Source organism: Rutidosis leptorrhynchoides, chromosome 7 (genome assembly GCF_046630445.1).
Source record: "Rutidosis leptorrhynchoides isolate AG116_Rl617_1_P2 chromosome 7, CSIRO_AGI_Rlap_v1, whole genome shotgun sequence".
NCBI classification, from domain to species: Eukaryota; Viridiplantae; Streptophyta; class Magnoliopsida; order Asterales; family Asteraceae; genus Rutidosis; species Rutidosis leptorrhynchoides.
The window spans coordinates 378,915,116-379,059,294 of record NC_092339.1 but is presented as its reverse complement, the minus strand read 5'-3'; the positions used below and the strand labels follow the sequence as shown (position 1 = coordinate 379,059,294).

At 34.7% G+C, this 144,179-nt stretch overlaps 3 protein-coding genes and 1 long non-coding RNA gene across 6 annotated transcripts; 2 read left to right on the top strand and 2 right to left on the bottom strand.

Moving 5' to 3' along the window:
• Positions 1-10,992: 10,992 nt before the first annotated feature.
• Positions 10,993-13,317, bottom strand: LOC139858680 (uncharacterized). Of its 2 annotated transcripts, none has more exons than XR_011763028.1 (4): positions 13,105-13,317; positions 12,338-12,621; positions 11,521-11,588; positions 10,993-11,389 (listed from the first exon to the last, which is right to left on the bottom strand). It is a non-coding gene; the product is annotated as an uncharacterized lncRNA (long non-coding RNA). The 2 variants fall into 2 exon arrangements; XR_011763029.1 differs by having other exon boundaries at positions 13,139-13,317.
• Positions 13,318-44,515: 31,198 nt separating this feature from the next.
• LOC139858851 (putative pentatricopeptide repeat-containing protein At1g64310) lies at positions 44,516-78,957 on the top strand. Its single transcript, XM_071847687.1, has 3 exons — positions 44,516-44,574; positions 45,179-46,540; positions 78,652-78,957. Exons 1-3 carry the CDS (start codon positions 44,516-44,518, stop codon positions 78,851-78,853), a joined length of 1,623 nt encoding a protein of 540 aa, XP_071703788.1. The 3' UTR covers positions 78,854-78,957.
• Positions 78,958-81,212: 2,255 nt separating this feature from the next.
• Positions 81,213-84,057, top strand: LOC139860555 (heat shock 70 kDa protein 18-like). Its single transcript, XM_071849305.1, has 3 exons — positions 81,213-81,426; positions 82,107-83,929; positions 84,043-84,057. The coding sequence occupies exons 1-3, from the start codon at positions 81,213-81,215 to the stop codon at positions 84,055-84,057; spliced, it is 2,052 nt and encodes a 683-aa protein (XP_071705406.1).
• A 917-nt stretch (positions 84,058-84,974) lies between these two features.
• On the bottom strand, positions 84,975-88,156 carry LOC139857967 (putative transferase At4g12130, mitochondrial). Of its 2 annotated transcripts, none has more exons than XR_011762761.1 (6): positions 87,478-88,156; positions 86,844-87,043; positions 86,411-86,509; positions 86,078-86,236; positions 85,374-86,002; positions 84,975-85,158 (listed from the first exon to the last, which is right to left on the bottom strand). XR_011762761.1 is itself a non-coding variant. In XM_071846815.1 (6 exons), the coding sequence occupies exons 1-5, from the start codon at positions 87,903-87,905 to the stop codon at positions 85,758-85,760; spliced, it is 1,131 nt and encodes a 376-aa protein (XP_071702916.1). In that variant the 5' UTR covers positions 87,906-88,156; the 3' UTR covers positions 84,975-85,158; positions 85,746-85,757. The 2 variants fall into 2 exon arrangements, 1 of the variants encoding a protein (XP_071702916.1); XM_071846815.1 differs by having other exon boundaries at positions 85,746-86,002.
• Between the last annotated feature and the right edge of the window lie 56,023 nt (positions 88,157-144,179).

Below are 144,179 nucleotides of genomic sequence, written 5' to 3'. Positions count from 1 at the left end.
CTTTTGCTTTGAACTAAACTAAACTGTTTTACCCAATGAAAGAAAAGAAGAGATGGATCTACACGATGAATCAATTCCATCATTAAAAGGAAGTAAAGTCTTCCGAAAAAGACACGCGCTTCTTGATTTAGGTCATGAAGTTGTCGTTCAGACCAGCTGTAGGTTGACGAAAAATCTAGAAAAGTCATCACTAAAATCAGCAGGAAATCCACGGACCTCAGCATTAAACAGGGTCGCCAAGTGGTCAGATTTATCCTAACCATGAGAAGGATTTATCTCGTACAATGGGGAGGCACCGTGCAAATTAGCTGGATAAGACTAATGAATCAGATCCCCAGAAAGGATAATCTCCTTAAAGATTAAAAATCAGCTTTTAAGACTGATATTACTCAATCCTAGAGATTGACCTTAAAGATTGAGAATTCAAACTCATGGAATTCAATGATATCTAAACTCGAGCTTGAACGAGAAAATATTTTGATCAAAATTATAAACCGATTTGTTTTCTGAAAACCCTATTTTCAATGCGTTCATTACCATTGAACGTAAAATCCTAGGAATTCACCTGGAATTCATTAGGTCACCTGAATTAAATCGGGTGTCAACCGTAAGAACGGTGGTTGCATAGCATGGTCAAAGACAGGACCTTGTGCCAGACCGAAAAATTATAAGGGTGAGCTTTTACTATTGCTCCTACCAAGGATAGTAATTGCGTCCGACACATTATAGACCATAATCAAAAGCATGTCACGGGACATTGCCTTAACAGTTGCTTGTTCAACGCTTTCCTTTACAACCGGACGGTAGTTTGCCGAAAGGTAATATACGGGACAAGTAAACTGGACGTGTTGCTTTCCAAATACAAGGTTAGCAAGTGGGTGACACAAAACCGCAAGTTTTGAGCTAAAATTTTCAAATCTGAAACCCACCAAACCCACAAAAAAAAAAAAAAAAAATATTTTGCAAACACCGGTAAAGGGTTATTCCGGAAAACTTATCTAGGGTAAAAACTAGATTTAATTTTCAAAAGATCAAATGTTTTCATAAAGATCCAATTTCCTTAATGGATCTAAATTTTTATAGTCATGTGGGACTGTAAACCATATCGTTACTACCATTGTTTATACCGCCGTATAGAAATCACTGATGTACAAAGTGTGAAGAATAAAAAAGTGATTCTAGTATTTCAAGACGATATTGCTTGAGGACAAGCAACGCTCAAGTGTGGGAATATTTGATAATGCTAAAAACGAACATATATTTCATAGCATTATTCCTCAAGAAAGACAAGCTTTTAGTTGCAATTGTTCTATTTACAAGTGATATTCGTTTAAATAATAAAAGGTGAAGACAAAAGACAGATTCGACGATTTGAAGACGCAAACGACCAAAAAGCTCAAAAGAACAAAAGACAATCAAAAAGGTTCCAATTATTGATAAGAAACGTCTCGAAATCACAAGAGTACAAGATTCAAAACGCAAAGTACAAGATATTAAATTGTACGCGAGGACGTTCGAAAATCCGGAACCGGGACCAGAGTCAATTCTTAACGCTCGACGCAACGGACTAAAAATTACAAGTTAACTATATATATAAATATAATATAATATATAATTAATTATATTAATTATATATATATTATATATATATATTTAAAACTGTCGGCAGCCAGAAACTCCAAGGGAGTAAATTGAAAATACCTCTCCGCGACTCGCGGAGTTTGAAGGGCTTTTTGCCGCGAGTCGCGGAGCCCCAAAATTCATTTCTGGCTATAAAGCCAACCGAATTCTGATCGAATTTATCATCATTTTTTTCTTCTCTTCATACGAAGTAATATATTTATATTTATAATTTATATTTTAATTTTAATTATAATTCTAATAATAAGGGTATGTTAGCGAATGTTGTAAGGGTGTAAGTCGAAATTCTGTCCGTGTAACGCTACGCTATTTTTAATCATTGTAAGTTATGTTCAACCTTTTTATATTAATGTCTCGTAGCTAAGTTATTATTATGCTTATTTAAAACGAAGTAATCATGATGTTGGGCTAATTACTAAAATTGGGTAATTGGGCTTTGTACCATAATTGGGGTTTGGACAAAAGAACGACACTTGTGGAAACTAGGCTATGGGCTATTAATGGGCTTTATATTTGTTTAACTAAATGAAAGTTTGTTAATGTTAATATAAAGATTTACAATTGGGCGTCCCTATAAATTACCATATACACTCGATCGGACACGATGGGCGGGGTATTTATATGTACGAATAATCGTTCATTTAACCGGACACGGGAATGGATTAATAGCCACTAGAATAATTAAAACAGGGGTGAAATTACATTCAAGGGTAATTGGTGTAATTGTTAACAAAGTAGTAAAACCTTGGTTTACACGCAGTCGATAACCTGGTGTATTCATTAAACAAAGTATTAAAACCTTGTTACAATTCGAATCCCCAATTAGTTGGAATATTTATCTTCGGGTATAATAATAATTTGACAAGGACACTTGCAATTTATATTTATGACTGATGGACTGTTATGGACAAAAACCAGACGGACATATTGAATAATCCAGGACAAAGGACAATTAACCCATGGGCATAAAACTAAAATCAACACGTCAAACATCATGATTACGGAAGTTTAAATAAGCATAATTCTTTTATTTCATATTTAATTTCCTTTATTCTATATTTAATTGCACTTCTAATTATCGCACTTTTATTTATTGTTATTTTATTTAATTGCACTTTTAATTATCGTACTTTTAATTATCGCAAGTTTATTTTATCGCATTTTTTATTATTCGCAATTTTATTATCGTTATTTACTTTACGCTTTAATTTAAGTCTTGTATTTTATATTTTACATTAGGTTTTAACTGCGACTAAAGTTTTAAAATCGACAAACCGGTCATTAAACGGTAAAAACCCCCCTTTTATAATAATAATATCACTTATATATATATTTGTATTTTTATAAAAAGTAAACTAATATAGCGTTGAGCTTTGCTTAAAGATCTCCCTGTGGAACGAACCGGACTTACTAAAAACTACACTACTGTACGATTAGGTACACTGCCTATAAGTGTTGTAGCAAGGTTTAAGTATATCCATTCTATAAATAAATAAATATCTTGTGTAAAATTGTATCGTATTTAATAGTATTTTCTGCGTAAAATATAAGCTATTTTATATACACCTCGCGAAACATCAGAAATCAAGGAAAGGTTTACAGCGGTTGAGGGTAGTCACCTACTTATCACTGAATATGTACTGAGAAATGGTTGTTCAGAAACTCAACAGACGATTGAGGTCTCGACTACTACGGTTTATACTCGGTAGCAAAAGGATAATTTTATGAGTCCCCAAGGTGAGCATACTTTGTCTAGGATGCATACTTGTTTCTATTTACCTTTGTTACTTGAACCGAAATCCAACAACGTACATATCGGATACCCAAAGGGAGGTGTTTTATCTTGAAGGGTTGAGAAGTGCAGTCTTGTATCACAGACATAGAATGATGTATATATTGCAATGTCATCGGGTTCTAGATTTCAATATCAGAAGATTGGTTTTCCGTGAAGTTACTACTAACGTTAAAGACTGTAGTGCATCATCATCATGTATAGTTGTATTTACTTATTTATTTTGTTTGTTTTATTTATGGAGAAAAGGCAACATCAGAAAATCCAAAAAAAAAAATATATTATGGTTTGTTTGTGGTTGTTCATTTATGTTGTAAATAATTTGATGCACCACCAAGCTGCATGAGAATCATGGATCAAGAATTGAACATAGCTTCAAAGATTCCTCGGTTATCTAAGTCTGAGACAACATATATTCCAATCGGAGACTTTTTGAACGATTTAGTTATCTACATCCGAGGGGGAGAATTTATCAGATCATCAGATATAGAGAACTTAAATCATTCAGTTCACATCTCAATTAGTGAACTTTAAATCGTTTATCTGTGATATGGGATTGTGCATGTTGACCTGGATAGAGGGAATATCTTCTGGAAGGTATCCTAGCGTTCCATCACTCAAATATATTTATCACTTCCATCCATCAAACATCATACATCATACAATTTCTGTTTAAGTATGGGGTTTATAGCGGCCGGTATGCGCCTTAACAAAGTATGCAATAAATTTGAGATTCACAAAGTTATCTGAAACGAAAAGTGTAAGTTTAAGGTAGAAGCTCATGGCTGACAGGGTTGCTAGAAACATCGTGAGATGGTTCTGTTTAATCAGATTGAAAGTACATTGATGTGATAAGAGGACAGCGTCAACATGTTGTGCTCAATTGTTCTACCTGAAACATCGTGCGATCTCAAGTGAGGACTGACTTCGTGATTAAAATCTAACATTGTAAAATGTTAAAGTAATTAATCAACGTGATCATCGAAGTCTAGTGTGAAAGTTGGTAAATGTTTATTGATATGTTTGAAAGTTGTTCTGTATATGCTTTATCAAGTACTTTATGAATGAAGCGTGAAATTACATGTCAAATTTAGTTCAGTTCTGATCCCCAAATCATAAGATTAAATCAGTGTGATATGTTAACTCACAAAAACATGTGTTATGCTTTTCGTACTGGGCTTCATGATAAGTTGTATTATTTATTCTTACGCTGATAACCTCATTTATCTGCTAATCATGATATGCTGGATCTTGTACAGTAGTTTGCTTTATGAATTTGCATATGCTTTCCTATCTGAAAAGTCCATATTTGATTACTTGAATTAGATTAGCTGTATGTGCATCTTTGTTTAGTGTATTATGTCAAGCAACTCAGTTCTCGGAAAAGTTTATTGTGAAAGGAATTCTTTATTTTTAGTTAATTTTTAAAACCAAGCTGTTTGGAACATAAAGGTACAAAGCGTGTTAAATATATACTGTGGAGATCAGTCCCAGGGGGAGTGGAATAGGAAAGGGTTTGTGAAATTGAAATCGAAATTTCCTAAGTTGTAAACCCTAAAGACAGACGATCGATTGAGGCTACACACTCGACCGAGTAAGTGTACACACACGACCGTGTGTGTCAATCATTCGACCGATCAAGTTTTAAATAATGTGTTGTGTTCATAACACACTCGACCGAGTATATATACTCGAACGGCCAAGTGAGAGACATACTCGACCGAGTGTGTATGTGAGTATAAATAGGCTGAGGTCTCGAATGGCTCAGAACACTTTGGTGTTTTTGAGCGGATTTTACCTAGATTTTTCGAAGCTAAGGAAGGAGTTTTTGATCGTGCTTTTTACCTACATCTTTTTCTTGTGATCACAGCGCCACTAACTAGGTATTCTAACTCGTTTTAATTTGTTCGTAATCTTTGATTTTATATTCGAAGTGCTAAACTCAAATCGAACGATGTTAAGACTTAATCTGTTATAATTGATGCTATGAACTTGTTAGTCGGACTGTTTAGATGTTATTGTGACCAGATCTTGAAGCAAAATCAACGGGTTTGATTGATTTGAAAAATTGGAGGTCTCAGATCTGATGAACACGATCGACCGAGTGTGCAACGCACTCGACCGAGTGAGTTCACACATTCGACCGTTCCAAAACACACACGATCGTGTGTGTATTCACACTCGACCGAGTGTATAGAAACCCTAATTTTTAAGATTTTGCTATTTTTGATTGTTTTGTTATGATATCATGTTTAAACTGAATATGTTGCATAGTTTTGCTTTTAGAATGTCAGGTCCAAGTAGTAGGTTAAGTGGAACATGGAAGTATGACCTGGAACGTAGGAAAGCATTGGCCGAACATAGGCCTATCCTTGTAGAGACCAAAGTTGTTGCATCCCAGTTCACGAAGGATCAGTGGAAAGGTTTAGATTGCTTGACGTTTCTTCAGATTGGGAATCATTACTGTCCTAAGCTAATCCAAGAGTTCTATTCTAGTGTGACCATAGAGAAGAAGTATGTTCAGGCTAATTTCTTTGGTGTTGACTATAAGTGGACCATAGATGACTTTGCAGATAACCTTCTATTGAATTACTGGGGAGCCAAGATTTACTGTTCTAGTAAAGATCTTAGGAAGATTTCTAGCAAGTTTGATGCCGGTGGGGTAGCTTCTCACATCACTAAGCCAGGATATGTAATTGGTTCTAACAGTATTGAGGTCAGAGAGAGCGATGTTAGGGATGACTTGATGCTTAACATGAGAATTATCAAAAGAAATGTGGTGTTTAGAGATCCTCATGATGATATACTATCTGGTACTGAGGCTGTTCTATTGTACTGCCTTATGGAACGTGTCAAGGTGAATCTTGGGCAGATAGTCGTTAATGTCATGAAAGATGCTTTGGATGATGAGGAAAAACCATTTCCTTATGCAGTTCTTTTAAATCATTTGTTTGATGAGATTGATCTGGATGAGGACACGAATTATGAATGGAATCAGGTTCTAGAGGAAGTTATTGAAGGATAGTTCTCATGCTTATGATTTCATGTGCTTATGTTTATTTATGGTTGTTTTGTAATTTGATCAGGCTAGCTTGTTAGCCCTTATACTATGGTGTGTAATAAACAATAACTTGTGGATGACGTAACTGTGTGATTTATTTAATGTGTTTGTTATGTTTGTTAATTCATTGATTCATATAATTCATTAGATACCCCATGATACATGGAGGTAAATGCTTATTCGTTATGTTGTTTTGAGTGTTTTTCAGCTATTCACTATGTCTCAAGAACAACAGCAGATGTCTGATGAAGAACGTGAACCACGAATCCCATTATCTTCTGAGTTACCTGGTCTGATTGGTCGAGAAGATACAAACGTACTTGCGTGTGTTGATGAAAAGGGTTCAGAGGCCCAAAAAGGAGGTTTTGGTCCGATCATTGCTTTCTTGAAACGTTCCAGGATCTTTAAAGCTATTACTGCTGAATGCACTCCGTATTATTCTCATCAGAGAAAATTCTGGGAGGTTGCCCAAGTTGTTACTGAAGATAACAAGAAGGTGATATTGAGTTCTGTCAACAACACGATTGTTCGTATTTCTACACAGACTATCAGGGAAGATTTAGGGTTTCCGGACGATGATAAAATGCCAACTGATTTGCCGATTCTGAAAGTTAGAAGGTGTTTAAAGAGATGTGGTTATACTGGTGACATAACCAAAGCTGTTAAACGTACGAAACTTCCAAGGCAGTATCGATACTTTACATACGTTCTTCTTAGATGTTTGAGCCCGATGCAAGGAGGTTTTGATGAGATGACTGCGAAATACAGCTCTATGTTTGTTGCGTTGGTTTTGAACGCTGAGTTTAACTTTTCACAGGTGATATTTGATGCAATGGTTCTAAACGTGAAGAGGAAAGTTCATCTGGTGTTCCCGAGGTTTCTTCAGATTATGTTAGAGAAGCAGGTTCAAGGGTTGGTAAAGATACCTGAGGATGAACTAAAGCAGAATCATTTAAATGATCAATCTTTCAACAGGTTTTTGCAGAGTCGAGTGGAAGTACCGGAGAAAGGGCTGATTGGTCATCTGATTAATGAGAACTACGTGTGTCCAGAAGGCTTGAGTTGCCGACATGAAAACAGTAATTCAGGGGATGAGACTGATATTACTATTGCAGGTGAAGAAGAGGTGAATCAGCCTCCACCAAAATCAACTGGTCCTCGACTGGTTGATGAAGATGATGTAACAACGCTTGATGATAGTCAAATGGATTTAGTGAAGCGAAAGTTAGCTGAAGCTCCCAAGGTGTCAACAAGAGGGAGACAGAAACGTTTGAAGATTTTGGTTAAAGATGGAAGTTCGTCTTCCACAACTAAGTCTCAGCCGAAGGTTGCTCAGACTGGTCCAGCTACTGGTGGATCTACTTAAGCTGCACCCACTCAACTACAACAAACTACATCTTCTCAGCAAGTTCAAATTTCTCAACGTTCTGAGACTACTGCAGGTGATATGACAGGAATTGTTAACCGAAAATTGATTCAGGTGTCTGCGGATGTTGCTAAGTTTCAAAAGGCAGTTGATGAAGATAAGAAAAAGACAACATCTGAAATGTCTGCATTTAGGTTGAAGATTGGTGAGCTGGAGAAAAATATGGAAAGTCAGGCTGGAGAAATTTTATCTCTTCAGACACAAAACCGAGATCTGACGGATAGATTGAACGAATGGGAGAAGAGGATTGTAGTTGAAGAAGAGGATGATGAACCAGATCCATTTGGTACTTTTGGTGAGGAAGAAGAGGACAGAGCTGTTGAAGTTGCTAAAGGGTACACGGAGGATAACCCACTGTATGTAACTCCTCTTCAAGTTTTAACAGTTTCTGAATTTTTAGCTATGCAGGATCGTCTTAATCATACAACTGTTTACACTGATTTAGAAGAAGGGGAGATCCCTCCGGATCTGACCGAAACTGAGCTGGAATTGATGGAGCGTCTAGAGCGAGAAGCTAAGGAATCTGCTGACGATACATCAAAAGCTGCAACTGAGGCTTCGACATCAGGAGCTCAGAATTTTGAAGATGAAATGAGTGATACTGATGTTTTTGATGAAAGTGATAACAGTTTTGATGAGATTGTTAATGAGGATGAGCCAACTGAGCCTTATCCTCGTTATGAAGGCGTTGGTGATGATCTTCCAACTTTTGCTGATTATTTTGAGATGAATGATGAGCTTTTGAACAGAAAATTTAAAGAAAAGGAACAGAAGGAACAAGAAAGTGTGTTACCAGAAGGTTTCTTGCTGGTGAAGATCAACAAAGAAAAGATTGAAGTGTTGGAAGAAGAATGGAAGATTCAGATGCGGATTAGGAAGTATGTGATGAAATCTGAAGTAGAGCCGCAGTTTTTGAAGTTTATCGAGCACTGTGAGAGTTTACGTGCTAAGGGAAAGATCATAGCCTGGGCCTATATTAAAGAATTCGATATGTATGCGATCAAGAAAGAATATGGAGTGGATTATATCACATCTCCATTTGAATTTAAAACGTTACCTTATTTTGAGTTTATGCAGGTGGCCAGGCTTAAGATGTTATATCAGGATTACAGTGGAATTCCTGATGTTTTGGTTCGTAAGATAAGGAAATCGTATCAGTCACCTAATTTCATAGGTTTTCGTCCTCAGTTTTCGAAGATTTCTTATCGAACGAACAAGAAAACAGGGGTTAGAAGGAAGATAGTAAAATATCGACCTGTGAAGTATATGCGGAAGGTTCCTTTGAGAAAGATGCCGCAGCACTTCAGTCCTCGTTTTCGTTGGTGGTATTATGATGAACGCTCAGAGGAAGCAGTTATTGTGTTAGACAAGGATGGTGGAAATGAAAATGATTGTATAAGGGTTCTAGATCCAGTTTGGTTGCGAAACTGCTGTGAGGAAGATATGTTTACCCTTTACTACAATCGGATGTTGTATCGCCCAGAAAATCGTGTGCAGGCTGAACAGTACTGCAGGGTTGTGAAACTTTGCTATTTGAAGAACTGGGTGACAGATCCGTTTACTGATTGATAATCGAATTTTTATTTCTGTTCTACGGCTAGGTCTTAGGGGGAGTTTGTTGGTGCATGAATCCCCAGCCGTAGTTTATTCTTACGTTTAGTACATTCGGTTATGTAATAATGTTATTTACTAGTGACTATTGATTACTATGGTGATTGTGCGTTCTTAGTTTATTAAATAATCAATATGTTAAACTGCACACAGTCGACCGAGTGTGTGTACACACTCGACCGACTGTGTAAGTCAGTCGACCGACTGACAGACACACTCGACCGAGTGTGTCTGACTTGCAGTATATATACGGGTTTAGACTTATTTGATGAGGTTACTCGTCCCATTTGTTCCAAATCGTTGTTTCTCGTCTCCAGAAAACCCTAACACCGAATACCACCGAAATACATCGTCTAGGTGTCGATCTAATCTAGGTTTTGCACTAGGTTCGACCAATTCGATCCCGAAACGACCCGTATCTCGATTTACCTCTATTCTATTGTGTTCCGCCTTTAGTTTAGAGTTCAAGCGACCTAAGATCCATAGATTTATCGTCTACAGTCAGTAGGGGCAATCAACATATGTGATGCACTGATACGTGGAATACAAATTCTTTTCATAAAATGCATTGAGCCTGTGCGTTGCTGTTGCACGGTAAAAAATCTAGTACTTGATAGTTTCTTGAACAGTTTAACAAATAATGTTAGCTAAACAACCAATTATGGGCTTAAATATGTCAAGATCAGTATCTAATAAAAATGGCCGAAAATTAATTAGAAGAAAATGACCGATCTTAATAATATTAAACCCTTAGACACAAATTATTATTAATCTTATATACTAAACCTCCCCCAAATTTGGTCGTTTCAATTTTACTCCTCCAACTTTCGCACAAATTACACAACAACCCCTCAACTTTACACTTTTTCAGGGGTAAAAAACATAAATTTATAATTTAATTAAAATAAAAAAACCTTACTCCACCCGAATTTATAACGAGTCCTATCTTCTCGCTCGGTGCGAGTTAAATTTTTCCGAGGCCACCGTTCAACTCGAAAAAATCTCACGAACCCAACGGGACTAACTATATGCAAAACGGACATCGTTAAAAAACACTAAATAACGGGCCCTATATTCACGCTCGGTGCGAGTTAAATTTTTCCGAGACCACCGTTCAACTCGAAAAATTTTTACGAACACAACGCGACTAACTATACGCGAAACGGACATCGTTAAAAAAAATAAATATTTCGGGTTATATTACATACATATATATACATATACAACACGACTAACTATACGCGAAACGGACATCGTATATCCAAATTGGACCGCGCGTCGAATACAACCGCAGCAACGCGCGGTAGGATTTTTTCTAGTTAAAGTTCAAAACTTGTAACTTGCTGTTGAAAGACTATATCCCAATAACTGTTGAGATTAATGGATTGGCCATTGGAATATCTTGTATCTCACCCTACATCAGTCACAGTGTGCTATTAGTGCCTTATTAGATTAAAGTAAAAAATCGATGCCTACACTAAAAAGAAATAAAGAACCTGAGTCAAATCTTTGGTGGATTCGCTCCAGGGAAAAACCTTAGTCTTTTAACATTTAGTGGTTGTAGCATTTTGTCCATTTTAAATGGTGTAATCAATTAAATGCAATTTATTATTAGTTATTAATTTTAAATGAGAATAACCCACACACATACAACTTAGAGGTGGCAGATTCATTAAAGTTTTACTAAATACAAACACCTGAAAGCATGCAAATGAAATGTTATATACATGGTTAAATAGATTTGGTTACCTGAAAAAGAAACAGAGAATGCATACCTCATTAGTCCTTCACAACTTGTAAATGCCACTTGACACAGTATCTGACCAAAATGACATATTTGGTTTAAAGGCGTCTCGATCTAAAAATTCACAACAGACGATGATGAAGCTAATATAAAGCTAAGATTTTCAAACGGTTTATGGGTGCACTTTGATTATATCATACCTAAATTTTCACATCATACCTAAATAACATAGCCAAAACTTTTACCTGCAATGGTAGAAGGAAAAACCCGTAAACTTTGCAGACTTCATAGTCCAATCTTGAGATGGAAACAGCTAATGCAATTAACAGACATAATCAAACGTTACAATTTTCTTAGGGCAGAAAAGAACATAACAGCTCAAAAGATCCAATAATGCCGTTCAAAAGAGAATTCGTTTATATATCGCATCATCAAAGATTCAAGGCCATATGGCATGCCAAGTACAAATATCACTTGTTGTAAAAAGTTACCATTAAATAATTTGATATTTTTACAAATAACACTAAGTCTTGTATCCTATAATTCTGTTTGGTACGACTAATACGAATGTAAGTATCTGAAACTCTACAACTTATATTAGCAAAACCCCGTCTGCAACCTAACACACAATTAAGTTAAACAAATTAAAGCTATCAATATGCATCAATGTTAGTAGACACTAAGAAAACTGACATCATCATATCATATTCAATTGCAAGTTCGAATGTTTTTCATGAACATCTTTCAAAGGCAATTGAAGTTGTTATAGTGAATACAAATCGAAAGACCGCGTTATGCAATTTTAGGGGCCAAAAAGTAAAACAAACAGAATCCAAACCCGACCCAAGGAATATAATTATAAAGAATAGTGGTATGTAGTATAAAATAGAATTATGGCGATATCCACTATCGTTGTTTAAACAAATGTGAACTTACATTAGCATGCCACCAACAGACAAATACATAACTCAAAAAGTTGATGCAAACTGAAGTGCATAAATTACTTGAAAAATAGTAGATGTGGCATGTGATAACAAAACAAAAAGGAAATTGTAGCATTACCTTTTTGCGTTCTGTGCAAATGCCAATCATCCTTTCAGTTTCTTTAACTTTCCAGCTAACAAATGATACAGAACAAAGTTAACATCCATATAAAAGGGCATCTAGATGGGTTGTTTGGATATTAATCAACTTAAATCGAATGGGTTTGTCACATCAACTGAACATAAATGTCCCCTTCCGCATTCAGTCTTTGGCGGGCACTTCACCGTGACAGAGTTCTTTATCCATGTTACTTCCGCACTCATTTGTCCAAGAACCTTGGTAAATTTCTCTATCACCCTCTACTGAAAGAAAAAACAAAACGTATATACGTGTTAGAAGTACTCAAAGTAGGTTAGAGACGATAGATTTAAGCTTTGATGAGGGGTGGAAACAAAGACATAAAAACAAATATATATCATGTATAAAAAAACATATGTAATTGCTTATATCCTAGCACAAATAAGAACAAATATTCAATTGATGCAATATCCTATTGCAATATAATTTATATCAAATTCAATGAGACATAACCACAAACCCCTTGTGTGCAAAACAAACTTTGTAATTTTTGAAAGTACAGACATAATCACCTTAAGCATCACTTCACTTTAGATATATAAACTAATTCTTTGAAACACATGGAAAAATCATGAACTCGCATGAAAGAAAATCATGTAAGTGAAGTCTTACGATGATAATATAATAAGCTGTTGCAATGCAAATATATATAACTGATCAATATAATAACCCATGAAAAACAAAATCTGGGTTTAATGATAACTTACAATGATACCCTTACATAATTTATTTACAGCTTACACGATAACACTGAATCAAAAGCTTAGCGGATTGATGATGATTTGATCTATATCATAAACTGATTAATCTTCATGTTGATCATTCTAACGGATCAAAATTTGGGATGAAACCTTTTGAGTTGAATTTGATTATGGTCGACGATTTGAGAGAGTAAGTTAGGGTTTTTTTTAGGGAGAAGTATAGGGTTTTTTTTCATGTGTTTGAACGTGAATGAATGGCCCCTATTTTTTTATTTCCTCCCGTCCTTTTTTGATCCTAAGGGCATTATAGTCTGATTAGTGTTAATTTTGTATATTATGATGTCATAATCATAATATGGAGATTTCAATAGTTTAAGGGGTTATTTAAGAATAGAAGGCTAGGACTAGTAGTTTGAATTTAAAATGATGTATTTTTAAGTTTGTTATTATAATATAAAAAGATTATTATTATTATTATTATTATTATTATTATTATTATTATTATTATTATTATTATTATTATTATTATTATTATTATTATTATTATTATTATATTATTATTATTATTATTATAAATAAAGAAAAGATATATAAAAATTATTATCTATATATCTAATAGACAAAACACTGTAGCACTATTCACCAATAGTAACTAGAGGTATTTTCGTCATTTCACCTTTTTTTTTGTCTCCAACGATAAAAGAATCAACTTTCGTAAAAGAACCAACCCTTCAATGTTACCAAAAGATGTCGAAAATTTTTTTTTTTACAAAAAAATCAACTAACTTTTTTTTTTCCTTCTTTATTTCCTCAACGATAAAAGAGGCAACTTTCATAAAAGGAACAACCCTTCAATGCTACCAAAAGATGTCGAAAAACATTCTTTTTTACAAAATAGATCAACTAATTTTTTTTTTTTTAAAAAAACAAAAACAAACGCTAAAAGAAGCAACTTTCACAAAAAGAAGAACTCTTCAATGTTAGATGTCGAAAAAAATTCTTTTTTACAAAATAGATCAAGGCTTTTTTTAAACTCGCATTCAAAACGGAGCTACTGGCGCGAATCGAGGGCTCCACAACTAGTTAAAGGTTAAAACTATAAATATAGTTTTTTGCATCAAATTAAGCCCCAACAATCAATTTAGCCCAAATACTTGCTTAGCCCTAGCCCAATAGCTGATTAGAACAGGTGTGTTAATATCCGACAATTAGACGGAGTCATTAGTTTCAGCAACCAACCACAATCTTATCTTATTTCATTGTTTCATTTATTCACCAACCCTAACCCTAAATCGTTCGATCAAGACTACTTTTCAGTATGGAACTCGACAGGTACGTTCCTTTAATTCAATCATTTTATATCGAAAAGAGTTTTTCTGTTGAATCTATTCGGTCCTTCTTGATATACCAGAAAGATTTTTTTTTTTATTTGATTGATATACCAAAAATTTCTTTGAATAAATAGTAGAATCCCAGTTAATCGTTTGTTTGAAAGAGGTTAAAATTCAATATTATTATTATTATTATTATTATTATTATTATGTTTGTATGAACAAATTGATTGATTGATTAATTGATTGATTGATTGATTGTGGCAGACATTTTATTTTGTGTGATAGAGCAGAGTATCCAGGAAAAACATCTTCTGATACAGAAGGTATTATACCCCCTTTAATAGAAATACAACTTCTTGTACATAGAGTGTTGTGCAATTTTAAATAAATATTGCTACTGGATTTGGATATTAAAAAATAAAAATAAAAAAAAATCCATTATTACTTGATCTCTATTATTATTAACAACTTGACTTTGACTTGATTGTAGTAGAAGATTATATTGTGGATCCTCATGCGTGGTCAGATGTTGAAACCGACCCCGATTGGGATGGCGATAGGGTTTGCAATACCGATAGCGATTGGGATGACTCTAAGCTGCATCTCTATTCTTCAGACGGGGTATTCATTGAATCCGCCGAACCCTTGACGACAGAGTCTAGAGTGCTCCTAAGGCGCAATTTTGGCGTCAAAGAAGTCGAAAGCGATAGCGAAACCCTTGAGATTGTTAAGCGGTTTTGTGAGGGACGTGCCAAGATCATGTACAATGATCTTTTCTATGTTTCTCAAGTAGCCACCCAAAATTTTATGAATGAGTTTTATTACAAATTTCTTCAAGACCATCCCTCCTATGATATTCAACTTAAACTTATTACTGTACGCCTCCTATTCTCTTCTATTCTATTCTATTTTTTTTTTTTTTTGTTATTAGAATTTTGGTTTGATTTATTTATTTATTTTTTTTATTAATTTTCTTTATCATAACTTTCTGTTTTCATTTCAGGCTGCTTTCGAATTGGAGATAATGAGTCTCATCCACCTGATGATGGAACAAGTTGTTAACATTTTCACCGAATGGACGGAGGATGAGGTTTACAGCTTCTTTATCGTCAACTTGAAAGAGTTTCGTGAGGATAAATTTGATTCTATGAAACATCATCTTTTGAAATATCGCGATTTTTTCGTGAACCATCGTAAAGGTAAATTAAATGTTACGACACGGGTGGTTTCAGACCACCATGATATTAGAGGTACTTATTTTTCTCTCTCTCCTTCTTCGGTCAATAAACTATTATTTCCATTTGTTAAATATTTTCCTGCTGCTGCTGCTGCTGCCCGCCCCCGCCCCCGCCGCCGCCGCCAACAATGATTGGGATTTTAATTTATTAAAACAGAAATTTCATTCCCTTGAAACCTATGAACAAAGGTGAGTTTACTCTATAGTCTTACACCTTTTTTTTTTATATAAATATTATGGTTACTGTTTTAATTACATACATTATTACATGTAAACCATGCCTGCATGCCTAATTGTGTTTACTTTTTTGAATTCAATATAATGTATTGTAGACGACAATGGCTAACAGCGCATTTCCTTTTAAGACGCTTGTGAGTATTCTTTTTTCTATTGGTTTTATTATTATTATTGTTATTATTATTATTATTATTATTATTATTATTATTATTATTATTATTATTATTATATTATTATTATTATTATTATTATTGTTATTATTATTAATTATAATTATTATTATTTTTTAAACTGTAGCGATTCCGATGATGAAGTCATAAAAAACTTGCATATCAATTGTTCGGACGGGGTGCAGATTAACGCCGAGCCCTTTAAAAGTGAGTCTAGAGTGGTCCAAACGCGTCACGAGGACCGCAATTTTGGCATCATACACGTCCCCGAAAGCAATAGCAAAACCCTTGAGATGGTTAAGATGTTTTGTGAGGGACGTGCCAAGATCCTGGGTGATTATGCTGCTGTAAAAATTGATGAGTTGAATGAGTTTAATTCCAAATTTTTCCAAGACTATCAGTCCTATGCTATTCAACTTATTACTGTACGCCTCCTATTCTATTATTTTTTTAGTAGTTAGAATTTTGGTTTGATTTATTTATTTTATTTAAGGTTCAGAATCCATCTGTCATGGTACACACAAGTGTCTCTGTTTATCTCAGACAGACAGACCTGAACACAACAACACTTTACCCATTTTTAATTTTCTAATGTATCCTCCTTGTTTTTTTTTTCTTCTTATAATTAATTTGCTTCACCATAACTTTGTGTTTTCATTTCAGGCTGCTTTCGAATTGGAGATAATAAGTCTCATCCACCTGATGATGGAAGAAGTTGTTAACATTTTCACCAAATGGACGGAGGATGAGGTTTACAGCTTCTTTATCGTCAACTTGAGAAAGTTTCCTGAGAAATTTAAAGTTATGAAAGGTGATCTCTTTGATCGTGATGAGGTTTTCGGTACTGATAAAAATTTCATCAACTCCGATTATATTGTTTCCGAAGGAGTGATAGATTTGAGAGGTACGTTCATAAATTATTAATCCCAGTTGTTAAATATATTTTCCTACTAGTAGTATCGTCGTCGTCGTCAAAAAAAACAAATAACAAATTCGATCAATTGTTTGATTGATTGTAGTCAACAATTATTTTTGGGATCCTGATGTATTAAAACTGAAATTCCATTCCCTTGAAACCTATAAACAACGGTGAGTTTACTATACTATAACACCTTTTTTTTTTTTATTAATGGTTACTGTTATATTTACATTATTATTATTACTACATATAAACCCTGCCTTGCCTGCCTAATTGTGTTAACTCTTTCGAATTCAATGTAACGTGTTGTAGACGACAATGGCTATCAGCGCATTTCCTTTTAAGACGCCCGTGAGTATTCTTTTTTTCTATCGGTTTTTATTATTATTATGTTTCCAGTTTTATCTTATTTTACTTTTTCTTATATATTCCCGATCTTTCTTACTTTTTATTTTCTTTATCCACGACGATGGCGGTGATTTCATTGTAGTCATATTGCCGCCTACTATTATCGCTCTGTTTTCAAGTATTCTGCTGCTGCTGATGAGGAGGTGGACGGAGAACGTTGATTTTTATTTTGCGTCCCCGAATGTAATGTAATCCTCTTTCACTTGTGAACAAGTAAAAACCTTGGTATTTTACTTTGGTGTGTTTGTTGAATCCTTAAATTATGTACGGGAGGGTTTGGTTGTATTTGATTTGATTAATATAATGTTTTAAATAAATTAAAATGCTTTAAAATGCTTGGAGTAACTTTTTCTATCTTTTTCTTTCTTGTAAAAAGATGTCTATGATTAGTTAAATCCATTTCCAGATTAGGGAGAAAAAAAAAAAAAAAAGCCTATCACTGTTACATTAGTGGGACCATAATGGGCTGTTTATTGGACATAAGGTCAGAAGGATGGTTATTACACGTTGTTAAGGTTGAACATCAAAAAGTTAACATGAGATTAGAAGGATGATTTTGGTATGGAAAATAATGCCATAATAATGGTATATGGGTGTTATGCACTTCTTTCTTAGTTTGACGTTTATAGGTCTAACTGTGCATAAAAGTATGAACGCTTGCTATGCTTATCATTGTAATTTTCATGAGAATAAACAGATTTAAGGTTCGAGTTAACTAATCGAATTGACATTCGCTCACCTGTCTAAATACATGTGTTGGGTGTAAAGTATTCTTTGACGATAAACAATTAGTCAAAATGCTTGACTTTATAATTGTGAAAATAGTGGGTGTTATATATATACATACTAACATAATCAATAAATAAAAACGCCACTAGCTAATTAGTTCGGATCACGGCTTACAAAGTGGAATACCAATTCATTCGCTGTAACACACAGTTAGTTCAACCTTGAAGTCTTACAAACTCCCATTTCTCTGTAAAGCCTTTGAAAACTCTCAAGCTTAAATGGCTTCGTGACTATATCCGTTAATTGTTCTCGAAAAACACATAATTCCAGTCCAAAATCTCCATCTTTTGTAAGATTACTCAATTAAATGGTTGTGTGAACACTACAAGAAAACTGCGTTCTTAGGACCCTTCGTCTGGGACCCTGCGAAAAAGCGTCCTAAGCAACTAAAAATTGGGACGGGGTAATTCTTGGGGTCCCATAAGATATATGCAAAAGTAGTTGTGTCCTAAGCTAATAAAGTGGAGTCCTAAGAATATGACACATAATTTTTGGGTCATATTATTGATACGCTTATAAATCTTTGTCCTAAAAAGTTGTTTAATATGACACACAATTTGTTGGGGTCCTATTTTTTTTATAGGACACTTAGAAGGTGAGTCGCATGGTGTCATAAAATCTATATGATAGGACACATAATTTTTTGGTCCTATTATCATAGGTGTTCATAGGATACTTGATATGTTCATATGACACTTTATTTGTGAAGTCTTATTATAATGCAACGTGTTGGGTCACTTTTATAATAATGTCACAAAAATAGGACGCTTGGGTATTTGAGGTCCTAATTATCATATGACTATATAGGACTCTTAAATTTGTGGTTGCATAAAAATGTACTTAATAGGACACTATCTTGTTGGTGTCTCATAATGATCAACCAACAAGATAATAAGGTCACAAAAATAGGACGTTTGGGTATTTGAGGTCCTAACTACCATATGACTATTAGGACCATTAGATTTGTAGTTGCATAAAAATGTACTTAATATGACACTATCTTGTTGGTGTCTCATAATAGTCAACCAACAAGATAATAAGGTCACAAAAATAGGACGCTTGGGTATTTGAGGTCCTAACTATCATATGGCTATTAGGACCCTTAAATTTGTAGTTGCATAAAAATGTACTTAATAGGATACTATCTTGTTAGTGTCTCATAATGATCAACCAACAAGATAATAAGGTCACAAAAATAGGACGCTTGGGTATTTAAGGTCCTAACTATCATATGACTATATATAGGACATATTAGGACCCTTACTAAAGTCGTATTATTTCACTTTTGTTACACAAATGATTAAAGTATTATATAAGTTAACTTCCATTAAATATTCAAAAGCATTGATAGCGTAGTGGCTTGTGTGTTATTTTTTCAACTGATTGACCTGGGTTCAAATCCATTTTATGTCCTTTTGTTTCAAAATTTAAAAATGTATAATAGATCGGACTTTCATTGGGCCAGATTTAATGGATTCATTTTTTATTACGGGACTTTCAGCTGGGAATTGTAGTTGGGCCAGATTTAATGGATTCATTTTTTATTATCGGAATTTCAGGTTGGAATTGTAGTTGGGTCATATTAAATGGATTCATTTTTTAAAACCGTAAACTATTATATTAACTTCATGAGATACAAAACAATCTAGGTAACAATTAACATCATTAGATAAACAAAGCCAGTTATGTTTACAATCCATTGAGCTAACGTTACATCGATGTAATATCTCTTCAAGATGGTCGAACCTTTCATAAGATGATTCACCTCTGCCTACACATTTTCCACTCGCATTTTTCAACTTCTTTACATCTCTTATCGATTTCTCAACAACATTTCTATCCAATACACCATTAACAATTCCTTGAATAAACATGGTTGTCGATCAACAGTTAAAACATAGCCCAAAAACATGATTATTATTATTATTTTTTAAACTGTAGCGATTCCGATGGCGATTGTAAAGTCATAAAAAACTTGCATCTCAAATGTTCGGACGGGTTACAGATTAACGCCGAGCCTTTTAAAAGTGAGTCTAGAGTGGTCCAAATGTGTTACTGGAAATTATGTTTTGGCATCATAGAAGTCGGCGATAGCAATAGCAAAACCCTTGAGATGGTTAAGATGTTTTGTGAGGGACGTGGCAAGATCCTGGGTGTAAAGACCGGTCCTAATCCTCCCGGACGAAGTCATCAACAGTTGATCCCATCGCGATGATCGACTCCAAGTAATGTCCTTAACATGAGCTAATGCACAGCGGAAGACTTAATTCGTACCTGAGAACAACATGCTTTAAAAAGTCAACATAAAGTTGGTGAGATATATAGGTTTGATGCTAGAAGAGTTATAACTATGGACCACAAGATTTCATATATAAACAGTTTAATAAAAATATTCTAAGTGGTTGAGCACTTGGTAACCATACTTAACAATTAATCACGTCGCACATTCCCTTTAATATGAAATCTTACTACACTGTACCAAGTGTAGTCACGAAACGAAGTACTGTGCAACCGTTGAATACTGGTCGTCCAGTCCGGTTGGGGTTGTCAAGCCCGATAGATCTATCAACAGGATTCGCGTTTACAATACCGCTGTAAATATTAGTTACCAAGCTACAGGGAAGTATGCCAGTGGTACAACTCAACGTAGAATATATTTTTCAGTTACTTGTGTCCATAATGTAAAACATAAAATACATGTATTCTCATCCCGAAATATTTAGAGTTTAAAAGTGGGACTATATACTCACCTAATGTATTTTGTAGTAAAAATACATATAACATCATGGAACAAATGTAAGGTCGGCCTCGGATTCACGAACCTATATCATTCGTATATATATTAACACACGTACTTGTAATCGAATAATTATATATATATTATTAGTTGTGATATTTTTATATATTTCTAATCTAGCTATTTCATTATATATTCATTTTATATATGAAAATATTTATATATTCAAAATATGAGCATTAAATATGTTTTTATGTAATTAATCTTTTATTTACAAAGTACCAGTTATAATAATACTAAAATAAGTGTAATGATAATAAAAATATCTTTAATAGTATTAATAAAAATAATGATAGTATTAGTAATAGTTTTAACAAAATGATGGATTAAAAGTAATGATATTTTTAATAATAGTTATGTTAATCTTTAATAATGTAATACCGGTTATGATATTTATGTTAATAATAATATTAGTGGTTTTTGATAAAATAAATAACTTAATAATAATAATGGTTGTGAAAATAATTATTTTAGATATTAGTACTTAATACATTAATTATAATAATCTTATTAATAACACAATTAATAATAATAATAATAATAATAATAATAATACTAATAATAATAATCCTAAATATTAATTCTTTATTAGAAATGATGATTTTTAATAACAATTCATTTATTATAATAATAATAGTAATATTAATAAGATTAATAATAATAATAATACAAAACTAATAATAATAATAATAATAATGTAAAGGAGACTACCTCACATAAAAAGGATTCCAAAAAGAAAGGTTCTCCTATGGGACTCGAACCCTTGATCACTTTGAAACCCGACATAACCCTCAAACCATCCCTTCTGTCCCGTTTTTCTGAAATTATGTGAATCAATTATATATTTAACCTCTATCTATCTGTTTTCAATTTCTTCTTCCTCCTCACCTGAATTCAATTCGATCTCAGGGTTCAAGCACAACTTAATTTATCATTGAATGGTTTTTAAGGTTCGTTATACAAATCAGAAACACCAATTTATTGGTTAAATCAATTAACACATAAGGAAAAATAAAATAAAAATAAAGACGCTGTACAGAGAAAAAAAATAAAAACACCTTCGTTGAACTAGAAAATCAATTTCGAACTTTTAGATTGTTTTAGCTCTAGCATTCAACATGAAAAATGTTCATAAGCTTTATCAAAAACTTTCTGTATCACGAATTCCAACAGAAACGGTAAACCATAAACAAATTTCGTGATGAACAAAGTCTTTGTTTTTTTTTTTGAAATAAACTTTGATTCTCAAATTCGGAATCGATATAACGAATTAGAATTTGTTATTTTGCAAAAAGTTTGGTTTAACTAATCCTAACATCTCTGCATTCTTAAATTTTGGATATTGATTCGGTTTTGGGGTTTTTGATTTATATATTCGAAACAGAGGTAAACGGTTTTATTTTATTTGTTTTCTGTTTTTCCCTCAGCAACTATCCCTTAACAGATCCATTATATCGAACCTGTGAGTAACCAGTACAACAACTAAAAGTGAAGAAATTGGATTGTTGCAATTATTGATCGATAGATTCCAAACGTGAGCAGGAGAAAAGAAGAAAAATGGAATCAGATAGTAAATTGGGTGATACAGACTGCATACTAAAACCATTTATCTGTATTATACCGTAACCACATAAACATATACATAAACATATAACTGTAAACCTAATTTTTTTTTTTTTTAATATATACGCAGATACAGTAATCGTATATATATACAAGGATATGATTAGATTTCAGTATTTATATATATCTTTGTATTTCTCTTATAATTATATATATATTTTTATAGATTATCATTAATCTTTTAATGAATAGGATAATAATAATACCCTTAATATTTTAACTAATAATATTACAATAAATATTATTACTAATCATACAAATGATATTATTAATACTAATTTGTGTTATTTTCTAGAATCTATAATAATAATGATAATAATTTATAATACTAATAATAAATAATAATAATCATGATAAGAAGAAAAAAAATGATATTGATCATGTTATTAATAAAAATAATAATTTTTAATGATAATACATAACAGTTAATACTAGTGTTAACAATTTACATGTTTCCTTGTTCATATTTATATAGTATATACTATAATAATATTAGTAATACAATTAATAATACTAATTTTAATATTAATAATAATAATGAGAGTAATAATAATAATATTGATATATCACTATATTTCAACTTGGAATTATAATTAATGTATTAATATTACATATGTCATTTGTAATATAGGTATATATATATATATATATATATATATATATATATATATATATATATATATATATATATATATATATACATATTTATTTTCAAATGGTTGTTCGTGGATCGTCGGGGATGGTCAAAGGGTATTTGATTACATAAATATAGTTTTTCAAAACTTTCGAGACTCAACTTTACAGGTTTTTGCTTATCGTGTCGGAAACATATAGAGGTTAGGGTTTAAATTTGCTCGGAAATTTCCAGGTCGTTACAGTACCCACCTGTTAAAGAAATTTCGTCCCCGAAATTTGGTAGAGGTCGTCACAAACAACAATGGAAATGTTTTCATGACGAATATGAGGCAATATAAAAATTTTATCATTATTGGGTAATATTGATAAAACGATTCGATCATATGATGCGTACGAGTGAAGATATCATCAAAGGAGTGAGATAAGTAAATATATAAGCGTTTAATTGACAACGTGGTTAGGATTGATTTTCGGGATTTAAGGAAATTTTTAAAGAAAATCTTACGTATAAGATTTGGTTCTTCGACGATTTAGAAAAACAGGATCTCCTTTGATTTAATACGGTAATCTGTTTCGATTTCTTTGTCGGATATTTTACTATAAAACTACTCCCTTCGTTTCTTCTTCCCGTCCTCGAGTCAAGCGAACAATGATCCGGAATTTATAGGTATGAAATTTAAAATGGACATAGCTAATGTTCTAAGAAAGAAATGGTAATGGAATGATTTTGATTTGTTAAATTACCAGAATACCCTGGAAGAATAGAACTATCAAGATGATATATTCCTAATATGTTTGGAGATTGAATAGAGTGTAAGAGCCGTGTAATATGGCACATGATGATGGTACTGTGAATCATCACATTCCATTAGAAACTTAACATGGCTTAATGTAATATAATGAAGTTGATCAAGTTTCATTATATTATACTAATTCATGTATCAGTTCCCAACACTACTTCAAAACATTCATATTTTAATTTCGAAGGTTTCGGAATTTAGAAACTAACACAGTTTCTTTTATTTTATAACGCAGATATTACGAAGAGATACATAATCGCAGTTAGGAATAGTTGCGAAAATATCTCCAAAAATATGGAGAATATGTATAACGAAAGGTATGAAGATATCTTATAATATCTAAGATAAGATGATGGTGATGAATATCATCTTGAAAAGTTTAGAATAAGGAGTAGAGTTCTTACTAACGGTTTCAACAGGCACGGAATCGTTTGGATTCTTTGAAGTCAGGTTTAGTTTTCATGATTTGTTCACTACCTCCTTCATACTTTGCTCAATCCGTTTTCCAGTTCTAAACCTTCTCTTTTTCTCAGCTTTACCACCTTACTATTCTTTGTCATCAAACTTTTGACTGTTAAAGTCGTTTATGATTTTTGCTGCTTCATCAGCATTCCAAGAACTACTTCACAGTTCAGGGTATTTTTCAGAAACTTCATATTCGAAGTATGAAATTCTTAGGGATAAATGTTTTAGGTATGACTGAAGAAGTTCTGCGAGATTTTCAAAATACTGATTGCGGATTCTACCAAAGAGATAACGAGCTGCTGATGATGTTGTAGAATATAAAAGGTTCTCCGGTAACGATAGCGAAAGGACAAGGTATAAATATCGAGGTTATAGTAATAGTAGTCTTTCTGGGAAGTCGAAGTGAAGATGTGACAAAATTTGCTGCTTGAAATGGAATCGTATGATTGTTTTTGCTAATGAATGATAAGGAATTCGACGCAGATAGGTTTTAACTATAACTTCGGTTTCGAAAGTTTTTCAGGTGCATAACTGTATGCATAAATCTTTCTTCCATAGACGAGATGCGACTGATTCAAATAAGGTTTAGTATAAAATCAAGTGGCAAACTTGAAGAATTATTTAGTTTCATATGTTATAATCAATATTTTAATTCATTTTAATTGTCCAAAGTTAGCAGTCTAATTGTCCAATGGTTCAATGATCCAATATATTCATATATAATTTAATATATAATATTCGAATTAAATAATACGTATCGTGACCCGTGTACCGGTCTCAGTGTCGATCACAACTCAAAGTATATATATATTTTGGAATCAACTCCGACCCTGTATAGCCAACTCCCACCTTCACATATGGAGTGTCTACGGTTGTTCCGAAATATATATATAGATGGGTCGATATGATAAGTCGAAACCTTGCATACGTGTCCCGTTATTTATAGTGCGTAAAAGTAAATAACAGAAATTAAATGACGATAAATTAAATGCGTAAAGTAAATAACAGAAATTAAATGACGATAAATAAAATTGCGATAATTAAATTGCGATAAATAAAATGTAATCAGTTAGCTAGGAACAGTTAGCTGGAACAGTTAGCGTGGATTCTTAACAAAATTTCAATTAGTTAATTCGTTTGTTTCTAACAAATTTTATTTTGTCCAATGTTTTCTTCATTATGCCACTTGTTGGATTCTGATAGGTAAAAATCCAAATATGAAATTGAACGAAAATGGATTCTGTGGTGAACGGATACGTATATCTATGGATACAAGTAGGATAGTGACTGACTGTTGAATCAGAGTCGAAGAATGTACCGTGTAGCTGATTAATGTGAAATCTAAATATTCCTCGGGTATTACCTACCCGTTAAAATATTTTCACCATTAACAGTTTGTACAAAAGAATTTTAATTACAATCTTTATGAAAATATATATTTGCATATATATTTTCTTCTGATGTAATCATGGATTTAATGAGTCAATAAGATATTAAACTCATTTGATTTACCATTAATACTAGATTACATAATCTCTAAAACTTTAGAAATTACATAATCGCCATGTCGAGCGAAGATAATCGATGTAGAACGATTCGTAGAACGATGATTATACTCGAGGTGCAGAATGAGATGGTGAGGCATGGATTGTTGAAACTTGGGTTATTGGTGGTACTGGTACCGTTGGTGCTGAAGCTGGTGATGTTACTGGTGTTGGTGATACTGCTGGTGCTTGCAAATTGTGTACCGTGCTCTCTAAAGTTAACACTCGAGCTCGGAGTTCTTTAACTTCTTCTACTAACCCTAGTTGGTTATCAGTGTGAGGTAAAGGTCGGATATCTTCTCTAGTTCCGTTAATGGTAGCCTCAAGACGAAAAATTCTTGCAAAAAGGGTATAAACGGTGTTGCGAACAGGTTCGCCGGTGAGCGGGTCGAGCACTCCGACGTTAGGTGGTAAGTTCGGCTCGTGATATGGAGTACCTTCTTCATTTCTCCATAGGGTAAGTATTTCGCGAACCCATCCCCACTTTCTAAAGAAATCACGATAGTTGATCGGTTGGTGCGCTCCCGTCACGCTATCTTCGGAGTCAGAAGAACTTGGTCGATTCGTAGAGGCCATCGTACGCGATCACAGAAAAGATTTTTGGTATGAAAAGCTTAGTGACAGCAAATAATAGTTGGATGGTATTCTCAATACATAATATGCATAGATATATATGGTACCAGGATCCCTTAAATTACGGAGAAATTTACGGAAGATATTAAGCAAAGTCTATCGTAATAGATACGCTAAGATATAAATTTGTCTATACACTATCTATGCAATAAAGGCAGTAAGGCATGTCTAGACTTAAGAATGGTAAGCAGGCAATTCCCTAAGGATGATAAGTAGATGATTTCCGACTAGAAATGATAAGCAAAACTTTTGACATGTAGACACGGTCAAAGTCCAGACTCATTAATGTATCCTAACAACTACTAGTCAGACACACTAATGCAAGACCTGGTTCGCTAAGACCAAAGCTCTGATACCAACTGTAAAGACCGGTCCTAATCCTCCCGGACGAAGTCATCAACAGTTGATCCCATCGCGATGATCGACTCCAAGTAATGTCCTTAACATGAGCTAATGCACAGCGGAAGACTTAATTCGTACCTGAGAACAACATGCTTTAAAAAGTCAACATAAAGTTGGTGAGATATATAGGTTTGATGCTAGAAGAGTTATAACTATGGACCACAAGATTTCATATATAAACAGTTTAATAAAAATATTCTAAGTGGTTGAGCACTTGGTAACCATACTTAACAATTAATCACGTCGCACATTCCCTTTAATATGAAATCTTACTACACTGTACCAAGTGTAGTCACGAAACGAAGTACTGTGCAACCGTTGAATACTGGTCGTCCAGTCCGGTTGGGGTTGTCAAGCCCGATAGATCTATCAACAGGATTCGCGTTTACAATACCGCTGTAAATATTAGTTACCAAGCTACAGGGAAGTATGCCAGTGGTACAACTCAACGTAGAATATATTTTTCAGTTACTTGTGTCCATAATGTAAAACATAAAATACATGTATTCTCATCCCGAAATATTTAGAGTTTAAAAGTGGGACTATATACTCACCTAATGTATTTTGTAGTAAAAATACATATAACATCATGGAACAAATGTAAGGTCGGCCTCGGATTCACGAACCTATATCATTCGTATATATATTAACACACGTACTTGTAATCGAATAATTATATATATATTATTAGTTGTGATATTTTTATATATTTCTAATCTAGCTATTTCATTATATATTCATTTTATATATGAAAATATTTATATATTCAAAATATGAGCATTAAATATGTTTTTATGTAATTAATCTTTTATTTACAAAGTACCAGTTATAATAATACTAAAATAAGTGTAATGATAATAAAAATATCTTTAATAGTATTAATAAAAATAATGATAGTATTAGTAATAGTTTTAACAAAATGATGGATTAAAAGTAATGATATTTTTAATAATAGTTATGTTAATCTTTAATAATGTAATACCGGTTATGATATTTATGTTAATAATAATATTAGTGGTTTTTGATAAAATAAATAACTTAATAATAATAATGGTTGTGAAAATAATTATTTTAGATATTAGTACTTAATACATTAATTATAATAATCTTATTAATAACACAATTAATAATAATAATAATAATAATAATAATAATAATAATAATAATACTAATAATAATAATCCTAAATATTAATTCTTTATTAGAAATGATGATTTTTAATAACAATTCATTTATTATAATAATAATAGTAATATTAATAAGATTAATAATAATAATAATACAAAACTAATAATAATAATAATAATAATGTAAAGGAGACTACCTCACATAAAAAGGATTCCAAAAAGAAAGGTTCTCCTATGGGACTCGAACCCTTGATCACTTTGAAACCCGACATAACCCTCAAACCATCCCTTCTGTCCCGTTTTTCTGAAATTATGTGAATCAATTATATATTTAACCTCTATCTATCTGTTTTCAATTTCTTCTTCCTCCTCACCTGAATTCAATTCGATCTCAGGGTTCAAGCACAACTTAATTTATCATTGAATGGTTTTTAAGGTTCGTTATACAAATCAGAAACACCAATTTATTGGTTAAATCAATTAACACATAAGGAAAAATAAAATAAAAATAAAGACGCTGTACAGAGAAAAAAAATAAAAACACCTTCGTTGAACTAGAAAATCAATTTCGAACTTTTAGATTGTTTTAGCTCTAGCATTCAACATGAAAAATGTTCATAAGCTTTATCAAAAACTTTCTGTATCACGAATTCCAACAGAAACGGTAAACCATAAACAAATTTCGTGATGAACAAAGTCTTTGTTTTTTTTTTTGAAATAAACTTTGATTCTCAAATTCGGAATCGATATAACGAATTAGAATTTGTTATTTTGCAAAAAGTTTGGTTTAACTAATCCTAACATCTCTGCATTCTTAAATTTTGGATATTGATTCGGTTTTGGGGTTTTTGATTTATATATTCGAAACAGAGGTAAACGGTTTTATTTTATTTGTTTTCTGTTTTTCCCTCAGCAACTATCCCTTAACAGATCCATTATATCGAACCTGTGAGTAACCAGTACAACAACTAAAAGTGAAGAAATTGGATTGTTGCAATTATTGATCGATAGATTCCAAACGTGAGCAGGAGAAAAGAAGAAAAATGGAATCAGATAGTAAATTGGGTGATACAGACTGCATACTAAAACCATTTATCTGTATTATACCGTAACCACATAAACATATACATAAACATATAACTGTAAACCTAATTTTTTTTTTTTTAATATATACGCAGATACAGTAATCGTATATATATACAAGGATATGATTAGATTTCAGTATTTATATATATCTTTGTATTTCTCTTATAATTATATATATATTTTTATAGATTATCATTAATCTTTTAATGAATAGGATAATAATAATACCCTTAATATTTTAACTAATAATATTACAATAAATATTATTACTAATCATACAAATGATATTATTAATACTAATTTGTGTTATTTTCTAGAATCTATAATAATAATGATAATAATTTATAATACTAATAATAAATAATAATAATCATGATAAGAAGAAAAAAAATGATATTGATCATGTTATTAATAAAAATAATAATTTTTAATGATAATACATAACAGTTAATACTAGTGTTAACAATTTACATGTTTCCTTGTTCATATTTATATAGTATATACTATAATAATATTAGTAATACAATTAATAATACTAATTTTAATATTAATAATAATAATGAGAGTAATAATAATAATATTGATATATCACTATATTTCAACTTGGAATTATAATTAATGTATTAATATTACATATGTCATTTGTAATATAGGTATATATATATATATATATATATATATATATATATATACATATTTATTTTCAAATGGTTGTTCGTGGATCGTCGGGGATGGTCAAAGGGTATTTGATTACATAAATATAGTTTTTCAAAACTTTCGAGACTCAACTTTACAGGTTTTTGCTTATCGTGTCGGAAACATATAGAGGTTAGGGTTTAAATTTGCTCGGAAATTTCCAGGTCGTTACACTGGGTGATTATGCTGCTGTAAAAATTGATGAGTTGAATGAGTTTAATTCCAAATTTTTCCAAGACTATCGGTCCTATGCTATTTGTGATGCCCCGTACAAAACCATCATGTACGGACCATCAACAACAGGATCATTACAAGGTCAAACACTATATGCTGTTTTAAAATAAGTTTGCATTCATAAAATGAAGTGACGTCTTAACCAACGTCAAATGTTTAATAACCAAAAGTATGCTTCTACGAATAGCAAGCAAGAATAATAGTACGTGACCCCATGGTAGTTACAAATACATCGTTTTAAAGTAACATAGTTTGAATGCAAAATAAACGCGTCATGCGGTGACATCTCTAATAAGCGCAGCGGGTGTCTACAAAGCATGACTAGTACAGCGGAAGCAAGCAAACCTTAAGCACCTGAGAAAAACATGCTTAAAAACGTCAACACGAATGTTGGTGAGCTATAGTTTAAGTATAACAGTAATGTAAGGTAGGCCACGAGATTTCGTTTTTCAAAACAGTATGAAAAGTATATGTATAACCGTGGGCACTTGGTAACTAACTTAATGTAAGTATCACCCCCTAATAGTACACTTGGCGAGTGCGTATGTTTACGAAGTATTAAACACTCGTTAAATGCTAGCGCGACTAGCCCGAGTGGGGATGTCAAACCCTATGGATCCATATCTAAAATTCGCGTTCACCGGTTCAAAGACCAATGATTAAACGTTACCAAGCTAAGGGGAAAGTTTATGCCGTTGTATAACCCACACATATAATAAGTTTAAGTACTCGTGCCTAGAATGTAAAATGTAAAATGCGCAAGTATTCTCAGTCCCAAAATAGTTAAAGTAAAAAGGGATGCTATAACTCACAGTGAGAAAGTAGTAAAAGTCGATACGCGGTAAAGTAAGCAAAGTGGTTGGTCCGAAAAGTCCTCAACCTAAGTCAAAAGTTACTAAGTCAGTAAATCGTTCCCAAAGGTTTAAAAGTATGTAAATTAGGTCTTAAGTACCATCATCATTCATCATTAAACAAAAGTGTAAAGTAAGTTTTAAGTCAAGATTAGGGTTTAAAACAAAGGCTGACTTCGTTCAGTCGCCACGGCCTCTATACAAACTGAAATGAGGTGAGACCAGTGGCCATGGCTCCATATATGAGTCCCCTAGGTACTGACTAATTTCCAGAACCAAACTCGTCTTTTTTTTTACCGTGGTGATGGTTTAAGTGCGAGTAGGTCAGAAATTTCAGCACAACGTTAATAGGGTGTAATGACTTTCGGGAGGCCATAGATCCTAAACCGTAAATCGGATTAAGACGAGGTCTAAACATTAAATCATCTAATCGAACCGAACTAACTGAAAATCAACTTTCCAGTAGCCCAGGTGGTATGATCAGACCCGAAAAACAGTAGGTTAAGTGTTCCGGTGGGTTCTTGGTGCTTGATGCTCATCACGGTTCTCATCCTTGATGCTTATAGCTTCAAGTGTACAACTCGTTGATGTGTTTGCATAATCTTTACCAAGTTTTGACCATCATAACACTAGTGAAAGTCTAAGATATGTAGCACAACTCAATTAAGGGTTGTAAGTAGTTTGATGAACTAAAGTTACATCAAGATCTTAGATCTGACACATACATGAGTTATAAAAGTAATATTAAGCTATAAACTTGAAAGTAAACTTATATAAACAAGATCTTAAGTTGTAGAACATAGTTCTTAGTTAGATCTTGAAGATCCTAGACCCAAAAGTCTAGATCTGACATAAGTGTTCAAAGTTATAATTAAAAGTTTTACTTACACGTTCTTGAACTTACAAAGTATTTTCAAGAAATATGAGATCAAGATTAACTAGTAATACTTGACCAAATTAACAACATTACAACTTTAAATAAATGAAATGAAGAAATAAATTAAAGTTACAAGTATTATGTTCATGTTTGCTTCATACTTGAGAAGATTCAAATCAAAGTTTAGATCTTAAGAATTCAAGTCTACAAAACATGAACATAAAGAAGATCATCAAGTTTATGAACTTTAGATTTTGAAAATATTTAAATGTAGAACCATAAACTAACAAGTTTAGGTTCTTGTTCTTGGTTCTTCATCAAACAAAAGATTGAAGAAAGCAAGATTAATGGAGATGCAAACTAGGAAGTTTGATCTTTAACAACAACAAACAACAATCAAGTAACTAAACAAGAATAATGATGATGACTTAGATTTCGGTTTTTCAAAGAAGGAAAAGAAGAAAATAAAACATTTTACTTACAAGTTTTAGAGAGAAATTTGAGAGAAAATGAAATGGTGTAAGTATGTGTGTGTAAATGAAGTAGGAACTAGTCTATAAGTATCAAAATAAAAGAAAAAATGGATCTCTCCTCCCATCATGAAAGTGGAAGGTTTTGGGAGCTATAAAGGGAAGGTTAAATGCAACTTTAAGTATTGGAAGGATGGGGAAAGCTAGGAAGAGTAATGAGGTTAAATGTATGGAAAAGGATGCATGCATGCTTGAGACAACTTTGTCTCCAAATTAGCTTAATTAATCCAAGTTTAAACTTAATGTAATACTAGCATAAAACATGGGCTTACAAGTCCATTAAGAGTGTAGGGTGGGCTTCCAAGTCCATTTCCAATAATTAAAGCCCAAGTCCAAGTATGTGCAACAATTAAATAAATAAAGTCCAAGTAATTAACTACTAACCTTAGTTAATTAAAAATGATTAATAATAATTAATCATGAATGTAAATAATATTCAAAATATTATTCGTGAAAAGTACGCGTGTCACAAAGACGAGTCGGGCCATGGAAAGTTAAATACGGTAACAAGTAAATGTATAAAAATACATTTATTAACACGCAAGTATTAATAATAAATATTAATAATAATACGTTGGAAAATCCAGGGTTGTTACATTACCCACCTGTTAAAGAAAATTCCATCCCGAAATTTTAATTTGAGGTAGATGGAGGAGTTGGGAAAAGGTGAGGATACTTCTGCATCATTTGATCCTCTCGTTCCCAGGTAAACTCAGGTCCTCGTTTGGCATTCCATCGAACTCGGACGATCGGAATCTTGTTGCGTTTCAAAGTTTTGACCTCACGGTCCATAATCTCGACAGGTTCTTCCACAAAGTGGTATCACAAAGTGGTATGACAAGTTCCGGTTCAGCAAGACACTTCTTCAAATTCGATACGTGAAAAGTAGGATGAACTGAGATCAATTGAGCCGGAAGATCCAAACGGTAAGCAACGGGTCCAATACGCTCCAAGATTTCAAAAGGACCAATGTATCGTGGGTTTAACTTTCCACGTTTTCCAAAACAGATCACACCTTTCCAAGGTGCAACCTTCAACATTACACGATCACCCACGTTGAATTCAAAGTCTTTACGTTTCAGGTCGGCATAACTCTTTTGACGATCACGGGCTGTCTTGAGCCTCGCTTGAATTTGGACAATCTTCTCGGTTGTTTCGTGGACTACATCGGGTCCGGTGATTTGCTTTTCGCATACTTCGGCCCAACAAATAGGAGAACGGCATTTACGGCCATACAACGCTTCGAAAGGTGCGGCATTAATGCTCGAATGATAACTGTTGTTGTAAGAAAATTCGGCTAGTGGCAGATGCTTTTCCCAAGCTTTTCCGAAATCAATAACACAAGCACGCAACATGTCCTCCAAAGTCTGAATCGTGCGTTCGCTTTGTCCATTGGTCTGTGGGTGATACGCAGTACTCATGTCGAGGCGAGTTCCCAAGGCTTCGTGCAAAGAACGCCAAAATCTCGAAGCAAAACGGGCATCTCGGTCTGAAGTAATCGATAAGGGCACACCATGACGAGATACAACCTCTTTAATGTATAGTTGTGCGAGTTTTTCCATCGTATCCGTTTTTTTCATGGCTAAGAAGTGTGCAGATTTGGTAAGATGGTCAACAATAACCCAGATGGTAACATAACCTCCTACCATCTTTGGTAGCTTCGTAATGAAGTCCATTGTTATCCTTTCCCATTTCCATTGCGGGATTTTCGGTTGTTGAAGTAATCCAGAGGGCCTCTGATGTTCGTCCTTAACTTTCGAACAAGTCAAACACTTCCCAACATAAGTTGCAACGTCCTTCTTAAGATTAGGCCACCAATACTGTTCCTTGAGATCGTGATACATCTTACTAGCTCCGAGATGAATCGAATATCTTGACTTGTGGGCTTCGTCTAGAATGAGGCTTCGCAAATCCCCATAACTAGGCACCCAAATCCTTCCGGCGAAGTATCGGAGTCCAGTCTCCTTAACCTCGAATCGAGAGACGAGAATGTTCAAGTGTTCATGAGAAATATTCTCCTCCTTGAGAGCCTCATCTTGGGCTACTCGGATCTGGCTGTTGAGATTTGAATGAATGGTGATGTATACTGGTAGCCCTTTTACAAATGCGTCGATCTTCTCTTCTTCATCTTCGAATGCTCCCGGACATAATAAACACAACTCTGTGAATCGTCGTTCATATGTGGTAACGTCGAATCCTTGTGTTCGTAACTCTCTAAGTTCTGCCTTGAGTTTATTGACTTCGTTTCTAGGACGGTACTGCTCGTTCATCAATTGCTTGAATGCCGACCACGGTAGTGCGTAAGCAGCATTTTGTCCTACCTGTTCAAGATAGGTGTTCCACCACGTTAACGCAGTACCTGTGAAGGTATGCGTAGCGTACTTAACTTTGTCCTCTTCAGTACACTTACTTATGGCAAACACCGATTCGACTTTCTCGGTCCACCGTTTCAATCCAATTGGTCCTTCGGTTCCATCAAATTCCAAAGGTTTGCAGGCAGTGAATTCTTTGTAGGAGCATCCTACACGATTTCTTGTGCCGTTAGCTGCATTGCTAGATTCAGAGTTATTGTTGGTATGTAGTGCAGCCTGTACTGTGGCTATGTTTGCAGCAAGAAAGGTACGAAATTTCTCTTCGCTCATATTCATGGTGTGTCGAGTAGTCGGTGCCATTTCCTTCAAAATAGCCAACTAAATCGAGTTAATCATACAGAATATTAAGAGTAGTCATTAGTATTTCGTAGCATAATATGAACTCATTTATAAAAGCTTTTTCTTCATATTAGCGTTTTATAAGTTTAAATTCGAGTACTACCTACCCGTTAAGTTCATACTTAGCTGCTGCCGCCGCTGCCGCCGCCTCAGCCGCCGCTGCTGCTGCTGCTACAATTGTTTGATTGATTGTAGTCAACAATTATTTTTGGGATCCTGATGTATTAAAACTGAAATTCCATTCCCTTGAAACCTATAAACAACGGTGAGTTTACTATACTACAACACCTTTTTTTTTTTATTATTAATGGTTACTGTTATATTTACATTATTATTATTACTACATATAAACCCTGCCATGCCTGCCTAATTGTGTTAACTCTTCCGAATTCAATGTAACGTGTTGTAGACGACAATGGCTATCAGCGCATTTCCTTTTAAGACACCCGTGAGTATTCTTTTTTTCTATCGCTTTTTATTATTATTATGTTTCAAGTTTTATCTTATTTTACTTTTTCTTATATATTCCCGATCTTTCTTATTTTTTTTATTTTTTATTTTTTTTTTATGATTTCATTGTAGTCGTGTTGCCTCCTACTATTATTATTGCTCTGTTTTCAAGTATTCTGCTGCTGCTGATGAGGAGGTGGACGGAGAACATTGATTTTTATTTTGTGTCCCCGAATGTAATGTAATCCTCTTTCACTTGTGAACAAGTAAAAACCTTGGTATTTTACTTTGGTGTGTTTGTTGAATCCTTAAATTATGTACCGGAGGGTTTGGTTGTATTTGATTTGATTAATATAATGTTTTAAATAAATTAAAATGCTTGGAGTAGCTTTTTCTATCTTTTTCTTTCTTGTAAAAAGATGTCTATGATTAGTTAAATCCATTTCCAGATTAGGAAAGAAAAAAAAAAAAAAAAAAAAAAAAGCCTATCACTGTTACATTAGTGGGACCATAATGGGCTGTTTATTGGACATAAGGTCAGAAGGATGGTTATTACACGTTGTTAAGGTTGAACATCAAAAAGTTAACATGAGATTAGAAGGATGATTTTGGTATGGAAAATAATGCCATAATAATGGTATATGGGTGTTATGCACTTCTTTCTTAGTTTGACGTTTATAGGTCTAACTGTGCATAAAAGTATGAACGCTTGCTATGCTTATCATTGTAATTTTCATGAGAATAAACAGATTTAAGGTTCGAGTTAACTAATCGAATTGACATTCGCTCACCTGTCTAAATACATGTGTTGGGTGTAAAGTATTCTTTGACGATAAACAATTAGTCAAAATGCTTGACTTTATAATTGTGAAAATAGTGGGTGTTATATATATACATACTAACATAATCAATAAATAAAAACGCCACTAGCTAATTAGTTCGGATCACGGCTTACAAAGTGGAATACCAATTCATTCGCTGTAACACACAGTTAGTTCAACCTTGAAGTCTTACAAACTCCCATTTCTCTGTAAAGCCTTTGAAAACTCTCAAGCTTAAATGGCTTCGTGACTATATCCGTTAATTGTTCTCGAAAAACACATAATTCCAGTCCAAAATCTCCATCTTTTGTAAGATTACTCAATTAAATGGTTGTGTGAACACTACAAGAAAACTGCGTTCTTAGGACCATTCGTCTGGGACCCTGCGAAAAAGCGTCTAAGCAACTAAAAATTGGGACGGGGTAATTCTTGGGGTCCCATAAGATATATGCAAAAGTAGTTGTGTCCTAAGCTAATAAAGTGGGGTCCTAAGAATATGACACATAATTTTTGGGTCATATTATTGATACGCTTATAAATCTTTGTCCTAAAAAGCTGTTTAATATGACACACAATTTGTTGGGCTCCTATTTTTTTATAGGACACTTAGAAGGTGAGTCGCATGGTGTCATAAAATCTATATGATAGGACACATAATTTTTTGGTCCTATTATCATAGGTGTTCATAGGATACTTGATATGTTCATATGACACTTTATTTGTGAAGTCTTATTATAATGGAACGTGTTGGGTCACTTTTATAATAAGGTCACAAAAATAGGACGCTTGGGTATTTGAGGTCCTAATTATCATATGACTATATAGGACTCTTAAATTTGTGGTTGCATAAAAATGTACTTAATAGGACACTATCTTGTTGGTGTCTCATAATGATCAACCAACAAGATAATAAGGTCACAAAACTAGTACGCTTGGGTATTTGAGGTCCTAACTACCATATGACTATTAGGACCCTTAGATTTGTAGTTGCATAAAAATGTACTTAATATGACACTATCTTGTTGGTGTCTCATAATAGTCAACCAAGAAGATAATAAGGTCACAAAAATAGGACGCTTGAGTATTTGAGGTCCTAACTATCATATGGCTATTAGGACCCTTAAATTTGTAGTTGCATAAAAATGTACTTAATAGGATACTATCTTGTTGGTGTATCATAATGATCAACCAACAAGATAATAAGGTCACAAAAATAGGACGCTTGGGTATTTAAGATCCTAACTATCATATGACTATATATAGGACATATTAGGACCCTTACTAAAGTCGTATTATTTCACTTTTGTTACACAAATGATTAAAGTATTATATAAGTTAACTTCCATTAAATATTCAAAAGCATTGATAGCGTAGTGGCTTGTGTGTTATTTTTTCAACTGATTGACCCGAGTTCAAATCCATTTTATGTCCTTTTTGTTTCAAAAATTAAAAATGTATATCAGATCGGACTTTCATTGGGCCAGATTTAATGGATTCATTTTTTATGATGGGACTTTCAGCTGGGAATTTTAGTTGGGCCAGATTTAATGGATTCATTTTTTATTATCGGAATTTCAGCTGGGAATTGTAGTTGGGTCATATTAAATGGATTCACTTTTTAAAACCGTAAACTATTATATTAACTTCATGAGATACAGAACAATATAGGTAACAATTAACATCATTAGATCAACAAAGACAGTTATGTTTACAATCCATTGAGCTAACGTTACATCGATGTAATATCATCTTCAAGATGGTCGAACCTTGCATAAGATGATCCACCTCTGCCTACACATTTTCCACTCGCATTTTTCAACTTCTTTACATCTCTTATCGATTTCTCAACAACATTTCTATCCAATACACCCTTAACAATTCCTTGAATAAACATGGTTGTCGATCAATAGTTAAAACGTAGCCCAAAAACATTATTATTATTATTATTATTATTTAAACTGTAGCGATTCCGATGGTGATTGTAAAGTCATAAAAAACTTGCATCTCAAATGTTCGGACGGGGTACAGATTAACGCCGAGCCCTTTAAAAGTGAGTCTAGAGTGGTCCAAATGCGTTACTGGGAATTATGTTTTGGCATCATATAAGTCGGCGATAGCAATAGCAAAACCCTTGAGATGTTTAAGATGTTTTGTGAGGGACGTGGCAAGATCCTGGGTGATTATGCTGCTGTAAAAATTGATGAGTTGAATGAGTTTAATTCCAAATTTTTCCAAGACTAACGGTCCTATGCTATTCAACTTATTACTGTACGCCTCATATTCTATTATTTTTTTAGTAGTTAGAATTTTGATTTGATTTATTTTTTTAATTTAAGGTTCAGAATCCATCTGTGACGACCCGTCCAAATCCATTTGGACGAATACATCATTCATCGATTTCATAGTGAGGTTTTGACCTCTATATGATACGTTTTGTAAACATTGCATTCTTTTGAAAAGACACACCATAAATGAATATATATAAATCCAAGGTTTTCGACGTCTGATGATTTCTACGTATAGACAATCACTGTATATAATAGTTTACAATACTACATCCGTTGATAATGCAGTTAAAACAAGATACATGGTGATGATTTTGTGAATGCAAAGTTTTCTTGAATAAAGCATGTATGACTCCATGGACATAGCTTGTATAACGTATAAGCAAACAGCGGAAGACTTCTAGAAACCTGAGAATAAACATGCTTAAAAGTGTCAACACAAAGGTTGGTGAGTTCATAGTTTTAATATTGCGCATAATCTGTATATAAAGGTGAATCACAAGTTTTCAGTTGTTTCATCCAGAAACAGTTATCAAAATATTCTACGAAATTGAGCACCCTGGTAACTAAACTTAATGTATATAAAATTTATACCCTTTGTTTAATCATCTTAATAATACACGCAAACCAACGTGTACGCTTCTCAAATAGTATACGTCCGTTAAATGGCTAGTGCTCTAACTTGGACAGGGATATCAAGCCCTATGGATCCATATACTACTACTAGCGCCCACCAGTTCTTAAAACTGGCAGTTACTAGTTACCAAAGCTAAGGGATTTTGGGTTTAAACTCAGTGTAGAATTTAGTATGTACTTGTATCCATTGCGTTTAAAATAAATTGCATGTATTCTCAGCCCAAAAATATAGATTGCAAAAGCAATTAAAAAGGGAGCAAATGAAACTCACCTTAGCAGCACATAAGGTCATTCATCAAAAAGTGACCGTAACTTGGAATGCAAGATTAACCGTAGATCTCAACCTAGAGAACATATGTTGATCAATATATGTCTAATAAACTAGGTTGGGTCATAGTGTATCACAATCCTAATGCTCGAGATCGACATACAAAAGTTATCAGAAGTCAATTCAAAAAGTCAATCGAAACATTTTAACATTTCACACAGTTTTTCCAATTCTTGTAAAATTAAACTATAGTTTTTATAAGGCTTTAAAATATGATAAAACAATCAGTTTTGACAATTGTTCAACAAAACGAGACGTGCCTTATATAAGAATTCATTTACTCGGCTGGTAATATTTAAAAAATTCATTTTATCAATCTCGTAAACAAGTTGTTTAAATCTTAATTGCAGATTCAAAAGCAATTTCAATTAACGTCAATCATAATTCAGTTGGTCATATCTTTTAATTCGTTCATCGAAATTACGCGATTTCTAAATGAAAAGTTATTGATTTTTCGTCAGCTTTCCAAAAACATGCATATCATATACCTTTTATCATTAATATATGTATTTAATTCGTGATTCATCGTAAACTGTTTAACGAAAAGATTTAGCATACAAGCATGCATAAACATATATACTCGAGCACTAGTAAGGGATACACTATTAATATATAATAGATAAGATATAAATGCTTACGTATCAATATTGTGATTCAATATTGTAGGAAAGTACGTAGACGCAACGGAGATGATAAACACTAGGTTTGACTTGCGAATAATACCCATGAATATTACTCATAACCTCCATAGCTATAACCCATAGTTTCCTTAGCTCTGCCCCGCTCGTAAAACCCGTTTTTAAATTATTCGAACAGCACTCCGTCGTAGTATTTTATGTATAATACTAATTAATAATAATACTACTAATAATATTAAGATTAATAATAATAATCTTAATAATAATAATAATAATATTAAGATTAATAATAATAATCTTAATAATAATAATAATAATAATAATAATAATAATATTATTATTATTATAATATATATATATATATATATATATATATATATATATATATATATATATATATATATAGATACGAGAGATAGAGAGATAGAAGAAGAATTGAATCAGAAATCAGAAAACGTTCGAAATTTATAGCACTCTGCCTGTCCCCCATAGCCATGCGATCGCATGGCTTTGATGGGTTATTCCCATGCGATCGCATGGGACCAATTTCCAGCTCACATCTGTTTTGTACACTAGTTCGTCGACATATTATTATATTAATATAGTATATTTAATTTATATAATTAATTATATATTATATTAAATTCACGTGCATAGTTGACACTGTAGCATTTTGGGTACTGTAGCAATTCGAAAATACTGTGGCAAATTAGTGTTTTACTTGTTTATCTGAAACGTTTTAGTTCATTTATCTAAATATCAATCGAATCAATAAACGAATGTTACTATCGTTTACTAAATAACTTGAAATTATATATATATGTATATATCTTTATTTAATATACATAAATTAGTTTTTAAATACACATTGCAAGTTATTTATAATTAATTTTAATAATTAATATTTCAACTTATTATATATATATATATATATATATATATATATATATATATATATATATATATATATATATATATATATATATATATATATATATTTACAAATAGATGATCGTGAATCGTCGGTCTATAGTCAAAGGTTAACTGAATATATAACATTAGTTCAAAAATTTTGAGAATCAATATTACAGACTTTATTTATCGTGTCGGAAACATTAAATCATTTAAAGATAAAGTTTAAATTTTGTCAGAAATTTCCGGGTTGTCACACCATCTGTCATGATACACAAGTGTCTTTGTTTATCTCAGACAGACAGACCTGAACACAACAACAATTTACCCATTTTTAATTTTCTAATGTATCCTCCTTGTTTTTTTTCTTCTTATAATTAATTTGCTTCACCATAACTTTCTCTTTTCATTTCAGGCTGCTTTCGAATTGGAGATAATAAGTCTCATCCACCTGATGATGGAAGAAGTTGTTAACATTTTCACCAAAATGACGGAGGATGAGGTTTACAGCTTCTTTTTTGTCAACTTGAAAGAGTTTCGTAAGGATAAATTTCAAGCTATGAAAGTTGATCTCTGGAATTGTGATGAGTTTTTCGGTAAAAGTTTCATCAACTCCCATTATATTGTTTTCGAAGGAGTGATAGATGTGAGTGGTACGTGCTTAAATTTCTCTCTCCTTTTTCGTATAATAAATTATTAATCCCAGATGTTATTATTATTATTATTATTATTATTATTATTATTATTATTATTATTATTATTATTATTATTATTATTAAACAAATAACAAATTGAATTGTTTGATTGATTGTAGTCAACAATTATTGGGATTATGATTTATTAAAACTGAAATTCCATTCCCTTGAAACCTATAAACAACGGTGAGTTTACTATAATATAACACTTTTTTTTATGATTACTGTTATATTTACATTATTATTATTACTACATATAAACCCTGCCTTGCCCGCCTAATTCTGTTATCTCTTTCGAATTTAATGTAATGTGTTGTAGATGACAATGGCTATCAGTGTATTTCCTTTTAAGACGCCCGAGAGTATTATTTTTTCTATCGTTTTTTATTATTATTATGTTTCCAGTTTTGTCTTATTTTACTTTTTCTTATATATTCCCGATCTTTCTTACTTTTTTTTCTTTATCCACGACGATGGCGGCGATTTCATTGTAGTCATCTTGCCTCCTACTATTGCTCTGATTTCAACTAATCTGCTGCTGCTGATGAGGAGGTGGACGAAGAACGTTGATTTTCATTTGGCGTCCCCGAATGTAATGTAATCCTCTTTCACTTGTGAACAAGTAAAAACCTTGTTAGGGTAATTTCTCCTTCAAGTTAATACATTTTTTTTTCCGTTAAGTTTAAAATCTCTTATTGTATGGTTAAATTTCATGTTTAAGTCTTTTTAGGGTCAAGGTGAAAGGAGAAAAAGAAAAGACAAATTCATATTTTACCTTCACAATGAAATTATCCTCATATGTAAAGTATATGTCACAACTTAACCGTATTTAAAAAAATGTTTAGGGTTATCCAAATAAAAAATGTTTAGGGTGATCAACTATGTAACTTATACAAACATTGGTAACAAACCAAATAAAAAAATGCTTAGGGTTATCCACGCAATTTGGAACAGTTAAAGGGTCCAACGGGGTAATTTTGTCTTCTGTTTGTATTTGTTTATTATTAGTTTTAGTAATATTGAAACCTTTTATTTTATTGTTTAAAGATATGTTATCTGAATGAGGAGCCGTAAATGTTGTTGTTGGGTACTTGGGTATGCTTCTCCGTTTCAAGTGAATCTCTCTCCCTATATGTTTATCATATGTTGTTAGTTAGTGTTTTCTGTCAGCTAAGGTTAGATGATTTTTTACCTTGTAATTTGTTTTGAATCACAGCTCGTTGAGACAGTATCTCTTGTGTTCCTTTTCTTCGTTTACATCTTCGTATCTCTTATTTATAAGAAAAACCCGTTACAAACTTAATGCAGCCTAAAGAAGCTCAGCCCAAGTCAAGTGAATGGATAGTTTACACAAGAAAAATTGCATGGAGTAAATGATCAACGACTAAGATTGATTTAGTTTTTTTTAGTTTGTTATTGTGAAGAATAACACATTAACATATAGTGATTGGTTTGGTGAGAATAGCATTCATTGTTTTACTTTTGAGAATTGTATTTTTCTTATCTTAATATTGTAATCTCAGTACTATTTCCATTTCAACAAATAAAAATTCTTCCATTAAGTTCACTCTATTTTTTAACGACAACTCACAGACACAACACCTATTAATTTACTTAAAAGGCTTCTTGAATACCACTATGCTATAAGTCCTTTTGTGCAATACACATTCGCTATTACATTAATAGTTTCATTACATTATAACTTGCACCTTATCAATTTCGTTCCATTATCACTTTCCCTACTTTTCTCCATCAATGGTAAATCTAGAACCACCTGCAATCATAACCAGACTACAAGCACGCGTTGATGCACAAGACACTCGGGTGGAAATTCACGAACAAAACTCTTCGTAATGGATACAAGCGTTGAAGTCCAATACGAAAACAGAAAACTCTCCTTCAAAAGCAAACTTATTTCTACCTAACCCTATAACCCAAATAGCCGGCGGGCTTATAAGCACAAAATTTGAAAGCCCAATGACACAATAGAAATAGGTGTTCGACGGGTTCCACGTGGACCACAGTATTTTTACGTCAACACTTGTCAATGAAAATGACCCTCTAACCGGAATGCACCTTTAAATTGTTAGCCAACGAAATATCACCACTTTCGACGGAGTGGAGTGATTCCATATAAGATTAGCTTATTCCGGTTGTCCTCGACGTTAGAAGAAATAAACACTCTACTCCTTAAGTAACGTGTACTCTTTATCAACCGAATATAATCATTATACCTTGTCCACTCTATTCAGGTTCAAATTGACCGAATTAAGTAGCACTAGTGATATATTGATTTCACTATACACATACAATAACCCAATAAACCTCGTAATGCAAAACAATTCAGCTACAAAACCATTTTTACTGCTCAATAACCGATATAAAAACAGATATTGGTCTCGTATCTTTAACTCAACTATATAATTGTAGTTACAAGGGGTTCTAAGTTAACATGAATACATTTGAAACCCAAACTCTAGCCTCCATAATTTAAACCCCTTTCTAATCAATCATCCAATACTTCCAATTTTCGTTACATACTTTTGATGTTCATTCATTTCAAGTCACTTGTATTTGAGCTCTCAAAGTTAAATCAAACCCTAAGACCACAGATATTGGTGATTGTGACGTGGAGTGGGTGAAGTGCACTTTTTGGGGAAAAACTGTGACTGAGCCATGACATTTTGGGAGAAGTTGTAATGGGGGGCTTTTGTCATGATAAGACTGTGACGTGGCATTTTCTTTTTCTTTTTTTTAATTGTTTTTAAATTAGTTTTTATTTTGTTTAATACAAAATATAAAATAAATTAGACAAAAGTACATTAATTATTTAAAAAAAAAACATTACAATAAAAAAAAAAAAAAAAAAACATTACATTACAAAAAGATCCATATTTTTTAGTTTCTAAAACAAAAAGAATATATAAACTTTTATATATATGTGAGTGTGGAGTGAATTAGTGTGTGAAAAATGAAAATAAAGAGTGTATTTATAGAAGAAAAAAAGAGGAAAAAAAAAATCACTAACGGCTATGTTTCAACGGCTATGATATTTGGTCCAATCAAAACGTGCCACGTCGTCCGAAAATGCGTTTGTACCAGCGTCTTTGCGTGACAAACGCCCCTAGACAAACGCCCCATTCCGGGCGTTTGTGGGGCGTTTGTGGGCGGAATAGGGCGACAAACGCCTGCGTTATCTGTGGTCTAATCAAAACCAAATCCTTCCATGCTTTACTCATCAAGACATGCCTTCTTCATGACCCATTTTACCCTACTAAAATCATTAGGTTCTACGCAAACAGTAATGATCTTAACTCTGCCTACAACCTGTTCGATGAAAGTCCTAACAGAACTGTCTATACATGGAACTCCATTATTAGAGCTTATGCACAATCCCATTATTTTCTTGACGCAAGTACACTATTTAAACAAATGTTATCTTCAGTAAGAGACCCTGATAATTTCACATTTGCTTGCCTTTTACGTGCTTGTGCAGAAAGCTTTAATCTTTATAGTCTTAAGATTGTTCATGGACTATTAATTGTTTATAATTTAGGACCTGTTTCTGGTAGTGCAATTGTGTCAGCTTACTCTAAACTAGGTCTCATTGATGATGCCCGAATGGTCTTCGATAGATTAAAAGAACACGACTTGGTTTTATACAACACCATGATAGCAGGTTATGGATGTTGTGGGTACTGGGAGAAAGGGTTGCATTTGTTTATTATGATGAGGAGACTCGAGATTAATCCTGATGGGTATACAATGGTAGGATTATTATCCGGTTTCACTAATTCAAGTTTGCTTGATGTTGGTCAAAGTATTCACTGCTATTGTTTACATAAAGGGTTTGGTTCGAATGCACATGCAAGTAGTATGCTTGTTAGTATGTACTCAAGATGTAGTTATATGCATTCGGCTTATAAAGTATTTGATAATCTGTCACAGCCTGATTTAGTAACATGGTCTGCCTTCATCTCTGGTTTTTCACAATCTGGTGAGTACCATAAGGCGTTGGTTTATTTCAAGAAAATGAATTCGGAAGGTATTAAGACGGATTGTATACTCCTTGCTACTGTTCTTTCTGTTACTGCACAGCTTGTAACTTTAGCAAAAGGTGTTGAGATACATGGATTTGCCATACGTAATAACCTTGATTCGGAAATTGTGGTGTCTTCTGCTTTAATAGACATGTATTCAAAGTGTGGTTTTTTGGAAATGGGACTCAAGGTGTTCGATCAAATTCCTAAGAGAAATATTGTTGCATACAATTCAGTAATAACGAGTCTTGGTTTGTATGGACTTGCAACTGAGGCGTTTGAAGTGTTTAAGATGGTTCTTGAAAGAGGTTTAAAACCTGACGAATCTACATTTGCTGGTCTATTATGTGCTTGCTCACATGGCGGTTTTATCAAAGAGGGACGTGATATTTTCAGAAGAATGGAAGTTGATTTTGGGATTAAACCAAAAACCGAGCATTGTGTTAACTATGTGAAACTTCTTGGTATGGGTGGAGATTTGGATGAGGCTTATGATGTTATTGACTCTTTAGGAGAGCATGTGGATGATGGGATTTTGTAACATCCTGCCTTTTTCCGTTTACTTTTCCGTTTAATTATTTAAAGTCCGTTATATGATTATAACATCTTCCGTTAATACGCGTTCTAAAACATCTTGTTTAGGTAACTCACGCACCCGCAACCGAACTTGAGGGACTAATTTTGCCAGGGTGCCAAAGAGGTGACTAGCTTTGACTAGTCAACCCCACCTCCCCATTTTTTCCCTTTTTCATTTCATTTCCATTTTCATTTAATACTTTCCAAATTTCTCTCAATCTTCATTTCAAAGAATCATCATCTAATTCCAATCGAGCAAGCTTCAATCAAAACAAATTACATATTTGGAATCCTTGCAACTTCCTCTTCGATTCCATATCGTTTTCATTACATTTGGGTAACTTTCTAAAATCACTAGATTTTGTGTTCTTGATATTTTTAACTTATAAGTTGTTAATTAGTGTCTATGGCTCAAGTCTAACATGAATATATGATTTTGTATGTTCGATTTTGTTATTTGAAGTAACTAGCATGAACATAAACTTTGGTGTGTTTGATTTGGTGATTTGGTTGTTTGAATGATGTTAAATGTTATAAATGCATGTATTAAATGTGTTCCTAACATCACTAGCTTCAATTTGATGTGTAGGTTGTTTTAGAAAACTTCATAAACTTGATTAGTGATTTTGGTGAATTTGGGTTAGGGTTTGATGAACTTGAAATGCACTTTTGATGTATTGAAAGCCATGGATTGTTGTTGGTAAGTGGTTAGTTAGATTGTATGCTTGATTATCTACAAAACGGCGTATTAAATGCATGCATTAAGTTCCCGAATCCTATTTTTTGCATTTATGAACTTGAGCATTTATGATGAACATTAATGGATCATTTATTTTGGAAAGTCGATTGTTACAAATGATGTTTTTGGTTATTGAAATGTGCTTAGTTGTTTTCCTTGTCAAAAGAGCTTTCCAACGATATAAGATGCCAGTTCTAAATGTTTGCGGTTTGTGTTTTATGCATAAAAAGGTTTTGGTTTGAGACTTAGAAAACTGAAACTGGCCAGGTACCAGCTCGCATGTATTGCCGCGGCGCGGCCAGCCTATGTCGCGGCGCGACATTAGGCGTGTCCAGCTTCTGACCTCCTTGTCCAATATACGAAAAATGTGTGGCATGCTATGGACCTCCGATTCACATGTAACTTGTTCTAACATGCTTATATATGAATAAAAACCTCAGAAAAATAGTTCGGGACCCGACCCGAACGTGTTGACTTTTTCGTTGACTTTGACCGACCAAAGTTTGACTTTTTGTCAAACTTAACCAAATGATTATGCAATCTTTCTAACTTGTTTCTATACTTGTATCTTGCATGAAACTTGACAAATTGATTCACATGCTACATAATCGAGTCGTAACGAGCCATAGGACTAATTGAACATCTTTGACCTATCGTGTTTACCGTTATTGATACGACCTATTTGTTTAGGTCAAGACTAGCATTATCCTTTGCACACGTTACTTTGTGAAGTACTTTTCATACGTGCACTCAAGGTGAGATCATAGTCCCAGCTTTCAAACAACTTTTATGCTTTAAACTATGGGATGAGAAACATATACGTATCATACTTTTACACTTTGAACACAAGTACGAAAACGAACATTCCATGTACGGGTTTGAACGAAAATCCTCAATTCAATTATCATTAGTTACACTTGCAGGGTGTAAACGTGAACTTATATTATGTGATCACATGGGCTTGACGAGCCTCATTCGGACGGTTCGCTACTGTTAGCGGATGAAATATATTTTCGGGTCTAGTGTATGTTCTAACACTACCCAAATGGTGCAAAACAGTTAAGTTTGATAATTGGGTGCCCGCGAAACAAATAACAAACTTTGAAATGCAAATGATTTAGATAATCATATTATATTAAATCTTGTGGTTCAAATGCAACGTTTACTAAAACACCTATGATTTCACCAACGTTTTCGTTGACAGTTTACTATATGTTTTCTCATGTCCTTGAACGCTACTTGATACATGCTTCCGCACTCTTTTTGATACTTGCTTGGATGTCGAGTATACATGCATAGTTGGAGCGTCTTTTGACTACTTTAAATTGTGTCGCATAGGTTTCATTCGTACGTTAAACATTGTAATGTAACTAGTCTTTTGAACTACACTTGTAAACTTGAAACATCCTTTTACTTATGAAATGAATGCGACATATTTTGGTCAAACGTCATGTTAAAGACTTATGACCACGTAACGGGACCTAAGTAGTCGGCGCCGTCAAACATGATTTGGTCGGGTCGCTACAGATGGTATCAGAGCGTTGGTTGTAGGGATTTAGAGTTCATTGGTGTCGACCCCGAGTCATAGGGTACATTGGTGAGTCTAGACTACAACCGGTATATAGACTTGAAGTAGGAATTACTTGACTACTTGTGCATTATACTCGAACTCTTCTATCATATCTAATTCTTATTCAATCTTAATCTCACGTTACTTGATTTAATTGACGCGCCACCTTGACTATATGAAATAGTGTCGAATGCACATATGAATTAGTGTAATATAATTTCCGGGATTATATTACGGTGACTCATATGAACATTCCGACATTATGACATAAAGAATTTAAGGCGAGTCAAGGAAAAATTTCTCTCTATCCTCATTCCATATCATGATTAGTATTAGTAAGAATACTAATCAACGATATTCTTGTGTTTTGAAGTAACAATGGCTCCTCGCCGTGGACCACGCCGTGAGACACCCAAACAAGCTCTACAACGAATGGTAGCCACCGCCGTAGAGGCGGCCATGGCCGGTCACTCCACCAACAACAATAACAACAATAATGATAACAACAACAACAATCAAGGGGCTGGTAACTCAATCGAAGGGTGCTCCTACAAAGCCTTCATGGGGTGCAAACCTCACGCTTTTGATGGAACCGGGGGACCGGTTGTACTCACTCGATGGTTCGAACAAACGGAAGCCGTTTTTAGCATAAGCGGTTGTCGGGATCAAGATAAAGTCAAATACTCCACCCACACCTTTGCCGGTATCGCCCTCACGTGGTGGAACAAGTATGTACAATCGGTGGGTACCAATGAAGCTCACGCCCTCTCTTGGGCCGATTTAAGGAAAAGGTTGATCGTCAAATATTTCCCTCGTGAAGAAACCCGAAAGCTCGAACAAGAGCTAAGAACTTTAAAGGCGGTCGGAAACGATCTCAAGGCCTACAATCAACGATTCGCCGAGCTATCCTTGATGTGTCCCAACCTCGTGAACCCCGAATCTCAAAGGGTTGAACTCTATATGGATGGTCTTCCAAAGAGCATCAAACAATGAGTGATGTCATCCAAACCCGCTAACCTACAACAAGCCTTAAACATGGCCCGCCAATTGATCGAAACGGTTGACAAAATTGTAGTTCCGGCACCTAAGGCCGAGGATAAATCGGGCGGCAACAAAAGAAAATGGGAAGCCCCCCAATCAAGCAACAACTACAACAACAACTTCATCAAAAAGCCTTTCACCTCCGACGCCAAGAAAAGTTATGGCGGAAATAAACCCTTTTGCAACAAATGCCACAAACACCACTATGGTGAATGTTGCAATCTATTTTGTCACCGGTGCCAAAGGGGTGGTCATGTGGCCAACGATTGTAGAAGTGCCGCTCCGTCGCTCAAAAGGTGCCCAATGCACCAAAACCGGGTACTTGTTATGAATGTAGCCAAACGGGTCATTTTAGAAATGCATGTCCGAAGAAGAAAGCCAACCCCAACACACGCGGCCGAGCTTTCAACATCAACACCGAGGAAGCCCGAGATGACAATGAATTAGTCACGGGTACGTTTCTGCTCAACAACACTTATTTTACTTGTTTATTCGATTCGGGTGCCGATAAGAGTTTTGTATCCAAGACTTTGACTCATTCTTTTAGCACTCCACCACTTCCACTAGATACCACTTATATCATTGAAGTGGCCAACGGGAAACTATTGAGTGCCGACACATATTACCGGGGGTGTACGTTAAACATTTTGGGTAATGAGTTTTAAATTGACTTGATACCCATGGAACTAGGAAGCTTCGATGTAATAATCGGTATGAATTGGCTAGCCAAAACGAAATCTCACATCCTTTGTGATCTTAACGCAATCCGGATTCCTATCGAGTACGGAGAACCTTTGATCGTCTATGGCGATAAGAGTTGCACAGGACTCAACCTCGTTTCGTGCATTAAAGTTAGAAAACTACTCTGTAAGGGTTGTTTTGCGATCCTTGGTCATGTTAAGAAAGTCGAGTCCGATGAGAAGCACATCGATGATGTGCCAATTGTTAGTGACTATTCCGATATATTTCTCGACGAATTGCCGGGTCTTTCACCTCATAGACCGGTTGAATTCCAAATCGATCTTATTCCGGGAGCCGCACTCGTAGTATGTGCACCATATAGACTCGCTCCATCCGAAATGCAAGAATTGCAAAGTCAAATCCAAGAACTACTTGATCGTGGTTTTATCCAGCCTAGCCATTCACCTTGGGGCGCTCCGATTTTGTTTGTTAAAAAGAAAGACGGATCCCTACGAATGTGCATTGATTATCGTGAACTAAAAAAATTGATGGTTAAGAACCGATATCCTCTTCCTCGCATCGATGACCTCTTTGATCAACTACAAGGGTCTTGTGTATATTCGAAAATCGATCTTCGCTCGGGTTCTCATCAATTAAGGGTTAAGAGGGAAGATGTCTCCAAAACCGCTTTCCGAACTCGTTATGGTAGTTATGAATTCCTTGTCATGCCATTTGGTCTCACTAACGCACCGGCGGTGTTCATGGATCTTATGAACCGCGTGTGCAAACCGTATCTTGACAAATTCGTTATCGTGTTCATCGATGATATTTTGGTTTATTCTAAAAGCGAAGAAGAACACGACGAACACCTCCGACTTGTGCTTGAACTTTTAAGACAAGAACGACTCTATGCCAAATTCTCCAAGTGTGAATTTTGGTTGAAGGAAGTTCAATTTCTTGATCATGTTGTAAGTGACCAAGGTATTAAAGTCGATCCATCAAAAATCGAAGCCATCAGTAAATGGGAGACTCCTACTACTCCTACTCACATTCGTCAATTCTTGGGTCTCGCCGGATACTATCGTAGATTCATCAAAGATTTCTCTTTGGTCGCTCGTCCTCTAACCGCGTTAACTCATAAGGGAAGAAAATTCGTTTGGGCAACCGAACAAGAATCCGCATTTCAAATCTTGAAAACGAAGCTAACCACCGCTCCTATCTTGTCACTTCCTGAAGGCAACGATGATTTTGTTGTGTATTGCGACGCCTCGAAACATGGTTTTGGGTGTGTATTGATGCAACGAACGAAAGTCATTTCTTATGCTTCTCGACAACTCAAAATTCATGAACGAAACTACACGACACATGATCTCGAACTCGGAGCTGTTGTCTTTGCACTTAAAATGTGGAGATACTATCTTTATGGAACCAAGAGTACTATCTTTACCGATCACAAAAGTCTCCAACACATCTTCGATCAAAAGCAACTAAACATGAGACAACGAAGGTTTATTGAAACCTTAAACGATTACGATTGCGAGCTTCGTTACCATCCCGGAAAGGCAAATGTAGTAGCCGATGCCTTAAGTCGAAAAGAAAGAGCGGTGCCTCTTCGTGTCCGAGCCTTAAACATCACCATCCATACCAACCTTAATAGCCAAATTCGGGTAGCCCAAGATGAGGCTCTCAAGGATGAAAACGTTTCACACGAGCTCTTGAACATTCTCGTCTCTCGATTCGAAATTAGGGAGACCGGACTCCGATATTTCACCGGAAGGATTTGGGTGCCTAGATATGGGGACCTACGAAGCCTTATTTTAGATGAAGCCCATAAGTCACGATACTCGATTCACCCCGGTGCCAATAAGATGTACCACGACCTTAAAGAACAATATTGGTGGCCGAACATCAAAAGGAACGTACCTACTTATGTTGCCAAGTGTTTAACATGTTCCAAAGTCAAAGCCGAACACCAAAGACCATCCGGGTTACTTCAACAACCTGAAATCCTGCAATGGAAGTGGGAAAGAATAACAATGGATTTTATCACCAAACTACCAAAAACGACGGGCGGTTATGATACCATTTGGGTTATTGTTGACCGTCTCACCAAATCCGCACACTTTCTCGCCATGAAGGAGACCGACAAAATGGAGAAACTTGCACAACTTTACATCAAGGAGATCGTAGCCCGACACGGTGTACCTTTATCGATTATCTCTAACCGAGATGGCCGTTTTGTTTCTAGATTTTGGCGTACCTTGCAAGAAGCGTTGGGAACGCATTTAGACATGAGCACCGCATATCATCCTCAAACCGATGGACAAAGCGAACGCACAATTCAAACCTTGGAGGACATGTTACGAGCTTGCGTGGTTGATTTTGGAAAAGCTTGGGACAAGCACTTACCTCTCGCTGAGTTCTCTTACAACAATAGTTATCACGCGAGTATTAAAGCCGCACCTTTTGAAGCGCTATATGGCCGAAAATGTCGTTCACCTATTTGTTGGGCCGAAGTAGGCGACACACAAATCACCGGACCCGAACTCATTCACGAAACCACCGAGAAAATCGTTCAAATCCGAGATAGGCTTAGGACTGCCCGAAGTCGTCAAAAGTGCTACACCGACAAAAGACGCAACGACCTCGAATTTCAAGTCAGTGACCGAGTAATGTTAAAGGTCGCACCTTGGAAAGGTGTAATCCGTTTTGGGAAACGCGGGAAGCTAAATTCGCGGTATATTGGTCCTTTCGAAATCTTGGAGCGTATTGGAACCGTTGCTTATCATTTAGATCTTCCACCTCAATTGAGCTCCGTTCATCCTACCTTTCATGTATCTAACTTGAAAAAGTGTCTTGCCGAACCATTTATCGTCATCCCTCTCGAGGAACTTACTATTGATGACAAACTTCATTTTGTGGAGGAACCGGTTGAAATTGTGGACACCTCCGTCAAGACTTTGAAACAAAGCCGAATTCCGATTGTTAAAGTCCGTTGGAACGCCAAAAGGGGACCCGAGTTTACTTGGGAAAGACAAGACCAAATGCAAAAGAAATACCCTCAGTTGTTCCCGGTTCCGGAAACGCAAGATTCCGAGGAAGAAACAACGACTACTACGTCTACTTAAATTTTGGGACGAAATTTCTTTTAAGGAGTAGGTAATGTAACATCCCGCCTTTTTCCGTTTACTTTTTCGTTTAATTATTTAAAGTCCGTTATATGATTATAACATCTTCCGTTAATACGCGTTTTAAAACATCTTGTTTAGGTAACTCACGCACCCGCAACCGAACTTGAGGGACTAATTTTGCCAGGGTGCTAAAGAGGTGACTAGCTTTGACTAGTCAACCCCACCTCCCCATTTTTTTTTATTTTTCATTTCATTTCCATTTTCAATTAATACTTTTCAAATTTCTCTCAATCTTCATTTCAAAGAATCATCATCTAATTCCAATCGAGCAAGCTTCAATCAAAACAAATTACATATTTGGAATCCTTACAACTTCCTCTTCGATTCCATACCGATTTCATTACATTTGGGTAACTTTCTAAAATCACTAGATTTTGTGTTCTTGATGTTTTTAACTTATAAGTTGTTAATTAGTGTCTATGGCTCAAGTCTAACATGAATATATGATTTATATGTTCGATTTTGTTATTTGAAGTAACTAGCATGAACATAAACTTTGGTGTGTTTGATTTGGTGATTTGGTTGTTTGAATGATGTTAAATGTTATAAATGCATGTATTAAATGTGTTCCTAACATCACTAGCTTCAATTTGATGTGTAGGTTGTTTTAGAAAACTTCATAAACTTGATTAGCGATTTTGGTGAATTTGGGTTAGGGTTTGATGAACTTGAAATGCACTTTTGATGTATTGAATGCCATGGATTGTTGTTGGTAAGTGGTTAGTTAGATTGTATGCTTGATTATCTACAAAACGGCTGTAACAACCCGACTTCATAACCCAAAAACGCGTACAAAAAAAAAAAAAATTTAAGGCAGTGCATCTGGACGGCGTCCAGAATCCTGGACGGCGTCCAGCTCAGAAGGGTGGGACGGCGTCCAGAGTTTTGGGACTTCGTCCAGCTCAAACAACTGGGACGGCGTCCAAGCAATTGGGACGGCGTCCCAATGGCCTTCCAGCCACTGATCACGGGTCCAACTCACACGAGCGGAAAACCCACTTCCCGACACTTTCAAACGGAAACCTTTTTACCACAAGTCAATATAAGTGAAACTAAGAGATTTTCATCATCAAATCAAGTTTACATCAACGGGTCCACATCGCCCATTTTACGAGTTTCGTTCTAAAATAAAAGTTTCGACCAAATATAAGTTTAAGTTCCAAACGACACTAGAGCATGGTGTTTGGGGTTAAACTACCCAATCTCGGTCGAACTCCAAAAGCTAACACCCAAAAGCATCCCCTAACAAAACAAGCGGGAGATCACTAATCCAATTGAACGCTCTTACCCTTGTCAATGCCCGAGCCTATAAAAAAAAGTAAACAACGAGAGGGTAAGCAAGGCTTAGTGAATGCAATAATTATACGAATACATATATAATTATACCTACTTGCATACACTTACACAACCGCAAACATGCTAGCAAACGACATTAGCTTATTGTCGCAATAACAAGCTATAATTCACCAATACCCCCGAGCTAGCATAACAACCGCATATAAATATAACTCGAATAATATAATACGCTTACAACACAAATAACCATGGTTAACCAATAGTACAAGGGAACGGCGCTCGCGAAAACGCCATCGGTGTTCGTAACATCCGTTAGGGCACTTAACACCTCGCACCACTAACCCCTAGGGTGGCACCTTAACACCTCGGCACATCACCCCGAGTGGCATCTTAACACCTCGATGCATCACTCATTATTTTACGGAGTGGTGTCTTAACACCTCGACACTACACTCCTAGGTGGCATCTTAACACCTCGATGCTACACCCGAGTGGCATCTTAACACCTCGATGCTACACTCTTCACGTGAAACGTGGTGTCTTAACACCTCGACACTACACCTTTCACGCTACAACAAATAGATACATTATATACATACGCATATAACTATTCCACTCACCTCAAAGTCTTCGTGTAAGATAACCGAACTTGCAACGTCAATGTAACGTACCTATTACATTTTAGCACATAATCAATTCACAACTCAAGTCGGTCAAGCAACTCACTTAACAATCTAGAGTCTTTTGACCCTAAGTGCAATCCCGACCCATTTTGCACCTTTAACCCTAATAATGGGTTAACTTCACCAAAAACCCTAACTTTAGCCAATTAAGGTATTAACACACTTTTAACCACAAAGTTAACTCGTTTTCATACTTGCAAGACAACCTAGGTCATCAAAGACCCATTTGACCCATTTCTAGGTCAACACACCCATTTGGGTCACCCACAACCCAAATCACACCCACTAACATTAACTATAAGGGTATTAGTATTTACTTAGGTCTTTAAGACCCATTTACACCATTTACCCTTTCAAAACCCTAAGTTAGTCACCATTTGGGTCTTCATGACCCAAACTTACCCGAAAACCCCAAATTACTCACAAATGGGTTTTATGTGCAATACTAACCCAAACCCTAACCCTTAAACACATTAAACTAAGGTAATTAAGTTTAGGGCTTACCCCAACAATCAAAACGAAGCTAACGAGGAGATGAACAACTTTAATGCTCGAGCTAAAACCCGAAACAAGCTTCTTCTTCTCCGATTTGAGCTTTCTCACACTTAACCACCCCCTCTCTCTCTAGAATGAATGGATGATGTTTGGTGGTTGAGAAATGAAGTAATGAGCTCACTAAACTGATCCTAAGGCCTTTAATTCGTCCACCAAGTGAAATTACCAATTTACCCATCTAAAATATTTAAAAGCAAAAAGACATGCCTGCCAGCCATTCTGGACGGCGTCCCAAAATGTTGGACGGCGTCCAGGTCTTCGAACTGGGACGGCGTCCCAAATTGTTGGACGGCGTCCAGGTCTTCGATCTAGGATGGCGTCCCAAATTGTTGGACGGCGTCCAGACCCAAAAGAAAACAGGATCTTACAACTCTCCCCCACTTGAACCGGATTGCGACCTCGCAATCCACGCCGCATGACAAGCAGGAAGATAAACCAAGACAAACTCTTCGGGCTCCCAAGTAAACTCGGAACCTTTACTTCGCCGCCATTGAACCTTGAAAGTTCCCACCTCTTTATTCCTCAACATTTTCACCTTCTCGTCAAGGATAGCAATCGGTTCCTCGACATATTCTAACTTGTTGTTTAGCTCGATCTCGTCTAAAGGCATCCATGAGGAATCATCCGCAAGACACTTACGGAGGTGGGAAACATGAAATGTATTATGGATCCCCGCAAGTTCTTCGGGTAATTCCAAACGATAAGCAACTTCGCCAACACGAGCTAAAACTTTGAATGGCCCAATAAACCGAGGAGCTAACTTTCCCCGTTTTCGAAATCGAATAATACCCTTCCATGGCGAAACCTTAAGCATCACCATATCGCCTTCTTGAAATTCGATCGTTCGTCTACGTTTATCGGCATACGACTTTTGCCTATCTTGAGCCTTCTTCAAATGTTCACGAATCAAATCGATCTTGCTATTTGTCTCTAAAACCAAATCGGTACTCTCGATCTCTCTTTGACCCACTTCTCCCCAACAAACGGGAGTTCGACACCTACGCCCATAAAGCATTTCGTAAGGTGGCATCCCGATACTAGTATGATAACTATTATTGTACGAGAACTCCACCAAAGGCAAATGCTCATCCCAACTACCACCAAAGTCAATGATGCACGCCCGTAACATATCTTCCAAAGTTTGATTCGTACGTTCGGTTTGCCCGTCCGTTTGAGGATGATATGCCGTGCTCAACTTCAATTGCGTTCCCATATCTTCATGAAACTTTTCCCAAAACCGAGATGTAAAACGGGTATCTCGATCCGAAATAATAGATATAGGAACCCCATGTCGCGAGACCACTTCCTTGATAAACAACTTAGCCAAAGTCTCTGACGATATCGCTTCTTTAATGGGAAGAAACAAAGCGCTTTTTGTCAAACGGTCAACTATAACCCAAATCGAATCGAATTGGGTTCTCGCCGTTTTAGGTAACTTTGTAATGAAATCCATGGTAACGTGCTCCCATTTCCATTTCGGGATTTCTAACGGTTGCAACTTACCATACGGCTTTTGGTGTTCGGCTTTTACTTGTAAACACGTGACACATTGCTCAACATACTTCACAACATCACGTTTCATGCCCGGCCACCAATAATCTTTCTTCAAGTCAAGATACATTTTCGTCGCGCCCGGATGAATGGAGTATTTTGACTTATGTGCTTCATCAAGTAGCACTCGTCGGTAATCACCCATCTTAGGCACCCACACCCTTCCTTGAAAAGACAACAAACCACGCGGACCCATAGTAATAAACTCCGATTGGCCCACGATTCGCTCCGTATGCTTGTTGTGAACATAAGCCTCTATTTGAATCTCACCAAGCTTTTCAAGAAAATCGTTGGTAATAATCAAACGTAACGACCCCACTTTTATCGCCGGATGTTGACTCTTTCGACTCAACGCATCCGCGACCACATTTGCCTTACCCGGATGATAAAGTATTTCACAATCGTAGTCTTTCACCACATCCATCCACCTACGTTGGCGATAATTCAAATCTCGTTGATTAAAGAGATGTTTCAAACTCTTATGATCCGAATAAATCGTACACTTGACACCATACAAGTAATGGCGCCAAATTTTCAACGCATGCACAACTGCCGCCAACTCAAGATCATGAGTCGGATATCTCGTTTCATGTTCCTTTAATTGTCGAGAGGCATAAGCAATGACTTTACCTCTTTGCATTAGAACACACCCGAGATCATTTAAGGAAGCATCACAATAAACCACCATGTCTTCAACACCTTCCGGTAACACTAACACCGGAGCTTGACACAACTTCTCTTTTAACAATTGAAAAGCAATTTCTTGCTCGTTCTCCCAAACAAATCTCGCATTCTTCCTTGTCAATTTCGTCATTGAAGAAGCGATCTTAGAAAAATCTTGGATAAACCGACGATAATAACCGGCCAATCCGAGAAAACTTCGGATTTCCGTAGGCGTAGTCGGTCGTCCCCAACTCTTCACCGTTTCGATCTTCCCCGGATCTACTTGAATACCGTTTTCATTCACAATATGACCAAGGAATTGAACTTCCCTTAGCCAAAATTCACATTTGGAGAACTTTGCATACAACTTCTCCTTTCGTAGTGTCTTCAATACTTCCCGCAAATGACGTTCATGTTCGTTCATACTTTTCGAGTAGACTAGTATGTCGTCAATGAAGACTATTACCGACTTGTCCAACATAGGTTGGCACACCCGGTTCATAAGATCCATGAATGCCGCCGGTGCATTCGTAAGACCAAAGGGCATAACTACAAACTCATAATGCCCGTAACGCGTTCGAAAAGCCGTTTTCTCTATGTCTTCCTCACGGACCCGCATTTGGTGATAGCCGGACCGTAGGTCGATCTTAGAGAAATACGTTGCACCTTGAAGTTGATCAAATAAATCGTCAATCCTAGGTAATGGATAATGATTCTTGATCGTCACTTTATTCAACTCACGGTAATCAATGCACATACGCATACTACCATCTTTCTTCTTCACAAATTACACCGGAGCGCCCCATGGCGAAGCACTCGGTCGAATAAAACCCTTCTCGAGCAACTCTTGGGTTTGATTTAACAACTCTTGCATTTCCGTTGGTGCTAAACGATAAGGAGTTTTAGCAATGGGAGTAGCTCCCGGAACCAACTCAATACGAAACTCAACTTGTCTTTTCGCCGGAACACCCGGTAATTCGTCCGGAAAAACGTCTTCGAATTCACTAACAACCGGAATTTCACGAATAGGTGGTGGCTCATTGCGTGTATCAACAACATGAGCAAGGAAAGCCATGCCACCGGTAACAACAAAACGACGTGCCCGTGCAAAAGTGCATATCGGCACCGGTCTCCTTCGCTTATCACCATGAATTATTAACTCTCCCCCACTTAGGGTCTTCACACGAATAAACTTATCATGGCATGCAATATCGGCTCTATAACGATCGAGCCAATCCATACCAACGACAATATCAAAGTCGCCCAAGGTCATTGGAATAAGATCAATTTTAAAGGTTTCGGCACCAAAAACAACATCACAATTTTCACACACATCAACCACTAGCACCGTCTTGCCGTCCGCTATTTCGACTTCTATCGGACGACTTAACTTAGCTAACGGTCTATTAAGTTTAGGCACAAATTTAGGAGACACAAACGACAAATTTGCACCGCTATCGAAAAGAATCCTTGCTGGATTAGAATTAACCATGTAAGTACCTGAGATAACTTCGTGCGATTGTTTGGCTTCATCATTGGTCATCAAATAGTTGCGACCCCTAGCCGTACCTGCCGCCTTCTCTAACCGCTTCACATTATCATTTCGCAAATCGGGACACTCCAGCTTCTTATGCCCCTCCTTGCCGCAATTAAAACAAGTGATTTTGTTTCCGGAACGTGGTTTCGGACACTCACGAGCCATATGACCCGGTTGCCCACAATTGTAGCACGTATAAGAAAACCCGCCGGTAGTGCCCTTCTTTGCACTATTGACACTTTCGGCCCCCCTCTTGCTCTTGCTCTTCTTGCTTGAGGCGTTAGAGTAACTAAAACCTTCAAACTTTCTTTTGGAAAACATGAAATCACTCTTTCTTGGAACCTCCGGCTCAAAACCCCGAGCCAACTCAAACAATTCATCAAAAGTCTTAGCCATACCCCGACTAATCTTCCCCTTGTACTCATCATTCAAAGTACGGTAGAAATTCTTCATGAGCTTATGATCATCACCAACATATTCCGGGCAAAAACGAGTCTTTGCCAAGAATGTAGACTTAAGAGTAACTAAGTCCATTGAGCCTTGTTGCAAATGGTGCAACTCGTCCCGGATTCTATCGAGATCGGAAGAAGTTCGGTATTCCTTGAAAAACTCCTTCTTAAACTCTTCCCACGTCAAGCCCATACATTGTTCCTCACCATACAAGTTGATTTTATCATCCCACCATAACTTAGCCTCTTCTCGTAGCATGCTAGAGCCATACCTCGCCTTCTTCTCGGGAGGACATTCCAAGGTACGGAAAGCTCCCTCAATATCGGAGATCCAACATGTACTTTTTAAAGGATCCCGCACCCCATTAAACATCGGGGGTTGAGCATCCTTGAAGTTCTTGTAGTGGAAGTCCCGCCTTCCTTCACCTCCTTCACCGCGAGGGTAGATATTCCTAGCGTCAAGGGCCTCTTCGATAGTGGCCTTCATTCGTTCATTTATCAAATCGGTCACCTGCCCATCGACCGAATCTTGAAAGACCTTTCGAACGTCCGCAAGAAAATCCGATTTTAACTTTTTAAAGACGGCCTCAACCTTGGCCGAAAACTCGACGTCCTCGCTTGTACTTCCGTTATCATGATCGGGTCCATTTCTCGTCTTCATTCTATAAAACGAAGTAGGTTAAACCACAAAAACGAAAGGACAAATTACATATGTATAAACATATATGCCACACTACTCCATCTCGCTCAACAATCGTCGTACATTGCTTGTTTAACACGATTTGCGCCCGTAACTGAAATGTCCCGTTCTTATTGATTAAAAACGTTCCATATTAATTGATTTCGTTGCGAGGTTTTGACCTCTATATGAGACATTTTTCAAAGACTGCATTCATTTTTAAAACAAACCATAACCTTTATTTCATAGATAAAGGTTTTAAAAAGCTTTACGTAGATTATCAAATAATGATAATCTAAAATATCCTGTTTACACACGACCATTACATAATGGTTTACAATACAAATATGTTACAACAAAATAAGTTTCTTGATTGCAGTTTTTACACAATATCAAACAAGCATGGACTCCAAATCTCGTCCTTATTTAAGTATGTGACAGCGGAAGCTCTTAATAATCACCTGAGAATAAACATGCTTAAAACGTCAACAAAAATGTTGGTGAGTTATAGGTTTAACCTATATATATCAAATCATAATAATAGACCACAAGATTTCATATTTCAATACACATCCCATACATAGAGATAAAAATCATTCATATGGTGAACACCTGGTAACCGACATTAACAAGATGCATATATAAGAATATCCCCATCATTCCGGGACACCCTTCGGATATGATATAAATTTCGAAGTACTAAAGCATCCGGTACTTTGGATGGGGTTTGTTAGGCCCAATAGATCTATCTTTAGGATTCGCGTAAATTAGGGTGTCTGTTCCCTAATTCTTAGATTACCAGACTTAATAAAAAGGGGCATATTCGATTTCGATAATTCAACCATAGAATGTAGTTTCACGTACTTGTGTCTATTTTGTAAATCATTTATAAAACCTGCATGTATTCTCATCCCAAAAATATTAGATTTTAAAAGTGGGACTATAACTCACTTTCACAGATTTTTACTTCGTCGGGAAGTAAGACTTGGCCACTGGTTGATTCACGAACCTATAACAATATATACATATATATCAAAGTATGTTCAAAATATATTTACAACACTTTTAATATATTTTGATGTTTTAAGTTTATTAAATCAGCTGTCCTCGTTAGTAACCTACAACTAGTTGTCCACAGTTAGATGTACAGAAATAAATTGATAAATATTATCTTGAATCAATCCACGACCCAGTGTATACGTATCTCAGTATTGATCACAACTCAAACTATATATATTTTGGAATCAACCTCAACCCTGTATAGCTAACTCCAACATTCACATATAGAGTGTCTATGGTTGTTCCGAAATATATATAGATGTGTCGACATGATAGGTCGAAACATTGTATACGTGTCTATGGTATCTCAAGATTACATAATATACAATACAAGTTGATTAAGTTATGGTTGGAATAGATTTGTTACCAATTTTCACGTAGCTAAAATGAGAAAAATTATCCAATCTTGTTTTACCCATAACTTCTTCATTTTAAATCCGTTTTGAGTGAATCAAATTGCTATGGTTTCATATTGAACTCTATTTTATGAATCTAAACAGAAAAAGTATAGGTTTATAGTCGGAAAAATAAGTTACAAGTCGTTTTTGTAAAGGTAGTCATTTCAGTCGAAAGAACGACGTCTAGATGACCATTTTAGAAAACATACTTCCACTTTGAGTTTAACCATAATTTTTGGATATAGTTTCATGTTCATAATAAAAATCATTTTCTCAGAATAACAACTTTTAAATCAAAGTTTATCATAGTTTTTAATTAACTAACCCAAAACAGCCCGCGGTGTTACTACGACGGCGTAAATCCGGTTTTACGGTGTTTTTCGTGTTTCCAGGTTTTAAATCATTAAGTTAGCATATCATATAGATATAGAACATGTGTTTAGTTGATTTTAAAAGTCAAGTTAGAAGGATTAACTTTTGTTTGCGAACAAGTTTAGAATTAACTAAACTATGTTCTAGTGATTACAAGTTTAAACCTTCGAATAAGATAGCTTTATATGTATGAATCGAATGATGTTATGAACATCATTACTACCTTAAGTTCCTTGGATAAACCTACTGGAAAATAGAAAAATGGATCTAGCTTCAACGGATCCTTGGATGGCTCGAAGTTCTTGAAGCAGAATCATGACACGAAAACAAGTTCAAGTAAGATCATCACTTGAAATAAGATTGTTATAGTTATAGAAATTGAACCAAAGTTTGAATATGATTATTACCTTGTATTAGAATGATAACCTACTGTAAGAAACAAAGATTTCTTGAGGTTGGATGATCACCTTACAAGATTGGAAGTGAGCTAGCAAACTTGAAAGTATTCTTGATTTTATGTAACTAGAACTTGTAAAATATATGAAGAACACTTAGAACTTGAAGATAGAACTTGAGAGAGATCAATTAGATGAAGAAAATTGAAGAATGAAAGTGTTTGTAGGTGTTTTTGGTCGTTGGTGTATGGATTAGATATAAAGGATATGTAATTTTGTTTTCATGTAAATAAGTCATGAATGATTACTCATATTTTTGTAATTTTATGAGATATTTCATGCTAGTTGCCAAATGATGGTTCCCATATGTGTTAGGTGACTCACATGGGCTGCTAAGAGCTGATCATTGGAGTGTATATACCAATAGTACATACATCTAAAAGTTGTGTATTGTACGAGTACGAATACGGGTGCATACGAGTAGAATTGTTGATGAAACTGAACGAGGATGTAATTGTAAGCATTTTTGTTAAGTAGAAGTATTTTGATAAGTGTCTTGAAGTCTTTCAAAAGTTTATGAATACATATTAAAACACTACATGTATATACATTTTAACTGAGTCGTTAAGTCATCGTTAGTCGTTACATGTAAATGTTGTTTTGAAACCTTTAGGTTAACGATCTTGTTGAATGTTGTTAACCCATTGTTTATTATAACAAATGAGATGTTAAATTGTTATATTATCATGATATTATGATATATAATATATCTCAGTATGATGTATATACAGTTAAATGTCGTTACAACGATAATCGTTACATATATGTCTCGTTTCGAAATCATTAAGTTAGTAGTCTTATTTTTACATATGTATTTCATTGTTAATACACTTAATAATATATTTACTTATCATTTAACATAATTAACCAAGTGTATCAATATCTTAATATGATTCATATGTACCTAGTAAGACGTTGTTATAACGATAATCGTTATATATATCGTTTTCGAGTTTCTTAAATTAATAGTCTCATTTTTATGTATATAACTCATTGTTAAAATACCTAATGAGATACATACTTATAATAAAAACATGTTAACTATATATATAACCATATATATGTCATCGTATAGTTTTTACATGTTTTAACGTTCGTGAATCACCGGTCAACTTGGGTGGTCAATTGTCTATATGAAACATATTTCAATTAATCAAGTCTTAACAAGTTTGATTGCTTAACATGTTGGAAACATTTAATCATGTAAATATTAATCTCAATTAATATATATATAAACATGGAAAAGTTCGGGTCACTACAGTACCTACCCGTTAAATAAATTTCGTCCCGAAATTTTAAGCTGTTGAAGGTGTTGACGAATCTTCTGGAAATAGATGCGGGTATTTCTTCTTCATCTGATCTTCACGCTCCCAGGTGAACTCGGGTCCTCTACGAGCATTCCATCGAACCTTAACAATTGGTATCTTGTTTTGCTTAAGTCTTTTAACCTCACGATCCATTATTTCGACGGGTTCTTCGATGAATTGAAGTTTTTCGTTGATTTGGATTTCATCTAATGGAATAGTGAGATCTTCTTTAGCAAAACATTTCTTCAAATTCGAGACGTGGAAAGTGTTATGTACAGCCGCGAGTTGTTGAGGTAACTCAAGTCGGTAAGCTACTGGTCCGACACGATCAATAATCTTGAATGGTCCAATATACCTTGGATTTAATTTCCCTCGTTTACCAAATCGAATAACGCCTTTCCAAGGTGCAACTTTAAGCATGACCATCTCTCCAATTTCAAATTCTATATCTTTTCTTTTAATGTCAGCGTAGCTCTTTTGTCGACTTTGGGCGGTTTTCAACCGTTGTTGAATTTGGATGATCTTCTCGGTAGTTTCTTGTATAATCTCCGGACCCGTAATCTGTCTATCCCCCACTTCACTCCAACAAATCGGAGACCTGCACTTTCTACCATAAAGTGCTTCAAACGGCGCCATCTCAATGCTTGAATGGTAGCTGTTGTTGTAGGAAAATTCTGCTAACGGTAGATGTCGATCCCAACTGTTTCCGAAATCAATAACACATGCTCGTAGCATGTCTTCAAGCGTTTGTATCGTCCTTTCGCTCTGCCCATCAGTTTGTGGATGATAGGCAGTACTCATGTCTAGACGAGTTCCTAATGCTTGCTGTAATGTCTGCCAGAATCTTGAAATAAATCTGCCATCCCTATCAGAGATAATAGAGATTGGTATTCCATGTCTGGAGATGACTTCCTTCAAATACAGTCGTGCTAACTTCTCCATCTTGTCATCTTCTCTTATTGGCAAGAAGTGTGCTGATTTGGTGAGACGATCAACTATTACCCAAATAGTATCAAAACCACTTGCAGTCCTTGGCAATTTAGTGATGAAATCCATGGTAATGTTTTCCCATTTCCATTCCGGGATTTCGGGTTGTTGAAGTAGACCTGATGGTTTCTGATGCTCAGCTTTGACCTTAGAACACGTCAAACATTCTCCTACGTATTTAGCAATATCGGCTTTCATACCCGGCCACCAAAAATGTTTCTTGAGATCCTTGTACATCTTCCCCGTTCCAGGATGTATTGAGTATCTGGTTTTATGAGCTTCTCTAAATACCATTTCTCTCATATCTCCAAATTTTGGTACCCAAATCCTTTCAGCCCTATACCGGGTTCCGTCTTCCCGAATATTAAGATGCTTCTCCGATCCTTTGGGTATTTCATCCTTTAAATTTCCCTCTTTTAAAACTCCTTGTTGCGCCTCCTTTATTTGAGTAGTAATGTTATTATGAATCATTATATTCATAGATTTTACTCGAATGGGTTCTCTGTCCTTCCTGCTCAAGGCATCGGCTACCATATTTGCTTTCCCCGGGTGGTAACGAATCTCAAAGTCGTAATCATTCAATAATTCAATCCACCTACGCTGCCTCATATTCAGTTGTTTCTGATTAAATATGTGTTGAAGACTTTTGTGGTCGGTATATATAATACTTTTGACCCCATATAAGTAGTGCCTCCAAGTCTTTAATGCAAAAACAACCGAGCCTAATTCCAAATCATGCGTCGTATAATTTTGTTCGTGAATCTTCAATTGTCTAGACGCATAAGCAATCACCTTCGTTCGTTGCATTAATACACAACCGAGACCTTGCTTTGATGCATCACAATAAATCACAAAATCATCATTCCCTTCAGGCAATGACAATATAGGTGCCGTAGTTAGCTTTTTCTTCAATAACTGAAACGCTTTCTCTTGTTCATCATTCCATTCAAATTTCTTCCCTTTATGCGTTAATGCAGTCAAGGGTTTTGCTATTCTGGAAAAGTCTTGGATGAACCTTCTGTAGTAACCAGCTAGTCCTAAAAACTGGCGTATGTGTTTCGGAGTTTTCGGGGTTTCCCACTTTTCAACAGTTTCTATCTTTGCCGGATCCACCTTAATACCTTCTTTGTTCACTATGTGACCGAGGAATTGAACTTCTTCCAACCAAAATGCACACTTTGAAAACTTAGCGTACAATTCTTCCTTCCTCAATACTTCTAACACCTTTCTCAAATGTTCACCGTGTTCTTGGTCATTCTTTGAGTAAATAAGTATGTCATCAATGAAAACAATGACAAACTTGTCAAGGTATGGTCCACACACTCGGTTCATAAGGTCCATGAACACAGCTGGTGCATTAGTTAAACCAAACGGCATGACCATAAACTCGTAATGACCGTAACGTGTTCTAAAAGCAGTCTTTGGAATATCATCTTCTTTCACCCGCATTTGATGATACCCGGAACGTAAGTCAATCTTTGAATAAACAGACGAGCCTTGTAGTTGATCAAATAAGTCATCGATTCTCGGTAGTGGGTAGCGGTTCTTGATGGTAAGTTTATTCAACTCTCGGTAGTCGATACACAACCTGAATGTACCATCTTTCTTCTTGACAAACAAAACAGGAGCTCCCCACGGTGATGTGCTTGGTCGAATGAAACCACGCTCTAAAAGTTCTTGTAATTGGCTTTGTAGTTCTTTCATCTCGCTGGGTGCGAGTCTGTAAGGAGCACGAGCTATTGGTGCAGCTCCTGGTACAAGATCTATTTGAAATTCAACGGATCGATGTGGGGGTAATCCCGGTAATTCTTTCGGAAATACATCAGGAAATTCTTTTGCGACGGGAACATCATTGATGCTCTTTTCTTCAGTTTGTACTTTCTCGACGTGTGCTAGAACAGCATAGCAACCTTTTCTTATTAGTTTTTGTGCCTTCAAATTACTAATAAGATGTAGCTTCGTGTTGCCCTTTTCTCCGTACACCATTAAGGGTTTTCCTTTTTCTCGTATAATGCGAATTGCATTTTTGTAACAAACGATCTCCGCTTTCACTTCTTTCAACCAGTCCATACCGATTATCACATCAAACTCCCTAACTCTACTGGTATCAAATCAATCTTAAATGTTTCGCTAACCAGTTTAATTTCTCGATTCCGACATATATTATCTGCTGAAATTAATTTACCATTTGCTAATTCGAGCAAAAATTTACTATCCAAAGGCGTCAATGGACAACTTAATTTAGCACAAAAATCTCTACTCATATAGCTTCTATCCGCACCCGAATCAAATAAAACGTAAGCAGATTTATTGTCAATAAGAAACGTACCCGTAACAAGCTCCGGGTCTTCCTGTGCCTCTGTCGCATTAATATTGAAAACTCTTCCACGGCCTTGTCCATTCGTGTTCTCCTGGTTCGGGCAGTTTCTAATAATGTGGCCTGGTTTTCCACATTTATAACAAACTACATTGGCATAACTTGCTCCGACACTACTTGCTCCGCCATTACTCGTTCCGACACCATTTGTTCCTTTCGTTCTATTAACCCCTGGTCCGTAGACCTCACACTTCGCCGCGCTATGACCATTTCTTTTACACTTGTTGCAAAATTTGGTGCAGAACCCCGAGTGATTCTTTTCACACCTTTGGCATAGCTGCTTCTGATTGTTGTTGTTGTTGCGGTTATTATTGTTGTTGGGATGATTGTTGTAGTTGCTGTTGTTGTTGTTGTTGTTGTTGTTGGGCCGTTTGTTGTAGTTGCGATTGATGTTGCGATTGTTGGGATAATTGTTGTAATTGTTGTTGTTGTATTGGTGATTCTTATCACCGTTTTCCTCCCACTTTCTTTTGACTTGCTTCACATTGGCCTCTTCAACAGTCTGTTCTTTAATTCTTTCTTCAATTTGGTTCACGAGTTTGTGAGCCATTCTACATGCCTGTTGTATGGAGGCGGGCTCGTGTGAACTTATATCTTCTTGGATTCTTTCCGGTAATCCTTTCACAAACGCGTCGATCTTCTCTTCCTCATCTTCGAATGCTCCCGGACACAATAGGCACAATTCTGTGAATCGTCTTTCGTACGTGGTAATATCAAATCCTTGGGTTCGTAACCCTCTAAGTTCTGTCTTGAGCTTATTGACCTCGGTTCTGGGACGGTAATTCTCGTTCATCAAGTGCTTGAATGCTGACCACGGTAGTGCGTACGCATCGTCTTGTCCCACTTGCTCTAGATAGGTATTCCACCATGTTAACGCAGAACCTGTGAAGGTATGCGTAGCGTACCTTACTTTGTCCTCTTCAGTACACTTACTTATGGCAAACACCGATTCGACCTTCTCGGTCCACCGTTTCAATCCGATCGGTCCTTCGGTTCCATCAAATTCCAAAGGTTTGCAGGCAGTGAATTCTTTGTAGGTGCATCCTACACGATTTCCTGTACTGCTAGATCCAAGGTTATTGTTGGTATGTAGCGCAGCCTGTACTGCGGCTATGTTTGAAGCTAGAAAAGTACGAAATTCCTCTTCATTCATATTCACGGTGTGTCGAGTAGTCGGTGCCATTTCCTTCAAAATAGTTAAATGGAACAAGTTAATCATACAGAATATTAAGAGTAGTTAATAGTATTTCGTAGCATAATATGAACTCATTTATAAAAGCTTTTTCTTCATATTAGCATTTTATAAGTTTAAATTCGGGTAGTACCTACCCGTTAAGTTCATACTTAGTAGCTAATATACAATTCAACTACTACAATTCTATATGAAAAACTGATTATAATAATATTTCTCGTTCAAACTTTTATACAATATTTTACAAACTTACAATACCGCTTATTTTACATAAAGCATGAAATATAGCACACAATAACTTTGATACAAGATAGTTGTGAAGATAATTCTAGCTAGTACACAAGTCGTTCAGCAAAGGCAATAAAGACACGTAATTCATACGTCCAGAAACAAGTCATGCATTCTGGTTTTACTAGGACTACTTCCCATCCTTGGTCTTGTGGAACATAACCGTTATGGCCGTTGATAAGACAGCGTGTTGTAACGTCGTCAAAGGGACGAGGGTTACGTAATGTCCAACAGTCCCGTAATAATCTAAAAACCTCATTTCTTACCCCAATTACCGACTCTGTCACTTGTGGAAACGTTTTGTTTAATAGTTGTAGCCCGATGTTCTTGTTCTCACTTTGGTGAGAAGCGAACATTACTAATCCGTAAGCATAACATGCTTCTTTATGTTGCATGTTAGCCGCTTTTTCTAAATCACGAAGTCCAATATTCGGATATATTGAGTCAAAATAATTTCTTAACCCGTTGCGTAAAATAGCATTTGGGTTCCCCGCAATATATGCGTCAAAGTAAACACATCGTAACTTATGGGTTTCCCAATGTGATATCCCCCATCTTTCAAACGAAAGTCTCTTATAAACCAAGACATTCTTGGAACGTTCTTCGAATGTCTTACAAACTGATCTCGCCTTAAATAGTTGTGCCGAAGAATTCTGGCCGACTCTAGACAAGATTTCATCAATCATGTCTCCGGGTAGGTCTCTTAAAATATTGGGTTGTCTATCCATTTTGTGTTTTTAAACTGTAAAATAGACAAGAGTTAGATTCATAAAAAAAATACTTATTAATACAAGCAATTTTTACATATATCATAAAGCATAAGAACACTATATTACATATATTACACCACACGAATACAACTATCTTATTCCGACTCGCTCGTTTCTTCTTCTTCGGTTTTGGTTCGTTTTGCCAAGTTTCTAGGGATATATGATGTTCCCCTAATACGAGCCGTCGTTGTCCACATTGGTTTAGAAAAACCTAGTGGTTTAGAGGTTCCCGGGTCATTGTTACAACTTAAGGACTTCGGGCGTTGACGATACATATAAAGTTCATCGGGGTTGGAATTAGATTTCTCTATTTTTATGCCCTTTCCCTTATTATTTTCTTTTGCCTTTTTAAATTCAGTTGGGGTAATTTCTATAACATCATCGGAATTCTCGTCGGAATCCGATTCATCGGAGAATTGGTAATCCTCCCAATATTTTGCTTCCTTGGCGGAAACACCATTGACCATAATTAACCTTGGTCGGTTGGTTGAGGATTTTCTATTACTTAACCGTTTTATTATTTTCCCCACCGGTTCTATTTCTTCATCCGGTTCGGATTCTTCTTCCGGTTCCGACTCTTCTTCCGGTTCCTCTTCGGGAACTTGTGAATCAGTCCACGAATCATTCCAATTTACATTTGACTCTTCATTATTATTAGGTGAGTCAATGGGACTTGTTCTAGAGGTAGACATCTATCACATAATATCAAACGCGTTAAGAGATTAATATATCACATAATATTCACATGTTAAAAATATATAGTTTCCAACAAAATTTGTTAAGCAATCATTTTTCAAATAAACACGGTCGAAGTCCAGACTCACTAATGCATCCTAACAAACTCGATAAGACACACTAATGCAAAATTCTGGTTCTCTAAGACCAACGCTCTGATACCAACTGAAATGTCCCGTTCTTATTGATTAAAAACGTTCCATATTAATTGATTTCGTTGCGAGGTTTTGACCTCTATATGAGACATTTTTCAAAGACTGCATTCATTTTTAAAACAAACCATAACCTTTATTTCATAGATAAAGGTTTTAAAAAGCTTTACGTAGATTATCAAATAATGATAATCTAAAATATCCTGTTTACACACGACCATTACATAATGGTTTACAATACAAATATGTTACAACAAAATAAGTTTCTTGAATGCAGTTTTTACACAATATCAAACAAGCATGGACTCCAAATCTCGTCCTTATTTAAGTATGTGACAGCGGAAGCTCTTAATAATCACCTGAGAATAAACATGCTTAAAACGTCAACAAAAATGTTGGTGAGTTATAGGTTTAACCTATATATATCAAATCATAATAATAGACCACAAGATTTCATATTTCAATACACATCCCATACATAGAGATAAAAATCATTCATATGGTGAACACCTGGTAACCGACATTAACAAGATGCATATATAAGAATATCCCCATCATTCCGGGACACCCTTCGGATATGATATAAATTTCGAAGTACTAAAGCATCCGGTACTTTGGATGGGGTTTGTTAGGCCCAATAGATCTATCTTTAGGATTCGCGTCAATTAGGGTGTCTGTTCCCTAATTCTTAGATTACCAGACTTAATAAAGAGGGGCATATTCGATTTCGATAATTCAACCATAGAATGTAGTTTCACGTACTTGTGTCTATTTTGTAAATCATTTATAAAACCTGCATGTATTCTCATCCCAAAAATATTAGATTTTAAAAGTGGGACTATAACTCACTTTCACAGATTTTTACTTCGTCGGGAAGTAAGACTTGGCCACTGGTTGATTCACGAACCTATAACAATATATACATATATATCAAAGTATGTTCAAAATATATTACAACACTTTTAATATATTTTGATGTTTTAAGTTTATTAAATCAGCTGTCCTCGTTAGTAACCTACAACTAGTTGTCCACAGTTAGATGTACAGAAATAAATTGATAAATATTATCTTGAATCAATCCACGACCCAGTGTATACGTATCTCAGTATTGATCACAACTCAAACTATATATATTTTGGAATCAACCTCAACCCTGTATAGCTAACTCCAACATTCACATATAGAGTGTCTATGGTTGTTCCGAAATATATATAGATGTGTCGACATGATAGGTCGAAACATTGTATACGTGTCTATGGTATCTCAAGATTACATAATATACAATACAAGTTGATTAAGTTATGGTTGGAATAGATTTGTTACCAATTTTCACGTAGCTAAAATGAGAAAAATTATCCAATCTTGTTTTACCCATAACTTCTTCATTTTAAATCCGTTTTGAGTGAATCAAATTGCTATGGTTTCATATTGAACTCTATTTTATGAATCTAAACAGAAAAAGTATAGGTTTATAGTCGGAAAAATAAGTTACAAGTCGTTTTTGTAAAGGTAGTCATTTCAGTCGAAAGAACGACGTCTAGATGACCATTTTAGAAAACATACTTCCACTTTGAGTTTAACCATAATTTTTGGATATAGTTTCATGTTCATAATAAAAATCATTTTCTCAGAATAACAACTTTTAAATCAAAGTTTATCATAGTTTTTAATTAACTAACCCAAAACAGCCCGCGGTGTTACTACGACGGCGTAAATCCGGTTTTACGGTGTTTTTCGTGTTTCCAGGTTTTAAATCATTAAGTTAGCATATCATATAGATATAGAACATGTGTTTAGTTGATTTTAAAAGTCAAGTTAGAAGGATTAACTTTTGTTTGCGAACAAGTTTAGAATTAACTAAACTATGTTCTAGTGATTACAAGTTTAAACCTTCGAATAAGATAGCTTTATATGTATGAATCGAATGATGTTATGAACATCATTACTACCTTAAGTTCCTTGGATAAACCTACTGGAAAATAGAAAAATGGATCTAGCTTCAACGGATCCTTGGATGGCTCGAAGTTCTTGAAGCAGAATCATGACACGAAAACAAGTTCAAGTAAGATCATCACTTGAAATAAGATTGTTATAGTTATAGAAATTGAACCAAAGTTTGAATATGATTATTACCTTGTATTAGAATGATAACCTACTGTAAGAAACAAAGATTTCTTGAGGTTGGATGATCACCTTACAAGATTGGAAGTGAGCTAGCAAACTTGAAAGTATTCTTGATTTTATGTAACTAGAACTTGTAAAATATATGAAGAACACTTAGAACTTGAAGATAGAACTTGAGAGAGATCAATTAGATGAAGAAAATTGAAGAATGAAAGTGTTTGTAGGTGTTTTTGGTCGTTGGTGTATGGATTAGATATAAAGGATATGTAATTTTGTTTTCATGTAAATAAGTCATGAATGATTACTCATATTTTTGTAATTTTATGAGATATTTCATGCTAGTTGCCAAATGATGGTTCCCATATGTGTTAGGTGACTCACATGGGCTGCTAAGAGCTGATCATTGGAGTGTATATACCAATAGTACATACATCTAAAAGCTGTGTATTGTACGAGTACGAATACGGGTGCATACGAGTAGAATTGTTGATGAAACTGAACGAGGATGTAATTGTAAGCATTTTTGTTAAGTAGAAGTATTTTGATAAGTGTCTTGAAGTCTTTCAAAAGTGTATGAATACATATTAAAACACTACATGTATATACATTTTAACTGAGTCGTTAAGTCATCGTTAGTCGTTACATGTAAATGTTGTTTTGAAACCTTTAGGTTAACGATCTTGTTGAATGTTGTTAACCCATTGTTTATTATAATAAATGAGATGTTAAATTGTTATATTATCATGATATTATGATATATAATATATCTCAGTATGATGTATATACAGTTAAATGTCGTTACAACGATAATCGTTACATATATGTCTCGTTTCGAAATCATTAAGTTAGTAGTCTTATTTTTACATATGTATTTCATTGTTAATACACTTAATAATATATTTACTTATCATTTAACATAATTAACCAAGTGTATCAATATCTTAATATGATTCATATGTACCTAGTAAGACGTTGTTATAACGATAATCGTTATATATATCGTTTTCGAGTTTCTTAAATTAATAGTCTCATTTTTATGTATATAACTCATTGTTAAAATACCTAATGAGATACATACTTATAATAAAAACATGTTAACTATATATATAACCATATATATGTCATCGTATAGTTTTTACATGTTTTAACGTTCGTGAATCACCGGTCAACTTGGGTGGTCAATTGTCTATATGAAACATATTTCAATTAATCAAGTCTTAACAAGTTTGATTGCTTAACATGTTAGAAACATTTAATCATGTAAATATTAATCTCAATTAATATATATATAAACATGGAAAAGTTCGGGTCACTACAGTAACAACGGTAGCTACTCGTTGTTACGCGAGCACGTCGCATTCACTTGCTAGTACAACGTCCGTCTTGCTTGATGATTGCTAAACACAACACAAAACGATTAGCACAAGGTTAATTCTCATAAACCAAAGCACTAACAATTCCCGATTAGACCCAAAGTCCTACAAGTCCCGCATAAGGCGCTCACACAATAAAGTCTAAGTCTAGGCACCTATCTCAAGTCGCCTAAATCTCTTAGACCATGCTCTGATACCACTTGTAACAACCCGACTTCATAACCCAAAAACGCGTACCAAAAAAATTTTTTAAGGCAGTGCATCTGGACGGCGTCCAGAATCCTGGACGGCGTCCAGCTCAGAAGGGTGGGACGGCGTCCAGAGTTTTGGGACGGCGTCCAGCTCAAACAACTGGGACGGCGTCCAAGCAATTGGGACGGCGTCCCAATGGCCTTCCAGCCACTGATCACGGGTCCAACTCACACGAGCGGAAAACCCGCTTCCCGACACTTTCAAACGGAAACCTTTTTACCACAAGTCAATATAAGTGAAACTAAGAGATTTTCATCATCAAATCAAGTTTTACATCAACGGGTCCACATTGCCCATTTTACGAGTTTCGTTCTAAAATAAAAGTTTCGACCAAATATAAGTTTAAGTTCCAAACGACACTAGAGCATGGTGTTTGGGGTTAAACTACCCAATCTCGGTCAAACTCCAAAAGCTAACACCAAAAAGCATCCCCTAACAAAACAAGCGGGAGATCACTAATCCAATTGAACGCTCTTACCCTTGTCAACGCCCGAGCCTATAAAAAAAAGTAAACAACGAGAGGGTAAGCAAGGCTTAGTGAATGCAATAATTATACGAATACATATATAATTATACCTACTTGCATACACTTACACAACCGCAAACATGCTAGCAAACGACATTAGCTTATTGTCGCAATAACAAGCTATAATTCACCAATACCCCCGAACTAGCATAACAACCGCATATAAATATAACTCGAATAATATAATATGCTTACAACACAAATAACCATGGTTAACCAATAGTACAAGGGAACGGCGCTCGCGAAAACGCCATCGGTGTTCGTAACATCCGTTAGGGCACTTAACACCTCGCACCACTAACCCCTAGGGTGGCACCTTAACACCTCGGCACATAACCCCGAGTGGCATCTTAACACCTCGATGCATCACTCATTATTTTACGGAGTGGTGTCTTAACACCTCGACACTACACTCCTAGGTGGCATCTTAACACCTCGATGCTACACCCGAGTGGCATCTTAACACCTCGATGCTACACTCTTCACGTGAAACGTGGTGTCTTAACACCTCGACACTACACCTTTCACGCTACAACAAATAGATACATTATATACATACGCATATAATTATTACACTCACCTCAAAGTCTTCGTGTAAGATAACCGAACTTGCAACGTCAATGTAACGTACCTATTACATTTTAGCACATAATCAATTCACAACTCAAGTCGGTCAAGCAACTCACTTAACAATCTAGAGTCTTTTGACCCTAAGTGCAATCCCGACCCATTTTGCACCTTTAACCCTAATAATGGGTTAACTTCACCAAAAACCCTAACTTTAGCCAATTAAGGTATTAACACACTTTTAACCACAAAGTTAACTCGTTTTCATACTTGCAAGACAACCTAGGTCATCAAAGACCCATTTGACCCATTTCTAGGTCAACACACCCATTTGGGTCACCCACAACCCAAATCACACCCACTAACATTAACTATAAGGGTATTAGTATTTACTTAGGTCTTTAAGACCCATTTACACCATTTACCCTTTCAAAACCCTAAGTTAGTCACCATTTGGGTCTTCATGACCCAAACTTACCCGAAAACCCCAAATTACTCACAAATGGGTTTTATGTGCAATACTAACCCAAACCCTAACCCTTAAACACATTAAACTAAGGTAATCAAGTTTAGGGCTTACCCCAACAATCAAAACGAAGCTAACGAGGAGATGAACAACTTTAATGCTCGAGCTAAAACCCGAAACAAGCTTCTTCTTCTCCGATTTGAGCTTTCTCACACTTAACCACCCCCTCTCTCTCTAGAATGAATGGATGATGTTTGGTGGTTGAGAAATGAAGTAATGAGCTCACCAAACTGATCCTAAGGCCTTTAATTCGTCCACCAAGTGAAATTACCAATTTACCCATCTAAAATATTTAAAAGCAAAAAGGCATGCCTGCCAGCCATTCTGGACGGCGTCCCAAAATGTTGGACGGCGTCCAGGTCTTCGAACTGGGACGGCGTCCCAAATTGTTGGACATCCCAAATTGTTGGACGGCGTCCAGACCCAAAAGAAAACAGGATCTTACAACGGCGTATTAAATGCATGCATTAAATTTCCGAATCCTATTTTGTGCATTTATGAACTTGAGCATTTATGATGAACATTAATTGATCATTTATTTTGGAAAGTCTATTGTTACAAATGATGTTTTTGGTTGTTGAAATGTGCTTAGTTGTTTTCCTTGTCAAAAGAGCTTTCCAACGATATAAGATGCGAGTTCTAAGTATTTGCGGTTTGTGTTTTATGCATAAAAAGGTTTTGGTTTGAGACTTAGAAAACTGAAACTGGCCAGGTACCAGCTCGCGTGTATTGCCGCGATGCGGCCAGCCTATGTCGCGGCGCGACATTAGGCGTGTCCAGCTTCTGACCTCCTTGTCCAATATACGAAAAATGTGTGGCATGCTATGGACCTCCGATTCACATGTAACTTGTTCTAACATGCTTATATATGAATAAAAACCTCAGAAAAATAGTTCGGGACCCGACTCGAACGTGTTGACTTTTTCGTTGACTTTGACCGACCAAAGTTTGACTTTTTGTCAAACTTAACCAAATGATTATGCAATCTTTCTAACTTGTTTCTATACTTGTATCTTGCATGAAACTTGACAAATTGGTTCACATGCTACATAATCGAGTCGTAACGAGCCATATGTCTAATTGAACATCTTTGACCTATCGTGTTTACCGTTATTGATACGGCCTATTTGTTTAGGTCAAGACTAGCATTATCCTTTGCACACGTTACTTTGTGAAGTACTTTTCATACGTGCACTCAAGGTGAGATCATAGTCCCAGCTTTCAAACAACTTTTATGCTTTAAACTATGGGATGAGAAACATATACGTATCATACTTTTACACTTTGAACACAAGTACGAAAACGAACATTCCATGTACGGGTTTGAACGAAAATCCTCAATTCAATTATCATTAGTTACACTTGCATGGTGTAAACGTGAACTTATATTATGTGATCACATGGGCTTGACGAGCCTCATTCGGACTGTTCGCTACTGTTAGCGGATGAAATATATTTTCGGGTCTAGTGTATGTTCTAACACTACGCAAATGGTGCAAAACAGTTAAGTTTGATAATTGGGTGCCCGCGAAACAAATAACAAACTTTGGAATGCAAATGATTTAGATAATCATATTATATTAAATCTTGTGGTTCAAATGCAACGTTTACTAAAACACCTATGATTTCACCAACGTTTTCGTTGACAGTTTTCTATATGTTTTCTCAGGTCCTTGAACGCTACTTGATACATGCTTCCGCACTCTTTTTGATACTTGCTTAGATGTCGAGTATACATGCATAATTGGAGCGTCTTTTGACTACTTTAAATTGTGTCGCATAGGTTTCATTCGTACGTTAAACATTGTAATGTAACTAGTCTTTTGAACTACACTTGTAAACTTGAAACATCCTTTTACTTATGAAATGAATGCGACATATTTTGGTCAAACGTCATGTTAAAGACTTATGACCACGTAACGGGACCTAAGTAGTCGGCGCCGTCAAACATGATTTGGTCGGGTCGCTACAGATTTGGGGTGCACTTCTTTCTTGTTGTGATGCACATAATCATTCAAAACTTGCTAAAATTGTAGCTCAACGATTGCTTGACGATAAGCCGAATAGAAGCAGTTATAAAGTTATGGTTTCTAATGTGCATGCTGGATATGGGAGGTGGGATGATGCGAAAAACGTGAGAGATGAATTAGATGTTTGGGAAAAAAGAAAATGAGTGGGATTAGTTGGATTCAGATTTAATTGTAATTATATGTTGTAAACCTAGTAGGTAATGGGCTTATAATTACTTACATTACGCATCTAATCTATAATGTATACGACAGAACTCGAAATAAAAAAGTTTTACACAATAGGACTTTGAGTAAAAAAGTTGCACAGGATAACAGCTCTTGTTTTATTACAATGTAAAAAAAGGGTTGATTTTTACGTAACAAAAATTCTAACTAGCAGCTTGTAGCAGCTGATATCTCTGCAAAGAAAACAAACATCAATTTCTGCACCGTTTACTCAAGCATGATTCTCTGTAAGTACTTTTTTTAGCATCACAATAATAACGGCTTTTCATGAATGTTGCAAGTTGGGCGGGTCAAGTGGGTAACGTAACAAATTAAAACAGACATTGGTTAAATTTTGTAAAGTTTTTACAACGGGTCTAAAGGGGTCCATTTGGGTTGACCCTGAACACTTTGTTGAGCAACAGATGTATACAGTTTGTTGAGCAAATGTATCGATTTGAATGAAGAGAAGGTTGAAAACAAAAACACGCGTTACAAGACACCTGTCGTATTGCCATATCCTGATTTTGCTGCAGGGTTCCCCATAAAATGTATACTTTCGTTCAACCCTTTAATTTGACTTTAAGTCATGATAGTTTGACTGCTGCTCATTTAATGTTGGACGATGGAGTGTTTTTCACTCGGGTGCAGTTGCAGCAACTTCAATGTTGTGTCCACGTCAGCAAATTGAACTGCCAGCTGTAATGACAAAGTTTAAGAATTCGCTAGGTGGCGTGATTCGTTTGTGGACGGGGAGGCAGTTGTTTAGCTTCATTTTGGATCGAGATTTTGACAGGATTTTTTTAAAAAAATAAAATAAAAAACGGGGAGTTTGTTAGTTTGTTGAATCCGTCTTCATGTTTACAAGAAAACGAAGAAATTTGTACGGTTATTTGATAAAAAAAACTATCGAGGTGACGAATTTCTTGAATTTTTAATTTTTTACATTCGGCTCAAAAGTTACGTATCGAATGGCTTTCGATTAGGGGATTGAGCGTCTCATTATTAGATCTTTACTTATCTAACGACTCGAGAAATAATTTAAACGATGAAGTTAATTTCGGGTTACGTGAAGCAGAAAGACAAGCGCATGGGCAGTTGTTAATGGTGGGCCACATCGAGATTTTTTGACCGGAAAGTTGACCAAAAACGATGACCTGGATTCTGAAAAACTGTGTCACTATCAACAAACGTCTGCTGCATTAAGAGGGTGTTTGAGAATACGATTTGAAGTTGATTATTTAATTATTGCGTTTTGAAGATGCAAATAATTAAATTATAGTGTTTGGTATTTAAATTTTAAAAAAAATTATTTACGTTTTGAACATCTAAAAACGCAAGTTTGGAGAAGTAACTCATGGGTTACTGCAAGAAAACGGCGTTTTGATTTATAAGTATGTTCAACAAAAATTTACTGAAATGCCCTTCTTACCTTGCCTAACATTATATATTACTCCGTAGTATGTTCACTTTGCCTACCTGACATTATATATTTTATATTATTATAAGTTATAATTTAATTAGATTAGATAAAAGTATTACGGAGTATCTAATTTTATGAGTCCAATAATTTAATGTGTATGAATTGATTCTTTTAAAATTTAATCGTAAACATTCACAACCCCTTTACATGTTAATTAAAACATTACCATGTCTATTTTAGTCATTTTATCAAATAAGTATTGAATAATCTCGTTTTTCCAAACACTCAAAAAACTAATTTTTTAATTATTGCGATATCAAGTTACATAATCTTATCCAAACACTATTTATTATACCACGTTTTACTGAAGCTGATTATTTGATTTCAATTATTTAAAACGCATAATCAATTTTGAAAACGTAAATCCATACACCCCCAAAGTGGAGCATTGGCGTGTGCGTTTAAAGAAGTTTTTCGTGATATACAAAATCTTTATGTAAAGAAAATTTGTGTTTTATTCGATGTTTTTGTAATAAGAAAATAAAAAAGGAAAATGTGAAAAGACTATATTAGGATAATTTTTTCTAAGTGATAGTATTCCGTATATTATAATTTAATAATGCAATAATTCTTCTCATTTATTAATAGTAACGTATTTCTTGACACATTTAATAATTTATATACTTGGATTTATTACCAATTTAGAGACAATGAATAGGTTATAATCGTTCATTCAACCCAATATGGCAATATATTTATATATATTTACATCAACAACGTACCCTGGTATTCTTAATAATTTCGTACGACTTTAAGTATTAAAAAGTCGCAAAAACTTCATTCTAATCGTAGGTATGATTAACTGATTCGATAATATGGGGAGAAGAAGTGACGGTTTGGCGATTGGAATCGACTTAGGGACAACTTACTCGTGTGTTGCTGCTTGGATAAGCGACCGGATTGAGACAATAGTCAATGACCAGGGCAACCGAACCACGCCTTCTTGCATTGCTTTCACTCGTGATGACTGTTTTGTAGGAGATGCTGCTAAAAACCAAGCCGCAACAAACTCTGCCAACACGATTTTTGGTATTATTATATTATATGTGTATTATGTATATACATCTCGACTCCATCATATTAGTATGCAGCTAACTTAGTTTGTTCATATACTATGTAACTTGTATATTTATTCGCTTGATCAACCTTAATTCGAAGCTCAGTTTTGATATTTAAGGTTTAATTTCTATCTGATGATGAAACACTAAATCTTAATTCAATGCTAAAATATATCAACCAATTTTTTTTATAAATAAAAATAACAAGAAGCTAGTTACATATATACATGCGCATTAAGCTATGCTTTCGTTCACCTAGTTGATGTTCAATGTTTGTTGACCGAGTTCTTATAATCAAGCTGGGTGTTTAAGATTAATGAAAATTTGTATTCAAACCTAATTTGAATTACAGTATAATTTATGGCCCGTATGCTATTACTACTCTGTTTTGCGCTGTCTCATCTGTGATCTGTCTCAACAATCAATCAATATTATACAGTATATTACGTCAAATGTACACAAAAGTACTCTTTTTTTTTTTTCATATTTGTTTCTCATTGTTTAGACTCATTAGTTTAAATTTAGGCTTTTTTTTTACTACTATTCCAATGTAATGAGTTGAATTAAGGTGTATATTCATTAATGGACCACACGATAAGTAATCTATAATAATGCAGTTAACCTTTTCGTTGTCCGACCTTATCACTACAGATGCTAAAAGACTGATAGGAAGGAGTTATGCTGATGCTACGGTGCAAAGTGACATGAAACTATGGCCGTTTAAAATCATACAAGGTGAAACCGGTAAGCCTAAGATTGTTGTCACATATAAGGGTAAAGAGAAGCAGTTTGAAGCCGAAGAAATTTCTTCCATGGTACTTAAAAAAATGAAACAGGTAGCAGATACATACTTAAACACCGATGTTAAAGAGGCAGTGATCACGGTTCCTGCTTACTTTAATGATTCACAACGTTTGGCAACAAAGGAAGCGGCTTCTATGGCAGGCCTTAAGGTTTTGCGTCTGATTAATGAACCTACTGCAGCTGCAATTGCGTACGGGCTACACCTGAAAAAAGATTGCGGTGACATGAATGTGCTCATCTTTGATTTGGGCGGTGGTACATTCGATGTCTCTATTGTTACCATTAATAATAAAGGGAGGTTCGAGGTTAAAGCCGTTGGTGGTGATTCTCATTTAGGTGGTGAGGATTTTAATAATCGGATGGTGAACTATTTTGTTGCGGTATTTAAGAAGAAGTACAATAAAGATGTTAGCAAGAATTGTAGATCTCTTGGGAGGTTGAGGATTGCTTGCGAGAGAGCAAAAAGGGTTCTCTCATCAATAACCGAGACATCAATAGATATCGACTGCTTGTACGATGGTATCGATTTTTCATCAAAAATAACCCGTGCCAAATTTGAGGAGCTGAACGTTGACTTCTTCCGCAAGTGTATGAAAACTGTGCAAGGGTGCTTAGATGATGCTAAGATGGATAAGAGTAGGGTGGACGAGGTGGTTCTGGTTGGGGGGTCCACTAGGATACCGATGGTACAACAAATGTTGGAGGATTTGTTTCACGATAAGAGTCTTTGCAGATCGATCAATCCAGATGAGGCGGTTGCGTATGGTGCAGCGGTATTGGCTGCAAAGATGAGTGGTGAGGGGAATCAAAAGGTTCGAGATATGGTTTTGTGTGATGTCACTCCTCTTTCACTTGGAATTGAGAAGAATGGACGACTCATGCATGTTGTCATCCCAAAAAACACTCCCATACCAGTTACAAAGGAGTCTAATGGACGTACATGTTCAGACAATCAACCTTGCTTTATGATAAAGGTTTATCAAGGTGAGAGAAGTAGATCAATAGACAACATTTTACTCGGTGAGTTTAGACTCTCCAATCTTCCTCTTGCTCGTAGAGGTGTTACAAGCGCAACGGTTTGTTTTGAAATAGATGCTGATGGTATTCTTAAGGTTTCTGCGCGTGAGCCCGAAACTGGTGAAGAGAACAAAATCACCATTAATAAAAAACAGGTAAAACTTACACAAGAAGAAATTAACAAGATGTTGGAAGATGCTGAGAAAAATAAAGTTGATGATGAAGAGTATAGAAAGAAGGCGGAGGGGTATCTTGCAATGGAGGATTTTATTTATGCCATGAGAGACGCAATGAATGACCAAGACATCACGAGCAAGCTAAGTTTCGAAGATCTGAAAACAATGGATGCCGCAGTTGAGGAGGCTATGAAGTGGCTTAAAGTAAATAAGGAACCAGAACTTGATGAGATAGCATACATGAATAAAAAACTTAAACGCATATGTCGCTATGTTTTAGAAAGAAACGAAGTTCTTTCTTCCACGATGCCTATCGCGATCTTAAACTTCCTTTACTGTCCGGAAGAGGAAGCGAAAACTAATGAGAGGCCGAGTTGTTCAAAATCGATGACAAACATGAGTATGAAAAGAACTGATGAGGAAAGACTCGACCATGACACAGTTTCCTTCGAGGACAAACTGCCACATCAGCATCACGTCAACACTTACTCACAGGATAGGACTACAGCGAGTCTTTCACTAGGTGTCTATGTCCCGAATGATGTCCTTTTCTTTTTTGCAATTTCTGTTTTTATTTTATGGTTTTTTAGGTTTTTCACGAATAATTACTAGACGGATGGTTTTCTGGTGCATGATCATTTATTAATAATATCTGTGGATTTTTAATTTATCTGTATTCCTCTTGTTTATGTATTGTGGACCTTATGGTCCTCTAATATTTTAGGAAATAAATGAAGTCAAATGGTAAGAGTATGTCCCTGCATGCAAGAGATCACCTCCAAAGTTATACTCGATGCATACGTAGCTTGCAACCTTGAACTTCAACCTTTTATGCTACAACCTACTCTATAAGGTATATTCATTCACATTGATGTTTATTTTCTAAAACACTACTAGAAAAAAAACAAACCATCAAGCGTGATGATAAATTATGAATTTTATGGTCATAGTCAGGGTTACAAAGTTTTAGTGCAATTAAGCTGATATATTTGTAAGGTTTAGCTGCAAAAGTTACATACAAAAGCTGGTTTTTCTCTTACTTTGGGCCTGGTATGCTAGTCTGCTAATATGTAAGTAATATTTGTTCCAAATTACAAAAGTTGGGTGCAGCTGATTTGTAATTAATAGTAACTACTGTTTGGTTAGAAAGATGTTACCAACAACAACAACAACACGTGAAACAAATCCAAACTTTAACAGCAATGGATAGTAATAGTAAACAAATACACAAAAGCACATTCAAACATATTTACAAACAATGAAGGAACAAAAATAATGGCAACCACTGTTAACAAAAGTCCATTGTAGAAGTAAAAGGTTAATAACAGCTGGTCGAAAACAATCCTAAAAATAAAAAAACCTAAATGGATGTATTCAATATTGAGTTCAGCAATAGCAACCAACAGGGAAAAAAGTAAGCGGGAACATGCAGTAACAACAACAATACATAAAAGAAAACAAAGTTTAACACCAATAAAGAGTAAGTAAATAAATAAAGAGACATTCAAACAAAACAAAAAAAAAAAGAAGCAAAAATATGCAGGAACATGAGAAGAAACACAAATCGATGGTAAAAGAAAGGAAAGAATCCAAATCAAAACAAAAAGTCAACTTTAACATCCAAAACAATCTAAAAAAGTAGGAGTTATATATGAAAATGCAGTTACCTTCAATTGGAGTTAGAGTCCCAGATGAGCTATTTATTACTGCAAAAAAATAATAAATAGTTAGTCATCAACAACAAACATCTGCAACATTGAACAAACAAATAACATATCACACATACTGCAGAACTGGATGGCCCAGACAAAGACGAACGATAGCCTGCAATAAAGGAAATAGATTCCGTTTCAGTAAAATTATCGTACGAAATTTTTTTTAAAAAAAAAAAAAAAAAAAAGAGCAAGTAAAAAATATTTACCATATGTGAAAGAGGGAGGACACGTCATAGGACACCTGGGTCCTACGTTCAAAAAAGGGAAGGACACGATAACATGCAATTGAAGGGGGGAAAAAAAAAAAAACTCCTATCAGTATTCGACCATATATATGTCCATGCGGAATTAAACATCCTCAAATTACCAATCAAGCTACCAAAACATTTACTTTAAAATCACTAAATATATTACAAAAACTATACGAAACGAAATGCTTATTAGCACAAAACAACCAAAAACGGGATGCCCAATAGCAACAAACAAAAAATGTATAAAGTATTAAACATATTCTAACAAAATACCACGAGATAACAGCTCAAGTTTTATTGCAATGTAACAAAAAGGTTGATTTTTACCCAACAAACAATCTAACCAGCAGCTTGTTGCGGTTGGTGCTCCAAAAACCACTCGTTTGGCCACCAATTGGGCAGAATAGGCTCCACCTTCACGTCTTCTTGACCTTTGACGACTAAATTTCCCAACCCATTAAAAGCCTCCTCGAGCCTTAGTAGCCCAAGCCCACGAGACCCAACAACAGTGGTTACTGTTCCAGCTTTCTTGCCCGATTCCAATGAAATTACTTCCCAACTTGGAGCAGCCTTTAGTTCCACCTCTGAAAACATACAACGGCTTGTCAATTACAACTTTGGCATACATGACTAACATTTGATAAAGTTTTTGTCTTTACCTATTCCGGATTCATTTTGGAAATTTAGTGGGAGCAAACGTTTGCGGATAACCCCGCGGTGATGGGAACAAGCAATTAGTTCTTGACCAACATAACACCCTTTATCAAAGCTTATGGCATTTAAACCAGCAAGATTGTACTCAAGTGGGATTGCCTCACCTGAATTGCACAAAAAGTTGAGAAATTTACTAAAGGCATCAAGTTTATGAACTAAATCAGAAGGTTAATACACATGAATCATATAATTTATTTAAGTCAAATTCCCTTTTATTACAAACATAAAAAGAGTATTACAAGTCAAGCGGAACAAAGTTAAGGTAAAATCGGATGTACATTTGGGGATCTCAATGGAGCCTTCAGCAACTCCCTTTTCTAATCTCCAAACAAGATAACTCCCATCTTCGGTTTCTATATTAGCCTCAACCATAGGTGCTGCAACACACACACACACACACACACACACACACACACACACACATTAGCCATTAGAATAATAGTTTAATTAATTAAGCAATTCAGTGATGCAGAACTCGGAATTACTCGGCGAGTACCCCGCTTTTTGCAACTCGGAAAGTACCCGGTCAAACTCGTCCAAAACTGGGGATTACTCAGAAAATCGGTCAAAGTAAAACTTGGTCAACATCCGAGTAAAAAGTCCCGCCCGAGTACTTCCTGAGTAGCAATTTTTGCAACCTTAAACACTTCTTATAGACAATTAGCACTTTATGTGAACTACTTTAATATTGGAATTGTTGAGAGGGCGTACGTGTTTTGTTGTTTGGGAAGATTCCGCGGAAGCCTAGGCAATCTAATCGGGGATCTTCATGCCATTGCCACCCAAAGTTATGGTCGATACCACCTTCAGATGAAGAAGGCGTTTTGTTAAGGTGGTCGGTTCCAAACAGCTGCCAACAAGACAACTCTTCTCCCACATTCTCTATATCAACCTTCGACCTCAATCTATATCTGTTGTAGTTTCAAGTTGTCAAGGGATTGTGTACTATCAAGTGCAAAAATATGTAGGTCTAACATGCTGATCATTATGTGCTTATTCCTTTTGACAGGTAAGCAATCTTTTAGGGGATAAAATTTAGCAATAACCTGGTAAATTACTCCAAGTATTCACATTATCAGTCGGTTTTGCTGCAGCTACTCTAAACAATATTAAGAATGTGAAACACGGCTTTCAGTTATTTAAACATAGAACATTTTAGGGATTTTGTTAACCATTCAGAAACAAGTTAAACATACAGGATTAATAACAAAAAAGCTATTTAATTTACGTTTACTCTCTGTTTTTATATAAATCTTAGCATAATGTAGGTAGAAATTAGGTGTGTTGAAGCTAATCACATCAACTACTATTCAAAAAATATTTGATAATAAATAAAATACCTTACTTTTTTAAAGTCTCCAGCAGCTCATCCAACACAGAATAATCAACATCAGCAAGCAGTACCACATTATCCGGGTCAGGTCCAGATTTCGACCCACTCTGGTCAAGTTTCTCATGGGTTGATGGTGCCTCATACAAAAACATGTCACAAAAAAACCTGCCTTGTGGGGTCAACAAAGCTGCATAAATAGACCGGGAACAAGCGGGAACATTAGGAGAGATCACACCAAACCGCCGTATATCGTTCGTCAATAGACCCTGTAAGAATTTTACAGTATCGGGGCCCCGAAACCGAATAACGGATCGGGTTTTGAGGAGAGAAGCCATTGGACCCACGTCATCAAGGTGGGGTCTTTGTGATGAGAAATGATTGATTTTGAAAATGGATTTTAAGGATGGAATTGAGGGTTTGAAAACCTTTACGTTTTTCATTATTTGTGTTGATCTGAGGAATGAATTTGAAAGCTAGTTGATTTTAAGGATAGATTGATTTAAAAGCACTCTAATTTCTTTGCATTAGCTTTTAATTGGCGATACTAAAAACGTTAATTTCTTTACCAAATTCAGATATGAATCTGCGATGTGATTATACGAAAGAGAAAGACTTTTCTGAGAGGCCGAGAACGGCGGTTGGTGGTGGCTGAGAATGGCGGCGAGTGGAAGTAAAAATAATGTTTAAGATGAAACTGCCGGTGGAATTGGATGTTGGAAGTATCAGTCCAATATACCTAGGACTCAACTTTCCTCTTTTGTTAAAACGCACTACACCCTTCCAGGGTGATGCCTTGAGCATAACCTTATCTCCAATCTGGAATTTCAAGTCTTTCCTTCTAATGTCAACTCTTTTGACGATCTCGCGTTATTTTCATTCTCTCTTGTATCTGCGCGATCTTCTAGGTCGTTTCATGTACAATCTCAGGACCAGTTAACTGACTATCTCTTAACTCAGTCCAACATATAGGTTATCTGCACTTTCTGCCATACAGTGCTTCAAAAGGTGCTGCCTTTATGCTTGCGTGATAACTATTGTTGTAAGAGAACTCTACTAACGGTAGACGTCTATCTCATCCAATTCCAAAGTCAATAACACACGCTCTTAACATATCTTCTAATGTCTGATTGGTTCTCTCACTTTGACCATCAATCTGTGGATGGTATGTTGTACTCATGTCTAAACGGGTTCCCATGGCATCTTGCATAGCTTGCCAGAATCTAGATGTAAATCTATTATCTCTGTCGGAAATAATAGATAGCAGCACTCCATGTCGAGAAACTACTTCCTTTATGTAGATCGTGTGATGACCCGGGAATTTCTGACCAAATTTAAACTTAATCTTTATATGATTTCGATACGATAAGCAAAGTATGTAATGTTGAGTCTAGAAAACATTGGAACGATGTTCATATATTCAATTGACCTTCGACTGCTCTCGACGATTTACGAACAATTAATTGTAAATAGATATGTGTGTATGTATATATAAATAATAATTCGAAATATAATTTGAAGTATTATATGTTGTTGTTATTAAAAATTAATAAAAAAAAAATAGGGGATTATAATAATTATTATTTAAAATATATCTATATATATAAATAAAGTATATTGAAAATAAATATTTAATGATTGTAATGCTCGTTTGATGTTCCGATTGATATTAAGCAAGTTTAATTCAAACTTATAAGATTTTAAAATAAACGGTGATCCGAAATTGAGTTATGTAAGTTATAGACTTATTAAAAGTATATTTAGGATCTAATTATTTAATTTTAACACTTTTTATATTTTACCCATAAATGAGAGGGACAGTGATGTAATTTTTAGTTATTAAATTAATGATCGAATTTTATACCATAACGACTAAAACAAATAAATATAGTTAATATAAAATTTTGGAATCTTTCCGAAGACTTTCGTCCGCAACTGATTAACAACGGGGTACGAAATTCACTCCGTAAATGAATAATTGATGGCGGCTATTAAATTCCTAACGTGTTAGTACTGTGTAATATTTTATGACTTTATCTCTACATCCATCAATCAATGCATATTATATATTAATGTGGATAGTTAGTTACAAGAAATGAATATCATCAATCACCACCATTTTCCAATACTTAACCTTTCACCATACTTCAAACTGTACTTCTAAAATTTCCTTTTCTATCATATGTCTAAACCGAGACCACTTATGCACCATCACCTCTTCTCTATCACTTATAATCACTATCATCCTATACGACTACTTCTTGATGCGAGCTGTGTTAACAGCCGAAACCCATCGCCACCACCATGGTTGTTACAACCAAAAACCGGTTCAAACATCCCCGTTGATTGATTAAAACCTCAACCGAATTCTGTTTCTTTGTTCAACCAAAACACAACCACCATTCTTGGAATCCAGTTTCACGATCAACATGAACATTCACCACTAACCACCGAAGACTACCACCACCTTCTATCTCTCTCTAACATCTCTCCTCTCTCTCTCTTTTAATCACCATAGTCCCACCGTAGGCCACCATTACTCGAACCACCATCAACCGAACACCACCACCAGAAACGTGCCACCGTCTGACACAACCACAAACCACCGCAACACCACCACACACACACACTCTCTCTCTAGATATATATATATATATATATATATATATATATATATATATATATATATCTTTCGTATTACTTGCTTGATGAAAACACCACAACAATCACCATCTAACGCCACCACCATCACGACATCCTCTTCAAAACCAACAAGATGTTCTCCTGTTCCAGTCTTCTGTTTTCTGTTACGCTATTACTCACCTTGTTTCTTTCCTTCTTCGTTTAATGTCACAGCTGTTGTGATATAATTTCTGCTGTAGTAAGTCCTATCGGTTGATATAATTCATTAACTATAGCGGAGAAGATAATGGGTGATGATGATAAAAATGGTGGTATTGTTACGATAAGGAAGAGTATGAATAACGATGGTTATGATAACGAGTATCATGATTACAATGATGTTAATCATGTATGATAATGGTACGTTAACGATACGATGATGATGATAACGATTATGTGACCACGATATGAGTTGATGATACTGATAAAGACGATGATAGATAACGATCGATGATTAGTTGATAATTGATGATGACGATAGCTAAAATAACGATAATAATGATGGTTTGGTGGCAAAATAAAATTAAGGAGAAAGATCAAACAACCATCGCTGCCTTAATTCTTTTCTTCTGTTTAATAGATGATGATAACTGCTGGAATATACTATAAATAATTGAAAACGCGTATGAGAACAAGAATCCTCGAGTGCTTCAGTGGTTTGGGCATATGGTTGTTTAACGGGAGGTCACAGGTTCGATTATGGCCTGCAACATAATTTTTTTTTTCTTTTTAATTACACACCAACTGTTAAGATTATGGATCAGGCTAGTTGGGCCGAAATAATTTAGTTGCTGTTGGGCCAGAGGCTTGTTTAGGTGATGGACCGAGATCAAGTGTATGTTGGGCCGATGGTATATTTGACACAGAATCAGAAATTCAGTTTAAATCGATTTATGTTGTGTTATAAGCCAGGAAAGTGAATATTAGCTGAATGGTTTAGGGGTGTTTCGTGTTAGCGAGAGGTTGAGGGTTCGAGCCTGGGCAAAGGCATTTTCTTTTGGAACTTAATCTTTGAGGTAGATATTCTATTTTTATTATTAATACTATTATTATTATTATTATTATTGTTGTTGTTGTTATCATTAACATTAAAATTAACATTATAATTAAAATTATTATTATTATTAGAATTATTATTTATATCATTATTAATATTATTATAAGTATTAACATTTTAATTATCATTATAATTATTATTATTATCAGAATTATTATTATTACTATCATTATCATTATTTTTGAAACTATCATTACTATTATCGTTATTGGTATTATTGTTAGAATATTCACTAAGGTTAAAATTTAGTGCCATTAAGATTAAAAATTTCAATTAGGTTATGATTTAAAGGAATTAACAAAATTATTATTATCATAGTTATTATAATACAACTTAGTAATATTAAAATTATTAATATTATTATTTTTATTAACATTATTATTATTACTATCGCTTTTATCATTATTTTTATATAGTATCCTTATTATTACTAATATTAGTATTATCATAATTATTTAATTTCACAAACAAACAATCTTCATATAAAAATATATTTAATATACATAACTTAACTATATTAATATTTTTATCTATAAAATGAAGATATTTAACTGAATAATGAATTATATAAGTTCTTAATATAAAAAAAATGATATAACTAATAAATCTAGATATATGAATTTGATTGATTTCCATTATATGTGTTAATATACATATAATTAATATAGGTTCGTGAACCCGAGATCAACCTTACTTTTGTTCATTGATGTTATATGTATTTTTACTACAAAATACAGTATGATGAGTTTCATTTGCTCCCTTTTTAAATGCTTTTGCAATATATATATTTTTGGGACTGAGAATACATGCGCTGCTTTTATAACTGTTTTACGAAATAGACACAAGTAATCGAAACTACATTCTATGGTTGAATTATTAAATCGAATATGCCCCTTTTTATTAAGTCTGGTAATCTAAGAATTAGGGAACAGACACCCTAATTGACGCGAACTCTAAAGATAGATCTATCGGGCCCAACAAGCCCCATCCAAAGTACCGGATGCTTTAGTACTTCGAAATTTATATCATGTCCGAAGGAGGATCCCGGAATGATGGGAATATTCTAATATGCATATTGTGAATGTCGGTTACCAGGTGTTCAATCCATATGAATGATATTTTTGTCTCTATGCATGGGACGTATGTTTATGAGAAATGGAAATATGAAATCTTGTGGTCTATTAAAGTTATAAAATAATTATTTATGTTAAACTAATGAACTCACCAACCTTTTGGTTGACACTTTAAAGCATGTTTATTCTCAGGTATTAAAGAAACCTTCCGCTGTGCATTTGCTCATTTTAGAGATATTATTTGGAGTCATTCATGACATATTTCAAAAGACGTTGCATTCGAGTCGTTGAGTTCATCAAGATTATTATTAAGTCAATTATAGTTGGATATATTATGAGATGGTATGCATGTCGTCAACTATCGATGTAATGGAAGATTGTCTTTTCAAAAACGAATGCAATGTTTGTAAAAATGTATCATATAGAGGTCAAGTACCTCGCGATGTAATCAACTGTTATGAATCGTTTATAATCGATATGGACTTCATCCGGATAGATTAAGACGGGTACTTTCAGTTGGTATCAGAGCGATGGTCTTAGCGAACCAGGTCTTGCATTAGTGAGTCTAACTGATAGTCGTTAGAATGCATTAGTGAGTCTGGACTTCGACCGTGTCTGCATGTCAAAAGTTTTGCTTATCATTTCTAGTCGAAAATCATCTGCTTATCATTCTTAGTCTAGACACGTTTTACTGTATTGACTGCATGAATAGTGTATAGACAAAATTCATATCTTAGCGTATCTGCTACTTCATATCTTAGCGTATCTGTTACTGTAACTTTGTCTGACAACTCCCGTAGATTCCTCCGTAACTTATGGGATTTTAGTATTATATATGCATATGTAAATTATATATTGCAGGGTACTAATCTACATACTATAATCTATTTCTTATCCAAAATCCTTCATCTGATCATACGAGATGAATCATGTAACCAGTTCGCGTCCCTCAGATTCCGATAGCTATTCCGATAGTTATTCCAACAGCTATTCCGACATAGATGTCCACTTAAACTCTGAAAACAGCGCCATCATCATGAATCAACCAATCAGCCATTATCTATTCATTTGATGGGTTCGTAGTCGACTTAATTAATGGAAACGCGCGGAAGGCAATCCCTTCCACCAACCGAATTCACCTCACAATGAACCTGAAGCGTTTACCGGCGAACCTGTTCGAGACACCATTTTCAGTCTCATTTCCAGGGTAACTCGACAAGATTATATTCTATCCACAATTCTGAACCTTATTCATCCGCTCGTTCCGATCGACAATCATCCTGGAGTAATAAGTCAACGAACTTCACGCTCGAATAATCAATTCAGAGAATATGGTGCAAAATGTACCAGCTTCAGCAACATCACCGGCACCAACAGTACCATCAATAACAGCACCGGTACCATCAACAATCCATGCTTCAATATCATCATCTGTACTTTGAGTATGATCTTCGTTTTACGTATCATTCTACCTTATTTACCTTCGTTCGACATGGCGAATATGTAATCTCTAAAGTTTTAGAGATTATTTATTCTAGTTCCAACCGAAAAGCAAATGAGTTTAATATCATATTAACTCATTAAATCCATGTATACATCTGAAGAAAATATATATGTATATATTTGTTTTCATAAAGATTGTAATTAAAAATTCTCTTGTACAAACTGTTAATGGTGAAAATATTTTAACGGGTAGGTAATACCCGAGGAATATTTAAATTTCACATTAATAAGTTATACTGTATATTCTTCGAATCTGATTCAACAGTTATTCACTATCCTATTTACAACCACCGAGATACGTATCCGTTCACCAAAGAATAACTATTTTCATTCAAATTCAATTTCATATTTAGATTTTGACCTATCAGAATCCAACAAGTGGCATAATGAAGAAATAATGGACACAATAAAAATTGATTAGAAACAGACTAATTAACAATATTAAATTTTATTAAGAAACCACGCTAAGAAAATCCTAGCTAACTGTTAATTCCGTATTACATTTTATTTATCGCAATTTAATTATCGCAATTTATTTTATCGTAATTTATATTCTCGCAATTTTATTTATTGTCATTTAATTTCTGTTATTTACTTTACGCACTTTATTTATCGTCATTTAATTTCTGTTATTTATTTTACGCACTTTAAATATCGGGACACGTATACGAGGTTTTGACATATCATATCGACACATCTATATATATTATTTGGAATCACCATAGACACTCTATATGCAGTAATGATCGAGTTCTCTATACAGGGTTGAGGTTGATTCTACAATAATATATATAATTTGAATTATGATCGAGTCTGAGACATGTATACGGGTCACGATACGTATTAATTAATTCGAATATTATATATTAAACTATATATGAATTATTGGACTGTCAACTGTGGACTATCGACTGTAGACTAATAACATTGGACAATTAAAATGAATTAAAATATTGATTATAACATATGAAACTAAACAATTCTTCAAGTTGCCACTTGATTTCATCTTAAACCTCGTTTAAATCTTGACAACTACAATCTGCGTTCAAACCTTCATGATTCTTGAAAACACCTCGATCGAGAGGATGAACCAACCGCACTTCGACCACGGAAGGAAAGATTTATGCATATAGTTATGCACCTGAGAAACTCTCGGCAACTGAGTAAAAGTGTAACGACCCGTCAAAATCGCTATTGACGCGGCACGTTAATCATTGATTCCACAGTGAGGTTTTGACCTCTATATGATACGTTTTGATAAAATGTTGCATTTATTAAAATAAGTGACTTTCTAAACATAGAAAGTTATAAACATGTGGGCGAGTGCTTAGGTATAAGCAAAACCCCGAAATACATAAGTCTTTAATTTACAGGCTGACATCACAGTCCAATTATTTATTACACAACGCAGTTTTATTTTGAATGCAATAAACTTTGTACAAAGCACGAGAGACTCCATGCAGGCAACAAGCATATCACAGCGGAAGCATTCTAAGGACCTGAGAATAAAACATGCTAAAAAGTCAACACGAATGTTGGTGAGTTATAGGTTTAATTGCTCGAGTCATAAACATGTATAAAGATAGACCACAAGATTTCATCAAAAGTTTATCAATAGATTCTACGTAACAGAGCACCCTGGTAACTAAACTTAACGCTATAGTGATAATTACCCCATTCGTTTTAATACACGCAAACCAACGTGTCTTAAACTCAAATAACATACGTCCGTTAAAAGGCTAGCGCTCTAGCTCGGACGGGGATGTCAAGCCCTATGGATCCATATACAATTATTCGCGCCCACCAGTCCATATCCTATGTACTGGCAGCTACTAGTTACCAAAGCTAAGGGATTTCCGGTTTAACTCAGTGTAGAATTTAGTATGTACTTGTGTCTTATCGCGTTTAAAATAAATTGCATGTATTCTCAGCCCAAAAATATTTAAAGTATTTAAAAAGGGATCTATAACTCACAGTTCAATATTGAGACTCAATATTGTTGGCAAATTGCGTAGACGTAATGATGGTAGACGACTGTATGGTTGGCCTTGGATTCAAGAACAATACCCCGAACAATACCCAATATTTCCTTAGCTTAAAGCGGTTTGAAACCCGAATTAAAACACCCTTGAATATACTTTATTATTATTAAACTTAAATTATAATTATAATTATAAATTAAAATTTAAGTTACATAAATAATTAAGAAAAATTTCGTCGAGCAAAACTGACCTTTTATAGTACTTTTCGATTTACTGTAGCTCATGCGATCGCATGAGTTTTCAGTGTTTTTGCCATCCGATCGCATGGCCGCCTTTTCTGTTTTTGTTTGCTAGTTCGTCGACATCAAATAGTGTTTACTGTAGCAAATAGTGTTTACTGTAGCAAATAGTATTTTACTGTAGCAAATAGTGTTTCAATGTAGCAAATCATTGTAGCAAACTCGTTTTCACTGTAGCACTGTAGCAAAATACGGTTTCAATGTAGCAAATAGTGTTTTACTGTAGCAAAGTAATTTTTACTGTAGCAAATAGGGTTTTACTGTAGGAAAGTCGTTTTTACTTGTACATATATATATACATACATATAATTGTTCATGAATCGTCGAGAGTAATCAAAGGTAATTGTATATATGAAACAGTTCTAAAATTTTGAGACTCAATCTAACAGACTTTGTTTAGCGTGTTAAAATAATAAATCGTATAGAGAATTGGTTTAAATAAGTCAAAAATTTTCGGGTCATCACAGTACCTCCCCCTTAAAGAAAATTTCGTCCCGAAATTTTGAGTAGTACCTGTTTCATGAGCGATATCAGTGAACAAATGTGGATACTTTTGCTTCATCTGATCTTCACGTTCCCAAGTAAACTCGGGTCCTCATCTTGCGTTCCAACGAACCCTAATTATCGGTATTTTGCTTTGTTTTAATTGTTTGACCTCACGGTCCATGATTTCAACAGGTTCTTCGATAAAATGGAGTTTATCATTGATTCGTATTTCGTAAAGAGGAATTACGACATCCTCTTCAGCTAAACATTTCTTCAAATTTGACACGTGAAATGTGTTGTGAACACTACTAAGTTCTTGCGGTAGCTTTAATCGATAAGCAACTGTTCTAATTCTTTCGGTGATTTCAAAGGGTCCTACGTACCTAGGACTTAGCTTTCCTTGTTTACCAAATCGTACAACACCTTTCCAGGGTGACACTTTCAACATGACTTTGTCACCCACTTGAAATTCTAGCGGTTTTCTTCTTACATCAGCATAACTCTTTTGGCGACTCATGGCCGTTTTCAATCGCTGTTGTATTTGAATGATCTTTTCGGTGGTTTCGTGAATAATTTCTGGTCCAGTAAGTTGTCTTTCTCCTACTTCACTCCAACATATAGGAGATCTGCACTTTCTACCGTAAAGTGCTTCAAATGGCGTTGCGTTGATGCTCGTATGATAGCTGTTATTGTATGAAAATTCTGCCAATGGTAAGTGTCGATCCCAACTGGTTCCAAAGTCAATCACACATGCCCGTAACATGTCTTCCAATGTTTGTATTGTTCTTTCACTTTGACCATCTGTCTGTGGGTGATAAGCGGTGCTCATATCTAATCGAGTTCCCAATGCTTTTTGTAATGACTGCCAGAAACGTGATGTGAATCGGGTGTCGCGATCAGATATGATAGAGATGGGTACACCATGCTTGGAAACTACTTCCTTCAAATATAGGCGTGCTAATTTCTCCATACTGTCTGTCTCCTTTATTGGTAGAAAGTGAGCTGATTTAGTTAGACGATCAACTATCACCCAAATAGTATCATGACTACTTGCAGTCCTTGGCAATTTCGTAATGAAATCCATAGTTATTCTTTCCCATTTCCACTGCGGAATTTCTGGTTGTTGCAGTAATCCTGACGGCTTTTGGTGCTCAGCTTTGACCTTTGCACACGTCAAACATTTGCTTACATAAGTAGCAATTTCTGTCTTCATATTAGGCCACCAATAAAACTTCTTGAGATCGTGGTACATTTTCCCGTTTCCTGGGTGAATTGAGTACCTCATTTTTTGTGCTTCATCTAGTACTAGTTGCCTTAGATTACCATGTTTTGGTACCCATATCCTATCAGCAAAATACATGGTTCCATCGGCTTTTACTTCAAGCTGTTTTTCTAACCCTCTGCTCATTTCGCCTTTTTCATTTTCTTCTTTTAAAGCCTCTAACTGTGCTGCTTGAATTTGCTTTGTGAGATCAGTACGAATTGTAATATTCAAAGCTCGGACCCTAAGAGGTTTTACTCTTTCTTTTCGACTTAGGGCATCAGCTACAACATTAGCCTTTCCGGGGTGGTAACGGATTTCACAATCGTAATCGTTTAACAACTCTACCCAGCGACGTTGCCTCATATTGAGTTGTTTTTGATCAAAAATATGCTGAAGACTCTTATGGTCGGTGTACACTGTACACTTGGTGCCATATAGATAGTGTCTCCATATTTTGAGTGCAAAAACTACTGCTCCAAGTACCAAATCGTGCGTCGTATAGTTCTTTTCATGAATTTTTAGTTGTCGTGAGGCGTATGCGATGACTTTTGTGCGTTGCATTAATACACATCCTAAACCTTGGCGTGAAGCATCACAATAGATCACAAAATCATCATTTCCTTCCGGTAATGACAAAATGGGTGCAGACGTTAACTTCTTCTTTAATAACTGGAATGAGGAATCCTGTTCTGTGGACCAATCATACTTCTTTCCCTTTTGAGTCAATGCAGTTAAGGGTTTGGCGATTCTAGAGAAATCTTGAATGAATCTTCGATAGTAACCAGCAAGACCTAAGAATTGGCGGATTTGTGTTGGAGTCTTCGGTGTTTCCCATTTACTAATGGCTTCGATCTTGGCGGGGTCAACTTTAATTCCATGTTTACTGACAACATGGCCCAAAAATTGTACTTCTTGTAACCAGAAATCACACTTCGAAAATTTTGCGTACAATTCTTCTTTCTTGAGTATCTCCAGTACCAGTCTTAAGTGTTGCTCATGTTCTTCCTTGTTCTTCGAGTAAATCAATATGTCGTCGATAAAAACAATGACAAATTTGTCTAAATACGGTCTACAGATGCGATTCATTAGATCCATGAATACTGCTGGAGCATTAGTTAATCCAAAAGGCATGACTAGAAACTCATAGTGACCGTAACGGGTTCTGAACGCGGTTTTAGGAACATCTTCTTCCTTCACTCTCAGTTGATGATATCCGGAGCGTAGATCAATCTTAGAATAAACACTTGATCCTTGCAATTGATCAAACAAATCATCAATCCTCGGTAATGGGTACCGATTCTTGATCGTTAATTTGTTTAATTCTCGGTAATCTATGCACATTCTCATAGATCCATCCTTCTTCTTGACGAACAGAATAGGAGCACCCCAAGGTGAAAAACTAGGACGAATAAATCCACGGTCCGATAATTCTTGCAACTGGTCTTGTAATTCTTGCATTTCTGAAGGTGCAAGTCTATATGGAGATCGGGCTACAGGTGCAGCTCCTGGTATGAGATCAATCTGGAATTCTACACATCTGTGTGGAGGTAGCCCCGGTAATTCTTCTGGAAATACTCCGGGATATTCTCTTACAATCGGCATGTCATTAATGCTTCTTTCTTCAGTATCGATCTTCTTTACATGTGCCAGAATAGCATAACAACCTTTTCTTATAAGTTTCTGGGCCTTCATACAGCTGATAAAGTTCAGCTTTGAGTTGCTCTTCTCCCCATAAATCATTAATGACGTTTCATCCTTACGAGGGATGCGAATTGCTTTCTCAGCGCAAATGTAACGACCCGGAAATTTCCGACCAAATTTAAACCTTGAGCTTTATATGTTTCCGACACGATAAGCAAAAACCTCAATGTTGAGTCTAGAAAGTCTAAAATCTATATTTGGATTACTAGTTACCCGTTTGACCGTGCCAGACGATTCACGAACAATTATGTGTAAGAAAAATCATTATTATCAATGTTTTGATTATTATTATTATCATTATATGATTATAAATTTTTACTATTATTATTTATAATAGTAACACTATTATTATTATTATTATTGTATCAAGATTAATTATGATATGCAAATATATAGATAGTATAGATATATATATAAATATAAAATATATATATAAAAAAAAAATAATAAAAGATATATAGAATTGCAGGAATACATAGATATATTTGCAGATATTTATACGAGTGTTTTTTTTAGAAAAGTCAGCATCTGTCATTTTTTTTTTTCCTTTATCCTCCTGTTCGTCCGTGACCTTCTGTCGTGTACCAACAACCAATCCTGATCAATTGAATTGATTATATAAATCATCTAATGGCAATACATATTTCATCTACTCCTATATCATTTCAGTTTGTCTGGTTCAACTCAACCAAACTCATCAACCCTCGTCTTCATCTCTCTTTTCTGTTTTGAAACCAAAATCAAATCACCACAATCCATTATCTTTTTTTTTTTTTTTTTGCTTTCCATCGATTCACAATTATCACCCTACAACTTCTACAATAACCACCCTACTATCACCTTCCTGTTTCCATTCGATTAAAATCAACCATCATCATCGTAGACAATCACGATACCATCAATCAAGAACAACCAAATCCATACCCGCCGTCACCTTGAAACTATCCCATATCATCAAAACTATCAACCTTTTGCTTGTTTCTGTCTTGCAGCCTCGTCACCCCTTGAACCACTACAAACCAACCGCCATCTAAAAACCACCATTCATCACCTACAAACCACCTTCACGCCACTCCAATCCTTTTTCCTCTCTCTCTCCCTCCTCCTTTCTTCTTGAATCACCTAACTGTTGCTACTGCTTCGTTGAAGAACAACCCAAAACCACCATGAACTCGCCATCAAATTGGGATGCCACCTACCACATCCCTCCTTTCTTGTCTCTCTTCCTCTCTTCTTCGTAAAACCCTAAACACCCCAACATAGAACAAACCTGCTGCCCTTGCTCCTGTTCATCCAATACAATAATGATGATGTTAAGAAGATGATGATTAAAAAGAAGATGAATTGATTATGTGCATCGGTTACTATATAAAGTGTGTAAATTGAAAAGTGAGCTGTAAAGTATATTTTTTTACCTCCATCGAATTCCAAAAAGCCTGCGTATTTTTTTTGTTTTTGATAATGGGGTGGGGGACAAGGAAAGCTAAAAGGCACGAGATGTATATTTTTTTTTTCTTGTTTATCCGTTTCTGTTCGGGATCAATTAAACACCATGGACCCTAGGGTTGTTTAATATCGGGTTATAATAATCCTTATCGGGTTTTAGCTTGGGCCAGACATAAGTATATTTCCTTGGGCCGAGATATTTGAATTTCTGCTGTTGGGCCGTGTTCCTTATTTTGGGCCGAAATATTAAATGTAACCTGGTGGCCTGGTTTTGTGAATATGAGGATGATATAAGAAAAACGTAAACGGATTTATATAGATTTATGTAGGAAATAATTCAGTAAAACAGAAGGTAGAGGAGTGGTCTGAGGGTGTGTTGGGTTTACAAGAGGTTTGGGGTTCGAGTCCCGCTTGCTGCATTTCTTTTTACTTGAAGTTTTCAAGGGTATACACACTTTCTTTTACTTTTATTATTCTTATTATGATTATTACTATTATTGTTATGATTATAAGGATTATAATTAATAATTAATATTAGTACTAGTATTATAATTACTATGATTATTAATAATATCATAATCATTATTGTTACTATTATTATAATTAATATTATTACTAAGTATTACCATTAAATTATTTTTTCAAAATTATTATTATTAACAAAAGTATTTTATTAAAAATTTATCATTCTTATGAAAATTATCATTTTCGGAATTATTATTATTATTACCAGTATTATTATTATTATTAATCTTAACAATATTTTTATTAACATTATTATTATTATTATTATCAATATATAAGTATTATTTAATTATTATTTAAAAACAAATAAGATTATACAAAAAAATAAACCTAATACATATGATATAACTATATTAATATTTTAATGAAACATACGAGTTTGGAAATTATATCACTAAGTATATGTACATATATAAATTTGTTTGATTACCATTAGATGTGTTAATATATATATAAATGATATAGGTTCGTGAATCCGAGGCCAACCTTATACTTGATCAATGATGTTATATGTATTTTTACTACAAAATACAGTATGGTGAGTATATAGTCCCACTTTTAAACTCTAAATATTTCGGGATGAGAATACATGTATTTTATGTTTTACGATATGGACACAAGTAACTGAAAAATATATTCTACGTTGAGTTGTACCACTGGCATACTTCCCTGTAGCTTGGTAACTATTATTTACAGCGGTATTGTAAACGCGAATCCTGTTGATAGATCTATCGGGCCTGACAACCCCAACCGGACTGGACGACCAGTATTCAACGGTTGCACAGTACTTCGTTTCGTGACTACACTTGGTACAGTGTAGTAAGATTTCATATTAAAGGGAATATGCGACGTGATTAATTGTTAAGTATGGTTACCAAGTGCTCAACCACTTAGAATATTTTTATTAAAATGTTTACATATGAAATCTGGTGGTCCATAGTTATAACGCTGCTAGCAACAAACCTATATATCTCACCAACTTTATGTTGACGTTTTAAAACATGTTATTCTCAGGTACGAATTAAGTTTTCCGCTGTGCATTTGCTCAATTTAAGGACATTACTTGGAGTCGACCATCGCAATGGGACCAAATGTTGAAGATATCGTCCGGATAGATAAGGACGGGTCTCTACAGTTGGTATCAGAGCGTTGGTCTTAGCGAACCAGGTCTTGCATTAGTGTGTCTGACTAGTAGTTGTTAGAATACATTAATGAGTCTGGACTTTGACCGTGTCTATATGTCAAAAGTTTTGCTTATCATATCTAGTTGGAAACCATCTGCTTATCATCCTTAGGAAATTTTCTGCTTATCATTCTTAAGTCTAGACATGTCTTACTGCATTTAGTGCATCGATAGTGTATAGACAAAATTCATATCTTAGCATATCTGTTACTTTGGACTTTAGTTGACATCTTTTCAAAGATTCTCCGTAATTTACGGGATTTTGGTATTATATATACATATGTAAAGTATGTATAGAAGAATATCAAATCTAACTTCTATAATCATTTCATACCAAAAATTCATTTTCCGATTATACAAGATGGATTCCGCATCTAGTTCGAATTCCTCAGATTATGACAGCTATGTCGATATGGATTTTCATTCAAGCTCCGAAGGCAGCATTACCGGAATGGATCAACCAATCTCCCATCATCTATTCTGGATGAATTGGGGGTGGGTTCGTAATATACTAAGTCACTGGAGACATGAAGAGGGTGATCCCTTCCATCCACCAAATTGCCCTCTTGGCGATGAACCTGAAGCACTTACCGGCGAACCTGTTCGAGAAACCATTTTCTCTCTCATTTCTAGAGTATCTCGTCACGATTATATACTATCTCATATTTCAGATCTTGTTCATTCGCTCACTCCAACCACCAATCATCCCGGTGTACTAGCAGAAGTTAACGAACTTCGCGCTCGCGTGACGGCTTTGGAGAATATGGTGCGAAGGTTACAAACACCAGCAGCAGCACCAGCAGCATAATCCGTACCACCATCATCAACACCGACAGTACCCATATCACCCTCAACCACAACCGCGTCGTAAACCTCAACATCACAATTTGTACCTCGGATATCAACATCACACATCTCAATATCTCTATCTGTACTTCGAGTATGATCTTCATTTTACATATCATTCTATATCGATTATCTTCGCTTTACTTATCGTTCTATCTCATTTATCTTCGTTCGACATGGTAATTATGTAATCTTTAATGTTTTAGAGATCATGTAATCAAGTATTAACGATAAATCAAAAAAATTAATATCTTAGTGACTCATTAGATCCATGATTACATCTGAAGAAAATATATATACAAGTATATTTTCATAAAGATTGTAATTAAAAATTCTTTCGTACAAACTGTTAATGATGAAAATATTTTAACGGGTAGGTAGTACCCGAGGAATATTTAGATCTCACATTAATAAGTTACAGTGTATATTCTTCAAATCTGATTCAACGGTCATTCGCTATCCTACTTACAGTCACCGATATACGTATCTGTTCACCCCAGATTTACCATTTCCATTTCAATTTCAAATTTGGATTTTTATCTATCAGAATCCAACAAGTGGCATAATGAAGAAAACATTGGACAAATAAAAATTGTTAGAAACAAACGAATTAACTAATTGAAATTCTGTTAAGATTCCACGCTAACAGTTCCTAGCTAACTGTTCCTGGCTAACATTTAATTTATCGCAATTTACATTCTCGCAATTTTATTTATTGTCATTTAAGTTCTGTTATTTATTTTACGCACTTTAAATAACGGGACACGTATACAAGGTTTCGACCTATCATATCGACCCATCTATATATATATTTCGGAACAACCATAGACACTCTATATGTGAATGTTGGAGTTGGCTATACAGGGTTGAGGTTGATTCCAAAATATATATATACTTTGAGTTGTGATCGACACTGAGACTGGTACACGGGTCACGATACGTATTAGTTAATTCAAATATTATATATTTAATTTATATATGAATATATTGGATCATTGTACAATCGGACTATTGGACTGCTAACTTTGGACAATTAAAATGAATTAAATTAAAATATTGATTATAACATATGAAACTAAATAATTCTTCAAGCCTGCCACTTGATTTCATCTTAAACCTCATTTGTATCTCGACAATTACAATGCGTGTTCAAATCTTTCATGATTCTTGAAAACCCCTCAATCGAGAGGATGAACCAACCGCGTTTCATCTACGGAAGAAAAGACTTATGCTCCTGAAAGACTCTCGGAGACCGAGTCAACGTTTAACACGCAGCAGTGTTAATTTATTTAGTGTTATTATTACCCAAAATAACTTTACAATCCCTTTTCAAATTAGCCAAAATTTTGTCACAGCTTCATCAAGGTTAACCTCGACTTTTCAGTAAAACTAGTCTCGATATATATATACGTTATCCCTTCGCCGTCGTTACCGGAGAACCTTTTATATTCCACCATATTACCATCAGCGTTTAATCATCTAAAAACACAATTCGGCGTAAAACACCTCGGATTGATAACCGACGATTCAGATATGACTGCATTAAATGCAGAGGAAACAGTAAAATTTTAGATGGCCTAAATGGCCAAAAGTTTGATAATAAAGAAGGGAATGTTAGGAACGCTCGATAGAAAATTTAGTGCTGAAAAATGGATTGAGCTAACCGTGAAGGAAACAAAGAACAAATACAAGGAATGAACCTGCCTTCAAATAATGCAAATGATTCAGTGTCTGTTGAAACCGTCAGTATGAACCCTACTCCTTATTCTAAACTTTTTCAGATGATAATATTCATCATCATCTTATCTTAGATATTATAAGATATTTTCATATTTTCCGCTATACATATTCTCCATATTTCTAAATATATTTTCACAACTGTTCCTATCTGCAATCATCTATCTCCCCGTAATATCTGCGTTACAACATAAAAGAAACTGTGGTAGTTCTAAATTCTGAAATCTTCAAGTTTAAAATATGAATGTTTTGAAGCAGTGTTGGGAACTGATGCGTGAATTAGTATAATATAATGAAACTTGATCAACTTCATTATATTACAGTAAGTCATGTTGCGTTTCTAATGGAACGTGATGATTCACAGTACCATCATCATGTGCCATGTTACACGGCTCTTACAATCTATCCAATCTCTAAACATATCAAGAAAATATTCTCTTGATGATTCGGTCTTTTCCAGGATATTCTAGTAATTTGACAAATCAAAAATCGTGCCATTACCAATTCTCTCTTAGGACATTAACTATATTCATCTCGAATTTCATACCTACGAATTCCGGACCATTACAAAAGATGCTTAGTTGAAAAGGAGGAAAAGAAAAAGAATGAAGCTCCGAAATAGAAATTGGAGCATAAATCGCAGTAAATAGAAGAGAGTATTAACTGTGGATGATAATGATTATAGAAAACAAAAGCAAGGACATCGAAGTATAAGGGAAGATATAAAACCCAATAATCACCCAGAAACTACAAACCGTGTATATCAATACGTATTGCAACGTAAAGACACGGGAGAATAAGAAACATTATAATTCCAAGAAAATCATAAAAGTAAATAGATTCTTCTGGCGGCAAATGAAAAAGAAGAATGAAAGATATGAAGGTTAGAAGTATAATAAGAATCAGGATTGGATGGAACATATTAAGAATGAGTAGAGGAAGAAAGAATAAAAGGTGTGGAGAATAAGGAAAACGAAGGGGGTGGATTTATAGCAATATATCCGACAGAGAAATCAGGAACAGATTATTGCATTAATTAAAGAAGATTTTGATTTTCTAAATTGCCGAAGAACCAAATCTTATTACGTAAGATTTTCTTTAAATCCCTTAAATCCCGGAAATCAACAGTAACTACGTCATCGGTTAAAACAATTCCATATTCACTCATTTCATTCTTTTGTGATAGCTTCACTCGTGCGCTTCACATGATCGAAACGTTTTATCCATATCTCTCCATAATGATAAAACTCTATTATTACCTCATATTCGTCATGAAAACATTCCTATTGTTATTTATGACAACCTCTATCAAATTTCGGGGACGAAATTTCTTTAACGGGTGGGTACTGTAACGACCCGGAAATTTCCGACCAAATTTAAACCTTGAGCTTTATATGTTTCCGACACGATAAGCAAAAACCTCAATGTTGAGTCTAGAAAGTCTAAAATCTATATTTGGATTACTAGTTACCCGTTTGACCGTGCCAGACGATTCACGAACAATTATGTGTAAGAAAAATCATTATTATCAATGTTTTGATTATTATTATTATCATTATATGATTATAAATTTTTACTATTATTATTTATAATAGTAACACTATTATTATTATTATTATTGTATCAAGATTAATTATGATATGCAAATATATAGATAGTATAGATATATATATAAATATAAAATATATATATAAAAAAAAAAATAATAAAAGATATATAGAATTGCAGGAATACATAGATATATTTGCAGATATTTATACGAGTGTTTTTTTTAGAAAAGTCAGCATCTGTCATTTTTTTTTTCCTTTATCCTCCTGTTCGTCCGTGACCTTCTGTCGTGTACCAACAACCAATCCTGATCAATTGAATTGATTATATAAATCATCTAATGGCAATACATATTTCATCTACTCCTATATCATTTCAGTTTGTCTGGTTCAACTCAACCAAACTCATCAACCCTCGTCTTCATCTCTCTTTTCTGTTTTGAAACCAAAATCAAATCACCACAATCCATTATCTTTTTTTTTTTTTTTTTTGCTTTCCATCGATTCACAATTATCACCCTACAACTTCTACAATAACCACCCTACTATCACCTTCCTGTTTCCATTCGATTAAAATCAACCATCATCATCGTAGACAATCACGATACCATCAATCAAGAACAACCAAATCCATACCCGCCGTCACCTTGAAACTATCCCATATCATCAAAACTATCAACCTTTTGCTTGTTTCTGTCTTGCAGCCTCGTCACCCCTTGAACCACTACAAACCAACCGCCATCTAAAAACCACCATTCATCACCTACAAACCACCTTCACGCCACTCCAATCCTTTTTCCTCTCTCTCTCCCTCCTCCTTTCTTCTTGAATCACCTAACTGTTGCTACTGCTTCGTTGAAGAACAACCCAAAACCACCATGAACTCGCCATCAAATTGGGATGCCACCTACCACATCCCTCCTTTCTTGTCTCTCTTCCTCTCTTCTTCGTAAAACCCTAAACACCCCAACATAGAACAAACCTGCTGCCCTTGCTCCTGTTCATCCAATACAATAATGATGATGTTAAGAAGATGATGATTAAAAAGAAGATGAATTGATTATGTGCATCGGTTACTATATAAAGTGTGTAAATTGAAAAGTGAGCTGTAAAGTATATTTTTTTACCTCCATCGAATTCCAAAAAGCCTGCGTATTTTTTTTGTTTTTGATAATGGGGTGGGGGACAAGGAAAGCTAAAAGGCACGAGATGTATATTTTTTTTTTCTTGTTTATCCGTTTCTGTTCGGGATCAATTAAACACCATGGACCCTAGGGTTGTTTAATATCGGGTTATAATAATCCTTATCGGGTTTTAGCTTGGGCCAGACATAAGTATATTTCCTTGGGCCGAGATATTTGAATTTCTGCTGTTGGGCCGTGTTCCTTATTTTGGGCCGAAATATTAAATGTAACCTGGTGGCCTGGTTTTGTGAATATGAGGATGATATAAGAAAAACGTAAACGGATTTATATAGATTTATGTAGGAAATAATTCAGTAAAACAGAAGGTAGAGGAGTGGTCTGAGGGTGTGTTGGGTTTACAAGAGGTTTGGGGTTCGAGTCCCGCTTGCTGCATTTCTTTTTACTTGAAGTTTTCAAGGGTATACACACTTTCTTTTACTTTTATTATTCTTATTATGATTATTACTATTATTGTTATGATTATAAGGATTATAATTAATAATTAATATTAGTACTAGTATTATAATTACTATGATTATTAATAATATCATAATCATTATTGTTACTATTATTATAATTAATATTATTACTAAGTATTACCATTAAATTATTTTTTCAAAATTATTATTATTAACAAAAGTATTTTATTAAAAATTTATCATTCTTATGAAAATTATCATTTTCGGAATTATTATTATTATTACCAGTATTATTATTATTATTAATCTTAACAATATTTTTATTAACATTATTATTATTATTATTATCAATATATAAGTATTATTTAATTATTATTTAAAAACAAATAAGATTATACAAAAAAATAAACCTAATACATATGATATAACTATATTAATATTTTAATGAAACATACGAGTTTGGAAATTATATCACTAAGTATATGTACATATATAAATTTGTTTGATTACCATTAGATGTGTTAATATATATATAAATGATATAGGTTCGTGAATCCGAGGCCAACCTTATACTTGATCAATGATGTTATATGTATTTTTACTACAAAATACAGTATGGTGAGTATATAGTCCCACTTTTAAACTCTAAATATTTCGGGATGAGAATACATGTATTTTATGTTTTACGATATGGACACAAGTAACTGAAAAATATATTCTACGTTGAGTTGTACCACTGGCATACTTCCCTGTAGCTTGGTAACTATTATTTACAGCGGTATTGTAAACGCGAATCCTGTTGATAGATCTATCGGGCCTGACAACCCCAACCGGACTGGACAACCAGTATTCAACGGTTGCACAGTACTTCGTTTCGTGACTACACTTGGTACAGTGTAGTAAGATTTCATATTAAAGGGAATATGCGACGTGATTAATTGTTAAGTATGGTTACCAAGTGCTCAACCACTTAGAATATTTTTATTAAAATGTTTACATATGAAATCTGGTGGTCCATAGTTATAACGCTGCTAGCAACAAACCTATATATCTCACCAACTTTATGTTGACGTTTTAAAACATGTTATTCTCAGGTACGAATTAAGTTTTCCGCTGTGCATTTGCTCAATTTAAGGACATTACTTGGAGTCGACCATCGCAATGGGACCAAATGTTGAAGATATCGTCCGGATGGATAAGGACGGGTCTCTACAGCAAACAACTTCCGCTCTTGTTTTGGACATCCAGTCCATGCCAACGATTACGTCAAAACTTCCTAATTCTACGGGTATCAAATCGATTTTGAAGGTTTCACCAGCGAGATTCATTTCGCAACCATGGCAAATTTTATCGGCTTTTATCAGTTTACCATTAGCTAATTCAATAGTATATTTATCGTCTAGAGGTAATGATGCACATTTTAGTTTAAAACTAAAGTCTTTACACATATAACTTCTATCAGCACCCGTATCAAACATAATAGAAGCTAGTTGATTATTAACGGTAAACGTACCCATGACAAGATTAGGATCCTCACGTGCTTTACTGGCACTAACATTAAATGCCCTCCCACGTGTGGGTTCTTTGTTCTTCTCCTTATCAGGGCATTGATTTATAAAGTGACCAGACTTCCCGCATCCAAAACATTTCTTGACATCGGTCAGTTTTGTCTTTACTTCAGAAACGGTGGCATAACAATCTTTCGCCACATGTCCTTTCTTGTTGCACTTATCACAGACCACTTGACAATAACCTGCATGATGTGTGTAACATCTTTTGCAGAACGGATGGGGTCCCTTATAGTTTGGACTTGCAGTTGCCCCATCTTGTTTACCTTTAAAAGTTTCTTGTTTCTTCAGGTGAGTACTTTTGCCCTTATAGTCTTCCCATTTCCTCTTTCCTTCAGTTGTCTTGACTTCAGTAATTGGTGCCTTTATCGAACTCTCTGTGATCTGGTCCATGAGTTGGTGTGCCATTGTCATGGCTTCCTGCATCGTATTCGGTTTGGACGATGTAACATTTCCTTTGATATTGATCGATAAACCGTCAATATACATTTCTATCTTTCGTTTCTCGTTTGGCACTAATTCGGGACACAACAAGGCTAGTTCTATGAAACGCTTTTCATAGTTATTGAGATTCGCGCCGATAACCTTCAGATTACGTAACTCAGATTCCATTTTTCTGATCTCTTTTCGAGGACAGTACTCCTCGATTAGCATCTTTTTCAGTTCTTCCCAAGAGATATCATATGCCGTATCTATTCCTTCTGCTTTAGCATAATTGTTCCACCAAGTAAGTGCACCATCTTGCAACGTGCACGAAGCATACTTTGACTTGTCTCCGTTCACACAATTACTGATTTTGAAAACGGACTCCATCTTTTCAAACCATCAGGTTAGACCGACTGGTCCCTCGGTTCTACTAAACGTCTGTGGTTTGCATCCTTGAAAAGTTTTGTATGAGCATCCGTTTCGTGAGTTTGTGTTTACGGCTGCTGCTTTGGCTGCTGCTTCGGCTGTTGCTTTTGCTGCTTCGGTTGCAGCAATTCTTTCATTCACACATTTCTCGACTAGTTGCTTAAACTCAGCATCCGACATTTGAGACATGTTTCTTCAATAAACACAACAGATATAATTTAATCATATATAATATTATAGGTAAAATGAGTTGTCAATAGTTAATCGTAGCATATAAATAATATGAACCAATTATTATAAAAGCCTTTTCTTCTTATTAGCATTTTATAATTATTTATAGGGTATTACCTACCCGTTAAGTTCATACATAATAGCTAGTACAAGGAATTAACTACTAAAATCCTAATAATATTCCACTATGAAAAATTATAGCGAGTTACTACATTATTATGTAATAATAATAATAAGAAGTAGTAATAATACAAATAATCATTCCATGCATTTATTATTAATAAACCAAAATAATACAATACCATACAATACTGATATTTTACATACGCTTATTTTACATAACAAGATAGAGTAGCACACATAAGCAATAAAATAGCGCATGGAAGATTTATGGTTGCGAGGTCGTTTATTCAGAACTATCAGAAACTTCTTCCCATTTGGTTCTCTCTGCCAATTGTTTGTGTGCACATGGTCCGACAGACATTCTGGCAGTGTATTTTATTTTTAGTTGGAGTTTTGAGGTACCCGTTGCCTCAGTGGGTTTAATACAATAAGGGTGGTTACGGATCGAATGGTCCTGTTCTTTTTTAATAATTAAGGACATTTTATTATTGTGGTTGTTTTTATTATCTATAGCAAGTTGAAATTTCTCCTTAGTGATCTCTTTTATTTCATTAGCGAAATCCTCCTCCTTACTGATCTCGTCTGATGACGAACTGTCTGAGTCATGTGTAGGAGAATATGATGACGAACTGCAAGAATATGTACCGGTGGTCATGAACCGAAATCTGCCAGGTGTAATCGGCACAACCCGCCCGTCGGCGGTATATCTGGACCAATGTCCATATTTGTTTAGAAATGGACGATCCTCGTTTACTCCAGGGATCATGGGTCCATGCCAACGATACTGTGGCTCCGGAAAACTAAAGCTGGGTGGAGCTGGAACCTCCTCTGGGTTTACCGGGAGTTGAGATTCCCCGGCTAACACAATTTCTTCTTTAATAGGTATTGGAACGCCCTTTTCAGTTGTGGATAGAATAGATTCAGTGTCCGATTCCGAGTCGTACAAAATGATAGGATTAGAGGAAGTCATCTATCACATAATTGAAACAACAATTACGTTAGCATATAAATATATCACATATAATGTTTTTGACCAAATAATAAGCAAAAATCAGTAAAAACAGATATGGTCATAGTCCAGACTCACTAATGCATCATAACAATTACCAGTTAAACACACTAATGTAATTTCTGGTTCCCTATGACCTCAAGCTCTGATACCAACTGTAACGACCCGTCAAAATCGCTATTGACACGGCACGTTAATCATTGATTCCACAGTGAGGTTTTGACCTATATATGATACGTTTTGATAAAATGTTGCATTCATTAAAATAAGCGACTTTCTAAACATAGAAAGTTATAAACATGTGGGCGAGTGCTTAGGTATAAGCAAAACCCCGAAATACATAAGTCTTTAATTTACAGGTTGACATCACAGTCCAATTATTTATTACACAACGCAGTTTTATTTTGAATGCAATAAACTTTGTACAAAGCATGAGAGACTCCATGCAGGCAACAAGCACATCACAGCGGAAGCATTCTAAGGACCTGAGAATAAAACATGCTAAAAAGTCAACACGAATGTTGGTGAGTTATAGGTTTAATTGCTCGAGTCATAAACATGTATAAAGATAGACCACAAGATTTCATCAAAAGTTTATCAATAGATTCTACGTAACAGAGCACCCTGGTAACTAAACTTAATGCTATAGTGATAATTACCCCATTCGTTTTAATACACGCAAACCAACGTGTCTTAAACTCAAATAACATACGTCCGTTAAAAGGCTAGCGCTCTAGCTCAGACGGGGATGTCAAGCCCTATGGATCCATATACAATTATTCGCGCCCACCAGTCCATATCCTATGTACTGGCAGCTACTAGTTACCAAAGCTAAGGGATTTCCGGTTTAACTCAGTGTAGAATTTAGTATGTACTTGTGTCTTATCGCGTTTAAAATAAATTGCATGTATTCTCAGCCCAAAAATATTTAAAGTATTTAAAAAGGGATCTATAACTCACAGTTCAATATTGAGACTCAATATTGTTGGCAAATTGCGTAGACGTAATGATGGTAGACGACTGTATGGTTGGCCTTGGATTCAAGAACAATACCCCGAACAATACCTAATATTTCCTTAGCTTAAAGTGGTTTGAAACCCGAATTAAAACACCCTCGAATATACTTTATTATTATTAAACTTAAATTATAATTATAATTATAAATTAAAATTTAAGTTACAGAAATAATTATGAAAAATTTCGTCTAGCAAAACTGACCTTTTATAGTACTTTTCGATTTACTGTAGCTCATGCGATCGCATGAGTTTTCAGTGTTTTTGCCATGCGATCGCATGGCCGCCTTTTCTGTTTTTGTTTGCTAGTTCGTCGACATCAAATAGTGTTTACTGTAGCAAATAGTGTTTACTGTAGCAAATCACTGTAGCAAACTCGTTTTCACTGTAGTACTGTAGCAAAATACGGTTTCACTGTAGCAAATAGTGTTTTACTGTAACAAATTGTGTTTTACTGTAGCAAAGTAATTTTTACTGTAGCAAATAGGGTTTTACTGTAGGAAAGTCGTTTTTACTTGTACATATATATATATATACATACATATAATTGTTCATGAATCGTCGAGAGTAATCAAAGGTAATTGTATATATGAAACAGTTCTAAAATTTTGAGACTCAATCTAACAGACTTTGTTTAGCGTGTTAAAATAATAAATCGTATAGAGAATTGGTTTAAATAAGTCAAAAATTTTCGGGTCATCACAAAAAGTTTAACATGTAGCCGCGTCAGATCCTTTGGCATTTATTAGCAAAAAAAATAACTTTGCGATCCCTTTTCAAAGTAGCCAATTTTGTCACAGCTTCAGCAAATCAACTTCGACTTTTCATTCGAAACAACCTTATTATAACCTTGATATATATGCGTGCTCTTTTATTATTACCGGGGAACCTTTTATATTCCACCATATTACCATCAACGTTTAATCATCTAAAAACACAATTCTCTTGAAACCACCTCGGATTGAGAACCGATGATTCAGGTATGGTAGCATTAAATGCAGAGAAAACAGAAAAATTGTAGATGGTCTAAACGACCAAAAGTTGATGATAAAAAAAAGGGAGTGTTAGGAACGCTCGATAGAGAATTTGGTACTGAAAAATAGATGAAACAAACCATAAAAGAGACCAAGGCCAAATACAAGGTCTATACCATATATTCAAAGAATCCAGGTAATTCTGGATCCGATGAAACCTTCAACGAATATCTTGCTCCGAAGTCATGTTAAAATCTTGCAGAAAATTTTTCTTCATCAACCTTCGAACTTGGAAATTCCAAAATATCATCATAAATATCTTCGATATTTCTGAGGATATTTTCATAAATATTCTCGTCCAAAATTATATACCTCTTCGTGCTTCCTGTGTATCATTATATTGGAAACATTCAATAGAAAATTTAGTACCGAAAAGCAGATTATGCGAAACTATGAAGAAAGCCGTGGACAAATCACAAAGAATAAGTTTGACTTCAAAGAATCCAAATGATTCAATGTCTGTTAAAGTCTTTAGTGAATATCTTGCTCCTTACTCTAAACCCTTGCAGACAATAGTTTCTATCATCCTTTGATCTTAGATATTCTGAGATATTATCGTATCTTTCATTATAAATATCCCCCATATTTCTGGAGATATTTTTTATATAACTATTCTTATCTGAAATCATTAATCTCTTCGTGCTATCAGTATTACATCATATAGAAACTGTTAGTTTCTATATTCTGTAAAATTTCGAGCTTAAAATATGAATGTTATTGAAGTAATGTTAGGAACTAATGCATGAGTTAGTATAATATAATGACACTTGATCAACGTGATTATATTACAGTAAGTCACGCTGAGTTTCTAAATGGAACGTGATGATTCACAGATCATAACGTCATCATGTGCCATGTTACATAACTCTTTCATTCTACTTAACTTCTGAACATATCAAGAAAATATATTCTTGATAGTTCTATTCTCAGTGATTCTGGTAATTAAAAAAAAAAAAATCAAATCGTGCTATTACGTTCTTTCTTGTTTAGAATATTAAGTTCATTCGAAACTCCATACTTACGAATTCTAAACCATTACTCGTTCTACTAGAGGTTGAGAAGATAATAAAAATACAAAGAGCTTCAAAATATAAGAGAAAACATAAAGCCCAATAACAACACGGAGATTACAAACCGTGGATATTAATACGAATAGCAATATAAAGACACGGTAGAATTAAGAATAGTATCATCCCAAGGTAATAGTAGAAGTAACCAAATCTTTCTGGTGAAAGATTGAAAAGAAGGACGACATAAATGATAATTAGGAAAATATCAAGGATTAGAATGGGATTAAGCATTTTTACGATCTTTTGGATGTATGAACTAAGAAAGAAAGTATAGGAATGGTGAGAATAATGGAACGGAAGAATTTAATTTATAATGGAAATATCAGACAGAGTAATCGAGGCAGATCATCGTATTTAATTATAGAGATCTTAATTCCCTTACTCGCCGAAGAATCAAATCTTTTAGATTTCGAAGATTTTCTTTAAATCCTTTGAATTCCGGAATTCAACCCTAACTCTGCCAAAAGTTAAGACGAATCTTTACTTTTCCTATTTTAATCTTTTGTGATAGCTTCATTAGTGCTCTTCGAATAATCGAATTATTTTATCTGTATTATTCAATAATGATAAAACTCTATTTATCAGCTCATATTCGTCAGGAAAACATATTTATTGTTAGCCATGACGATCTCACTCAAATTTCGGGACGAAATTTCTTTAACGGGTAGGTACTGTGATGACCCGGGAATTTCTGACCAAATTTAAACTTAATCTTTATATGATTTCGATACGATAAGCAAAGTATGTAATGTTGAGTCTTGAAAACATTGGAACGATGTTCATATATTCAATTGACCTTCGACTGCTCTCGACGATTTACGAACAATTAATTGTAAATAGATATGTGTGTATGTATATATAAATAATAATTCGAAATATAATTTGTAGTATTATATGTTGTTGTTATTAAAAATTAATAAAATAAAAATAGGGGATTATAATAATTATTATTTAAAATATATCTATATATATAAATAAAGTATATTGAAAATAAATATTTAATGATTGTAATGCTCGTTTGATGTTCCGATTGATATTAAGCAAGTTTAATTCAAACTTATAAGATTTTAAAATAAACGGTGATCCGAAATTGAGTTATGTAAGTTATAGGCTTATTAAAAGTATATTTAGGATCTAATTATTTAATTTTAACACTTTTTATATTTTACCCATAAATGAGAGGGACAGTGATGTAATTTTTAGTTATTAAATTAATGATCGAATTTTATACCATAACGACTAAAACAAATAAATATAGGTAATATAAAATTTTGGAATCTTTCCGAAGACTTTCGTCCGCAACTGATTAACAACGGGGTACGAAATTCACTCCGTAAATGAATAATTGATGGCGGCTATTAAATTCCTAACGTGTTAGTACTGTGTAATATTTTATTACTTTATCTCTACATCCATCAATCAATGTATATTATATATTAATGTGGATAGTTAGTTACAAGAAATGAATATCATCAATCACCACCATTTTCCAATACTTAACCTTTCACCACACTTCAAACTGTACTTCTAAAATTTCCTTTTCTATCCTATGTCTAAACCGAGACCACTTATGCACCATCACCTCTTCTCTATCACTTATAATCACTATCATCCTATACGACTACTTCTTGATGCGAGCTGTGTTAACAGCCGAAACCCATCGCCACCACCATGGTTGTTACAACCAAAAACCGGTTCAAACATCCCCGTTGATTGATTAAAACCTCAACCGAATTCTGTTTCTTTGTTCAACCAAAACACAACCACCATTCTTGGAATCCAGTTTCACGATCAACATGAACATTCACCACTAACCACCGAAGACTACCACCACCTTCTATCTCTCTCTAACATCTCTCCTCTCTCTCTCTCTTTTAATCACCATAGTCCCACCGTAGGCGACCATTACTCGAACCACCATCAACCGAACACCACCACCAGAAACGTGCCACCGTCTGACACAACCACAAACCACCGCAACACCACCACACACACACACACACACTCTCTCTCTAGATATATATATGTATATATCTTCCGTATTACTTGCTTGATGAAAACACCACAACAATCACCATCTAACGCCACCACCATCACGACATCCTCTTCAAAACCAACAAGATGTTCTCCTGTTCCAGTCTTCTGTTTTCTGTTACGCTATTACTCACCTTGTTTCTTTCCTTCTTCGTTTAATGTCACAGCTGTTGTGATATAATTTCTGCTGCAGTAAATCCTATCGGTTGATATAATTCATTAACTATAGCGGAGAAGATAATGGGCGATGATGATAAAAATGGTGGTATTGTTACGATAAGGAAGAGTATGAATAACGATGGTTATGATAACGAGTATCATGATTACAATGATGTTAATCATGTATGATAATGGTACGTTAACGATACGATGATGATGATAACGATTATGTGACCACGATATGAGTTGATGATACTGATAACGACGATGATAGATAACGATCGATGATGAGTTGATAATTGATGATGATGATAGCTAAAATAACGATAATAATGATGGTTTGGTGGCGAAATAAAATTAAGGAGAAAGATCAAACAACCATCGCTGCCTTAATTCTTTTCTTCTGTTTAATAGATGATGATAACTGCTGGAATATACTATAAATAATTGAAAACGCGTATGAGAACAAGAATCCTCGAGTGCTTCAGTGGTTTGGGCATATGGTTGTTTAACGGGAGGTCACAGGTTCGATTATGGCCTGCAACATAATTTTTTTTTCTTTTTAATTACACACCAACTGTTAAGATTATGGATCAGGCTAGTTGGGCCGAAATAATTTAGTTGCTGTTGGGCCGGAGGCTTGTTTAGGTGATGGACCGAGATCAAGTGTATGTTGGGCCGATGGTATATTTGACACAAAATCAGAAATTTAGTTTAAATCGATTTAAGTTGTGTTATAAGCCAGGAAAGTGAATATTAGCTGAATGGTTTAGGGGTGTTTCGTGTTAGCGAGAGGTTGAGGGTTCGAGTCTGGGCAAAGGCATTTTCTTTTGGAACTTAATCTTCGAGGTAGATATTCTATTTTTATTATTAATACTATTATTATTATTATTATTATTATTGTTGTTGTTGTTGTTGTTATCATTAACATTAACATTAACATTATAATTAAAATTATTATTATTATTAGAATTATTATTTATATCATTATTAATATTATTATAAGTATTAACATTTTAATTATCATTATAATTATTATTATTATCAGAATTATTATTATTACTATCATTATCATTATTTTTGAAACTATCATTACTATTATCGTTATTGGTATTATTGTTAGAATATTCACTAAGGTTAAAATTTAGTGCCATTAAGATTAAAAATTTCAATTAGGTTATGATTTAAAGGAATTAACAAAATTATTATTATCATAGTTATTATAATACAACTTAGTAATATTAACATTATTAATATTATTATTTTTATTAACATTATTATTATTACTATCGCTTTTATCATTATTTTTATATAGTATCCTTATTATTACTAATATTAGTATTATCATAATTATTTAATTTCACAAACAAACAATCTTCATATAAAAATATATTTAATATACATAACTTAACTATATTAATATTTTTATCTATAAAATGAAGATATTTAACTGAATAATGAATTATATAAGTTCTTAATATAAAAAAATGATATAACTAATAAATCTAGATATATGAATTTGATCGATTTTCATTATATGTGTTAATATACATATAATTAATATAGGTTCGTGAACCCGAGGTCAACCTTACTTTTGTTCATTGATGTTATATGTATTTTTACTACAAAATACAGTATGGTGAGTTTCATTTGCTCCCTTTTTAAATGCTTTTGCAATATATATATTTTTGGGACTGAGAATACATGCGCTGCTTTTATAACTGTTTTACAAAATAGACACAAGTAATCGAAACTACATTCTATGGTTGAATTATTATATCGAATATGCCCCTTTTTATTAAGTCTGGTAATCTAAGAATTAGGGAACAGACACCCTAATTGACGCGAACTCTAAAGATAGATCTATCGGGCCCAACAAGCCCCATCCAAAGTACCAGATGCTTTAGTACTTCGAAATTTATATCATGTCTGAAGGAGGATCCCGGAATGATGGGGATATTCTAATATGCATATTGTGAATGTCGGTTACCAGGTGTTCAATCCATATGAATGATATTTTTGTCTCTATGCATGGGACGTATGTTTATGAGAAATGGAAATATGAAATCTTGTGGTCTATTAAAGTTATAAAATAATTATTTATGTTAAACTAATGAACTCACCAACCTTTTGGTTGACACTTTAAAGCATGTTTATTCTCAGGTATTAAAGAAACCTTCCGCTGTGCATTTGCTCATTCTAGAGATATTACTTGGAGTCATTCATGACATATTTCAAAAGACGTTGCATTCGAGTCGTTGAGTTCATCAAGATTATTATTAAGTCAATTATAGTTGGATATATTATGAGATGGTATGCATGTCGTCAACTATCGATGTAATGGAAGATTGTCTTTTCAAAAACGAATGCAATGTTTGTAAAAATGTATCATATAGAGGTCAAGTACCTCGCGATGTAATCAACTGTTATGAATCATTTATAATCAATATGGACTTCGTCCGGATGGATTAAGACGGGTCCTTTCAGATCGGTGCCAACCTCTCCATCTTATTTGTTTCCTTAATCGGTAGAAAATGAGCAGACTTCGTAAGACGATCAACGATAACCCAAATCGTATCATAACCTCCTACAGTTTTAGGCAACTTAGTGATAAAATCCATTGTAATATTCTCCCACTTCCATTGTGGAATATCTGGCTGTGTCAACAATCCTGACGGTTTCTGATGCTCTGCCTTAACTTTAGCACAAGTCAAGCACTTTCCAACATAAGTAGCGATATCAACTTTCATATTAGGCCACTAATACAGTGCCTTAAGATCTTGGTACATCTTGTCGGATCCAGGGTGAATAGAATACCTTGTCTTGTATGCCTCTTCTAGCACTAGTTCCCTTAATCCTCCAAACTTCGGTACCCAAATTCTGTCGATAAAATATCGGGTTCCATCTTCTTGAGTAACGAACTTCTTGTCGATTCCTCGAAGTGATTTTGTAGCAACGTTCTCTTCTTTCAACGCCTCTAACTGTGTGTCACGTATCTGAGAAGTAAGGTTCCTTCGAATAGTCAAGTTCAATGCTCTAACTCGAATAGGATTAACTCTCTCCTTCCTACTCAAAGCATTTGCCACTACATTAGCTTTACCAGGATAATGGCTAATGTCGCAGTCGTAGTCGTTCAATAGTTCGATCCATCGTCTCTGCCTCATATTAAGCTGTTTCTGATCGAAAATATGCTGCAAACTCTTGTGATCCGTGAAAACTGTAAACTTAGTACCATACAGATAATGTCTCCATATCTTCAGTGTAAAGACTACATGAAATGACCCGTCCTAATCCATCCGGACGAAGTTCATATCGATTATAAACGATTCACAACAATTGATTACATCGCGAGGTACTTGACCTCTATATGATACATTTTACAAACATTGCATTCGTTTAGACAATCTTTCATTACATCGAAAGTCGACGACATGGATACCATTTCATAATATATCTAACTATAATTGACTTAATAATAATATTGATGAACTCAACGACTCGAATGCAACGTCTTTTGAAATATGTCATGAATGACTCCAAATAATATCTCTAGAATGAGCAAATGCACAGCGGAAGATTTCTTTCGTACCTGAGAATAAACATGCTTTAAAGTGTCAACCAAAAGGTTGGTGAGTTCATTAGTTTAACATAAATAATCATTTCCATCATTTTAATAGACCACAAGATTTTCATTTCTCATAAATATACGTCCCATGCATAGAGACAAAAATGTCATTCATATGGATTGAACACCTGGTAACCGACATTAACAAGATGCATATAGAATATCCCCAAAACAGAATCCTCTCGTCTGTATAACAGAATCCTCTCGTCTGTATAACAGAATCCTCTCGTTTGTATAAAAATCGAAGTACTAAAGCATCCATACCTCGGATGGGGTTTGTTAGGCCCATAAATCTATCTTTAGGATTCGCGTCAATAAGGGGTACTGTTCCCTAATTCTTAGGTTACCAAGCTAAAGGGGTGATATTCGATTGCGATAATCCAACCATAGAATGTAGTTTTGAGTACTTGTGTCTATTTCATCAAACATTTATAAAAACATCGCATGTATTCTCAGTCCTAAAAATATATATATTGCAAAAGCATTTAAAAAAGGAGCAATGAAACTCACAGTAATGTATTTTGTAGTAAAAATACATATGACGATATTAAACAATGCAGGGTTGTCCTTGGATTCACGAACCTATATCATTCATATATTTATTAATACATATACTTGTAGTTGAATAAATGTATATATATAACTTATTAATTATATAATTTTTATATTAATAATATATTTATGTTTCACATATTCGTTTTATATATAAAAATACTTTGTTATGTTGTATGTGTTAAATATATATTTATGTATATATATTTCATTTGTTTATCAAAACAGTAGTTCTAATTATACTAAGTTAATATTAGTGAAGATAAAAATAATGATAATACATTATTAATATATTTATGTTAATAATAATAGTTCTACTATTTGTAAAATGATAATAATACTAATATTTATGAAAATACTAATAAATTGTATTATTTTTATAGTAATAATAATAATCATAATAATCCTAATAACTATAACAATGATATTAATACTAATATTAATGAAAATAATAATGTTATTTTCAATACTAATGTTAGTAATAATTATAACCATACTTTTAACAATCATTTTAATACTATTGATAATAATTTTAATAGTAATAATAATAACACTTTTATTACTTCTAATAATAACAATGATCTTACAATTTTTAGGATGATAATAATTAATATTCCTAATATCAATAACCTTAATCATAATAATGATAATACATATATTAGTAATAATAAATATAATACTTAAATGATAAACTTTAACAATAATATATATCAATAATACTTATAAGAATATAATAATAATAATAATAATAATAATAATAATAATAATAATAATAATAATAATAATAATAATAATTGAAATAAAAAATATAAAAGTGTATACCCTTAGATTCCTTTTTCTAAAAAAAAATTGCCCAAGACCAGGCTTGAACCTGAGACCTCCAGCTTACACCCATCACCCCATAACCATTCCTCTGCCTATGCTTTATCTGATTATAACCACACTTAATTTTTATTTAACCCATTACAATCCGTTTCCATTTTCTTATTCTTAATCTCTTTGGCCCAGCTTCATCTTCGGCTCAACAGAAAATAAGATTTCGGCCCAACGAGAGACTTCGGCCCAACAAAAAACTTATTAATTATGTGGAGTCCAAAGTAGCGATTTAATGGCCCAACATATGTTTTTAATTGAATCTGAACGAGGTCAAGTGGGGGGTGGGGTTCGACTGCCACACGAACACATAATCATCATCTTCTTTATCATTATGTATCTCATCGTATATGAACGTATCATCATTGTAACAGTGAACACAAAAAGGAAAAAAATATGGGTTTGTTTCATCATCACTCTCCGATTATCATACATCATCATCATCATCATCGTTTCATGACATCACGATCATCATCTATCTTTACCATCATCATCTGTCTTGTTCCAAAACAGTAGCAAAGACAAAAATATAACAGCGATTGTGGTAGCGAAAATCAATAGTAGCCGGATCAAAACAGTGGATAAAGGTGGCAGTGGTTTGCAGGTGTGTTCGGTGGTCGGCCAAAAATAGAATAGAAGTAACAGAACTGTAACAAGTTCGATGGTTTTTGGTTGAGTTCGAAGAAAAGGAAAAAAAATATAACAGCCTTGATCAATAATGACAGCCGTGGTGGTTTACGATGGTGATGAAAGGTGGTTGTTTGAGTTGACAAAAACAAGACAGGAGCTGTTGCAGTAATTTATGGTGACTAGAGTGAAGTGGTGGAGATGGAGTGGTGGTGATGGGTTTCATGATGGTGGTCATCGTAGGTACGGTGGTGTTCCACGTGGTGGTGACGGTTAGGGTATTGGTGGAGAAGAAGGTGGAGGAAGAAGACAAAGGTTTACGGATGTGGTGATGGTGCCTCTCGAGGTGAAGTGGGTTTTCGAATGGGTGTTTGAAATCAGATAAATAACAGAAGGTTGAATGTGGTGATCTTTGATGATGTTGGTTTGATCTCGGTTACTAACAGAGAAGTATAGTAGTATCATTTAATTGTAAAGATGTTGAATGGTAGTGATAGATGGTGGAGATTGGTGACCGTAATGGTAGTGAAAGAAGAAGAAAGGAAAGACAAGGAAGGTGGTCTCGGTGGTAAATTGGGATGGTGAAGATAGATGGGTGTTAGGGTGGCGGTTGTAGTGGTGGTTCTCCATGGTGGACGATGGTGGTAGATCATTGTTGTGCGGTGCCTCAAAAAGTGGTGACGTGCAGGAGAAAGAGAGAAGGAAGATATAGAAATGAAATGGGTGTTTGCATAACCCTTCCAATTTATGTATGTATATTATAGATAATAGAAAAAGTTAATAGAAAGAGTTAAGAAAAATTTCCACTTGCAACTTCTAAAAGCATCCAATTAATCACCCGTGAATTTTAATTGTATGTTTGCTACCGACACCATTTCTCGGAATAATATAGCGTACCCCATTGTTAATTAGTGGCGGATAAAAAGTCTTCGAAAAAATACTAAATTTTTACAGTAATTATCTTTAATTATTTCAGTCATTATGGTATAAAATTCGATCATTAATTATTAAATAAAAATTACATTAATTATTCACTCCCACCCCCCAAGTAAAATATAAAAAGTTTTAAAATTTGACAAACAACTTCTAAATATATTATTACTAAGCCTAAAATTTATAAAACTTATTTTCGGATCACCGTTTATTTTAAAATCATATAAGTTCAAATTAAACTTCTCTAATGTCAATCGGAACATCAAACGAGTATTACAATCCTTTAATATTTATTTTTAATATACATTATTTATATAAAGATATGTTTTAAATAATAATTATTATAATATCCTATTTCTATTTTATTAATTTTTATAACAATAACATATAATATTTCAAATTATATTTCGAATTATTATTTATATATATACACACAAATCTATTTATAATTTAATTGTTCGTGAATCGTCGGGAATAGTCGAAGGGTAATTGATTACATGAACACAGTTCAAAGTTTTTGAAACATCAACATTACAGACTTTGCTTATCGTATCGAAATTAAATAAGATTCAAGTTTAAATTTGGTCGGAAATTCTTGGGTCATCACAGTACCTACCCGTTAAAGAAATTTCGTCCCGAAATTTGAGTGAGGTCGTCATGGCTAACAATAAATATGTTTTCCTGACGAATATGAGCTGATAAATAGAGTTTCATCATTATTGAATAATACAGATAAAATAATTCGATTATTCGAAGAGCACGAATGAAGCTATCACAAAAGAGTGAAATGAAAGGATAAAGATTTGCCTTAGCTTTTGATAGAGTCAGGGTTGAATTTAGAAAATAAGGTGCTTCTTAACTTTTGACGTAGGGGGTTGAATTTCGGAATTCAAAGGATTTAAAGAAAATCTTCGAAATCTTAAAGATTTGATTCTTCGGCGAATAAGAAAATTAAGATCTCTATAATTAAATACGGTGATCTGCTTCGATTACTTTGTCTGATATTTCCTTTATAAATTAAACTTTTTTGTTCCATTATTCTCACCATTCCTATGCTTTCTTTCTTAGTTCATACATCTAAAAGATTGTGAAAATGCTTAATCCATTTCTAATCCTTGATATTTTTCTAATTATCTTTTTTTTTGTCATCCCTTTTTTCAATCTTTCCACCAGAAAAATTTGTTTACTTCTATTATTACCTTGGGGTGATAGCATTCCTAATCCTCCCGTGTCATTATATTGCTATACGCATTGATATACACGGTTTGTAATTTCTGTGTTGTTATTGGGTTTTATACCTTCCCTTATATTTCGAAGTCCCTGCTTCTGTCTACTATAATCATTGTCATCCACAGTTAATGCTCTCTCCTATTTGCTTCGATTTATACCCCCATTTCTATTTTAGAGCTTCATGCTTTTATTTTCTTTTACCGATTTTAAGTCAAGCGAATAATGGTCCAAAATTCGTAGATATAAATTTCAGAATGAACATAGTTAATGTTCTAAAAAAGAAATGGTAATAGCACAATCTGACTTGTCAAATTACCATAATTCAAGGGAAAGATAGAACTATCAAGAAAATATGTTCTCGATATGTTTGGGGTTTAAATAAGATGTAAGAGTCATGTAACATGGCACATGATGATGTTATAGTCTGTGAATCATCGCGTTCCATTAGAAACTCAGCATGACTTACTGTAATATAATCACGTTGATCAAGTGTCATTATATTATACTAACTCATGCTTCAGTTCCCAACACTACTTCAATAACATTCATATTTTAAGCTCGAAAGTTTACAGAATATAGAAACTAATAGTTTCTATATGATGTAACACTGATAGCACGAAGAGATTAATGATTTCAGATAAGAATAGTTATGAAAATATCTTCAGAAATATGGAGGATATTTATAATGAAAGATACGATGATATCTTAGAATTTTTAATATCGAAGGATGGTGAAGAAAATTTGTCCGCAAGAGTTTAGAGTCAGAAGCAAGGTATTCGCTAAAGATTTCATCGGAAACAGAATCATCAGGATTCTTAATGTACAAGTTTAGTCCTTGTGATTTGTTCAGGGACTCCTTCATGGTTAGCTCAATCCATTTTCCAGTTCTAACTTTTCTGAGCTTTTCCAACATACTATTCTTTATCATTAAACTTCCGACGATTAAGGTCGTTTACGGTTGTCTACAGTTTCTGCTGCTTCATTCAGCTTTTTCAACATTCAGAGTATTGATTTGTAGACTGAGTGCTTTTCAGAATTTCAGAATGAAAGATCATAATTCTAAGAGATGAATGTTATACATATAACTGTTGATGTAGATATGCTGTGAGTTTTCAAAGTACTGATTGCTGATTCCAGGTAATTGGTATGTCAGTTCTCGTTACAAGATGCGGATGAGTATATGATAGAGTTTCAATGAATAAATATAATGATTTATCATAGAGACTTAAGTCAAGAAGTAACGAGGTTGCTGGTAAGTTTACTGCTAATGTGGTGGAATAGAAACGGTTCCCCGGTAACGATGACGAAAGGCAAACTTATATATCGGGGTTATGATAAGCTAATCCGAGTGAAAAGTCGAAGTTAACTTGTTGGAGCTATGACAAAATTGTCTAATTTGGAAAGGGATTGCAAAGTTATTTTTCGGTAATAACAATGCTAAAGGATCTGACACAGATACGTGTTAAACGTTTACTCAGGTTCCGAGTGTTTTCAGGTGCATAATTATATGCATCTAACTTTTCTTCCGTAGATGAAGTGCGGTTGGTTCATCCTCTCGATTGAAGTGTTTTCAAGAATCATGAAAAGTTTGAACGCAGATTGTAATTGTCAAGATACAAATGAGGTTTAAGATGAAATCAAGTGGCAAACTTGAAGATTTATTTAGTTTCATATGTTATAATTAATATTTTAATTCATTTTAATTGTCCAATGTTGGTAGTCCTCAGCTGATAGTCCACAGTTAGCAATTCAAAAATTCATATATAATATTCGAATTAATTAATAAGTATCGTGACCCGTGTACATGTCTCAAACTCGATCACAACTCAAAGTATATATATTATTATAGAATCAACCTCAACCCTGTATAGAGAACTCAATCATTACTGCATATAGAGTGTCTATGGTTATTCCAAATAATATATATATATATATATATATATATATATATATATATATATATATATATATATATATATATATATATATATATATATATATATATATATATATATATATATATATATATATATGCGTCGATATGATATGTCAAAACTTTGTATACGTGTCCTGATATTTAAAGTGCGTAAAATAAATACAGAAATTAAATGACGATAAATAAAATGCGTAAAGTAAATAACAGAAATTAAATGACGATAATTAAAATTGCGATAATTAAATTGCGATAAATAAACTGCGATAAATAAAATGTAATCAGTTAGCTAGGAACAGTTATTTAGGATTTTGTTAGCGTGAATTCTTAACAAAATTTTCTCATGGTTAATTTGTTTGTTTCTAACAAATTTTTATTTTTGTCCAATGTTTTCTTCATTATGCCACTTGTTGAATTCTGATAGATCAAAATCCAAATATGAAATTGAATGAAAAGGGTTATGTAACACCCAAATATTTATGGTACTTAGAGTTAAAATGATGTGCGTATAATGGGTGAAGCGTGGTATAAATCAAAAAGGTCAGAATCGGTTCAACACTGTAGTGCACGCCGCGCACCCTTTAGGTGTGCGCTCGGCGCACTTGCCCAGCGACAGAATTCTACTTTTTCTAATTTTGAGTTTAATGAAGGGTAATTTGGTCATTTCACTTGAGGCCAGATCTGTGAGCTTTATCAGTTGGTTTGGATCCAACTTTGGATCATTTTCACATCCATTCATCACTCTCATCCATTCCTAGAGAGAGAGAGAAGTCTAGAGAGAGATTTGGGGTTTTGGAGAAGAAGGAGCTTGAATTGATCATATTCTCGGGTTTTAAAGTTGTTCACCTCGTTCCTAGCTACGTTTTGGTTGTTGTGGTAAGTTCTAACTCCAAATTTCATTGTTTGAATTGATATTCAAAGTTAGGGTTTGAACTTGATTTGTAGAGAAACCCATTTAAAACTCTTGAAGTGAGTTTGTTGATGCTAGTAATCGGGTTTATTGTTATTGTTGGTGGATTTTGGGTTGGTGAACAAATTGGTCTTATTTATGACTTGTAATTGGGTTTAATCACTAAGTTTAGTGATTATGGAAGTATTGGAACCTTTTGATGTGTTTGAAAGACTAATTTTGGAATTGAGTAAAAATTAGGGTTTTTGGGTGATTTTGAGATTTATAAGTGTTAAACACTTAAGTTTGGGTTCATTTGGCTTATTAGGACCATTTTCACTTGTGATTAGTGATTAGTGGTTAGTTTGGATGCGTTTGGTGTTTGTAAGTGCAATTGGTCAAATTTGCACTAAGTGTCGAATTGAGTTAGTTGTAAATCCACTCTAAGTGTGTTATTGTATTTGTGATAATGGATTAGGTACTTTCCATTGACGTGTTGCGGAATTACTCGGTTGCATTCATCAAGACAAAAATGTGAGTGTTAATATTCTATATGCATATGTATGTGTAGGATGGGTGCGGGTCGGGTGAAGTGGTTCTCAGTTATAGAGCTCACTTCACATATAGGTGGATTTGATGGACTTGTGTACATGTCCAATTGGCACGGTTGTGCGTTTTGGTTGACCACCTTTGGCGAGGTGCACACTTCGTGTGTACATTATCACATGGGCTTGTGAGTGGAATAATTATATATGTATGTATATGATTTATTTACTTGTGGGGTATGGGTTAAAGTTCGATGTTGACGATACCATATCCTAGAATATATCATTGGTTCGTTTTGATGAGGGTTTAAGTTCGATGTTGACGATACCTCATGTATGGATTTAAAGTTCGATGTTGACGAAGCCATACCGCTATTGTAGTGAAATTCGATGAGAGTTTAAGTTCGATGTTGACGATACCTCATATGTGGGTTTAAGTTCGATGTGGACGATACCACATTTATTAGGACGAATGGGAATTAAGTTCGATGTTGACGATACCATTCGTTGGGCTAGCCTTGAAATCTTGAATACATTTGGATGTTGTGAACATCGATGTTTGTCGTATTATTGTTATATATATTATTATATATATTGTTGTATTGTCGTGATGTAGCTAACCCTCTGGGTGTAACTTCTTGGCGTTGTTCACAACGTCGTTGATGAACTTATGTTTATTGATGCGTATCTAGCTTGTTGCTTAATGATCGTATGGTATGCTTAGATTAGCTTGCCTTTATGCATGGATGCTCCGGTATGCGGTATTTGATTATTTGAGTGGCGTGTCCATTTTATGCGTATATATGTGTGTAGTATATTTTCACTCACTAAGCGTTAACTTACCCTCTCGTTGTTTATATTTTTATAGATTTGCATGGATGCGGTGACTCGGGTAAGCGTGGGGACTTGTGGACTCACATAGTTGCTTTAGAAGATCTTGCTTTTGGATTGATTAGGATTGGATAGCGTATCCCCAATCGCCATGCTCGGTCCTTATTTTGTGTTACAAATCATGTGGTTGAAAACTTGTATTTTGTACGAAAATCGTAAAACGGCCGATGTGGGCCCGGTCTCGTAAAACTCATTTTATTATTGGAACGTGTTAGTTTTAACTAATATAAAATGTTGTGAAAAGCGTTTGGTCTAAAAGTGTCGGGAAGTAAGAGATCTTTTTACGAAAATTAGAAAAAGTTGACAGCGGGCTGCCAGGCCCTGTGCGCGCCGCGCACAGGTGTAGGTGCGCGCCGCGTACCTCATCTGGTAAGCTCAGTTTTAATTTTTTTTTATGCTGCGTTTTTGGTTGGTTAACAGGTTGGGTTGTTACAAGTGGTATTAGAGCATGGTCTAAGGGATTTAGGTGACTTGAGATAGGTGCCTAGACTTAGACTTTTGTGTGTGCTTAATTTGTTGCGGGACTTCTAGGATTACGGGTTGGAACAGGTTATAGTTAGTGCCTTGTTTTTAGGTGGACTAACGTCAATATTGGTAATGCGAATATTATTAATATATTAATTGTGTTGTGATAATAATTCTCGCGTATGTGCATATCGCGTAGAATTTTATTTGTGTTTGTTTATATCATCGAGCGAGGCGGTCGTTGTACTAACGAGTTGATACGGCGTGTGTGCGTAATAAGGACTTGCAAACCTTATTACGGGTACAAATCGTGTCTAGCAAGTGATGTACGATGAGTGTTTAGCAAGATGGGGCGGTGTTGTGTGTGTGCTTTATACGTTCGTGATCTAATCGCTTTGTATTCCTTGGAATGGCGACGGGAAACGGGATCGAGACGAACGGCGTGGAGTTTAACGCTAGAGTTGCGGCCGCCGTTGCGGAGCAAGTGGGTGCGTTACGGGAAGAAATGGATAGGAAGTATTCCGAACTTCAAAGTTGTGGTGATATGGAGCGTTGTCTTAAGAGCTTCATGAGGACTAAACCCCCGATGTATGATGGGAAACCGGATCCTTTGGTGAGCACAACTTGGATCTCGGATGTCGAAGGGTATTTTCGTACTATTGATTGCCCTTTCGAGAAAAAGACAAGACTCGCTACTAGTTTGTTGCGGGGTAGGGCGAAGGATTGGTTGTATGGTAAGATTGTTATTGTCGGTGGTGAAACGTTTATGACTTTATCGTGGGACGAGTTTAAGATGGAATTCTTCGAGGAGTTCCGGACTTCTGCCAATTTGTGGGAGTTGCGTAATGAGTTGCGAAAATTGCGACAAGGATCTATGGATTTGAATACTCTCAAGACGACCTTTATGGCGAAGGCTCGTTTTTGCCTGGAGTATTTGGGGAATGATCGTTTGTTGATGGGGGATTTCTATCGGACCTTGAATGATGAATTAAAGAGTAAAATTAGCCGAGGTCACGCGAAATCGTTTGCGGAATTATTCACCGTGGCTAGAGGTTTCGAGTCGTATACGCGATCAAAGATTTGTGAACCTTCAAGTGAGAGAAGGGTTGTTTGGTATGGTGCTCCGAGTAAGAGGACTAAGGGTCCGAGTGTGAGCACGGGTGGTACACAGACGGATATATTGGATTCTAGTGCGTCTAGATGTTATAATTGTGGCGTGAGGGGTCACAAGTCTTAGGAATGTTCGGTACCAAAGGGTGATGGCACGGTGTGCTTCAATTGCCAAGAAGAAGGACATCGTAAGTCGGAATGTCCAGAGTTAGCGGGGACGGGTGCGGCAAGGAGACGTTAAGGTACATTTCGTTTTAATAAATATGTCCTTTGATTATTTATTATGTACCGTTTGGATTCGGGTTTGTTAAATGCATTGTGTTGTGCATGTTATGGTTATGGGTGACGTTCCTAATGGAAGTACCCTAGGGTGACGTTTTGATTGTCGGGCGAAGGGCGTAAGACTTGGTGCAACCAAGCATTCCTTGATATTTGTAGAGTGTTTATACCAAGCCATGGGTATGGGCTTTGGTGTTCGAATGTTAGAGCGTGTTCGCTCTCGTGTTGAAGTGATGAACCATGAGGCTCGTCGGGAGGATTGATACCCTTGAGATCGAGTGTTTTGGATCTCGATGTATGTTGGTAAAGGAGTCTAGGTGATGCGACATTAGGTGCCTCTTTTATACCTACTAGCGTGGTGTTCGAATCCGATTGTGTTGTGGTTACATTGTACTTAGGGTACCGAGGTGAAACCCTTAGGTACATGAGTGACTAGGTGAAGTTGACAAATTATAGCAATTGGATGATTGCAAGAGTAGAGTTTGTGTAATTTGTGGTACACTTTTTGTTCGAAGTGTTTAAGGATAGGTTAAGATCCTTAGTATGCTCATGGTTGGAGCATGATGTGGGGGTGGGTCGTGTAAACCCAATTGTTAGTAAAGTCTACCTTCCTGAAGCATTTAACGGTCATACAAGGTGCGTGTGGTGTTGGTTCTGTGTCGTTGTTTAAATAAAGCCAACGGGTGACGGTGAACGTAAATTTCTTGTGTGTGAAGTGAATTCGTGAGAATTCGAGTGTTATGACCGATGGAGAGATTGGTCACGTATGACGGATAATGGTAATTATCGCGGATGATGTTACCGCGGTGAGGCGGTTATGGAACGTAGTTCCAAGTGGGGGAGTTACACCCCCGCACGAGAAGGTTTTAGTGTGAGATTTCGGATGATGCTCTTAGTAGATCCGGAATTTTTGTCGGGACCTAGATTTGGTCGATTTGTGGTAGAAGTACAATTTCGGTTAAATTGTACTTATGATTTTGTATTTGAATTACCCCCGAGGTGGTAATGTGGTAAATCTCGTTGAGAGATAATGGACGTGTTTGACGAGCAAGGTGAAATCCCTCGGCTAAGGGATGTGCGTGTCGGATTCTCTTCTAGAGAATTGCTGTTAGTACCTATGTGCGATATAGGTGGTTCTTGCTCGATTGTGTTGGTGTTGTGTACGCGTACATATGGTGATGGTTAGTGGTATCCGTTAGGATTCACTAGGGTGTAGTAGTGCGTGATGTTACACTACTCGTTGATCGAGGCCAAAAGAGCGTGTGTTGATGGTTAGTGTATTCCGTTAGGATGCACTATGGTGTAGCAGTGCGCGATGTTACACTACTCGTCGTGATGGAGGCCAAAAGAGCGTGTGTGATGGGAGTAGTGTTATATTGGCATGGTATAACATTATCTGGAAATGCGAGTACCGGTGGGAAATGCGAGTACCATTCCTGTGTTGAGATCGTGGATCGCGTGTGTTTGTGAATTCACGATGACGCGTGTAGTTTCGATCATCTTATTGTGGAAGTGAATGGCGTGTAGTTCGGATTCACTAAGGCGAGTGTGTTTTTGGCCAGCCTTCGTGTTGTTTGATCTATCGGTTGTGTTATACACCGATGGTGGGGTCGTAAGGACCATGTCATTTGATCTATTGGTTGTTTTATACACCAATGGTGGGGTCGTAAGGACCATGTTGCGGGAACTATCAGTTGTTTTATACACCGATGGTGGTGTCGTGAGGACCATGTTGTGAGAATAGTGATGCGATAGCCGTGTTTCGCTCACATGTTGTTACGGGTGTGACGATAGTCGATTTTGTACACCTTTGGATTTGCGTTGCCATAGTCGTTGTGGACGCTATCGGTTTTAGCCGTTTGTTTATGATGTTACGGTAGTTGCGTAGTGGTCGTATTGCGCACTACAAGGGATCTTTAGTGATCGGTGTTATCCGTAAGGATTCGTTTGGTTCGGTCTTCATTGTTTCGGGTTGTTGACCTTAAGTTGAGACTTGGTTGCTTTTAGCGTTGTACTCGGTAAGGGTACGCTAATGGATTGATATCTCGTTACGAGATTGGTTGAGTTTTCCTGATGTTAGGGAGTGAGCATGGTTTTAGTGCTTGGAATTGTGGATTTATAAATAGCGGGGGACGATTTCATTGTTAAGGGCGATTCGTTGGGAAGAATTGTCTAGGAAATTCGGTTTGGGACTTATGTCGAGGACAGCGGAGTGTAGGTCCGGGCGTTTAAGTGACGAGGATCACGAGGACGTGATCGATTTTAAGTGGGGGAGAGTTGTAACACCCAAACATTTATGGTACTTAGAGTTAAAATGATGTGCGTATAATGGGTGAAGCGTGGTATAAATCAAAAAGGTCAGAATCGGTTCAGCACTGTAGTGCGCGCCGCGCACCCTTTAGGTGTGCGCTCGGTGCACTTGCCCAGCGACAGAATTCTACTTTTTCTAATTTTGAGTTTAATGAAGGGTAATTTGGTCATTTCACTAGAGGCCGGATTTGTGAGCTTTATCAGTTGGTTTGGATCCAACTTTGGATCATTTTCACATCCATTCATCACTCTCATCCATTCCTAGAGAGAGAGAAAAGTCTAGAGAGAGATTTGGGGTTTTGGAGAAGAAGGAGCTTGAATTGATCATAGTCTCGGGTTTTAAAGTTTTTCACCTCGTTCCTAGCTACGTTTTGGTTGTTGTGGTAAGTTCTAACTCCGAATTTCATTGTTTGAATTGATATTCAAAGTTAGGGTTTGAACTTGATTTGTAGAGAAACCCATTTAAAACTCTTGAAGTGAGTTTGTTGATGCTAGTAATCGGGTTTATTGTTATTGTTGGTGGATTTTGGGTTGGTAAACAAATTGGTCTTATTTATGACTTGTAATTGGGTTTAATCACTAAGTTTAGTGATTATGGAAGTATTGGAACCCTTTTGATGTGTTTGAAAGACTAATTTTGGAATTGAGTCAAAATTAGGGTTTTTTGGGTGATTTTGAGATTTATAAGTGTTAAACACTTAAGTTTGGGTTCATTTGGCTTATTAGAACCATTTTCACTTGTGATTAGTGGTTAGTTTGGACGCGTTTGGTGTTTATAAGTGCAATTGGTCGAATTTGCACTAAGTGTCGAATTGAGTTGGTTGTAAATCCACTATAAGTGTGTTATTGTATTTGTGATAATGGATTAGGTACTTTCCATTGACGTGTTGCGGAATTACTCGGTTGCATTCATCAAGACGAAAAGGTGAGTGTTAATATTCTATATGCATATGTATGTGTAGGATGGGTGCGGGTCGGGTGAAGTGGTTCTCAGTTATAGAGCTCACTTCACATATAGGTGGATTTGATGGACTTGTGTACATGTCCAATTGGCACGGTTGTGCGTTTTGGTTGACCACCTTTGGCGAGGTGCACACTTCGTGTGTACATTATCACATGGACTTGTGAGTGGAATAATTATATATGTATGTATATGATTTATTTACTTGTGGGGTATGGGTTAAAGTTCGATGTTGATGATACCATATCCTAGAATATATCATTGGTTCGTTTTGATGAGGGTTTAAGTTCAATGTTGACGATACCTCATGTATGTATTTAAAGTTCGATGTTGACGAAGCCATACCGCTATTGTAGTGAAATTCGATGAGGGTTTAAGTTCGATGTTGACGATACCTCATATGTGGGTTTAAGTTCGATGTTGACGATACCACATTTATTAGGACGAATGGGAATTAAGTTCGATGTTGACTATACCATTCGTTGGGCTAGCCTTGAGATCTTGAATACATTTGGATGTTGTGAACATCGATGTTTGTCGTATTATTGTTATATATATTATTGTATTGTCGTGATGTAGCTAACCCTCCGGGTGTAGCTTCTTGGCGTTGTTCACAACGTCGTTGATGAACTTATGTTTGTTGATGCATATCTAGCTTGTTGCTTAATGATCGTATGGTATGCTTAGATTAGCTTGCCTTTATGCATGGATGCTCCGGTATGCGGTATTTGATTATTTGAGTGGCGTGTCCATTTTATGCGTATATATGTGTGTAGTATATTTTCACTCACTAAGCGTTAGCTTACCCTCTCGTTGTTTATATTTTTATAGATTTGCATGGATGCGGTGACTCGGGTAAGCGTGGGGACTTGTGGACTCGCATAGTTGCTTTAGAAGATCTTGCTTTTGGATTGATTAGGATTGGGTAGCGTATCCCCAATCGCTATGCTCGGTCCTTATTTTGTGTTACAAATCATGTGGTTGAAAATCTGTATTTTGTACGAAAATCGTAAAACGGCCGATGTGGGCCCGGTCTCGTAAAACTCATTTTATTATTGGAACGTGTTAGTTTTAACTAATATAAAATGTTATGAAAAGCGTTTGGTCTAAAATTGTCGGGAAGCAAGAGATCTTTTTACGAAATTGGAAAAAGTGGACAGCGGGCTGCCAGGCCCTGTGCGCGCCGCGCACCTCATCTGGTCAGCTCAGTTTTAAATTTTTTTTTTTATGCTGCGTTTTTTGTTGGTTAACAGGTTGGGTTGTTACGGTTATTCTGCGGTGAACGGATACGTATATCGGTGGTTATAAATAGGATAGTAAATGACTGTTGAATTAGATTTGAAAGAATGTACAGTGTACTTATTAATGTGAAATCTAAATATTCCTCGGGTATTACCTACCCGTTAAAATATTTTCACCATTAACAGTTTGTACGAAAGAATTTTTAATTACAATCTTTATGAAACAATATATATACATATATATTTTCTTCAGCCGTAATCATGGATTTAATGAGTCAATGTGATATTAAACTCATTAGATTTACGGCTAGAACTAGAGTACATAATATCTAAAATGTAAGACCAGTGTATTTTTCCTTGTACATACGTGTGTTTAAGATTCTTGAAGTGGAAGTTTTGTTGTACTTAATTAAAATGCAAAAGAAGCTGAACTGGGCATTTGGCGCGCAGCGCGGCCTTATGGCGCGCCGCGCCATTACGGGCTGACAGATTCTTCCTTCTTTTTAAATTAGATATTTTGGGGGCAATTTGGTAAAATCACTTTGGGGTCCGACTTTAAGGCCCCAAATCAGTTGTTGGAGTCTCCGTTACTCTATTTCCATCTATCTTATCACTTTCCATTAAATCCTAGAGAGAGAGGAAGTTCTAGAGTAAGAGAGCTCCATTAAAGGAAGAAGGAAGTTGAATCGGGTCTTAGTGCGAGTTCTAAAGTCGTTCATCTAGTCGCTAGCTAAGTGGTGATTGTGTTGGTAAGTTATAAAACCTAATTTCTTACTTTAATTATATTAAGGGTTAGGGTTTGGGTTATTGGCACATAAAAACCCATTTGTTAGTGAATTAGGGGTTTTTGGGTGAATTTGGGTCATGTAGACTCAAAGTTGACTAACTAGGGTTTTCTAAGTACTAATATATGTTTATGAGCTTAAATTAGTTAGTTAAATCACTAGCACACTTAAATATATGTTGTCATAACCCGACCTTAACCATAAGGAAGAATACAATAACATATGATTTCATCGCGAGGTATTGACCTCTATATGTGACATTTTTCAAAAACTGCATTCGTTTTTACAATACAAACCATAGCTTTTATTACAAATACAAGGTTTAAACAACTTAATAATAATTATCGTTTAGCGATAATCTTAGACTTACAAACTTTACATGTGATAATAACAATACGACTTCCAACATATTTTACATTACAAATCCTCCGATATGCAGTTTTATTTTTGACACAAATATGCATACTCAAGATCTTGCTTAAATTCAACATGTTGCAGCGGAAGCTTTTAGTTATCACCTGAGAATAAACATGCTTAAAACGTCAACATAAAGTTGGTGAGATATAGGTTTAATGCCGGCAACGTTATAAATATAGACCACAAGATTTCATATATAAACGTTTTAATAAAAATATTCTAAGTTGTTGAGCACTTGATAACCATACTTAACATTTAATCAACGTCGCATATTCCCTTTATTATGAAATCTTACTACACCGTACCAAGTGTAGTCACCGAAACGAAGTACTGTGCAACCGTTGAATACTGGTCGTCCAGTTCGGTTGGGGTTGTCAGGCCCGATAGATCTATCAACAGGATTCGCGTTTACAATACCTCATGTAAATATTAGTTACCAAGTTACAGGGAAGTATGCCAGTGGTACAACTCAACGTAGAATATATATTTTTAATCACTTGTGTCCATAACGTAAATCATAAAATGCATGTATTCTCATCCCGAAATATTTAGAGTTTAAAAGTGGGACTATATACTCACTTTTGCCTTGAAGGTATTTAATTCGACTTGGTCTCCGATAGATATCACGAACCTAACCATATATATAATATATCAACATATTTTCTTTTTAAGTAATCGTTACATATATATATACTTTTAATACTTTTAATATTTTCTTAGTCCGTAGTTAGCAGTCCGATGTTAGTGGTCCACAATTAGTTGCTTAAATAAAATAAATAAAGACCCCATCGTATTCGTATTGATCAGAATTAATCTCGACCCATGGTACCATGTTGTCAAATGACGTGTTGCGTACATAAAGTACCGTGTTGTCAAATGACGTGTTGCGTACAATCATGAGGTCTTATGATTAATCTTCTCGTGTTGTTTACGGGTGGTCCCGAAATATATAAAATCAAATCATAAGTAATTATATATAAAATATCATATTAATTAGAAAAGATATGATTAATTTACTTTTTCTCCAAATATTTTCGTAGCTAAACTAGCTTCGGATACCCAATCTTGTTTTAGTCGTAGTTTCTTCATTACAACTCCGTTTTTGTTGGTTCAACTTGCCACTTCCTTGGATCGAGTCAAATTTTAAGAATATTAACTGAAAATACCTTAGTTTATATTCGAAATCATAGGTTATAGGTCAAACTTTGTTGAAACTTATGAAAGTGATCATTTTCCATCATAAAAACAACATTTAATGATCATTTTTCTAAAAATACTTACACTTTGAGTTAAACCATGAAATCTTTATGTGTTAACATATTCATAAGAAATATCATTTTTCCAGAACATGAACTTCCAATTCAAAGTTCAAGATGGTTTTTAATTATCCAACCCAAAACAGCCCCCGGTTGCACTCCGACGACGTAGATTCAGTTTTTAAGATGTTCTTTGTAAAGCCAAGTTATATCTTGTTAAGTTAGCATATCATTATGATATATTACAGGTCTTGAAGTGTTTTAAAAGTCAAGTTAGAAGGATCTATTTAATTTGCGAACAAGTTTGAAATCATTGAAACTATGTTCTTGTTGTTAAAATTTTATACCACAAAATAAGATAGCTATATGAATATGAATTGAATAAGATTATGAACAAGGTTACTACCTAAAGTTACTTGGACAAAGTTACTGCAAAAGATAAGAAATAATCTTGGAATCAAAGAGTGGTGGAGTTAGATCAAAAGGTTGGAAGTATACTTCTTCAAATGGGTGGTTATTTTGATATGTTCTTGAAAGAGTTTTCTTATGGTGTTTAAGGCTTGTAATTGAAGCTAAATGATGGGAAAAATGCTTGGAGATGATCAAGTATGAAGTTAGGAGTATTTTGAGAGAGAAATTAGGGTGTAGGTATGAGAAAATGGAGTGAAGAAATGGTGTTCATTCATAAAAACGTTTTTAGTTTATAAAGAAAGAAAAGGATTCCTAATTTTGTTTTCTTACTAATAATTCATGCTACTTGACAAATCCTAGTTACCTCATATCTAGGGCAGTAATAATGTTGATTAGGATGTTGATTTGATGTGTATATACCAATAGTAAATACGTATAGAAGCTGGGTATGATACGGGTACATATACCCTAGATATACGTATAGAAATCTTGAAGAAACGGAACGAGAATTCAAATATAGCTATCTTTTGTGAATATACTTATATTGTTTTATGTATTTAAGTCCTTAAAAAGTGATTAAATACATTATATATACGATACATGTATAAGCATTATAGATTATAAGTATATATATCAAAGAATGTTACGTATAGTTATCGTTTTGAAAACTTAAGTTAGTAGTTTCAAAATATACTTATAACTCATTGTCATTAGTACACAATGAGATGTTAAACCATACTTAGATCATGTTAAATATATATAAATACATATATATATACAAACGTATAATTATCGTATGTTATATAGTTCGTGATATCATCGGTCATATTGGACGGTCAAACGTTGTGTAAAACTCTTTTCAAAAACACAAGTCTCAACAATTTGGATTGCTTATCATGTTGGTATGGTTTAATTTATGTAAATATTAATCTCATAAGTATAAAATTATCGGAAAAATCCGGGTCGTTACAGTACCTACCCGTTAAATAAATTTCGTCCCGAAATTTTAAAGTTTGACCTATTTTGCGTTCTCGGGAAACAAATGTGGGTACTTTTGTTACATCTGATCCTCTCATTCCCAAGTAAACTCGGGACCTCTTCGAGCATTCCAACGAACCTTAACGATTGGTATGTTGCTCTGCTTGAGCTGTTTAACTTCACGGTCCATGATTTCGACTGGTTCTTCTATGAATTGTAGTTTCTCATCGACTTGGATTTCTTCAAGAGGAATGGCCAGATCTTCCTTTGCAAGACATTTCTTGAGGTTTGAGACGTGAAATGAATTATGTACTCCGGCGAGTTGTGGTGGTAACTTGAGTCGATAAGCTACCGGTCCGATGCGTTCGATGATCTTGAACAGGCCTACATACCTTGGGTTCAGTTTACCCATTTTTCCAAAATGTATTACACCTTTCCAAGGTGACACCTTTAGCATAACCATGTCACCGATATGAAACTCTAATGGTTTCCTTCGGACATCGGCGTAGCTCTTTTGGTGACTACGGGCGGTCCTCAATCTCTCATTGATTTGTACTATCTTCTCAGTCGTTTCGTGTATGATCTCGGGACCAGTTAATTGTCGATCTCCTACTTCATTCCAACAGATAGGGGATCTACACTTCCTTCCATATAATGCTTCGAATGGTGCAGCTTTAATGCTCGCATGATAACTGTTATTATACGAGAATTCTGCTAATGGTAGATATTTATCCCATCCGTTTCCAAAATCGATCACACATGCCCTGAGCATGTCTTCAAGAGTCTGAATTGTTCTTTCACTCTGCCCGTCAGTTTGCGGATGATATGCGGTGCTCATATCTAAATGGGTTCCCAGGGCCTCCTGTAGTGATTGCCAAAACTTTGATGTAAATCTACTATCACGATCAGATATAATGGAAATAGGTATTCCATGCCTTGAAACAATTTCCTTTATGTATAATCGTAATAGTTTCTCCATTCTATCCGTTTCCTTTATAGGCAAGAAATGTGCAGATTTGGTGAGACGATCAATTATTACCCAAATGATGTCATATGTGAAGACCCGTCCTAATCCATCCGGACGAAGTCCATATCGATTATAACGATTCACAACAGTTGATTACATCGCGAGATACTTGACCTCTATATGATACATTTTACAAACATTGCATTCGCTTTTGAAAAGACAAACTTTCATTACATCGAAAGTTGACAGGCATGCATACCATTTCATAATATATCCAACTATAATTGACTTGATAATAATCTTGATGAACTCGACGACTCGAATGCAACGTCTTTTGAAATATGCCATGAATGACTCCAAGTAATATCTATAAAATGAGCAAATACACAGCGGAAGATTTCTTTCGTACCTGAGAATAAACATGCTTTAAAGTGTCAACCAAAAGGTTGGTGAGTTCATTAGTTTAACTTAAACAATCGTTTCCATCATTTTAATAGACCACAAGATTTCAGATTTCCATTTCTCATAAACATACGTCCCATGCATAGAGACAAAAATATCATTCATATGGATTGAACACCTGGTAACCGACATTAACAATATTCATATATAAGAATATCCCCATCATTCCGGGATCCTCCTTCGGACATGATATAAATTTCGAAGTACTAAAACATCCGGTACTTTGGATGGGGCTTGTTGGGCCCGATAGATCTATCTTTAGGATTCGCGTCAATTAGGGTGTCTGTTCCCTAATTCTTAGATTACCAGACTTAATAAAAAGGGGCATATTCGACTTCGATAATCCAACCATAGAATGTAGTTTCACGTACTTGTGTCAATTTCGTAAAACAGTTATAAAAGTTGCGCATGTATTCTCAGCCCAAAAATATAAAGGGTAAAAAGGCAAATGAAACTCACGATACTGTATTTTGTAGTAAAAATACATATGACGTCATTGAACAATGCAGGGTTGGCCTCGGATTCACGAACCTATATCAATTGTGTATATATTAATACGTATAATGTAAGTTACAAAATTTCATTTATTAATATGTATTATTTATATATTATAGTTTTGTAGAATTTATTCTAACCTTTATTTTAAAACGTATACTTATATTATATTTTAAGTTATATTTTATATATATATATATATCGATTTTATGTATATATATCTATAATGATTTACGTTTATATAAATAGTGACATTAATATATTTATATACATATATTTGTGGTTAGTATTGTATTTATGAAATTTTATTAGTTTGTTATGTGAATTATTAATACAATCCTAGTATATACCATAAGTATATATATAGTGTACAAAAGATTTATTTGTTAAAATAATAATTTAGATAATAATGATTTACTAATAATAATAATAATTTTATTAATAATGATAATACTAATAGCAAAAAAAATGAAAATGATAACTGTTAATGATACTAATAATAATAACTCTAAAATAATATTAATACTAATACCATACTTATGTTAATAATAAGGGTTCTAATATTTATAAAATGATAAATGATAATCATAATAATACTAGTAAATATTAATGATGATACTGATAAATATGATATTATTAATTGTAAATGTACTGATGATACTATTATTTATAAACCGGTACAAATTCTAATATTGATGATAATAATATATTTTTATTTCCTTCATAATAATAATAATGATAATCATAATCCTAATGATGATAAAATACTAAAATGATAAGTTTATTACTAATAATAATATTATTAATACCTATCATAATAATAATAGTAATGTCTATAATACTTTCAAATATGATAACAAGTATGATACTAATAATAACAATAACAATAACAATCAAAACAATCACAATAATAATAATAATACTAATAATAATTAATATATAATAACAATAATAAAATTAGAAAAGAAAACTACCTCACATGAAAAGAGTTTCAAAAAGAAAAAAGAAACTACCGTCCTCTGGACTCGATCTCGTGACCACATGCTCACACGCAAACACTCTCGACCATCCCACCAATTCTGATTCTCTGTACTAATATCGAATTTAAATTTTATATATAAACTGTTTTTCTTCTATTCCTCTTCTTCTCCACAAGTCTCACGGATTCAACAAAACATCAATAACCAAAAAAAAAAAAAAAAAAAAAAAAATCAGGGTTCCTTTTAAAGCTTCAAAACATTACAGAAAAAAAAATAATTTGGGTTCTAAAATTAAAAAAAAAAACACTAAAGGCCTACTGCAGCGTCGGTTCTTGGAACAAAACAAAAAAAATTGATTTCGTAATAGATAACATTATAGATAATGTTTATAACACGAAATAGTTTTCTAAACATGTATAAAAACTACTGGAATCGTCAATTTGATCAGAAACATATACACGAACGCGAATTTGTCTCAAGAACAATTGTTGACTTTTTTTAAACTAAACTTTGACTTCAAAATTCAAGATCGATATAAAGATTTGAGAGTTGAGATTTTGCAGATAGATTCAAAGAAAGATTTCTAACCTTTCTGCATTTTTAGATTTTGAAACTTTATTCGAAATTGAATTAAGAGAAAAAAAATTGGAGCGTGCAGAGAAGAAGAAAAAAAAAAATATCGCTGTGCTCTTTAATCCCATTGGATTTCCTTTTTATTTGATTTGCAATTATACATAATCATTTTGTAATAATAGAGATCGGTTGATAAAAAATGGAGAAAATGTCAACACAGGTTCACGAGTTTGGAGCAGGAAAGAAACAAAAATAATAATAATAATAATAGAGATAAAGGATACAGAGGTCAAGCGTATAATATAGATCCCTACTGTTTTTTTTAATTAATAATAATAATATATAATAACAATACTATTAATATCTAATAATATTAATAAAATTAATAATAATGATAAATATAATATTAATGATAATAATAATTGTAAAAATGATAATAATAATAATAATAATAATAATAATAATAATAATAATAATAATAATAATAATAATAATAATAATAATAATAATACCATACTAATTATGATAATATTAATATTTTATCGATAATAATAATATTAGTAATAATAATCTAATTTATACATCCAATTTCATCTTTATATGATATAAAGTGATATTATGAATACAAATATTGATATTTGACGATACAAATAACATTACTACAACAACTATATTTGTATTTAAATTTAATTTATTAATATCATCTATTATTATGTAATATTTAATAATTATGTAATATGTATTGTAACATATACTGAATATTATATATTTATGCATTTTAATATAAATATATTATAATATTTATTTACATACTAATTATATTATACTTATGTATGTAATTATGAAAAATATAAATGTTTTATATATGTAAGTATTATATATATTTATTAAAATAGTACATT

What these genes read in the sequence shown, in the direction of transcription:
- LOC139858851 (XM_071847687.1), top strand. Translation starts at nt 44,516, where the DNA reads ATGTTCATTCATTTCAAGTCACTTGTATTTGAGCTCTCAAAGTTAAAT. An exon ending in AAGTTAAATCAAACCCTAAG is followed by an intron (nt 44,575 to 45,178) that starts ACCACAGATATT and finishes CTGTGGTCTAAT; the next exon opens with CAAAACCAAATCCTTCCATG. An exon ending in GGAGAGCATGTGGATGATGG is followed by an intron (nt 46,541 to 78,651) that starts GATTTTGTAACA and finishes CGGGTCGCTACA; the next exon opens with GATTTGGGGTGCACTTCTTT.
- LOC139860555 (XM_071849305.1), top strand. Translation starts at nt 81,213, where the DNA reads ATGGGGAGAAGAAGTGACGGTTTGGCGATTGGAATCGACTTAGGGACA. An exon ending in CTCTGCCAACACGATTTTTG is followed by an intron (nt 81,427 to 82,106) that starts GTATTATTATAT and finishes TTATCACTACAG; the next exon opens with ATGCTAAAAGACTGATAGGA.
- LOC139857967 (XM_071846815.1), bottom strand. Translation starts at nt 87,905, where the DNA reads ATGAAAAACGTAAAGGTTTTCAAACCCTCAATTCCATCCTTAAAATCC. An exon ending in CTTCCCAAACAACAAAACAC is followed by an intron (nt 86,510 to 86,843) that starts GTACGCCCTCTC and finishes TGTGTGTTGCAG; the next exon opens with CACCTATGGTTGAGGCTAAT. An exon ending in CTCCATTGAGATCCCCAAAT is followed by an intron (nt 86,237 to 86,410) that starts GTACATCCGATT and finishes TGTGCAATTCAG; the next exon opens with GTGAGGCAATCCCACTTGAG.